At 42.4% G+C, this 122,500-nt stretch overlaps 5 protein-coding genes across 5 annotated transcripts in view; 4 read left to right on the top strand and 1 right to left on the bottom strand.

Moving 5' to 3' along the window:
• The window catches only part of sh2d3ca (SH2 domain containing 3Ca), a 39,764-nt gene extending 12,513 nt beyond the window's left edge, over positions 1-27,251 (top strand). The window contains exons 2-12 of the mRNA XM_061075572.1: positions 17,999-18,127; positions 20,259-20,408; positions 21,166-21,443; positions 22,610-22,737; positions 23,337-23,706; positions 24,741-24,870; positions 24,982-25,097; positions 25,395-25,566; positions 25,664-25,775; positions 25,859-26,065; positions 26,713-27,251. Of these exons, the coding sequence (XP_060931555.1) occupies positions 17,999-18,127; positions 20,259-20,408; positions 21,166-21,443; positions 22,610-22,737; positions 23,337-23,706; positions 24,741-24,870; positions 24,982-25,097; positions 25,395-25,566; positions 25,664-25,775; positions 25,859-26,065; positions 26,713-26,888 (1,968 nt within the window). The 3' untranslated portion in view covers positions 26,889-27,251. The remainder of the gene's footprint in view (positions 1-17,998; positions 18,128-20,258; positions 20,409-21,165; positions 21,444-22,609; positions 22,738-23,336; positions 23,707-24,740; positions 24,871-24,981; positions 25,098-25,394; positions 25,567-25,663; positions 25,776-25,858; positions 26,066-26,712) is intronic.
• Positions 27,252-34,055: 6,804 nt separating this feature from the next.
• On the top strand, positions 34,056-43,820 carry urm1 (ubiquitin related modifier 1). Its single transcript, XM_061076926.1, has 5 exons — positions 34,056-34,105; positions 35,969-36,039; positions 40,450-40,531; positions 42,391-42,439; positions 43,033-43,820. Exons 1-5 carry the CDS (start codon positions 34,071-34,073, stop codon positions 43,099-43,101), a joined length of 306 nt encoding a protein of 101 aa, XP_060932909.1. The 5' UTR covers positions 34,056-34,070; the 3' UTR covers positions 43,102-43,820.
• A 15,145-nt stretch (positions 43,821-58,965) lies between these two features.
• On the top strand, positions 58,966-67,023 carry cercam (cerebral endothelial cell adhesion molecule). Its single transcript, XM_061075692.1, has 12 exons — positions 58,966-59,177; positions 60,362-60,472; positions 61,459-61,576; positions 61,714-61,848; positions 61,944-62,148; positions 62,241-62,360; positions 62,554-62,630; positions 62,804-62,910; positions 63,108-63,240; positions 63,576-63,703; positions 64,481-64,684; positions 66,483-67,023. The coding sequence occupies exons 1-12, from the start codon at positions 58,975-58,977 to the stop codon at positions 66,715-66,717; spliced, it is 1,776 nt and encodes a 591-aa protein (XP_060931675.1). The 5' UTR covers positions 58,966-58,974; the 3' UTR covers positions 66,718-67,023.
• A 2,440-nt stretch (positions 67,024-69,463) lies between these two features.
• Positions 69,464-104,081, top strand: sardh (sarcosine dehydrogenase). The gene is made up of 22 exons (XM_061075275.1): positions 69,464-69,673; positions 71,099-71,289; positions 71,719-71,855; positions 72,216-72,394; positions 73,231-73,410; positions 74,353-74,476; positions 74,701-74,801; positions 76,508-76,612; positions 79,314-79,443; positions 80,692-80,778; positions 84,161-84,251; positions 84,420-84,561; positions 88,158-88,241; positions 88,524-88,637; positions 89,124-89,262; positions 90,975-91,088; positions 91,776-91,923; positions 96,488-96,581; positions 98,709-98,871; positions 98,990-99,158; positions 99,506-99,641; positions 100,831-104,081. The coding sequence occupies exons 2-22, from the start codon at positions 71,105-71,107 to the stop codon at positions 100,957-100,959; spliced, it is 2,751 nt and encodes a 916-aa protein (XP_060931258.1). The 5' UTR covers positions 69,464-69,673; positions 71,099-71,104; the 3' UTR covers positions 100,960-104,081.
• Positions 104,082-104,275: 194 nt separating this feature from the next.
• dbh (dopamine beta-hydroxylase (dopamine beta-monooxygenase)) lies at positions 104,276-119,495 on the bottom strand. The gene is made up of 12 exons (XM_061075288.1): positions 119,127-119,495; positions 116,854-117,000; positions 115,172-115,429; positions 114,598-114,774; positions 111,514-111,616; positions 110,370-110,536; positions 110,066-110,209; positions 107,999-108,037; positions 107,435-107,494; positions 107,132-107,259; positions 106,617-106,776; positions 104,276-104,767 (listed from the first exon to the last, which is right to left on the bottom strand). The coding sequence occupies exons 1-12, from the start codon at positions 119,493-119,495 to the stop codon at positions 104,654-104,656; spliced, it is 1,866 nt and encodes a 621-aa protein (XP_060931271.1). The 3' UTR covers positions 104,276-104,653.
• Positions 119,496-122,500: the final 3,005 nt, after the last annotated feature.

The raw sequence follows: 122,500 nt of genomic DNA on the forward strand, positions 1-122,500 counted from the left end.
AAATGTTTTTGGCTGCTCTTTGATTCGTAATATATTCAGTTCTAAACCGATTTTGTGTGTGTATAGTAATGACAAGCTATGGATTTAGATATATTGACGGTAGGGTCAACATTGACATTAGTTAAAGTTGGTGTAATCAATCAACAATCATTGAGAACAATTTCATTTCATTGATGTTTGTTTGACAGTTCTTTCCTTCTACTGTTTGTGTTGTTCAATCCAAACAGATCACGATTATTCATGAATAAAACTTTAATGCATCAGATTTTCATCAATTACAAGTCCCATGATCCCACGCTGCTTCTCAATGTCATCAATAGGTCCTTTTTATTACTTTGATTGAAAGACCCCTAGTGGCCAAAGTCTCATAACGAATCTTTAAAGCCTGAAGTACCTAGCACCTAGTGATTACACTCAAAACAACACCGGCCAATCAGAAGGCTCCATAGAAGTTTCTTCACAAACTTTTACTGAGATGCAGCCACAGGAAGTATTTAGTTTGCGTCAGTAGCATATTTAAGAGTTCTCTACTGTCTCATTGTTCAGCCGTGCTTTGTCCCAGTGATACATTGTGCTCCGTCTCTTCTTTAATCTTCATCTTGGCTTAAGAGCTCAGAGAAATCACTGGGAGTTAAGTGGTCCTCCAGCTGCAGGTCACTATTTGGCAGCTTCCTCTGAAAGGTGGAAGTGGGGCTCTGACTCCTGACGAGACGGAACGTGCAATAACCGAGGTGTGAACATCCGCTCCATTGAGCCTCTTGTCAAACAATGTAAACTTGCTCGCGAGGTTAATCGTACACGTGAAGAAAGCTCAGCTCCAAATGGTCTTCGCTCTTTAGTTACAAGCACTGTCATGTGAATGGATGGAGCCGGTTGCATGTGTGAGCGTAGCGGAGTAGAAACGTGTCTTCAGGCGCTCGTCGCTTCAGCAAACTCGAGTGGGCCGACGTGCTTGCCGTGAAAATGCAAAACAAAAAAAACGGAATTGGTCTCTTCATATCATGACGCCATAGCCGCGGGCCAGGATCACAGAGCTTTCCAGCTCAGTGGTTCATGCAATCATCTGCTTTCTCCCCCCCCCCCCCCCCCCCGCCGCGATAGAGGGAAGCTTTAAAACAGAAGAACATGAGAACGTGAACCTATGGAGAACACAGCTGTGCATTTAATAATCACAGTGGCAGTGTTTAAACAACGGCTGCTGGAGGAGAGAGATTCATCTGTAGGAGTATATCTGCCTGCAGGTGAGAGAGGAAGTTACCCTTCGACCTCGCGTTGTAATTAGCGTCTTCTCTCTCAGAGTCTTCTCTCTCTGTGTTCAGGCAATTACTGCTGTGAATATTTATATTTTGCCCTTTTAGCTTTACCGGTATAGACTCTACAGTGTGTATACAGCAGGGGTATTCAATTAAAACTCAAGAGAGGCACAGAGAGAAGATTTTCCTGAAGCTAAAGTCTGGAACGTGATAATGCATAACTAGCTTTATGATACAGTGCAATATATATTGAAATATTAGACGTCAACGGCTCACTGAACGTATAATGCAATAAATATAACAATAATCAGCATTCTAATAAGAGTAAATGCTCTTTTCTCATGTCAGGGATTAATACAAAAATCAGTTTTCGTAATCTACTTTCTGTTTCTTGGATGGTGTCCGGGTCCTGTTGACCATGGTCCACCTATCGGAGACCTTTGTTCGACAGTGTTAAACTTAATTGCACTTTGTTGTCTTTACTGGATCTAAATTGTCAATAGTTGATTGGTCTTTTCTGTGGATCGAGAGGTGGGAGGTTAAACATTTCAAATAATAACCGACATCGCCTCTCAGGGACGTTACTGCTGACAGTTAATCGGTCCTCGACATGAATGGATGCTGCAAAGCACAAATGATTTCGGATAATGAACGAGGTCTTGATTACACAACGGTGTAATTTCACAGAGAACCTAGTGGCCGTCTGTGTATCACCTCCCATGTGTTCACCATTGATCCATCGCAGGAATATGAGTCTCGTCTCCCTCGTTTTCCACGCTCTGAATCTTCTTTTATTGCGAGAACAGTCATTCACACAAATTCTAATGGGAAGTGTGTTAAGATGAATGAAGTCGAGTGTCTGTGCCTCTACGCTCCGACACAGTGTGTTTGTGTAAATCAGTCTGAAGTCTCTCCACCGGGCTCTCGCTGCGGAAGTCGCACATGCCTGTGGATCGGCACGCACACACACGCCATGCACACATATGCTGGGAACGACACAGCTGAGAGGGAGCGTGTGGCGGCGAAGGGATGCGGAGCGAGAGGTCGGGAATTGTTTTCTCTCTTCATCTTTGACCTCTTCCGACCTCGGTAGAAGGCGGAGGGCTGTTTGATGGCCGGCGGCTGCAGCTTTAAAGGTTCACTTCTCCCAAATGGAACAAATGGCGTCTCCGGCACCGGGAGCTCTGCATTGTGAAGCCCATTGTGCAAAAACTTCAGGCCTTCTGGTGTGAAATATGAGAGGCACAATGAGTGAGGCACTTGAGATGCCACGGATTCTTTTGAGACGGTTAAGTTTAGTTAGCAGTAAAGGATTGATCATTATTAGTGGTCTACTTTAAGCTGAATGTATTTTATGTGTGATTATGTGATCGTATAGCTTTTCCCCCTATCCTTCTCTTGAGTCTTATTTGCTAATAACTCGTTTATTTGAATATAGATCCAAACCTTGTTGTGGAGAATGTACGGGACCACTTTCCCTATGGTTTCCCATCTCTCCATGGCTGTGTTGCGTTTAATCTAATTTCTAATAAACCACACTGGGTAAAGTGTGTTTGAGTTACAGAAGGCCGTGGACCTCTGTGGAGTTTTTAATGCATCATTTTCTTTTATGAAAAGACCCAGGGCTGTTAAAGCGTCTCTGGGTGATTTGCAGAGAGCAGCTGAGAATGGCAATGAACACAAACGCACACACTCTCTCTCACATACACATGCATACACACTCACAAACATTCACGTGTCCATGCCTATACATGTGGCTCTAGAGATTAGGCCGCCACAAACACTTCTTTCCGCAGTCGATTAATCTGATGGTCTCTGAGGTGTCTGACAATTTGCATCTCATTTGCGTTTGTCCTTTTTAACACCTTGAATTATTAATCTCTGATCAGAGATGCCCATTTTCTTTATAATCTATAACCGACTCATTGTTTCAGAGCAACTGTACACGCACAGGTTAAGCAACGGGATGGAGAGGACTCGGCAGCCATTTTCCTAAAGGTTGTGATAACCTTTTTATCATGAAGCAGTTTGTGGCGTTAATGTGAATCAGATACCGATGCTGATTAAACATTAAACACATTTAATTGCCTGATGTTTGATAGCTTTGTTGGGTGTAATTCAATCCTAATTAGATTAATATTGCTGCTAATGGATGCACAGAACTTGTGTCTGCAACATAATCACTGCAGGTTTTAATAACACGTGATTATTTTAAGCAGAGGCAACGACTCTGTGTTGATAGAACAGTAGATAGCAGCTATCATTGTTTCTATGCACCAATGGAAGTTTCCATATAGAAACGAGTGGTGGACAAGGAGCAGGCAATGAACGTCCTCCAGCGAGGCAATTTCTTTCTGTATCAGGACATCTTAAATTACATTATTATGGTTCCCCACAGTGTGAGGTATCTGGATTTCTATCTATCTATTCTATGTGTGCTCCATTCTTCGTATAAGCCCGTAACTACTGTTCATGCTCGAGTACAATCAAGATTCGGGGATCGCTTTTGCATCTTGTGTTCACACGTATAGAAGTCTTGGAAGAAATCCCTACAGCTCTACTGGCAATTACAGGCCTGCGAGTGACATCATACACTAAAAAAGTGATGAGTGGGAGGTGTGGGAAGTGAGGAGGGGGAGGGGAGTGCAAAACACGTAAGAAGGAAAGAGAGAAAGAGGAGGAGGAGAGTGAATGCGCAGCGCTTTGTAACAGGCTATCACGGGCTAATTTCCCATGAGCATCTCTTAGAGGAACGTGTCTAGTGTCTCTCATGGGGGTGTTTACTCACACACACACACGCACACACGCACACGCACACACACACACACACACACACACACACACACACACACACACACACACACACACACACACACACAAACACACTTACTTTCGAGCTCTTGCAAGGGCAAACCTGTTCTCAAGAGGTGTATATGTGCAGATAGCAGTGAAAGAAGGTGAGAGGATGTGTGTGTGTTTGTGTTGCTGCATGTGTCTATCACTAAGTGAGAGTCCCAGCAAGCAGTAAAAGCTCCATCTGCATCGCCATGACAACAGCCCGGTAACAACAGGGAGACAACACCCATCCTAACCCTCCTAAGTGCCACCAAATGGGTGTGTGCAACTGTGTGTGTGTACACGCTTGATTACTCGCATATTTGATGGTGTGCATTTGGGCAAATATCTAATGTGTGTGGGTGTGTGTGTGTGTTTGAGAGAGAGAGACAGATAGCGTCCAACAGGGAGCAGGTACTGTCTGTGTCTCTGACTGATGGACACGGCCCTAATAGCACTTGCTGTATGCCCCTGTGGAGAGTGGTCGCACACAAACACACACACACAAACACACACACACATACAAACACACACACACAACATCGCTGCCCCTGTATGAATGGAATTGATACCTCAGCGCCGCTCTCCCGCTGTCTGCCTCAGCCAGCCAATCGTACAGCTCGCTGCTCATCCTCCAGGAAGAGATGACATCATCTCTGGCCAATGGCATCATAGCTGTAGGGCGTGCTCCACTCTGCCAGTCTGCATGAGCAGGGGCGCCGGAGAAGGGGGTGTGTGTGTGTGTGTGTGTGTGTGTGTGTGTGTGTGTGTGTGTGTGTGTGTGTGTGTGTGTGTGTGTGTGTGTGTGTGTGTGTGTGTGTGTGTGTGTGTGTGTGTGTGTGTGTGTGTGTGTGTGTGTGTGTGTGTGTGTGTGTGTGTGTGTGTGTGTGTGTGTGCGCTTTGTAATGGCGAGATAAAACTCATTGAAATGCATCTGTGCTCTACCTATGGGATCAAACCGCTCCTCATTTCCATCTCATCATGCATGTTCTCCACTTTCTTTTGTTGCGTGCCCTCCTCACTCCTCCCTCTTCGCTCTCATCTTCCTCGCTCGTAACTTTCTGCTTCTTTTTCTCTTCTCTTTCTCTTTCTTACATCTTCTACTGTATCATCGTCGCCATCATCTCATCCCTCTGCATGCGGTGTGTCGCTGTGTCAAGGCCCGTCGGAGAGGTCACTGCTTGCACTGTGACAAGGCAAAATGTGCGTTTGTGTACTGACACAGCAGAGAGTAGGATATCACTGTGACCGAGCTAGAGACAAATGTGTTGACAATACATTGTCCTTCTGTGACCTTCCATCCAAAGTGATTATTGGCATCGTAGATTCCCGACATTGTCATGCTAAGTTAAGATAAAGCAAACTCTTAGCTTCAGATTCATGTTTAATGAACAGACCAGAGCCTGGTATGAATCCTTTCATGTCTTGTTTAATAAATCAGAGAAAACACGATTCAGGACGATCCAGGGACTTTAGCTTTCCAAAAAAACAATCTTGGGAACTATAACACAATAAAGAGCGGCCTGCTCTTTATTTTATCAGCAGTCTGATAAAATAAATGTGGTCACGATGTGTTTCTGTCTCAGGACTTGAAGCAGAATTTAGACACGCGGCCGCCTCCTCTGGCTCAGAGGAAGTGAGCAGCTCTGTCAGAGTTCTGCATCCTGATCTGATCCCATTGCACTTTTGTGTAAAGCTTAAATTTCAACCTAATCCTTTAAACACCAGGTGTAAGCAAGGCTGTGTTTTCAAACAGCCAACAAACACACACATGCCTACAATTTAATTAACTTTGTGCGGCATGGGGGAAAAAACTGAAAAACATCAAAAGCTGTGGTTGTGTTTGTGTTTGTTTGCCAGTGTCCATGTTTTTGTTTGCTTCCAATTTTCTTGGCTGCGTTTCAGCCGATTAATCCGCTGCTGTCACTCATTGATTAATTCATACGATGCTGTGTCACCATATGTGTTGTATCCATGGTTACGAGGCTGCGACTTGGGCCTCATCCTGTGTTGAAGCAGTAGTAAAGTAGTATTATTGGTAGAATACGAACCATTTAGGTTAAGAATCAATGGGAGACACAGATTCTGTTTTCATTTTAACCAACCAGAGCTCTTGTCTCCCTCTTCACCAACCCCCACCTCTCACTTCACCACTTCCCCCTCTCTCTGTCCCTTTCCTGTTTAACTGCATTGGAGAATTGCATTGTGGGTTTGTGGTTTTCCCCTCACACCTGTCACTGTCAAGATAAATGGGGCTGGTATGGATGGTAATGGTTCTGTCTCCTGGTTGAATCGGCAAGGAAGGAAGAGTTGTAGATGTAGATGTATGTGTGGGTGTTTGTGCATCAGCATATACATCTGATTGTTGCGATATAGGTTAAAGAATATATATTGTTTGTCGGTTTAGACAAATATAAGTCTGTATTGATGAGCCCTTAGACCTTCCATCCATCAGGGGGATGACCTTTTAGCCCCAAACGCCTTCAAATTAGCCATTAATGGTTCAGCCGGGAGAGAAGAGGATGACAGTGAGTGGCACAGGCCTCGGGGGGAATTGTGTGTGTGTCTGTGTGTAAGTGATTGTGTTCTGTCTTTCTGCAGAAATATTGACCGAGCTGGAAAAATGGGTTTTGTTATTTGCGAGCGGACGCAGCGTCGATTCAACAATCCCCATTAAGATATTTGTCACGATGAGGCCGCGTTTAGAAACATTTACTTTTCCAGTTCGCTGACATTCATGATATTTCAACCCTCTGCCCCACCGATGACAAGCCCCTCTCTGAGCAGCCAGAATGAAAGGTTAGATACGCGTTTTCCAGCCGAGTGAAGAAACTGCCCAAAGCGTCTTTCAGCTGTCCCAGCTGGTCCCGGTCGACATGGACACCGACTGCTCCTGTTTCAATTGAAAACAAAAGACAATACATTTTACCATTAGAGAAAGTTGAGGCTTTTCATTTTCATTGGGGTTTCATATCTGGACCTAATTTCAAAATAAGAGCAACAGATAATTTTGAAATGAAAGATCTTGCATAAAGCAGATAATTGGCATTGCTTTCATTTAAGGTAAAAAGCTCAAATTGTGTAGAGCTTCTGAAGTGAAAAAGTATCCAGATCCATGTAAATACACTTTTAGGAATGATTCATTCAACGTTTACTTTTATATACGGTGTTTTTATATCCTTCCTCCTCCTCCACCTCCTGACATATTGTTCCTCTGCTTCTCTGTCTCTGTTTCTCTCTCTCTGTTCTGCTGATAGAACAAGGTGATGCCTCTGCTGTTGTGCGGCACCAACACACACCCCGCACGCGCACACAAACAACCACACACTGACAGAGCGGCTGAGTGGGTCGGTGAGGGAAAGTGCACGAAGGGGGTGGAATGATATGATGTGCGGCTGAGAAATGGCAGGTTAGAGCACAGGGATGGGAGGGAGGGAGGGAGGGATGTGCTGGCAGGGAAGACAGACTGAGATGATTCGGGGTAAAGGAATGGAAGAGGAGAAATGTGATGGAGTGAGTTGGCATATGATGTCATCGCGTCGGATTTGCATTCCGTCTGGTGTCAGCTGTTTTTCGGCTCTTTATCTATTGGATGCAGCTGTAGGAAGTTACACACACAGATGTTAAAGTAGCAGGGGAGCTGACGGGGTTGTGCGGCTCGTTCACACTTACAGATCCTCCGGGGTGGAAGTCTGTAAAGGTGCAGGTCTGCAGTGGAGGACTGGAAGCAGCTTTTATCTGACACATAATGACCAGCCATGCCCTGGGTAACAAACTGCTGCTCCGCCTCTGTGACACTCAGAGCAGACGCAGAGAGAGATGTGGATCTGCCAGGCAGGGAGGCACTGCAGAATCTCTTCTCTGGGATGGAGCTATACGGTTTGTCCAAAAGTGCAACTTGATTACCAACTCAATCCAATCATTGACTCATGGACATTCAGGGATGGAGCACTGGACTGTGGCCTGTCCAACCAAACAGGAAATGAGTCAACCCACCTCCCTGCACTTAACTGTTTTAGCTCCGAGGGGCGCCTCCTTAGAAGGACGCTGTCTATGCATAAGACCATGATGGCCGTACTGTAGTATTCTCTCAGGACGTTTCCCAAGGAATCCTGACCTGGGAAGAATCCCCCATTGGATCCTCCGTTCCTCGGGGAAGGACGCATTTCTCGGTCGCCTTCAAATTCCGCCTCCTATGAATTGGAACACAGCTATTGTCTTATCTCCAGAGATCCCAGCTCTATGGGAGACAGGTAGATGTGTCACAGGATGAGGAGGAAAACACAATGAACAAGACGAGTTCAGAGGAAGATAAACATTCAAATAAAGAGTCTCAATGTGTCAAGATAAAAGATGGGAAGCGTGGAGAGCGGCTTCGGTGTTTGACTAACACAAGGGTGGGAGGGTGGGGGGGGGGTGGGAGTGGAAAATAAAGCAGTGAAGTATAGGAAAGCCTTATGAGGAGTCAGGTGAGTGTTTCTCCACATCTGAGTGGTCTATAAATTGCACCGCAGCGAGGGAGAGGTGAAGTGTGTGATGCACAGGAAATCAAGCAAAGCAAAGCCTTCACTCCGCTGTGATCACTCAGGCAAAGAAGCCAGTTTCTACAGGATCAAAGAGTTATGTGATAGAGCCAAGGATTTATACTATATCGTTACTACGTGTGCACTGGTAATGAATGATTGACCTGTGTGGAAAACTGAGCAGCTGAAACAGAACACGACCACAAGTAAATGTTGTACTCGTCCCAAATCCTCTCAACACCCGGATAACCACACACTGTACTGGGAGTCAATTAAAAGCACGAGTCATGGTAAGAAGAATATAAAAGATGAGGGTGATGAAGTGGGACGCACTTGTTTACGCCGGTTTGGCTCCATGAACTTTTGTTGTGGTTTTTTAGATTGGATTTTAATTAAGTTGGATTGAGGTCAGATTTTGGCAGTTAAGTGGATCTAAAGGGTTTTATGGTGTTTGGTTTTAACTCGCTGCTGCTTCACTTTACTGCCTTTGAATCAAACTTCTGCTGTCTTCATTTAGAGTGAAACAATCAATTATTCCCGTAGAGAAAACTGATGTCTCCAATATAGTGACTACTGCACACAGACACGCACACACACACACACACACACACACACACGCACAAACCCACACATAATCATACACACAATGGAAAAGCATGATAACTGCTCCCAACCTGCCATTTTTTCCTCTTCATTACACCCGACTGCACATGATGGAGCAAAGCACACATGGGGCACATTAACCTCTCTCTGGCACCCACTCACACACACCCATACATTCTTCTTCCTCGGGGGAAACACCAGCTGGGGCACGCAAACTATGGAGTTACCATGGCAACAGCATCTTAGGTGTGGCGGTGCTGAGTCGACAGTACGGGAGTCTGTGTATGTGTGTGTGTGTGTGTTATTTTATGTCTGGCAATGATTTTGTTTTTCGGACATCTGTCTTTTTACTGCCTCGACAGTCTTTCCACATTAAAAACACACAGATAACAGATATCGGCAGTCAAGCAACATATCACCGTACCATAATATGTTGCTAAGGTGAGCTCATTGGAAACATAAGTCAATAAAGAACATGTGAATCTAGTTGGTACTTGTATGTGAATATACTTTCCTTTGAGGGATTGTATGTGGTTATTTTGTAGTGACGTCTACAAACCAGAGCCTGTAACATGTTCTGTAAATTCAGTCTTGTGGTATTTCATTGCTGCTTTTTCTCTGATATGAATGAACAGTGAAATTCATGGTATGTCCAGATTTGGTGAATTTCTAATTCGAAGATAAACCGAACTGAACAAGCTGAAAAAAGAGTCGCCCTCTGCTGATCATTCGAGAGAATACATGTTTCAGACCCTTCCGCATTGGCTTCACTTTTCTGGACCTGGAGTCTACGTCCAGTTTTATAAACAGTCTTTGGACATAAAACCCGAACTTAACCAGTAACTTTACCAGAAAATTGTGTTTATGTACGATCCCATCGATAAAAGGATAAAACCCAACCACTTAGTCGTCAGCACTCTACGCTTCACTCACTGGGCGAGCCCCTGCTGTAAAACCGTGGATGTGTTTGTGTTCAATTTGTGTGTATGTATCCATTTACAGCAATGCAGGGAGTGTGTGTCTGCATTGCTGTGTCATTAGCGGAGGTATTACAGTCATTTGAATTGAATTAGGTTCAAGTGGGCTCATCTCATTTCATCCGGAGAAATGTCTAATTGAATCTGTGTAACCTCTAATCAGTGTCTGGGCGGCACCAACACTCCAGTCGGTTTCTGCAATAACTAAACAGGTCATCACATCGGTTCATTCGGCACGGGACAATCTCACCTCTATTTTTTACCTGTGTGTATCAGTGTGTGTTTGTGTATGTGTGTGCAATCCTGAGTCTTTGTGTATATGAACATATTTTTCTGATTCTGTCGGTTGTGGAGTTTGTGTTTGTGTGGATACTTTGGGGGACTGAGTGTTTACTCCTCTCACACTCTTCTCTCTGTGTGTGTGTGTTTGTGTGTGTTTGTGTGTGTTTGTGTGTGTGTGTGTGTGTGTGTGTGTGTGTGTGTGTAAGACAGAATATAGCCTATAGGCCTGTTTAGCAGGGAAACAGGGGCTAGGAGACAAGGTAGAGCCGTGCAGTCAGGAGTCGTACTTATCAGTCAGACATCATTAAAATCTTCTCTGCTCTTTTGTGTGTGTATGTGGCGGATTGTGTGTTTGTGCGTAGCTGCATGCCATGTGCATTTAGCTCTGCGCACAAGTCGTATTGGTGTTCCTCCGTTTGTTCATGTTTGTGAGGATGAAAACATTTTTATGTTCTTTTTTTTTCTGCCGTCTGTGCTGTCTCGGTTACTCTGTTTTTGTGTGTGTGTGTGTTTGTGTTTCCCTTCTACTCATCGCCGACAGCTCTGTCATGTGCAAACACTCGACAGATTTTAAAATAACAAGATAAATGAACCAAGAAAGACACAATTAAATTCACAGGAGTGTAGGTGTTGTGTAGACGCACATTAGAATAATTTTATACACAACCACAGTCACACACACAGAGGACATTCAGCCCTTTAGGCAGCTGATTGTCAGCACACATCTTTTTGCAAGATGACACACACACACACTGATACACACACACACACAGACACACTCATGCTTCACTCTCAGTAATGGCCTCCTCATCAAAGTGCTGATAGATGTTGCTCACCAGGTTGATTAGAGAGAGGAAACGCTTTAATAGGCTTTTTCAGCCAGAAACCAAAAGCAGGAGATGAGGTGACTCACAGAGGAGGAGACATTAGAGTAAGAACACCAGAGGCTCAGGTCCAAGGAGATAGATCATTGCATTAAGGTATTACATTAAATCTTTTGGCACGATAAGAATCAACCCCATCACTTTTCTGTTTATATAGATGGACGACGGACACTTGAATAAACATCGGCGTGATTTAATAACCACCTAAATTAACCCCAACCATCTTTGAGAAAAAATTTGGCATGTTTTTACTTTTTATTATGGTCCATGTCCCATCTGCTTATATGGAGGAGACTGGATTAATGACCTGTACACTGCAGCCGGCCACCGGGGGGGGGGGGGGGGGGTGGTGGTGATTAAGATGATAACGATTTTGGCAGCTGTCACGTCATCCATCTTTTTATCCATCCTATGCCTGATTCAGTCACTGTAATCTCTGTGAACAGACTGTTCTCACTGTCCAGACGCCATCATTCACACAAGAGCAGAGAGGAGTTCATAAAAAAAAAAGTTGATACACTGATGAAGGTCACTTTCAGTTGTCACGGCAATTAAGTTTTATGAGCAGAAGACAAGTAACTGCAGACTTTTCTGTTCCCCGGGGGTTCGGCCTCTCAGACACGACGGCCATCGTCCCGTCCTCTGATTGGTTGTGCCTGCAGCCTCAGAGGTTGAAATCTGAATTTGTTTAAACTCTGTCTGTCACACGGCCAATTTTAAAGAGTGCTCAGAGGTGTTCAAATCTCACTAAATAAAGTTTCTAAATTGCCATCGCTGTCGGGAATCACATTAAAAAACTACAGAATGAGACGTGACGGAGCTGCTGGAGAAGTCCCAAACATATCGGAGAGAAAGAGAGAGAAAAAGAGAGAGGGGAATAGAGAGAGAAGGAGGGTAAGAGAGAGTGGATCAATGCAGTGCAGAGTGGCACTGTGCTTCCTGCAGTCGCTGTGGGAGTGTAGGTGTGTGTCATATCCTGTTCACCAGCTGTCACTCAATCCAGGGGGTCTCATCTCCGATACCACTCCGACTGACAGCTCTCACCAGTGTGTGTGTGTGACTGTATATGTGTGTCTGTTACTACTGTACACACACCAGCATCAGCTGCCTTGAGGGCCGATTGTCCTTAGTGTGTGTGTGTGTGTGTGTGTGTGTGTGTGTGTGTGTGTGTGTGTGTGTGTGTGTGTGTGTGTGTGTGTGTGTGTGTGTGTGTGTGTGTGTGTGTGTGTGTGTGTGTGTGTGTGTGTGTGTGTGTGTGTGTGTTGGAGGGAGATGCTGATTCCCAACGACAGTAGAAGGTCACTGTTATCAGTCTCATATTCTCTGTGTCTCTGTACCAGTCGTGTGGGAGTAGCTGGTTGTCAGATCACATGAGACGTCAACACAGTCATTTTCATGTATGTTTCCCTCCTATTTATTTATTTGAGTGCTTGTGCATACTACCAGTATGAGCAGTACTTTAGAAATATACCCATCATTTTGTGTCTCAGGGTTTCAGCTGTCAGTTCCATACTAAAGGTGAAGTGATGGTAGTTTGTGAATTGGTTATTTGAATTGGACACATTTCATTGAGAATGAATTATTGAACAGGATGTGAGTCAACTCTGATCTGTGTCCTCTTCACTATCTAATATATATATATATATATATATATATAGTCGACCTTTTGCATAATTAACTCATGGTGTGGTTGTCAAAATCTGATTTAATTTGAATTTGGTTTGTAAGAATATTCATAAAGGTACTAAAAGTCACATTATAGTGGTTGGCTTTTAATTTTTAAGACTTTAATTAGTCTGTTATTAGTTTCTCATAATATTATATTCAAATCACATTTTCTCAACTCTAATACAGGTGAATGAACATCACCAGTAAACACATGCCCACGAACCACTCCCCAGTATGTAGTCAAAGAATATCGTCTGACATGTATTAAAAAATCCAAGGTGTCAAATAAACTTTTCAGCGTCCTTGCAAAAGCAATTTCCTTCTCTTGGATCCAATGTCATCTTCACCTTGCTAAGTAAAAATGAAGGGTAAATATATAAAGCCCAATGTTACCGGCACTCCCTCTGCCGCTCATATCATTTTACATGCAAGTTAAAGATCATTATACCCGTGTGAACCAGTGTGAATACAACACTGGAAATCAGGCTGGAGGGCAAAGAGGGATTACACCAGTCTGGAGAGGGGTGATACCGGCAACGAACATATGTATAAACCCCAGTAAAGTGTACATACCTGTGTGTGTGTGTCTGTGTGTGTGTGTAAAAGGAGATAGAAGGACTCAAGGGCCTTTCAGCATTAATCCTGGTCTCCATCACCCCAAAAGAGAGGAGACATGGAGTTTGAGGGGGCAGGAGGAGAAAGACAGGGCTGATGAAAGGAAGGCAAGGTTCCTCAGAATTAGGACCCCTCACGTCATTGTGTGTGTGTGTGCCTTTTTCCTCCCCCCACTGCCGGCATCACCACCACACAGTGCGTTACCATGACAACGGGGTTAGAGGCTAGCCCATGAGCAGCAAAAGAAAGAAGGTGCATTCTGACATGAGTGAGTGCTGCGGTCTGTTCAGAAAAGCTTCATCTCTGCCTGTTTCATTAATTCCACTGTTTTTGTTTACATGCTGACAAATACCAGAGACTTTACTTTTTCTTTTTTTTTGTCCCCCTGTGGGTTTTTATCCAGCTGTCATCTTCCTGTTCATTTCTCACCCATGCTTTGGCAAACTAGATCAGAGACAAACTACAACATGCTGATTTCTGCCACATTTAAAGGAGACTTTTTTTTTAAAAACCTGGTGATTGGACAGTTTTCTGAACATAAACCACATAAACCTTTTCAACTGATAACACAAATTCACAGTATGAATCGGAACATGATCAGAATCCTTCTCCTTTAAAAACTCTACTCATCCGTGCTCTACTCATTGCACCTCTGCTTGTATATTTCTTGACTTTGGTGAAAACTTGTCTCATCAACTAATGTTAATTAACTTTATTTTGTAGCTGTAAACATAGATAGATAATCAATTCAGCACAAAAACACACACGCAAGTCAACAACATGCTGAAATAAACCACTGTTGTGTGTGTGTCTACATTATATATGTATAAATATGTGCATATATTTGGATTTTCTCCCCATTATCATCCCTTTCATTTATTTTCCTTTTAGGTGGTCCATTTTTTTCTCTTACTGATGTTGAGTGATAACAGAGCCGATTTTAGCCGCGGCGGGTGCGTCGACGAAACCCTCTAATTGGCCCGCGGCGAGGAGAAAAGGGGGCTCAAGCGCGTGTGGGTGTAACTTAGGTGATGGATCACACTGGGATGTTATCTATAACTCATATTCACACGTTTGCACACTCCTCCATGGCCCCTATAGCCTGGTTCCTGACTCCCCCTCCATCCATTTAAAGTATATGTTATACCAACTGTTATAATGAATACATCCGAGCCAAAAGAGAGCCCCCAATCCATTAATAGTGCCACCCATGTAGAACTCACACATATGCAGTCTATGGATGAACACACACACACACACACGCACACACACACACACACACACACACACACACCAATCTCTTTCCCTCTTTTCACCCCCCTGGGAAAGCAAAGTCCTGCATCAGCTGCTAAATTGCCTAAACTCTCTCATCTGCTAATGGGCTACCTGTCTTCCAGCGTGTGTCTGCCTCTCTGTCTACATTAATGAGTTTCTGTTCCTTGTGTGTGTGTGTCTGTGTGTGTCTGTGTGTGTGTCTGCCTCCGTGCCTTCCTGAATGTCTGATGTCCTGTCTTTATTTATGCTGATTGTTTTGTCGTCTGTCTCAGGACGTCTCTGCTGCGTGTCTGCTTCTCTTCCTCTTCCGTCCGTCCATCCGTCTGTTTTTCTGAAAACTGTCTCTATCGGTTTTTTGCCTGTTGAGTTATTGAATAAATGCTTTCAGTCAGTGAGATGTAATATGATCATGTGCTTTTTGTTGCATTTCCATTTATCCATTTATAGTTACAAGAGTTAGTTGTACAAGGAGTTTAAATAAAAGTATGAATAGCAACTATAGCACAAGCAGAAGAACCATAGGGGCCGGGAAATGTTATCAACCTAAGCAGTACTATATAATACAAATTGTATTAGTATTTATTTCATGATAAGAATAAAATATTTATGTAACATATTTATATTGCAGAACCATAAAGAAGTGGTTATAAAAATGAAAGAGAAGAAAAGAAAGAGTCATATAAATATTAGTAGTATTGCATCAAAAGTCAAATGCTTTTAAGAATAAATTTGGTGACTAGCTCTATTATGAGTATTGTAGTAGAGGAAAAGCCATTGATATTAGTCACAGTAATAGTTTCTGCTTGTGTAGTTGAAAGAAAATGCAAACCAGCAGTGCTACAAACACAGAGACATGTTACCATGGTGACCAAGGATTCAGCATGGTGGGGGTATAAGTGTGGTGCACACCCAGTCATTGGAATAATACTAGTAACATCACATTTGTCAATGTCTCCCATTGTATCGTCCTTATTTCCTGTGTGCCTTTTGTCATCTGTATTTTTCTGAACAGTTTTTTATTCTCATCTTTTCTGAGGTCCACCGCCTCCATTCTTAAAAAAGCTGGTAGAAGAAAAAGCCCACTATCATACTACCATATATATGTTGAAATATAATAATGTCAATCTTTTCCGTGTCCTTGTCAAATTATTTTTGATGGTCTGTCCATTTTCCAGTCTCTCTCTCAACGGGTCCCCCTGATGTCAGTCCATTCCTTGAACCATATCATAAATAGAGCCCCGCTGACATTTCAATTTGCCCCATAAGCCTTCACACACACAGACACACACACACACCCTCACACACACACACACACAAATATATATATACACAAGCTCATTGTTGAGCATCAGTTCACTGGCACAGCCTCCTCTGGGTTTCCACAGAGAAAAGGAAAAGCAATAACTGCACACTTGACCTCTCTGCTCTTTTATTGGCCTCTTCTCTCCTTCACACACACACTCTCACACACACACTCACACCTCAAATCTAATCTGGGAGAGTGAGCCTCCAAAGCGATATTCCTCCCATCTTCCCCCCCGAGGACTCGAGGAGAGAGGCGGAGGAGAGAAGGGCAGAGGAGCAGCGAGAGGAGGAAGTTAATAATTTCATTTCGCAGTGACCCGGAGACGATAAGATCGATTGTTTGGCCCTTGTTGTCTCGCAGCGCGTGCACATGCTCAGTCTGTCGGGCGGAAACACTGAACACACAATCAAATCCTCTCATTTTCCCTTCTCATTCACACACTCTCTTTACACATCTCTCCCTTTCTTTGACAATATGCTTAAAGTTTGTGGCCGTGGAGGAGGATGAAGAGGAGGATGAGCTGTGTGAAACGGGGAAAAGAGTGTGACTGAGAGAAAGTGAGGGAAAAACACTGAGACAGAAATAGAGAGAGAGAGAGAGATGAAGGACAATATTAGGAGGAATGACAGGCTGGCCTTAGCGACGAGGCTGTTTACTGTTTATTTTGGTCTCCAGTCTCGTTTCTCCTCATATTGGAGGAGTGGAGATGATTTCCTTCCTCTGTTTATTCCTGTGTGGATTCTCCGTGTTTTGCAATGTTTGTGTTTGTGTACTTGTGTGTGTGTGTGTCCTCTGCCTCTCATCTAACATCATCCATCTGAACTCAGTCTTTCCAAAATCAACCGTTGTTATGGCGTCGTCACGCAACATGGAGGTCCCACCGAGGGATTTCCCTAAGAATATAATACTCGAGTAGATCCGATCTGAGAACACACAGTATCTTCAGGACTAAAGTGTGTAGAGCACTTAATGATAAGACAAATACAACGCTTTTGTTTATCTTTCTACCCCTCCATTGTGTTGACTCAACCAAACTCTGTGTCAATATTTGCTGATGCACCAGACTCGTGTTGTTATCATCCTCTCGCACACACACACACAGACACACACACATACAACACTGTGGAGTATTTGTTTGTAAATAACTATGAAAATGCTCAGTGGAATTCATGTTTTACAAGCCAGATTTCCCCAGAGTGCCGTTTGAAATGGGAATCTTTGAAATCAGAAATCGGATCCATTTGTTTGTGTGTTTGTTTCGTGTGTGTGTGTGTGTGTGTGTGTGTGTGTGTGTGTGTGTGTGTGTGTGTGTGTGTGTGTGTGTGTGTGTGTGTGTGTGTGTGTGTGTGTGTGTGTGTGTGTGTGTGTGTGTGTGTGTGTGTGTGTGTGTGTGTGTGTTTGGGTGGAAGGCAGCACAGTGTTGCTTCCCTGCAGAGTTGCCGTCTGTAACACAGGTGTACGTTTCTGTCCGTGTCTGTGTGTATTTGTACAAATGATGCCAACCACACACCCATATTATACATAGATAATGATTCTGCTACTGTACTTCTTTTTGTACAGATAATATGTATTTGTTTATTCAGTTTAAGTTGTTGGGTCCCACTTGGAATTGAGCTCCTAAAGTCTGCAGGGTTTATCTGAATAAATCAAAGTTAAATATAAACTCTGCATCTAAACCTTTGGTCCATTTTGCTGTGAACACACTGTGCCTGTGTGTCCTCTCGTGGAAACTCTCCCACTGATGTTGTGTTTCCTTCTGCTTGTTTGCCTCATGCAGTTCTCCAAGGAGAAGTACCTGCTGGAGTCACCTCCGGAGAAACTTCGCAAGGAGCTGGAGGATGAGCTGAAACTGAGCCCTGCTGACATCAGGAGCCATGGCTGGTACCATGGGCACATACCCAGAGAGGTACACACACACACACACACACACACACACTGTAAAGACCACTGTAAAATCAATATAGAGTACATGCACAGTAGAGTACATTATGTTAGTCTGGGAGTTTCTTAAAGGATGTTTGGAAACAGATGGAAACACAAACACTTCCCGAGGCAACAATACACCCTAAAGGTAACACACTGCTTGTGTACATTGCTTCACAGCCAACACACACACACACACACATCCAGGCAAGTTTGTAAAAAGCATACAGAGACAAACTTTTCATAGTCACATTCACTCCTATAGTCAAGTGAACATGCAAACTTCACACAAATATGCCCCTTCCGATCCACAATTAGAACCAACAACCTTCTTGCTCTAAGGTGACACGCTGCCTGCAACACCGTGACACCTTAAGTCTCAGACAAATGTTGGAATTGTTATTTGATCCACATACGAGATCAATAATTTCTGATTTATAGTTTAGTCATAGTTTTTAAATACTTCATATCTTATGGTCTCTGCTTCACAAAGGGGAAACAAAGACTTCACCTTAGAAACAAGGAAGCCATGATTGGGTAGACAATCAATAGATTCATTGAAAATGTGATCAACAGCTACGTTTAAAGATTCAAAATAACTATTAGCCTCATTGGTAAAGCTCTGCACTGTGTTTTGATCAAATACAAGTAACAATAATGTGTCAAAACCCGTAGTCAAAAGAGACAAAACACTGAACTTTCCATGTCTCAGGCGCTGTCACAGTGAAATAAAAATGTAAAAAGTCTGAATCAATTGAGATAAAAGTATAATAAATGTCTCTGTGTGGGTGGATGTGCTTGTCAACCAACAGTATTAGCTCAGCGCTTACTCGGCCAAACTCTCTGGCTTTCCGAAGCGCCGTTTAAATGCTTTACACACAGAATGACACTGATTAATGAATCCCATCATCTGTCACAGCTCAGTAGAAATTGCTTTAGCGTTCAGAAGGAGGGGAACCGCTGCCAAACAGACAGCTGCACGTGTTGCTGATGTGCGCAATCCAGTTTCACAGCTGGTGACTAAGACGCAGATACACAGGGACACACAACAACAGACCCCCCCCCCGCCCACACACACGCTGCATGCACATGTGGAGGGTGCTCGGAAATAGACGCAGCTTCTGTCTCTCCCTCACACACACAGACACACACACACGGATTCAAATCAGCCATCTGTGAGTCTTCCCTCGTTTAATTTACATAAAATATTCATGGCTTCGTGGATTTGCCCCGGTGTAAAGTTGGGGAGACCCTGAATAAGCAATGCTCAGTGACTAGATCTCCTGTACGGGTGTATGTTGTCGTCCCTAAGTCTCATCCTTCCTTCCTTCTTGTTTTTCCTAATCCTGTTTTGTTGCTCTTCCCTTTAAATGTCACGACGTCCTCCCGCATGTATATAAGTCACCAGCATTTAAACCAGTGTGTCTTTCCTTTTACTCATTTTATTTAATGCAATTTCTTCCAAACTGTCATGAAGGTAAATTATATCTCAAATTCAGCTGCAAAAAACTCTTAGAATATTAAAGAGCATCCTGTGCTTGGGTTGAGTTTTAACTGTGTATATACTGCCTCCTGCTGGTCAATGGTGCTCTTGTATGTTTAATATCTCATGTTTGTGTTGAGTGACTCTCGCCTTCATCACAATCGATATGTGTGATCTGTTCTCACACACGCCAGCAGAGACGCATCTGCACTGTATCAGAATCATATTCAGCCTGACGCTGCTCCACTCACCATGAATCAATGGGAGATTGCATTCAGTTTGTCTTGACGTTAAAATCGTAATAATAATTATTGTTACAGTAAGTGCTGAACTCAGAGTAATGCCGGCCGTCGTCCCCGGTGTTTTTATCCATCAATCCCAATTCAGACTGTTGTGTGTGTGTGTGAGAGATAGTTGTGTTTGTTCAACAACACAAAGGCCTTGTCATAAATAATCATCATTCTCTAAATTCAATTATTCAACAGTCAGTGTGTCGGTAACAAAATGTTCCCACACACACATACACACTCCGGCTCATTGAGCCATGTTTGCTTCCAGCTCTTTGGGATTGCAGCGTTGTTGTTTTGTCTCGTTTCACTAATTTAAAAACACTTCTCTTGTCTCCGTGCAGGTGTCAGAGACTCTGGTTGTGCGTAACGGAGATTTCCTGGTGCGGGACTCTCTGACCAGTGTGGGCGACTATGTTCTGACCTGTCGATGGAGCAATGAGGTGATGCACTTCAAGATCAGCAAAGTCCTGGTCAAATCCAATGAGACCAAGGTATGTGCAGTATGTTAACTTTTACTGTTTGCTTGTTTCTACTCTTATCTCTGCTTCACAATCTTCTGATACACTCATTTGTTATCTCGTGTTCTCATTCAGTAATACTAACTTCATGTAGTTCTTTGCATTTACTTTATATTATTCAGGCACAAAGGAAATCAGAGAATAAATTCATGGTTCTGTCTGTTCTGTTGAGTTTGTTTTATGCAAATCATCATTGTAGATTTTTATCGGCAATGGTGGTGAAGACAAAAACTCCCATGATCCAACACTGCTTCACCATACTGGGTCTTTTGTTATTGTTTTGATTGAGAGACCCCTAGTGGTACATATTGTATGTTTAGAATTTTGAATGGCTCTGTTCTATTTAGATACATTTATACTATAAATAAACATGCACATATATGATTGACCGGCCTCCTCTTCAGATCAGCACTGAACTTGATTCAAATGCAGATTTAGAATTATATTCAACACGATTCAGGATGACAAAAGCCTCTTTTCTCTTGTTGCCCAGTGTCCTTCTTGTCTTTTTGCCTCCAAATCTTTATTCCCACCAGCTTGTTTATTTCTGTTTCACTTCATTCATTATTCATCAACTCCCAGGCTGCTCCTCTGGAGTGATATTGCAGTCGCTGTGGTTCAAACTAAATCCGGCACCTCCACTATCGTTCATGTGTTCACCGTGCTGGCTAATCGCAGTAGTTATATGAACTATCCAAAGATGCTATATTAACTGTCTCCTCCTCCTCAGGTGCAGTACATGTTGGAGACGGACAGCTTCGACTCGGTCCAGGAGCTTGTGCGTTTCTACATCGGCCAGCGCAAACCGGTCTCCCAGTCCAGCGGCGTCCACATCTACTGCCCGGTGAGCAGGACCCTCCCCCTGCGCTACCTGGAGGCCACCTTCTCACTGGCCCACAGCAAGCAGGGCTCCGCCTACTCGCCGTCCAGTCAGAGGGGAGCGTACATCAAGAGGCGCAGCGTCACCATGAACGACGGGCTGACCACGGAGAAGATGATGCCTCACAGGTGAGACCGGAAGGAGGAGGAGTGGAGTGTCAGGGTTTTCTGAGAGGTGGAGAAAAAACAGCTGAGAGGACAAATAATCAAACTTTTCTCGCAGTTTTCATATTTGCCCTTGTTTCATCTTTTACTTTATGTTACACACATGATCAGTGATGACTCAGACACCCCCAGCCCGGTTGAGACACCGGTGGCTCCACCGGAACCAGAGCCGGAGCCTGTGCCCATCTGCAGGTGGTGTGTTTGTGTGACACCAGTGTTGTGTTTGAGCACAGAAGCAGTGCACTCACCTCCCACTTTCCTGTGGTCCCCCCCCCCTCACCTCCCACACACTGTCAGCACCTCCCTGTAGTAACGAGCGTCGAGTAGTGACGCCGTAAAAATGACCACTTCTGCACTTAAGTTTCCAATAGATCGAGAGTGTTTGGAACTTGAATTTGCAAAGAAGGAGCAGAAAAACATGTCGTGCAATGTGGAAAGAAATTTTTGCCTCATCAGGAAAATGAAATGGAGTTTGCCAGCTTTTAAAGTACGACACAAAAACATGATACTTGTGTCTTTAGGAAGAAAAATGTGTGGGAAATTGTTGCTAACATTTCCCACTGATAATGTGATAACGGTGATGATTATACATCTGTTTTTTGTTTTTTTTAGAACTTTATTGAAGAGAAACACAAACATTCCTTGACAACATCACAAATTATATATGACAGACTGATTAGTGAAAATAATAAAGAAATAAGTGGACAGTTAAGACATTCCATCGTACCACAGGATTCCCCTCAGTAAGAGAGGTATCCTGCAATAGGTATGATTATACATCTTAAACATGAGTTAAGCATTTTTTATCTTTTCCCAAGAATCCACACTGCTCCATGTTTTTCTGCTCCTGTTTGTAAGACTGGAACATGTTTTTTTAAATTCATAAATAAAATATGTTTGTATAATGAAGTAGAACAACAAGGTTGCCCCAACTAAAACGTCTCCCTCTTCTCTCACCCTCAAATATTTAGTATTAACATTCTCAACCTCACCACCCCCACTCCCCCCCTGTCCTCTGAAGCTGAGGAATGTGACGCCCTGAGTTGCGCTGCGTCTTCACGTTCCCTTCGGCACCTTGACAGCTTGTAAACCCAAAGATTTTGAACATCCCTGAAATGTTTTGTTTGCAGCCCGTCGACGATCCACCACCACAAAGACGCAATGCGGAACTGTGCGATGAGCATGGACCAGATTCAGGAGTACCGCTGCCCCCTGTCACCCGTCGGGGAGACCCCACTCTCTCCTGCGTACAGTGCTAGTAAGTGCCTGCAAACTCTTTTTTTTTTTTTTAACAATCTGTTTATTGAAGTTTTTACATAATTAACAAACAAAACATTCTGTTCCATCAATAACAATTACAGATGTAATTTCAAAATACCACAGAACAGACACCAACCCCCCACCCCCCTCCCTCTGGCACCTAGCCCCAACAGATGAGCACATATAGTTGAAAAATAAAGAATTGAAAAGAATAGATGACATAAATCATAATAATAATAATAATAATGACAACATAATAGTAATACTAAAAATAAATGAATGAATAAGTAAATAGATACATATGATCAATACCAAAAAAAATAAAAAAAAAGAAAAGAAAGAAAAGAAAAGAAACACAAGTTCAGCAAGGCAGTACATAGCTTACAGCGATCAGACAGCTTGTGCTATTGACATAGGACAAAAAGGGATTCCAGGACTTCTCAAAAGAAACAGCTTTACCAATCAGAGTCAGTCTAATTTTTTCTAATTTAAGAAAATAAAGCACCTCCTTGTGCCTGCAAACTCTGATGTGTTTATATGGAATAAATAGACCCCCCCAGCCCCCACCTCAGCCTTCATACTTCTGCTTTCCTTCAGTCAACAGGCAGAGAGCCCTCTCAGGCGGGCGCGTCCTGGCCGTCATCCCCCCCTCCCCAGTGATGCGTCACTGCAGCGACCCTCAGCTCAGCCCCATGGTCGGCGCCAACCCTCCGGAGCATCCCGCTCACACCTCGCACTCGGCGCACTCCTCACCCGCCCACCGCTCCGGCTACCAATCCCATTCCTCGGAGACGGCGGGGAGCTACTGTGACCTCAGACCTTGCCCGGGACCCCCCAAGCCCCCGGCCAAGGGCTACGTGGAGCGGTTGCGGGTCGAGGAAGGGAGGGAGGCGGCAGCGAAGGAGGAAGGAGATGGGATGCTCTGCACTCCACAGGTGGAGAGGACGTCCTCGTTCAGGCCGTCCAGGTACGAGAAGAATTCAAGTGTGTCGCAGACCCAATGACACTTTAGAATTCTGTCAGAATTCCTTAAGAAAAGGTCTTAAAGAGAAAGGAAATCACAAAACAAACTTCTGACTAAATGCATGAGGTAGATGAAGGTACGTTATGTCATTAATTAATTTATGAGCGATGCAACAAAACATCTTTCTAATGAAGGTTTCTTTGTATCCTGACTGTTGCTCAGCTTTCTCCACACTGAACCACATTTCATCAGGATGTTAAGTTGCCTGGCTCAAAGGTCAAAACATCTGCTGACATTTTGTCATGAAGGGTAATTTTGAACAGGCACTGCGGCACAGCTCAGTGACTGAGCAGAGACTTGAGTAAACGGCTGATAGTCCTTTGGGAAATAGCTTGTGAGCTCACTTTGCTCTGCGGTCATAGACACGGGAGGTACTGGAGTTTATTTGGCTCAAGGTGCCATTGGAGGACACAGCGTGTGAGGATAGTGAAAGGAAGAATGGTTTGTGCTGGAAGGAGAGATGGGGCAGGAAGCAGCTGAGAGTCTCCTGTGAAATCTCAGTGCAGAGGGATTAATGCTGGATATGTGTTCACAGGACAACTGGCTGTTAAAGCAGTGAAGGCCGAGTCTGGGATCAGGTGAAGAAAAGCACCATAATTAGAATTGTGTCACTAATATTAGAACTAGTGTGGATATTCAGTTTTCAGTCGCATCCGACCTTGTTTCACTTGCTCCGTTTTCATCTATTATTTCTTATATTATATATTTTTGTTGGCTGGGCGGGACTGTGAGTAATGTGAGTGGGCCTCTGTTGCCCTGACCCATTTCTGGCTACAAGTCTGCTTCACATTATTTCGGATATAATTCAGGATTAGAAAAGTCAAAGATTTATCTAAAAAGTTGTTACTACATGTTTGTTTTTTTAAACTGCAAGGTTGATAGAATTTCTGCTGTGGCAAATATATCTTGGCCGTGCCCTTGTGGTCCTTTCTGTCCTTCCCTTGGTTTTTTAATGCCGTGTCATTGCTCCGGTGCAGGTACGAGTCGTGCCTCATGCCCGCGGAGAACAAGCCTCTGGAGATGTCGGTGCTGAAGAGAGTCAAAGAGCTGCTGGCGGAGGTCGACGCCAGGACGGCGGCCAAACACATCACCATGGTGGACTGCACGGTACATACACACACACACGCTCACACCATGCAAGCACACATGTTTACACGTACACATGCATACAAAAGGCAAACAAATATAAATTCATATGACTTTTTAACCCTCGGGCAGGTGGCCAGAATATTGGGCGTAACCTCAGAGACGCAAAGGATGATGGGAGTGTCGTCAGGCCTGGAGTTACTGACGCTGCCACACGGACACCAGCTGAGACTTGACCTACTGGAGAGGTACAAACACCAGTTTCCCGCTGTCTTCCTCTCTGCATCAAACAGTGACGTCTTCATTAATTCGGATATTGATTATCTCTGCTCTTCACTTCCTCTGCTGTCCTCTTATCTCTTGTCTTCATTCCTCTGTTCTTATCTTCGCTCTCCAAATAGCTTGTCTCCTCTCATCTTCTGTTCTACCTCTTTTTTCCCCACTGCTTTTATGCATTGTAACAATCATTCTTAAGCTAAAACAGGCAACTTGATCAAATCTAATTGCAAACTAAGTTGTATTTCCATGTGTCCGTCTTTCTCCAGGTTCTACACCATGTCCATCATGATGGCGGTGGACCTGCTCGGCTGTACTGGAAGCACGGAGGAGAGAGCGGCCCTGCTTCATAAAACCATCCAATTAGCAGCCGAGCTTAAAAGCAACATGGGGAACATGTTTGGCTTCGCTGCTGTGATGAGAGCCCTGGAGCTGCCACAGGTAATTGACCTGCAGATGAAAATAAATCCCAGAGGTTTCCATCACTTCTTTCTCAAGATAGATTCTTACGTTTGCTGCTGTGTTGTTCATTATTTAGATTTCCCGCCTGGAGCAGACGTGGGTGACGTTACGGCAGAGACACACAGAGGGCGCTATTCTATATGAGAAGAAACTCAAACCTTTCATGAAGAATATGAACGACGGCAAAGGTGAGACTCTCATTTACATGAAGTAATAATAAGTGTGTAAATGGACATGTGTTTTACACCTCCCCCCTCTCTGTTGCTCACAGAGTCCGGTGCTCTGTCCAACACGTCCTTCCCACACATCATCCCCGTCCTGTCCCTGCTGGAGCGCGGCCTGGCTCTCGGGGAGGCGCTGGAGCCGTGGGAGAGTGCCGAGGTCGGAGTGGACGTGGTCATGTACCACCTGGAGGCAGCTCGCACCATCGCACATCACGGGGGAATCTACAGAAACAACACTGAGGGCAAACTGCAGGGTAAGAGTGCAGGGAAGTCACCTCCACATCCTCTTTGATTTCCTTTTATTAGGTCAGATTGTAAATTAATTCAAAGTAAAACTTACATAGTGTTGCTTTAATGGTTTAAAGCAGCTCAGCGTGAGCGGGCCCGGATCCAGGCCTCCTATTGGTTTAGGTGTGGCCTAAGTCCCGCCCTCCTGGACTGGACAGGAAGTAAAATCTTCAACAATCACTGTGTTATATCTTATGCTGTTAATGTGTTAATAATAATTGCATTTATGGCTTCCCCAATTTGGATTTGTGTTTGTGTGTGTCTGTGTGTCACTGTGTGTGTGTGTGTGTGTGTGTGGTTGGGATGTTGACTGTATTGATCCCTATTGGTTCTCAGTTTAAGGTCATTACTGCTTTATTGAACAGTCCTTCAGAAACTATCAATTCACATCTGTGTTTTCTGTTATGTGTCGATATCGATCAGCCTGACCTCCGTCTGCACCTTCGGAAACTTCCTTAATGCAGATGTTTTTTCCACGGTTATCCAGTTTTGTAACTTTTATGGTAGCCTCTATTTCACCATGATTTTTTATGATCATGATATCAACAATATAAAGTAACCACCTTCTCTTCTCCTTCTCCACTCTTCTCCTCCTCCTCCTCCTCCTCTCAAGGCCTCCAGGAGCAATCAGAAATACACGAGATCTTCCAGACGGAGTTCCAGATGCGCCTCCTGTGGGGCAGCCGCGGCTCCGAGGGCAGCCAATCAGAGCGCTACGAGAAGTTCGACAAGGTTCTCACTGCCCTGTCCCACAAGCTGGAGCCTGCCGTGCGCCACAGCGAGCTATAACACTCACCTCAGTGCCCGTCATCAGAAAAAAAAATGAACCCCCCCATCTGCACTCCCTACTCATAGTCGTACGGCCTTGTTTTGCATTGCAGAGGATGATGTGGAAGAGTCCAGTATGAACGCTGGGAGGGGTCAGTGAACGAAGAGGCAGCTACGTGTGCGTTGAGCACTGGGAACACAGGAAAGAGGGTTATGCACTTGTAATGTGTTGCACTGACTGTGGACTCCAAACACTCCCTGTGGATTTTCCTCACTTCAAAAAATGTAAAGGGCAACAAAGAGGATACAAGAGGAGAAGAATACAGGGGGAGACGGGTGACTCACTCCTGTGCTTGGTACAAATGGTCACATGTACGGTGTCCCCCGAGGGCCAAACAGGATTCCAATAAAACACAGACACTCTCTTGTTTCAAACTGCTGCTGTCGCACACTGTAGCCGAAAAGACAGCAGTAACTTAACATGGCTCATACATCAGATGGATGCTTTGTCTGTGTGAATGTGTGTGTGTGTCAGTCTGTGCACATGTATGTTTACATTGTGTTTCTGTGCGTCATTAATCTTCAATTTTGTTTTTTTGTCTTATTTATTTGATATGATCAAACCATATCTGTATATTTTAGACTTTGCTTCACCAAACTCACGAGAATCTATCGATGCTCGTTCTGAGGGAATCGTGTTCATGAAATCCCATTAACTATGTATCAACCATTCCCATTAAACCCCATTAAAAATGTATCAAGCCTGCATTAATAAATGCATCGGAGATGAAACATTTGCAATAGTAACGCTGCAAACTTAGCGGGTTTTAGCGAGTCTTTAAAAAACATTAAGGACAAAGCAAACCTCATGTTGTAGCATTTTGACAAATCCATTTGATCGTCTTGAGCACAAAGTGAAGCTTAACACAAGCATTTTAAAGAGTTAAAGGAAGGTTTCACTTAGAATAGAAACATTCATGAACATGTGTGACACTAGCGTCTTTAATGTGGAGCTCCAATTTGTTGAAATCATAAAAATGGTTAAATGTTGCATCAAATAAAATGTTGCTTTAAACCACAGCCTGTAACTACAGATGAACAACGCAGCTCCACTTCCTCCCACCATGCAGAAATTAAGCCAACATTTACCTGATGTGAACGCTGCCATCTTGTGCAACTAATCAAAACCAAACTTACTGAAAAATTATATAAAATCAAAACATCGGTTTGATAAGAACTACCTAAAAGGAGGAGATGGGGTATATGACTTATACCCCATCTCCTCCATTTTGGTGGATGGGACATTTTGGCTTCACTTTTGGGAAGCAGCCATGTCGTCCATCTTTATATTAAGTCTATGCTTTAAACTGTTCATTAAATATAAAGATGTGTTGAAATTGAGAATTATACAGATGATCGGTGAAGATATTTCCCGTCTCTGGATAATCTTTTATGATCTGACATCTTTAGTCTTATTTCTGTTTGGAAATACTCCAAACTAAGGAAATTTGTTCCACATAACTGCTACAGAGAGCCAGTGTCTGTTTTAAATTTGTTTTTCTGCAATAGAGCTTAAAAGATCTGAATTGTGTCGTCACATTTGGTTTGAATTTCGTTGACTATTTGCTGTTAAATCATCGCTGTCCTTACAGCACGTGGCCCTGAGGTGGCTGGAGCCCACTGTCAGGCCTATGCAATCATTTATCTTCATCATGCATTCAACTTTTATTATCCAAACTGATAATCTATATATGAATGAAGCTCACATCAGGTATCAATAACTAATTCCCAAAAAATATACATATATACAACTCTACCCTAGAGTTCATGGATATGTGAATGTGCCACTCTCTGGTCTGAACCATATTTGAAGGGAGCTCACGTGTCAGTTCCCACTGTTGTCCAGCAGGGGGTAATGTTTATTCAGCATAAAACACTGAATCACTATAACACAATTTAACAGGAACACACACACACACACACAACTGAAAGCATTAATTGTGTGTGTTTTGAGACCAAGGTGATGCCTGCTGGTTTAGGTTTGATATGTCCAAACTGGTGATGAAGATGATGATGATGTGATGTGTTTAATTGTCGTCGTGCTGAATGCTGTACAGGAACGCTCGGTACTTGGATCCTCCTGTTGTGTCTGACGGGGCCTTGAAAAGCAAAAAAGACAAGAAACGATTTAGGACTGATCTCATGTTTTTTTTACGTACTGTACATAATGACTCGTTTTTTTTCAAATAAAATAATTGCTTGTCTCCATGGGTTTGAGTCTTTGTTTAAGGTCGGCCTGTGTGAAATACTGTTTTTACAGGAAACTTCTGATTACTTTATAGCAGCTGCATCTCTCCATTGAATTCATGTTTATGGATTAATTGTTTATGGAATTGTCTATGGATATTTAAGATATTAGCAAAAAAATCCCCTGTTACAATTACACAAAGTATCCAGCTTTATTTTTGATAAATTCAACAGTGGCCACTAGAAAATCTGCAGAAGATCTCCAGAAGGTACAAACAGCTTTAGGGCTGAGGAGGAAGTTATGCATTGTCAGTTTTTCTGGTGTTTTCGTGGGATTTGTTGATAAGTAAGATTAAAAATGTAAACTGCCAGACTTCTTCAATCATTTAACCACACAAGGGGTTTCTGTCGTTAGTTTGAAGGTGATTGTTCCTGTGGGTTTGAAACTGTGAATGGTTGTTTGTTTTTGTAAGTCGTTCTGTGATACGTTGGCGACCTGTCCAGGGTGTTCGGCCCTGTGACCCTCCAAGGATAAGCAGTATAGATAATGGACAGATGCACATGTAGACTCATATACCACCACTACCACTATAGTCCAGGCAAAGTAGCGTTTTACGACCGACTAATTGTAAAATAATTTTTTTCAGCATAGATCATTTGTATGAGGTGTCCAGAACAACATACTAAAAGTCCTAAGAAATCCTAGTTGAGGAAATATGTTTAATTCTCATCAATGTGTGCCAATACGGCCCGGCAACAATACACCCCAAAAAGCCTATTTTTTTCCTTTACTCCAATCAAAATAAAACTTTACACAATGAAAGTAACCATGAAAGGTAAAATTTTTTGTATTACAAGTTTCTTTTGAAATGAATTTGACAAGCACATGAGCTCCACACTTATTGAATATGTCCTAATTTGCATAGGCAAACACCATTCATATGTATTATAAATACATACATAAATTCATTTTCAAAGAAACTTGTAATACAAAAAATGTTACGTTTCATGGCTACTTTCATTGTGTAAAGTTTCATTTTGATTGGAGTAAATGAAAAAAATAGTCTTTTTGGGGTGTATTGTTGCCGGGCCTTATTGGCACACATTGATGAGAATTAAACATATTTCCTCAACTAGGATTTATTAGGACTGTTAGTATGTTGTTCTGGACACCTCATAGAAATAATCTATGCTGAAAAAAATTATTTTACAATACTTCTATTTTTGGCTCCAAAATGGGCTACTTTGCCTGGACTACTAGGTCCACTGAAGATGGTGTCCAGCAGCTGCTTCAGATCTGACCCCTGTGTGTGGAGGGAGCCACTGTCTTGTGATTCCCACTGGCTGCCACTAGGAGACAGCATTTCCTTGTCAAACCAAAGCTGACCCTGAGTTTCCAGTCCTTTTATCAAACCATCTGCAGTTATTAGCAGTTTGGTTCCTGGCCTAGTTCATGTGCCTGCAGAGCAGCACTTCCTCTCTTCCTTCAGATTTCTTCCACCTATGACAACATCCTTACATATCCTGGATCGTGCAGCTTCCTCGTCCTATTTTGTTTTCAACATTTGTTATGCATAAAAATGTGCAATTGTGTCGTGGTTCACAGAAAATGATAATGTCATTGAGCATGCGTGTTCGAATCACACATGGTGGACGGACCCACTTTTATTCTGGGCCAGTGGGAGGGCGAAAAAGACAGATGGACAGTGTGTGTGTGTATGTGTGTGTGTGTTTATGTATCAATCGGTATCAATGTGTTGTTCTGTCGACGTGTGTGTGCATGTATATGTGTAACGATACAGATGTAGCCGGATGCATCTTGCTGTTCATCTGTTTATAGAGGGAGGCAGCAGTGCGGCCTGGCAGCTGTATTTATGGGGCAGAGGGGATGTATTACAATGGGTGAAATGAAAGTGGAAGAATTATTGCATTTACAATATTAAGAAAAATATTTTGTACAACAGAAAAAAGGTGAAAACAGAGATTCAAGAGAATAGAATAGGATCCCCCGTCATCTACAATGGAAAATGATCACTCGCTCTGCTCTTTGTCTCCCTCTCCCATACAGTTCCATAGGCGTAACATGTTATGGATGTAATCTCTAAGGGGATTCTCTCTGCTTGGTATCATGGTACATGTTAATTTCAGCTCTTTATGTTCCTTATTGAAACGGACCCAAGATCTCCCAGGAACTGCCTGCCTGTCTGCCAGCCAACCGTCATCAATTCACCCCTAATCTCTCCCCCCAGCCCTTTTATAGCTAATCCATTGTGTTGGTCATTGTCATCTGATCATGTGTGACCCGGGCTGCTCTATAGCTGGTGCCTGGCAGCGTAGCGTTGACTTTTGACATCCATCTACAGGCACAATATCGGCGGTGGCGTGAAAACTTGATTCGTGGAAGTTCGGGGCTGTGCTTGTGCGTGATTGTGGGATTTCCTTAAGTCAAACTCATCAAACTTTGAGTGAGAGAGGCTGAGGTGAACATGTCTGGATTTTGGGGTCGGATGTATGTTAGCTCCAGCCGTGTAGTGTCTCTGAGCACAAAGCCAACAAACTAATTGGAAAGAGCAGTGTTTGTCACATTAGGGGTAGCTAAATGTGCCATAGAATAAAATAATATTCTACTAACTTAATTTAGAAATGTTTTACCTTATGTATTTGGATGAGAATCGTGATTTGACTGAGTCCAAACCTGAGTAATTGTTAACGAATTGGTAATAGGCCTTGTGCATAATAATTTCAAATATACAACATTTCAGTTATTACTTAGCAATCTTGAGCATAAGATTGTAAAATTCCACCATGATTTAGATTAACAACTGTTTTAAATAACCTTCAACGGAATATTTATTCTCAAAATACTAAAATATCCAAAATGCATCTTTGTTTACCTGTAAAATAAATGTAAATCACATTAAATAAATAACTCGCAGCTATTTGTGTTCGAGTATTAAATGCAGGTTAAAGATATTTGGGGTTTATTTCATATGGAGATGCAGAAAGCTCAGGAAATCCATCAGTTCCCAACAGAAGCATGGTGCACCATCCACAACAGCAGTATGTGAGGCTCAAGGCAGCTTAGCAAATGTGATGTGACACCCGGTGACTGTGTGATCAGTCCTGGATAACTCGCTACACAACCATGAAACTTACAGGCATTAAAAAAAATCCCTGCTACACCTCATCTTGCTCCTCTTTACCTCCCTCTGAGCTCACCCCATGACTGTTTTCACTTGTGAGGACACACCTCACTCCAGCTATGTTGAGAGACAACAACTGGCAGCCGTGTATCATCATCACGTCTTCATCATCTTTCAGAACTTTCTCTATTGCTGAACTCCGCCATCACCCTGGTTTTCCCGCCTGCTTCCTCACCCCTACAAGGCCCCTGGTCGATCTGTCTATCTGCCCCTGCACTGACTCCTCATTAACACATGAATGAAGACAGGGAAGGGCCTGTAAGGCTTGGACGCCAACAGAAGGCGACAGATTTGCAATTCAAACCTCTGACTGACCTCCTCCCACCCCCACCTCGTCCTCCCAGCCATGTATACTGGGACTGGAACTGTCACCAGTATGATTGAGGACGCATGCGAGGAGGCTGAGAGGGATGGAGAGGGACAGATGTGCATTCACACACTCATGTCATGCCTCTGCACGTGTTCATATCGACAGCATCGATGCAAATACATGCATATGCACATTCAGAGAAAGTGTGTAAGAGAGAGTGCAGTACCTGTGTGTGCTAATGATTCTCCAATATAATGATTTCTTCAAAAAAAGTCAAGTTCAAGTGGATATCAGTCCATAAATGAAGGCGTGACCATATGGCAGAGTTAATGCAGGGACTCTGGGGGAGAAATAAATGCATCAGTTTATTCTATCCTGGCTAACAAAGGTCTCAAATACATTTCCAGAGTATAGTACTGAACGAAAACATGAAAAAGAAACATCCATATTAATTTCAAGAAAACAATATGACATTTTAAAGACTTTTGACATTCTCTAAATGCCCGTTGCTTTTAGTAATTCCGCCTCCTGGACTGACATGTGCAGAATGGAGCTCAGTCTGAACATGTTCAAGTTCAAAATGAATGTATTGAAAACATAAACACACCAAACAGTTTATTCAATATATTAAATAGAAATGTATGAAGAAAGACAAAATATATAGGTGGATTTGTTCAAAAGCTCTTTAGCTCAATTTCCAGTAATACATAAAACAAATGAAATCAGATCAAAGCGACTGACCAGTGTTTATGTTTAGTTTTTTTATACATTCACATTTATCTAGCGGTTTGTTTATGTACACAAATGATGTAAAAAAAAAAATTGTAAAGCTTTTGGCAACATTTCACATGATGAAGGTTCTATGTAAAATTATGTGTTTGTTTCTATAATATATAATAACGATAAAATATTTTGTATACTATGTAGTGAACGTTTGTTTTCTTTTCTTTTGTTCCTCTTTTTATTAATAACATAATGAATTACGATGCACAAATTGTAAACCCAATGCAACCTGCTTGTGATCATGATCTTAATAAAGTAAATTTACATTTGAATATGAAGAGGAAAATTTAATTTAATGGAAAATTATCTAATAAATAGTGTTATATTTATCTTATTGTATTTATTTTTTAAACTTACAACAATTGAGGTAAAATCAAGTCTCTTTTTAATTTATTTTAAACATAAATACAAAGAATAACGTTAACAGCATGTGTAGAGCATATCAGGTAAAATATATAACTCTATATATTAATATACATGGTGAGAAACGAGAAATAACCAAATAAATGTAAATGAAAGTATAAATAAAAGGATATAGAAGCAGGTGCAGGGCACAAATGTATAGAAAAGACCTTTCGAGGAAGTAAGTCTCCTTTAAAACGCGTCTGATTGCGTCACTTCCGGCTTGCCGTGCCAGTACTTCCTGGTTGTGCCGACAACATGGCGGCGCCCGTAGCGATTCACCTGGAGTTTGGGTAAGTGGATTTAAAACGCGTTGTTAAAGGTTGTTGTGACAGAAGAAGCGTCTCTTCAGCGGCTGAGATGAAGTTAAACATCACACGAAACTTACAGGAATCAAGTTTGAGAGGTTTTTATAAGAAAAGACGTGAAATCTGTGGAGAAAACAGCGTGTGACGAGTTTGTTTATGAAGTAACCGCCTGGGGGAGGGTGAGGAGAAGGAGAGAGTCTGTCTGTCTGTCTGTCTGTCTGCCTGCCTGCCTGCCTGTCTGTCTGGGAAATAGTGTGTGTGTGTGTCTGTCTCTGAGAGAGAGAGAGTGAGAAAGAAATAAAAGAAAGAGAAAGAGTCAGTTTGTGTGTGTTTGTGAGAGTGTGTGTGTGTGTTTGTGAGAGTGTGTGTGTGTCTGTCTGCCTCTGAGAGAGAGAGAGTCTGTCTGTCTGTCTGCCTGTCTGTCTGTGAAAGAGTGTGTGTGTGTGTCTGTCTCTGAAAGAGAGAGAGAGAGAGAGAGTCAGTTTGTGTGTGTGTGTGTGTCTGTCTGCCTCTGAGAGAGAGAGAGTCTGTCTGTCTGCCTGTCTGTCTGTCTGTCTGTGAAAGAGTGTGTGTGTGTCTGTCTCTGAAAGAGAGAGAGAGAGAGTCAGTTTGTGTGTGTGTGTCTGTCTGCCTCTGAGAGAGAGAGAGTCTGTCTGCCTGTCTGTCTGTCTGTCTGCCTGCCTGCCTGTCTGTCTGTCTGTCTGTCTGTCTGTCTGTCTGTCTGTCTGTGAAAGAGTGTGTGTGTGTGTCTGTCTCTAAAAGAGAGAGAGAAAGAGTCAGTTGGTGTGTGTGTGAGAGTGTGTGTGTCTGTCTGCCTCTGAGAGAGAGAGTCTGTCTGTCTGTCTGTGAGAGAGAGAGAGAGTTTGTGTGTGTGTGAGAGTGTGTGTGTCTGTCTGCCTCTGAGAGAGAGAGAGAGAGAGAGTCTGTCTGTCTGTGAAAGAGAGAGAGAGAGTTTGTGTGTGTGAGAGTATTTCACGAGAATTTAGACTTGAACTCTAGTTTTAATCTGGAGAATCCTACAAACACAACATAGATCCTCACGTTTTAGTGACCAAATAAAGAAGAAGTACTTGTTGTATTATAATATATGTTTGTAGGAGTAATAGTTAATCTGCTGGATTTCACGGTCTGTGATTTTGAAAGAGTACTATGGAAAATAGAGTCTGTTATAACCGAGAGTCTTTAATCCAGAAAAACATACAAATCAATGAAAAGAGAAAACAGCTCGCCATCACATTTTAGTATGAAATGGATCAGGTCATGTTTTCCAGGCTTTTACATTTGAAACTGTTCTTCCGAGATAAAACAATATTAACAAAAGTAAAAACTGTGAATGAAAGAAAAGAGAGAAAACTGTGCTCTCTGTCGGTCATTCCTCACTTTATTGATATTTCTGTACACTGATCTACATCTGATCAAATCCACATGAGTAAACATCACAGGTATGAGCTTGTATAATGATAACAACAATATCTGTCATTTTTTCCTGGATACTTGCCAGAAAAAGAGATTTAGGAAATTATTGGCTTGTTGAATAAATCATTATCTAATCATGAGAACCAGGGATAAATAATTTTTTTTACCACATACAATCCGGCAACATCTTTATATTGTTTATCTTGGTTAAGAGGATTTAGGTTTATCTCAGTAGTGAAGGTGTAAAATATTCACGTTGTGTCTTTTTATTTACTCTCAACTCAACAAGTTTGTTGTTTGGTCACGTGTGTTCTTCTTTTGAAGATATTCTACAACATCAAGCAGTGATAGATGCCTTATTGTAAACCTTCATGTGCCTCTAAAGGCCACTGAAACACACGTATTCACCTGTTTGACTCTTTCTTATTCCAGAGGAGGAGCAGAGCTGCTGTTTAATGGCGTGAAGGAACATCATGTGACTCTCCCAAGCCAATCAGAGCCTTGTGAGTATCACCTGCCACCCACATGTCAACCTTATCACTATAATATCAAACACACATAATATTTAACCAATATTTTGAATATTTTATGTAGCTGCATCAGTTCAGAAAACTCAATGATGGTTTGAAGGAATGTATTTAGAAATGTCTCTTTTCTGCAAATAAAATGTCTTATTACTGCAAATCACAGACCGATTTTATACTAAGGTCATTATTTAAAAAAATAATCAGAACAATCATCTGTCCATGAATACAAAAGTACAGATATGTTTGTAAAATAAGACTGTATTTCCGTTCCACGGCCACATGCTGATGAACAAAATTAGAAGTACATATGTGTATGAGATGGACTCCATATCTTTTCGGCAGCCTTTACAAGTTGACTAGTAGAATGTATTTAATTGACCCTATTTTGCCTCATATTTTACTTAGGCCAGTGAATTATAAAAATCTAGTGTTTCTCCATAAAGAAATGATGACCATATCTACATATTAATCTCATGGCCATTACCCTCCCATCACCTTTACCTTTTCCTCTCTTACTCCTTCAATCGCTCTCTTCTCTACATCTGTGCAGTTGTGTGTTTTCCCTCTTAACTCATCCATTCTTCCTCTTTCACTGGTAAATATCACCTACCAGTTACTCCTATGTATGTGAGTACATGTGAAGGAAAGGGGATTAAAGGGACGTGCATTTAGCCTCTCTGAGTATTGGGGCGACAGAGCTCAAGTCATTTTTTATTTGTCTCTGAGATCCTTTTGGCTGACTCGGCTGGCGTGTACCCATTTCTCAATTCATAAAAAAGGATCCACTTCACGATCCAAAATGATTAGATTTTATTTTGTCGAGGGGATTCGGGTTCCCTCCAACACGGGTCACTAACTCGACATGAAGGAGAGGAAACCTGTCTACTCTTTTATTCCCCCAAACCGAGCACAGGACCCGGGTCATTAAGAAAATGAGGAGAGGAAAAGTGTGTGTGTGTGTGTGTGTGTGTGTGTGTGTGTGTGTGTGTGTGTGTGTGTGTGTGTGTGTGTGTGTGTGTGTGTGTGTGTGTGTGTGTGTGTGTGTGTGTGTGTGTGTGTGTGTGTGTGTGTGTGTGTGTGTGTGTGTGTGTGTGTGTGTGTGTGTTACAATGAGAGAGAGAGAGAACAAATGAGAAATATGTGTCTTTGGTATTTGACGAAACAAAGGGTGTTCATCCACGGCGCTGATGTTACCACGACAACCAAAAGACAAAAGTTGACCAGAACAGGGAATGTCAGCCTTGTGACCTTGCTGCACAACCCGACCTCTGTGTGCGTGTGTGTAGAAAACCTGTGATTTTTCCACTAAGTGCGCAAATATCATAATGTTATTTTCAGAGGAGCACGGACATTCAGACCTAACGAATCATGAGGCGTCTGGACTGGTTGCATGATCCTCCAAATGCCCCTCTGAACTAATTTGGGTGTGTGTCTGTCTATGTGTGTGTGAGTCTGTGTGTGTGTGTGTGAGTCTGTCTGTGTGTGTGTGTGAGTCTGTCTGTGTCTGTGTGTGTGTGTGTGAGTGCAGAGGGGGTGCAGCGAAGGCAGATATAATTGCTTCTGAATCCTTCGTATTTCTCTTTGACCCCAGCCAGTGATTGATGACCCTCGACTGAGAGACACCACCCCCACTCTTTCTCTTTCTCTCTTCCCTTCTTTATGTAACTCTCTCGTCGCCCATACATTGAACGAAACCCCCGTGGTTTAAGGATCACACAGTTTTTACCTCTTGTATCAGCAGAAAGATGGATAGCTCACCCCCCCACACTCAACGTCACCCCCTCAAATGATTGTCATAATTGCACGAAGGCAGAAAAGCAAAAAGGAGAAGAAAGAGAGAGGGGAAAACTGCATGGACAATAGAAAAGTGGGCCTGGTTTTGAATCGGCGGCAAAATGGCGCCTTTTCTCCCCCCTCCCTTCCTCCGTGTGTCCTTTTCCACCCACGCAACGCCGCTATCCCAAGATGCATTAGGAGCCTGTGACGCACTTTCCCTCTCTCATGTCCGTTTGTTCCCTCGTTTTCTTTCACCCTTCTACCTGCACCGCGAAGCGTGATCAAAAAACCCTTCAACTCTCCTCCTGTCTATACTCTCACCTTCAAACATTTAATTTACAACATTAAACACAGATACCTGTTTTAATAATAATCCATGTATAAGCCTGCGGGCGACTTAAATCCGTAGACGTGTCACCTTTTACAAGGCGGCCAATGAGAAACCGGCACCTGATGACTGTGTCTGTTATACAAAGATTAAATAATGAAAGTTTGAATTAATACCAACCTGTGTGCTGAGCTAAGGCAACATGTTAAGTTGCTTTTAATGTAAGTGTGTGTGTGTAGGGGGGGGGGGGGGGGGGGGGGGGGTCATAAATGGCAGAAGATGGAGACAGTTGGAGGAGAGGAAAGAGGGTAGGAGGAGTGCAGGTTTTTATGAGAGAGAGAGAGTGTGTGTGTTAGTGTGTGTGAGACAGAGAGAGAGCCTATTTTAAAAGGAAATGGACGAGAGGATGAAAGAGGGAATAAGGGGTAATGGTGGAGAAAAATACCAACAGTCCAAGGCAGAGGGAGAGAAAAGAAAGGAGTCACCACAAAGAAGGAGTTATGACTGCTGGAGTGATTAGTTCTGTTTTTAGCCCTGCAGAGGTGCAGGTCAATATTCAGTGCCCAGTAGTGTGTGAGTGTGTGAGTGTGTGAGTGTGTGAGTGTGTGAGTGTGTGAGTGTGTGAGTGTGTGTGTGTGTGTGTGTGTGTGTGTGTGTGTGAGTGAGTGTTTTGCGAGGGGAGGTATTTGTCTTTTTTTTATGTGGAGGCCTGGAACCGTAGAAAACCAGCACTATCATTATACTACACTGAGCTGGCCGACACTGCAATTAACCTGAACACCATGCACACAGGCTTGGAGGCACACACACACACACACACACACACACCTTCTACATCGAATATCACTCACGCAGTCGGTTGCCCTCATAACCAAAGTGACCAGTCAGGTGCATCTCAAAGTCTTTTTCTTTTCTTTTTCTCTTTGTTAACTGTTTTAAGTATGCCTTTTAACTGGAATCCATTTTTTTGTTTTTCTGAGTCGTGTCTTAGTATAAATTGCGTTATAGTGGGCGTAAGATGGTCATTTTAGATTTAGACTAAATGTAAACCTGCATTCTTTATCCAATAGAGTGATAAATCACAATCAAGCAAAATCTACATTTAATACATTGAAAGAATAAATGTTTCACAGGTCAGAACTGACTCTGTGTTATTAACTCGTCCCTTTGGTCGAGCTGAAGTCGTTGGTTCGAGTCCCACCTGCTACAGCTTCTCCGCTCTCCTTCTTATACCTGGTTCGCGATGACTCACCGTCGTCCCATCACGCTCACATCTGCTGCCGCTCTCTCTCTCTCTGTCTTTCCTCTTGCTCTTTCTCTCTTCTATTTAGTTACTCTCCCCTTGTACATTTCTGTCTCCTCTGTTCTTTCAGTCTCGTGTGCGCTCTGCGCCCAGTTATTACGCGTCATCATGCTTAACACCAGGAAACCCTTACAAGAAAACAGTTTGTTGTCCTTTTAATACATTTACCTGATTTGTGTGTCCACATCATAACACACCATGCACACACACACACACACACACACACACAAACTCTCACAGGCTTTTAAAACTGCTCGAATCTTAACGTTAAAGATGGGATAACTATAATATATTCATGGCCAGTTGTTTAGTGGGGATTTATCCTACAACCTTGTCGCTTTTGTGGCCGTGAGTCGGTCTGAGTGAGGCTCAACCTATTGTTGAGACGAGGTCAATCTGATTGTTCACGAGGTCACACTCAGAAAATTCAAGCATCCCGGATATTCAGGTTCGGGCAAAAAAATTGAGCATTTAGCGTTTGAATTTATTAAGGAAAATGTATCATTTGTTTGTTTATTCCATTGGTGCTGCACTGAAAATCACTGCAAGTATGAGCCTATATAGATGTATATATAATAGCATTTATATGTATATAGTGTCTGTCTACAATAATATTTTTCTTCATTATAACATTTAAAAAAGGTCTCGCTGTAGATATCAGCTGTTTCTCAATGTATAGACGCCACTCTTGGTCATTGACATCAGTCCACCCTCCCCCCATTTCCAGTGTCCTCCCCCCCAAACATACACATACACTCATAAATATACATGCACACAGACACACACACACACACACGTATATGCAGCCTCGTCCCGCCTGGTGCCTCTGTCGCGTCACATCGACCAGGAGGCTGGAACCGTGCACCTTGACCCTTAACCCCTAACCTGTGACCTCTGTTGTCTGTCTGTGTATGGGCTTTGTTTGTCTGTGTGTGTGTGTGTGTGTGTGTGTGTCTGTGTGTGTGTGTGTGTTTTCCAGGGGACGTGAAGCAGCTGCTGGTCTGGATCCAACGGAACCTGCTGAAGGAGCGGCCTGAACTCTTTGTCCAAGGAGAATCAGTGTGAGTGTGTGTGTCGTCGGTGTTTGCACTTGACACACACTTGATCTGTGTGCAACAATACAGCCTTACGGAACATGTCATACATCACACTGATGCCGGAGCATAATCCGAACTGTCAAATAATAAAATTGCTCTCTAAGCAGAGATTTAAGCGGCTCAGAAATTTGAAAAATGACACTGAACCCGATGGTGAGTCTTTCCGAAGCATTTCTGTTTCTGTGCTGTTTGAAACTGCTGAAATGCTGAGGAGCAAAAAAAAAAGCAGTGTAGCCTTCAAGTTATAGGTTTCAGTAAGATGATTACCTGTGTGTGTTCATGTGAGCTTGTGTGTTTGTGTGCACGTGTGTGTGTGTGTGTGTGTGTGTGTGTTGGGGTCCAGGGCTCGCAGCAGTCTTATAGGACTGGCTGACTTTTACAGCTGCCTTTTGTGCAGGACTATTTATAGCACCACCTAACCAATGAATGGAGAAAAAGCTGGGCTACCTATAAAGCTTATAGATTAGATGTGTGTTTGTGTGTGTTTTTTGTCGGCAGCACACTCTTGTTTTAAAGCAAACCATCATAATGTTTCTTCATTATCTTTTAAAAAGATCTATGGCTGCTGTGTACGATGAGTTTACAATCTTCACCTTTTATCCCCGCTGTTCTTTTGTTCTCTCTCAACACACTCCTGTTTGTGTTATTGTGTTTGTGTGAGTGCCCATGCGGAGCGTTTGTTCTTGCAGGTTCCTCTCACGTTGCCCTTGCTCCTTGACGTCACAGAGCATGTTGGAGGTGCAGAGGAGCCTGTTTGAACGATACGCGAGGCGACAGTGTCTGTTTTAGGCGTAATCTCGCCCTCCACACAAACTCAGCTCTATTTCATTGGGGGGGGGGGGGGGGGAGGCACACACTCGCAAACGCTAAGAAGACTGCACCCAGAGGTGCCTGTTGTTACCCTCCCCCATTATCCCCATTATCCTCTTTGGAAGGGTGGTGATTTTTTTTTAAGCTACATGTGTGTTATTTTTGGGCCCCCATCTATTTTCAGTGACAGTTTGTTTCCCCCATTTTTTTTCTCTTCTCTTTTACCTGAGCCACTTTTTATATGAAACAAAATATAATCATAATGTTCAGTTTTTATTTGCCAGAATACAATGTTGGAAATAAACACTGGTTATTCACGTGTTTAATGTATATTTAAATAACATAAAACATGTGCAGTCGGATTAATATACTAGGATTAATCTGTAAAACTTGTGAACTATTTTTACACTGAAGTTACAGGATTAACGCTGGATATGATTTTATATTTTTTCGGGGCTACATTTTGCTACATATGGTCAACACAAATATGTTTGGGTGTATTTTTTGCATATATTTTTCTAGTCTTCAGGTATATTTATCAATTTGATATTTTTGTTTTGATTGGAAATGTTAGACATGTGGTGTCTGCAAACAAACCGTCCCTGTGCATCACCCGTAGATTTAATTTAATTTTTTGTAAGAATGAGAGGGAATTTGATGATTAATGTAAATTTTTCTCCAAAATATAATAAATTATGAAGAGGCAGACACAAATTGAAACTCCCACATTTGAGATTAAAGCCATTTTCTTAATAATTTAAATTTGTTTTGAATTTGGTTGTAGCAACAATTTTTTCCAAATAATGTGAATGTTTCTCTCAATTGTATTTATTATTATTATATTTAAGGATTGTTTTTCATTTTAGTTGTTTCTTTTTAACGTATAAAAAGTAAGTGTATGTGCTAGTGTAAGCTGCTTATATCTGTTTGTATCTTTTACGTGTGTGTATGTGTGTGTGTGTGTGTTACCTTTGGGAAATGCGTCTGACTCAAAATGGTGTGTTTTCCCACAGGAGACCTGGGATTCTGGTGCTTATCAATGATGCAGACTGGGAACTAATGGTGAGAGCTGGGAGCCATGTTCAATGTCAGATGCTGTGTGTGTGGGTGTGTGACAAATAATATTTCGCATTTTGGGTTTTCCTGCAGCTCGCTGTGTGTTAGCAGGATGCACTATTCCACTATTAAAGTGTTAATTCTTTAGAGATCATTCACTGCAGTGTTTAGATTCTCACCCTCCGTGCACAGCTCCCGTAACTATATCAAATTCTTGTGTGAACGTTTAAATCAGGAAGAGGAAGCGTGTGTGTGTGAAGGTTAGCCTATGTGAGCACTGATGCTGCGATGGTTCACTCTGACTCACTTAATGTTTCATATAATGCAGAAGCAGCTGCAAGACAAGTTTGTCCTTGGGGTCTCATATCTGAACACATATTTACACTTAGACGGTCTGAATGCTTCCATTTGAATCCATTGATTCAATTACAGGACTCCACACAGGATGTAAATGAAATGAAAAAGTTTGTTATTGATTGGACCCCAAAGGGAGCACAGGAGTAATGCACATATTTGTATTGGTTAACACACTTATTTCTGCGTGGACTCGTGCAGATGTGTGACTATTGAGCATTTTGTGTGCGTTTTCTGATCCTCAGGGGGAGCTGGATTACCAACTGCAAGACCAAGACAACGTCGTGTTTATTTCTACTCTTCATGGCGGATAGAAAATGAGCGAGGAATGCAAACACATCCCTGACTTCTCTGTAACACCCTTTTCCCCCCCACATCCCCCATGCTCCTCAGTTCCCCCCACATCCCAACAACACGTAAAACCCACTGGGACGCTGTGAATGTGTCAACCTGCACCGTGACGATGGAGGTGATTGATGTTCCTCTGCAGGAATGAGTGGAAACTCAGAGATGGCTGCTGAGGAAAATGAGGAAGGTGTGAGATGGGAAATCTGCAGACTTTCTCATAAACACTGACGATTTTTCCTTTTTTGATCAAATTGGTCAGGCTCGTGGGGCAGTCGTGTAAACCTCGGGTCGTCCTGGTCAGCTCACAGATTCAAGTATAAACACCAACAGTTTGTGTGTGTGTGTTCACGTCCCTTTAATTTCTCGTCTAGCTTGATATAAGAAGACAAAAGGACCCCAGCTTGAGATTTAAAATGGTTCTCAGCTCGTGAGAATTAAAAATGAAGGGTAACACTTAGACATCCATGAATTAGCACTTATACGATACATTTAAAATAGAAATATATACATTATAATGTAGCTGTATACAGATATAGGCATTCTAAGTGTATTTGTAACATCTTATACATATTTTAATATTATAACAGGGTTTATCGATGTCATTCACCTGTGTATACACTGATGATTGATAATTTAAAGGTGAAGTTATAGTGATATATGACTACTATTAATAAATACCCTAAAATATCTGCATATAAATGTACTTACATCTAAATTATTGTGTCTTAAAAACTTAAAAATTTGTTTCTAATATTAAATGTTGATACAGTGTGAAAGTCTAATGTTTTAAGTTTTCCCCAAAACGTTTTTTAATGTTTTTTTTTTTTTTTGGTCATGTTATTTTGAATAAATGTATTATTTTTCTACCTTTTGTTTCAATTTGTTATCAAGATTTTCTTTTCTGATATAGAAAAAACATTAAAACAAGATTTTTCTGTGTTCTGGGATTTAATCTAGACAAATCTTTTCTTTTCTTTTCAAAAAAAATCAAACATGAATCTTTGCTTTATCTTCCATTTTAATTTTCTTATTTTTTCCTAAACATCCACATCTGGTGGGAATATTTTCAATCATGGCCTCAATGTTTAAATGTGGAATTAAGTATATAATAAATTAGAAGTGATTAGAAGTGTTTTAGGCTGCTCATGTATTTGTCTGTTTAATTTGTTTATTTTGTAGATTATTTCTACAGTTTTATTTTAAATAACATCACTGAATTTTGAATCTATTGAAAATGTTATTTTGTTATAAATTCTTTAACATTTTTCTACATTTTACTCTGAACACAAACCCCAGTGTCAGCTGGAAGCAGCAGACTGTGACACACACACACACACTGAGGCCTGCAACCAATCTCTCCATCAGGATTTTACATGCAGCTTCGATAATTCCTGGTGATATCTAATACCTGATCGATTAAAACCCCGCTCTGTGATCACACTGCACTTTTAGGCTGATTAGACGAGACTTTGGGGAGATGGCACCGTCCTGCAGCCTCAGACGGAATATTCATAAGGAAGAGAGGGAGAGAGGGGGGGGGGGGCTGAGGAGCACAGGACCACTGCGGGAGGTCGAGCTCTAGCCTCCGGGCTGTCCTCCCCTGAACGCCCGGGGCGACCTAAAACCTTTTCTCGGTTGTGGAGTCCGATTTGCAACGGGAAACCGAGCGATAATGGCCGGTAGAAAGGAAATGCTAATGAGGCTACATGTGAGGGGGTTAGAGAGGAGGTGGAACTGTGTGTGTGTGTGAGAGAGAGGGAGGGAGAGAGAGAGAGGGGGGGGGGGGGGGATTTACAGAAGAAGGAGAAGATCAAGAACATGTATTTGCATGTGTGTGTGAGAGAAAGAGAGAGACTTGAGATGTAGACGATCAAGAACATAACTGTGTGTGTGCGTATATAATGCCTCTTACAGGCCACTTTTAAAATCTCACTATTCTAATTACTTGCTGTTTGTATGTGTGAGTGGGTGAGTGAGTGAGATACTTGAGTTGGAGAAGATGATCACGAACCTGAGTGTGTGTGTTTGCTTGCATAATGCCTCTTACAGGCCCCCTTTTAAAATCTCACTTTAGTCTCATTATTTGGGGAAAATATGCAGAATATCAAATATTGGAAATGTTCCCTGATATTTAAAGTGTATAACCTTCCGTGTCACAATCTTATGTAATACGAGTCTCCAGGTTTGTGTCAGAATCCGCTTTGCACCCACATCTCGTTCTATGATTTCTCTCTTTTCTGTGCAGGGTCCCGTCTATTACCTGGGGCCTGCACACTCTGACACTGGCTGCAGGTGCATGGTGCTGGTGGTGCTGGTGCATGCTGGTGGTGCTGGTGGTGCTGGTGCATGCTGGTGGTGCGGGTGGTGCTGGTGATGGAGAGAGACTCGACACCACAGCATCCAAGTGTCATCAAAACGACTGTGAAGAGCTCAGGCTGCAACAGTGGGAATAAAACGTGCCTGTGTATCCGGTAAACAGCCATAAAGTCAACACCAGCCAATAAAAGTAAAGCACTAGACTATGATTATACATAACAGCATTGATTTAGTGTTTTCTTTATTACTATCAGGCTGACAGCACGCTCCTCTCTTTAGATTATAATGTATGGGAGGGAGGGGAGGGGGGGACTCCAATCATAAAGTATTTGTCACTGATATATCCATTACACTGACATAATTTCAACCATTAGTGATTGGAATTATTTTTAATTTTAATGCTTAAAAGCAAATGTTACTGTCCATCGTGTGGCTGCTGTTGCTCCCATTGGGATCCCACTCTCTCTCCTGCAGTGAAACCAGGGTAAAACACTAAACACATGTTATCTGGATGTGAATGGAAAATAAACCCTGTAGCTGGGAACGTGCATTTAAAAAAAAGCTACCCAAAGAAAACCCAGTTAATTGCATTGTTCCAAAGGCTTCGAGGTATTTCTTGCATCTGTCACCACGATCAAAACTATTACAAGAGATAACTATTATTTACGAAACAACACTACAGCCTGCTGATTAATCTTATTTAATTAGAGATTTTTGATCGTTTTTTTCGGCTATAATACGTGTAGAAACCTTAGATTTGCGGATGAATCTGTCTCACCGTGGTTGTTAAATTAATGCGTGTGTAATTTAGAGGCTGCTAATGTTCTTTAAAATAAAAAACCTAAACGATTAAAAACGAACCTTCTTTAGGAAATAAAAACAGGATAAAAGACGAGTGCTTTCCTCAATGGACACAGAAGAATTTCTCCACAAGAGCAAACACTTCGCACTAATCCCCAGGATTTAAGAAAGGTTAGCCTTTAATGTTCAACAACACACACACACACACGTTGGCTCTGCGTGTGTGTGTGTGTGTGTGTGTGTGTGTGTGTGTGTGTGTAGTGTTTGCGTGGTGTTGTTTAGAATTAATTACAGTCTATACAGAAATAAATACGATATTTTAAAACAAATTTAAGGTAACAAATATATGTAAGAGTTGAAATATTTTATATATTTTTCACTACATTTCTAGCCCTGTTTTTATTATTTACTATAGTAACATTAGTGCACATTATTTATTATCACATTTAATTTGTCTAAAAATTCGAATTAGGCAATTTAAGAGCTGTACAATGGATTTAATAAAAATAATAAAGTAATAACCAAGAAAATTAAACATCAAACACATTATGAATTGGTGTTAGTGTTGAGCTAACAGAGGCCTGTGTGTTAACGTGTCCTGCTGCAGGATGCTCAGCCTTTAAAGCCTCTAAATTTATAGTTTAATTATTAGAAACGATTTCCAGAGAAATTGAGCTTTTTAACCGAATCCAAATCAGAAATCTTGCAGCTGAATGGAACCTGCTTCGTGCGTGTTTACTCCTCTTCCTCACTGAGTCTGTGACATGCTCCAGTTTTCTTCTTCCTGTAGCTTCGCTCGTCACTGAGCGTCTCCTGCTGCATGTGTGAACCTGCAGCTTCGAGCCTTCTACTGTTTGTCGAACACAGTCGATACATCGACGCCTCCGGTCGATATTTGCCATTTAAAACAAACAGTCTTCATTAGATCTTCGACAAAGTGTAAATACCAATCGGGCCAAAGCGCAACGCACACGACGCCACGCACGAAAAACACATTACAGGAGGCAGAGTGAGGTTTCCTCCACTTTATTGGCCCATGCAACCTTCTTCTCTTCTCTTCTTTCCTTCCTTTCTCCACAACATGCAAACTGTGATTGTGCATCTTACCTGCAAACGACACAGTTACACAAACACACAACGAGAGGAGGCCTCAGCATGCTTTGTGGTGCGGAGGCCCCACACGTCCCTTTATGTGGCGCTCGGCCAGCGACCAGCAGTGATGAATGTGAGTCTGCAGCAACAGATGTCCATACACAATTCTTGGGGTTAAATTGGGGTTTACTCAAGAATTGCGTTTGGACAATCAGACGCGAGAGACTCTGGGAAAAACCCGCTGCCAGGAGAGAAAGATACAGAACAGGAAGAAGAGATGAGACATTGGAGTGTGTGAATGAGAAGTGACTGAGGGCAGTTCATGGAGAGGCCCATGGGTGCACCTGCTCCTGCTGCCTCAATGCTCTTTGACAGTATTGGCTGCAGAGTCTGACACTGAAAACTGTTTCCTTTCCTCCTATGGAGAGTTGCAGCCCTGTGCATTATTTTTGACATTCTCTCTGCTCAGCATTGCCTCCTTTCCCCCCTTTTCTTTTTTCCTATTTTTTTTGAAAAATCAGCTTTTCCAACACTGAGCTGTTGCACCAAATCCTCTACACATCCTCGTTTCTCCCTCTGATGTGGTGCAACACTCCTGCAAACACACTTGGAGAGAAACTTGTCCCTGGTGATGCTAAATGTGCATCTTTGCAATCTCAATCACTTTCTGACTTGTCCCATTGCTGTTTGAAAATCCACACATCCTTTATATCCCTCCCTAGCTCTCTCTCACTCTCTCCTCTATCTATTATCTCTCCATGTCTGTACACTGGTTGCTATAGTTGTAAACTTAACCCCCCCAAGTCTGCCCACGTCTCTGGGGGCCTTAAGATGGCTGCACGGCCGCTGCATCCTCCAAGTAAAATGTCATCTCCTTTGCCTCACCAGGGTTATTTTTACTTTTCAGGTGTCTGGAGGGGGCGCAGTGAAAACACAAGACACGAATCAAACAGCTGCAGCTTTACACTTTCTCTCATTTTAAAGTCCGGTGCATGTGCAGGAGAAGAAGAAGAAAAGAAAAAACGCCATTTCTGCACCTGTGCTCTGTCATCGATCTAAAAGGGGAAAGACTGTTCAGTTGTGAGGATGCACGATGCCTTCCCATGGATGTGAGGAGGAGAAACCCCCTCTTCCTATATCTGGGAGGAAAGATACTTGGAGCATTTGGGTTCTTCTCCTCTGGGTGAAGATGAAGGAAAATGCCACACAAAAAAAAAAAGAAAGAGAAGAAGAAGAAGGAGGAGGAAACCCCTTAGTTCCCGTTGGTGCGTCCTTGGTTCCCAGACGAGGGCTCCGTCCAGATGCACCCCAAAGCGAGCAGCGTCGGATGGTGACAATAAAATTAAAAAAAAAAGAATGAAAGAAGAAGAAGAAGGAGGCTGAGGTGCAGGAGAAGCGTCGGGGGGCTTGGTGCGTTCACTCCGGCCACACGCTCCTGCATGCCCCCCCCCACAGTGCATCCTTCCTCCACGACTCCCTGCCTCGGACTGACTGACTGACTGACTGACTGACCGACTGGGATGCATGGCTCTCTCTCTCTCTCTCTGCCCTCCTGCCTTTTTCTTTGCGACGCTCCAACAATGAATAAAAAAAAAAAAAAAAAAAAAAAAAAAGCGCAGCGCGGCCACGACGCGAGGCGGAGTGAGGAGTGGAGAGGCTCCTCCGCTTGGTACTGGATTTGAATAACACCACGGGGTGATAAATGTCCATTGTACTGCTTAAGTAATGAATCTCCGCTGTCCTCTGTGCTGCACACACACACACACACACACATGCACACGCACGCACACACACGCCAGCAGCTGCGATGAGGGACCAGCAGCCCCTCTTAAAGACACAACAGCCCTATTTTCTACCCAAAAAGAGATTACAATCCCGACACTGTTTACTCTCTGACCGCACTGCATGACGTTTAGTGTTTCTCTGGTGCCCCCCCCCCTCTCTCTCCTCTCTCTCCGGTGTGAGCAAACTAGTGCAACGCTGTGACCAGGCACTTGGACATAAAGCGGTGCCTTCAGCGCCATGTGCAGCCATTCTGCAGCGGAGAGGCCAGGCGACACTGTGAGGCCTCTGTGGAGCTGTGTGTCGTCCCGAAGTGACAGAAAATGAGAGGATTATATGACGTGTATGTGACAGGGGACAGACACCGGGTTGTCTTTTGAATGTCCTGATTCAAACTGCACATTTCGTGCAAAAAAAAGACGCAATGAAAAGGAAAAGGTGCAAAAGCTGCAGCAATCCAATGTGGTGCACATGTCCTATATTGGGATTTAAATACCCTTTATGTTGCACTTGTGCCGCTGTTCTTTTATTCATCTTTCAAATGTCAAGGTTAAGTCTTTTAGCCCCCGGGCGCACCTGCATGGTTAAATCACAGACACAGTGATTGGTGAGTTAAGAATTCAGTATTTTTACAAGAATTAAAACAGAAGTTAAAACATAGAAGCAAATTAACGAGATTATATGAGCGTTTTCCCTCTGAATGGCCTTCAAACCTGTATTTTACGCACAGTGGAAAAACCCCTGTCCATGTTGGCACACGTTGGTGTTCATGCGTAAAAGGGGTTCCGTATAAATGCACCAACATATAACATATGATTTAACAAAATGAGATTAAAAGAAGAAGAAGCTTTAAGCCTGTGCCTCTCTCTCTCTCTCTCTCTCTCTCTCTCTCTCTCTCTCTCTCTCTCTCTCTCTCTCTCTCTCTCTCTCTCTCTCTCAAACAGGATCAACCCCATCCTCATGTCGTGCACATCAGCACTTGTGAATGCTGCGTTTGCGCTGCAGCTTTTTGATGCTTACAAACGCCACCCTCTCTCCCTCTCTCCTCCTCCTCCTCCTCCTCTCCCCCTCTCCTCCTCTCACTCTCTTCCTCTCTCCCTCACTAATAAATCATCCTGACTGATCCCGCCCCGGGCGCAGGGGGTCCTCCTCTTTAAAGCTCAATCCGTTTTTCCCTTTTCATCCCTCTGAAGAAGCCGAGTTAACCTCTGCTGATCCACGGGGCCGGAGCCTCTCTCAGCCTCAGCCCGCCTCTCATTCAAACAGCCAGTCACTCATTCATTGCTCTTTTTTTTTTAAGGGGTGAAAAACAAACCCCTCCATCTCCACTTCTCTCTCTCTCTCTCTGCCTTTTCATGCCCTGACTCTCTTAAAGGCGGGAAACCAGCTGGGGAGAAGTCAAGAGGGTCCTCTCTCACTCTCACCTTGACACCACTCATATGGTCTTATAAGGACGCATTGATACTCCCAGTTAAGTGGACAAGAGCACACCTCATAAAAGCCTCTTTATTGTCCAGTCACAGAAAAATGTACTAAATAATTGTTTATTTTATTTAAAACCTCTGCCATGTGTTACAAAAAGTGACTGACGGCTCAACAAGTGATGTTGGATCCTTGTAAACTTTTAAAGTTGTGAATGAGAAACTTTTTAAAATCTGCAAATTCTGAATTTTAAAGACTGCATTTAAGGTCAAGCACAAACAAGTACTTTGTTTCCTACTTATTGTGCCTATTTGGTTTCCATTAATTGACCCAGTGTGATATTTGTGTGATTTGCAATTAAAAAAAGCTCCTGATAATGGATCAAGAAAGAGTAAAGAGCAACAGAAAAGAAACCTAAAATACTGTTGCCTGTCCTCAGCTGTGGAATTTAAGGCCTTTTAGCTCAGTGGCTTTCATGCTGGCTGTTAGTCTTGGTGGTGTATAGCAGGGGTATGTTTTGTGTACACACAGAAACAGTAGGGAACCGCTGCACTCGACGTGGGGGCCACTGTGCCTCTCTCCATTCACAAATCAATGTTTAACCCGGTGGCTAAAAGGCCTGGCAGGGGAGAGGGAGGCCCAGTCGGCGGGGTGGGCCATGAAACCATGCCGCCGAGAGATGGAGAGGCCAGGGAGGACAAAGGGAACAGGGGAATCCTTAAAACAAACCTCCTCTGGTGAAGGCATCTCCTCCCTGCAGCTAGGGCACAGCTACAGAGGATGGAGAGCAAGAGTAGAGAGGTTAGAGAGAGAGGCGACGCTGTGGCAGGGAATGTCACCGGAATTTATAGTGGCAAGGATGTTCAGGCAAGAAGGGGCACGTAGAGTCAAACGGACAAAGAGGTGAATGGGGAGGAGAGTTCCTGAAAAGGCTGTAACAGTTCCTCCGTCCGTGCATCCACCTGCTGGTGCACTGTTCTTTTCTTTACACTCATTTCATCCAGCCAGCATTGAAACAGTGGGACCTGTACCGGCTGCTTGCGATATTTAGTGGAGCAAATGTTGGAGATAGGGAGGAAATAATGATGCACAACCAGGGGCGTTAAAAAGCAGACAGGCAGCGACTGCAGGAAACCAATTACAGAGAGGCATACCCGTCTGAAGGCCGTGACACAAGAGAGACACTTTTTAGTTTTCATTATAAATTCATTCTGTTGCACACGGTCTGCATTTTTCTTTTTTTTTAAAGCTTTTTGCATATTTTGCACCATAATGTCTCCTTTGATGAGTTTGATGAGGTTTTGAAGAAAACAAATCTCACTATTTCACGTTGCTTTGAAATCCACCACGCTTTGCATGTTTTAGGTGCTGAGGGAATTGATCTATTGACCTCCACCGACACTGCAAACATACATTTGTGTGAGCGTGAGGTTTTTCCTCGATGTGAGAAGAGTTGACTCATCAGAGATTACAGGTTCACTCCCGGTAAAATGCCGGGCTGGAAAATATATCTTGAAGGAACCACCGACCGGTATAATGGCCGAGATTAAAAGATTAAAAAGGAAAAGTTCTCCTTTAAAAGAGGAGTGAGTGTGTCCTGCTTCTCTCTTCTCACACCAATACACACTCCTCCTCACCCTCTGGCTCCCCCTCTACCACCATCACAACCACACACACACACACACACACACACACACACACACACACACACTCCTTCCCCCCAAGCATGCCGCTGCCTAAACATCCCCCAGAATTCTTTGACAGTAGCTGCGCTGTTGCTTGGCAACGGGGCGACGGACAGCGTCATCCAGGGAGTAACAGAGAAGATGAGAAGCAGAGAAGTCTGCACTAATCTCGCCATTACTTTGGATAGAGATCATGGGCAATGAGTATAATATATGCAGTATGAGTTTTTAATACTGCACATGCATCTCTAAACCGACTCAGGACCATAAAAATATAAAGTGAAATTAACTGCACCAAGAAAATTATGTTTAATTATGTTGAGATTTCAAACCCTCTGCTTCACTCTACACCAGATTCACTGGCATCATAAAAAAAACAAATCTATTGTAAAAATAATTCACTGAGTGAGACCTTTATCTGGAAAAATATATTTAAAGAAACATTTAAATGGAAATAAGAAATCTTAAATCTTAAATATGATTTCTTTCATAATGATGAGATCAGATAATGCAATCATACCTGTATCACTGACCTCATGATCTAATTCTAATCCAGAGCCTTTAGTGTGAGCACCAGTTTCTCTTTGTCTTGACTGACTGGTGTCATGTAAAGACTGGAATCAATGTGCACTGGTTATTCTCTTTTACTGAAGCAATTCTGTTTGAGTGCTTGAGCCTTCTGCTCGGCCTGGAAGTCACTTTATCCAGATCCTGCTGTCGGCTCCACAACATCCCATCATCACACTCTTCATTAAACACAGGACATCAGACACTGACTGGACTCGTGTTTGATTTGTAAGAAAACTGTGTGAGTGAACATCACGTATTTATAATCACATACCTGTGAGTGAAAGTCATCTGCAACAAAATGTACACGTCTTATATCCCATCAAATTATTGGAAATATATTGTACATATGCAATAGCTGAGATGATCTCACCGTTTTTCAAATTATCTCAATGATAACAGCTTTAATCACATCTGAAGTATTTGTAAGGTTACATCCTCTTAGTAACCTCTTAATCGCAGTGTACAGATTGTCAGCATCAGATAAAAGTAAGAGTTTCCCAAATATCAGCTGCAAAATACTGCTTCTTCAAATAATGTTTTCACATTTTAAGTTTTTACAATGAGATTTAAAAGAGTTTCATGAGCTCAGGTGGTTTTTATAGTTTTCTGAAACAGAAAATGATAACAGAATAATTCAGCTTCCAATCAAACGAATAACCTCAAGTGTTCAGAGCTAAAAAATAACCAGTTAGTTAAAAATGAATGAAAGATAAAAAGGCCCAACATTTTCTGGCTTTTGAGAGAAATTCCATCACTATACAAGGCATCTGAATTGCCTTGCTAACAGATGGAAATACAAACTGTAAACACTGTCAGTGATGAAGACTGTTTGATCAGGTGCTTTGAGAAGAAAAAATCCTGGCATCACACACAGAAGTGAGGAATAAACAATTTCTGCAGCCCCAAAACTCTCCCATTGCAGGAGATGTTACTTATTATGTGTAGCTGAATTATAAACAGACTTTGGGTTGTTTCAGCCTTTCAAGTAAAAGCTCAAATTCCTTGATTTTGTCTTGATAAATAAATCAAATTCTTTCTGTCGGCTCAGTTAGTCGTAATCTAACAGTGGCCACTTCTTCTTTCTTCCACAATGAAACAAATGAGCTTCTTAGCACCGCCCTCGATGACTTCAATAAAAATCTAAATATCTCCATCCAAGTTGTGCACAATCAAACTGGTTCAAGCTTCTCAAACACGACCTGTAGCTTTTATCTGTTTTAGATCATTGCCTATTGAATATCATTGTGTTTTGGGTAAATCGATCAATAAAAAAAAGGTGAATAGGTGAAGAAAATCACTTCTATTTGGAGTCGTTCGATTTTCCTCACAAGCTCAGTGACACACATGTGCAAAGAGTCACAGATACAGTCACTCAGTGTTCAACTAAAACATACGAGTCCTCACACGGTGAAAACGTTCCTGTTCTGAAAACACCCATATGTTGACATGGGAGGAGCAGAGCTGCTGCTGTAGCTGCTGAGTAAGAGGGTACGAGCCACGGCTCAGACCCTGAGTGACAGGTATTGACCCGCCCAGCCAAAAGACGTCTCTGTGGGAATGCTATTGATTATTGCCACAGCAATAAAGGTCCCGGTAGCTTGTGAGAATGTCACGACTCTCTGCTGCCTCCAGGCCCCGGGTCCCAACACACACACACACACACACACACACACACACACACACACACACACACACACACACACACACACACACACACACACACACACACACACCCACACACACACACTTCCACACTTCCACACACACAAAGACAGAAACACTTTCACTCTGACACATCCCAACCTGCAGTTCTCTCACACTAACTCCAGCTTTCTGACCGGACAAAGGAGAGATGAAGGTGAGAACGGCAGCATGGTGACTGCCTGGCTGGGCGAGGATGTGTGTGTGTGAACATGGGTGTGTGAACATGGGTGTGTGGTGGGCCCTTAATAGACCCCCCACCCATCCCACCATGCTTTAAAGGGTCAGCTCACCCACATTCCAGGAAACATATTTTTCTGCTGTTTTCCAGCCACGATGAAAGGTTTTGGTTTTATTTGCGAGAATATTTGGGTAAATGTCTTTTAAATTTCTGCTGCACCGACAATACAATGGAGGTGAATTAGGCTTCACTTGTTTTGTGTCCAGCAAGAAAAAAATCATAAGCAACTTGTCTTCCGGAATCAGTCAGTGTTATGCAGGACGATCCACAAACTAAAGGCTGATCGGCCACTTTATCCCCATATTGCATTTACACTTATTGCATCAGATACAAAAAAACGTGCACAGATACTTTCTAAAAACTCTTAACACTAAACACTGGCAAAACATCCCTTTTCTGATATAGCTGAAAATAATATTTGTTACCGTACAGTAACTGAATAAAGATCACAAAACTTGGATCGTTGTTTTTTTTACCAGTTTATAGATATTACCACTCCACATATGTCGTTCAGATTGTAATTTAAAGAGCTCCCTGTTCCCTGATCTGGATCCGCACCAAAATATGACAGGTTCTTTCCTGACTCCTCCCACATCTTTTCACCAAGTTTCATAATAATCCGTCCAGTAGTTTTTGCGTAATTCTGCTGACAAACAAACAAGCACATACAGTTCCATTGAAAACTAACCACACTGAGATCTGTGGATTATCCAAAGTTATATGTACAATTCTTCAGGTGAGACACATTGATTTTGATTTTCTACTTCACTTTTTAACGATTTCACCACTTCAAAAATGTCCTTCATCGTATTTGGATGGAGGCAGAAAAAGAGTTTAGATCTCAAAACATGCACAAATAAAACCATCTGCATGGATCAATATAATTAGTGGTAAACGAGATAATGTGTTTTATTTAACAAGTCAAATGAAGCCACACTACACATCCAAGATGGTCAAGTACGCCTCTCTTTCACTCGGACCTGTGCAATCTGCTCAAGACAAAGCAGCTTTTTCCTTTTGTCTCACTCTCTCTCCCGTTCTCCTTTCTCTCTCCCTTTCCTCCGATCTCCCTCTGTCCCTCGTTCACACACCCCCGCACACAAACGCCATCTCCACCCTTGACCTCGCTGTGAAAAGTTAGTGCACCCGGGGTTGAACTCTCCCAGATCGGCCTCCACCACAAACGCATGGGAAAGTGCCCCTTGTCATACATACACGTATGTGTGTGTCCGAGTGTGTGTGTGCGACTGTGGAAACACTCGGGGTGTCATGAATAGGAGAGATTTGACCCTCAACCGCCTGACCTGTCCACACAAACAAGCCTTTTAACCCAGGGCCACTATTGTGAGTGGTCAGTGCCTCAGTTTATTCACAGCGGCCGGCCAGAAGAGGCCAAATTCATTATATATCACTTTGTTTATTATTTTCAAGTCTCTGCTTCTCCTCTTTTCTTAATTCTCCACCGTTCTCTTCCTCCTGTTCCCATCACTCCTTGTTTCCCTCTCTTCACAGTTTCTGTCACGTCAACATCAACGTCCGATCTTGAATCTTCACTTGACTTCTGAGCAGATTGCTCATTAGAACTACGAATCCATCTATTTTTTCCACTTTATGTTTATTTATTTTATTTGCATTCAACGTAATATTTCCTCAGAGATTTAACAATCTGCATATATGTGCACAGAGTGAGGGGGAACTGCTGGAAGTGACTGATGATGATAGATCTGATTTTGTTTCTGTAATATAGATCGTTAGTTGAATGATTTTGTGGCTAATTAGCCTAATTTAGATGATTGCTTGCAATTATGTTAACACATGTTTCATTTGAAGGATCATACAGAGGTATGATGCATGTTATGTAACATTATTTACATCTAAAAATTGGTCAATGATGACTTAAACTGGGTATGAACAGTGATAGTTTTTTTCTTTTAATTTTATTTCTTCAGAAAACAAATCAGACAACAACTGTGTTTCTCGTTCTCTGAGGATCAGAAAGGAGGTTCAAAGTGGTCCCCAGCAGTAAGAATCTGAAGTGCACATTGCAGGAAATATAAATAAATGATGAAGAAATAACAGAAATGTGTTGACTGACAAACTTGTGTTTATTCATGGGGGTAAACAGGAGTTATCTCTACTTTTAGCATTGCTCCATCAGTAAAGTGACCCAACACTTAAAGGACAGTATCTGTTTAAACCCTCTGGCCTGATCACAACTTTGAACCTCATCCTTCTGGATTTACCCACAATGCACCTGTCTGTCTCCTCCTGCATCCTGTACTCAGCAGTGAACTGTGCGTTGTCCACCGAGCGAAGCCCAACACACTCAGGAAGCAACTTTGACCCTTCTATAGGCGGAGCTAATCTTTAATCTTAACTCCTATTTAGTGGTGCTCCTTGCATAAACCTCCACCAAGGCCCAACAGTCTGCACCATACACACTCATCAGTCCTCTTAAATATGACTTATTCTTTTCATCAAGATCCAATAATTATTTCCTGGGGAAATTAGGGATAATGGTCTAAAATTCCTAATCTCACAATTCTAAACACATAGACCCAGATACTTCACTTAAGCAAGAGTGATAATAAAACCGTATTAGAAACTTAATTGCAACTAAAAGTCTTGTTTTTAAATTAAATCAAGTAAATATATATAAATATTTGAATAGAAATTAACTTTTGTTAATGGCCCCTGATTAATATATAACGTCTTAATCAGCAGATTGATAAAACCATCAGTTATGAATTGTAATTGTAAACAATTAATAAGAATATTTATATGTATAGGTAAGAAAATAGTAGCCAGCATTTTAGTCTTTTTATTAACAAATGTTAACTACTTCATATACTGCCTGGTAGCTCATGCTATAGCAAAGCCTTATATATATTAAAATGCAATATAACTAGTGTAAATTTCACTCTGAGTTACCTACAAAGGTGTGTGTGTGTGTGTGTGTGTGTGTGTGTGTGTGTGTGTGTGTGTGTGTGTGTGTGTGTGTGTGTGTGTGTGTGTGTGTGTGTGTGTGTGTGTGTGTGTGTTTGTGTATAAATGTGTGTGTGTGTCCTCTCCATATGATTATGATAAACCATCATGGTCCAGGGCCTCAGCCATATGCTCTTATGGGCCTTCTCTTGGATCAAACCCTCCCTCTGCTGGTCAACCTCCGTAATGCAGACACCAACCAAATGATGTAGTTCCACTCAACACTTCAACATCTCACTCTTCATATCAATCAAACATACTCCTTATGAATTATATGTCTTAGCATTAAATACAGTGCACTCAGTGTGTATTACACTGTAATCACGTGCACTGCAGGCTAAATGTTTATGATTTATCTGTGCACTAAAAATAGAATATTGACTTTATACTATATGCATGTATATTTCTACACGTATATAATACAATAATATAATAATAATAATAACAATAATAATAATCATACTACCATTACCAATATTGCTACAACTATTACTATTACAGCGAATACTACCAGAACTACTACTACAAATAATATAAAGATATTTGAATCTTGAATCTTACACGAGGAGAAAAGATCTTCAGTACTTTTTCAGACTAAAACATATGTGCATTTTTTTTTCAGTAAAAAGCTAAATAGAAATAATAAAACTACTTTTTTTATTATAATAATACAATTATCATCACTATCTTCACGATACTACCATTACTACTATGACTATTAATACTACTACTACCAATAATAATATTATTAATAATAATATAAAGATTGTTTAGTCTAGAATCGATCTAAAGATCATCAGTACTTTTTATTTTTAGCTTAAAAATGTGCCATTACTGCATTTTTTAAGTTACATTTTTTTCAGGAAGAAAAGAAGGCCGATGGAAGCATAATCATAATCATAATAATAATAATAATAGTCTTTATGTGGTTTTCTGAGTGTATACACGTGTCTTTCCTCTGCAGGACGTGTCTCCAGTGTCTCAGAGGTTTTATGAACAGTCTCACACACTTTTATCTTCGGATGAAAACTTTTCTCTGGGGCCTCGGGGGCGTGAAGCGGAAGTTGTGAGCGAACCTCTGCCGGGTGACTTCGTGTAACTTCGGGAGAACCCGAGCGGCTTCGCACAGTAAGAAGGTGGAGTTGAGACTTTTCTCTTTTTTTTGGGTGAAGCCCAGATTCCTATCCCTCTTCTTCCTGGGACCTCCGCTGCTGACGCGTCCAGTCCTGAGCTCCTCCGCCACTATGCGCCTGCTCCTGCTGCCCTTAGCGGCCCTGCTCCTCCAGGCGGACTCCTACTTCTCCGAGGAGAAGTACCCGGAGGAGTCGAAGGTGCAGCCTCCCACCGTGGTGATCGCGATCCTCGCCCGCAACGCCGCTCACTCGCTGCCCTTCTACCTCGGAGCCCTGGACAGACTCAACTACCCCAAGGAGCGGATCTCCGTGTGGTGGGTTGGTCTCCATGTCTCCATGTCCCCATGTCCCCCTGTCCTTTTCTAATCCCTCTGCAGCAGCCGTTCAAAAGGTCACCGGCATTTAAATTAGTCTGTGAAAGCAGCAGCAGCAGCAGCCTTCCTTCTTCTCCTTCTTCTCCCCCTCCTCCTCCTTTCTTCTACCCCTCTGTGCCTCTCTCTCTCCCTCTCTCTCTCTCTCTCTCTCTCTTTGCCACATTCATTTCCTTCTGTGGGTTACATGGGTTTGTTTTCTGCAAAAGTTGCTCCAGCTCAAAATCCAGATCAGAACCCTCAAACTGAACTCTCCTCCTGTTGTTTACATCCCTGGAGACAACGTGTCATGGAGTGTCCATCATTTAAAAGCAGCTCTGCTTGTGAATCCCCCCAAAAAACAAAGACCCCAAAACTATGGAACTGACCCTGAAACTCTGAAACACTCCTGTTACTTTTGTTTCCCCTCAGATCCAGATTGTTTCACTAAGTTTCTTCATGCTCATGCTGATTTGATTCTGTTAAATGTGTTATCTCCTTTTTTTACTGTTTGTGGATTTGCTTTTCTGGTCTTTCAATTACTTTGTGTTGATTCTTACAACAACTTTGCACGTCTTATTGTTTTGTCTATATCGTTTACTTTATTTTATTTATTCATCTGATCCTATTTTAAAAGATTTTTCAAAAGCACTTTGAGCTGCATTATATGTATGAGAAGTGCTCTATAAAACAGTTATTAAACAGTTATAAACATGAACTGTATCATTTGAAATTAACTATGATGTGGTAATGGGATTACTCTTAAATGTGATAATGCTTCTTTAGGTGATATGTTCATAGCAGTGGGTGCATATAGGATTTACGCTATATATAGGTTATATATGCTTTCGCGATAAAATATTTTCAAAACATGGAGACGTTCCACTAAATGATGTAAATTGACATTCTAGGCTTAGAATACCACACAACAAACATTATAAAAAATCCCAGAATTGTTCCATGTCTCTGTATCATCTACTGGTTTATTTCTCTTAATATTTCTCTTTCTTGTTGTCATATGAGGTGAAAATACTCCATACATGTTAAAGCCCTGTACGTCCTGCCCCCATCCCCTCCGTCCCATCGGCAGTTAAAGCATCTCACACCCGTGTTTGTTTATTTTAACCATCTGCTCTCCGGCTCCTCAGGGCGGCCACGGATCACAACACCGACAACACCACAGCCATGTTGAAAGAGTGGCTCACGTACACACAGAAGTTTTACCATTACGTCGAGTGGAGACCCATGGATCAGCCCAGGTGAGTGTTTTATCTATTGAACTTTACTTACAATACCGATGTGCTTTAATAGTGATCATGTGCAGAACAAGCAAAATACACAGATGCATATGCAAATAGGAAAGAAGAGAGAGTAATACGCCTGGTGCATCTTTTTTTATTTTACCGGGACTGTAATGAAAGATTCCCTCAAGTGTCATACAGATAGCAATTAAATAAATTAAGCCCCTTGCTAATGGTGCAGCTCAGAGCTGTACTTGAAGCTTCCTTCTCGCTCATTCAGGCTTTTTATCCTACATGCACAGCGGGAATTTACTAGCTGACACTTTGATAGCCTGGCACTCTGTAGTTCAGCTATCTGCCCCGGTGGAGTCGCTCGGTTTTGTCTTTGCATAATGAGGAATGATGCGAAGCGCTGCTGCTTGTCCGGACCCGTCTGTCTGTGTGGACACCTGCCTGAGCCCAGGAGGACGCTAGTGGGAATAGTTTGTGTTTGCATACGAATGATAAAGTCTGGACTCCACTAATCTGCTCAGTTGCAGAACTTTAGTTGTACAGGTCGTGTTTATCATGAAGTATGATCCACCAAATCGGCTTTATTCCCATATTGATATTTACTGGATGTGTTTTTGGTATTCATGTCTCCTTTTTTAAAGACTGCGTTGAAAAGTGGAGATTCCTTTTTGTTTTTTTGAGTTGAATAAACATTTTCCCCATAACGTTTGTTCAGTAAAGGTTCAGAAAACCTCTAGGCTAAGTTAAAAATTATAAAAGAAAAGGACAAATCTAAAGGTTGGTTCGTGGTTTGATCCCTGAAATTTATCTGGGAAAGAAATTGCCCTTGAGGGGATGTGCCGACAGAGAATGAATGTTGTGTGATAGAAAAAAGTGCTGGAAATTGGGTGAATACAATTTGTGCTGTAAAGCCCTTTGAGTGGTGGATAAGACTCTATTTCGTATGTGTGTGTATACATACAAGTATATTGTGTTGTTTCTGTGCGTCTCAGGTCCTATGCAGGAGAAATGGGTCCTAAGCACTGGCCCAACAGCAGATACGAGTACGTGATGAAGCTGAAGCAGGCGGCACTGAACTTTGCCCGGAAGCGCTGGGCCGACTACATCCTGGTACATTATGGAATAATTCATAATTCATATCGTACAGTATCTTCCTTCATTGGATTTGTTTCCTCCTTCGCTGCTGTTATACACAATCTCTCTCCTGTTTCTTCTGTCTCTTCCGTCTCCTTGCTTCTCTGTGTCAGTATGCTGACACTGACAACATCCTCACCAACCCAGAAACACTCAACCTGATGATCGCAGAGAACAAGTCGGTCATCGCTCCCATGTTGGACTCGCAGGGAGCCTACTCCAACTACTGGTGCGGCATCACTCCACAGGTCGGTGTCAACCCGTCGGAAAGTTAAAATCTAAGAAAAACTTTGACACAAGGACCCACGTGTATATTTAAAGTTATCACTCTGCACCTATTCAGGGATACTATCGCCGAACAGCTGAGTACTTCCCCACCCGTCAGCGTCACAGACTGGGCTGCTTCCCGGTGCCCATGGTCCACTCCACCACGCTGCTGGATCTGAGGAAGGAGGGCATGAAGAACCTGGCTTTCTTCCCTCCTCACCAGGACTACTCGTGGCCCTACGACGACATCATCGTGTTCGCCTTCTCCTGTCGAGCTGAAGGTTCGCTTCTGCTACTTTCATATTGTTAAATGTGTCCTAAGGGGAAAACAAGGATTTTAGACAGTTAATGTCTCGTCTGTGTTGCTCCTCAGAGATACAGATGTACCTGTGCAACAAGGAGCGCTACGGCTATCTGAACATCCCGGCCAAACCTCACCACACCCTGGAGGATGATCGCCTCAACTTTGTTCACGTGCACCTGGAGTCCATGAGTAAGAACAGACTGAATTCACTTCTCTTTCATATTCCTAAACAGACAGAGGGTTGAAAATAAACCATGACACAGACTGAATTCATATATAAAAGCAACTAATCCTTGTTTTGTTTCCACATGTTTATCTTGTGTCGCTTTAGCTTTATTTTATGTTCTTGTCTTCTAACTCATGCCCCCTCTTTGTCAAATAGTTGATGGTCCTCCCATGAAACCGTCTCGCTTTGTCCATGTGTTCCCCAAACAGAGAGACCTCATGGGCTTTGATGAGGTAAAAGATATTTTGACTCACGACTGAGTAATGATGTTAAGATGTGAGGAGTTTTAGCTCCATCAAGTGTGAGGATGCTGAGAGAAGGGGAAGTGAAAAGTTGTCCCTGGATGAGTGGAGTTTGTAAAAGAATAGCATGAACAGTGGACTAACACTTGTCCTCCTCGTCTCAGATATATCTGATAAATCTGCGGCGCCGTAAGGACCGCAGGGACCGGATGCTGTTCTCGCTGAACGAGCTGGAGATCGACGTCAAGGTGGTGGATGCTGTGGATGGAAAGTAAGTGAAGCACTAAATACAGTGACGCCGCCGAATTGGCTTCGGTGGAAAGTGTGTTTCCATGAAGGAAAAAGAGATACTGAGAGAAAATGGCGGAAAAAAGGAAATTCACCAGAGGAATATTGTTCTTCCTTTCATGGATCATTTATCCTTCAACCATGATTGACATAACATATTGTGTATGTGTGTGTGTGCAGTGCACTGAACAGCAGTGACATTAAGATCCTGGGTGTTGACCTGCTACCGGGCTACTACGACCCGTTCTCCGGACGCACCCTGACCAAGGGAGAGGTGGGCTGCTTCCTCAGCCACTACTTCATCTGGAAGGAGGTGAGCGGACACACACCGTTCACACTGGGTCTTTATGGACATAACTGACAGATGTGTGTAGGGAATAATAAAATGAATGGGACAAATAATTGGATTCTGCTGTCGGGATAGGGTGTAGTAAGATTATATGGGCAGATCGATTTTTTTATGTCATTCATTGCGATCCATGACATTTTTAGGTTTAAATAAGTTTAATTTAAGGAACCAATACTAAGATTTTGCCAAATAGATGATATACGATTTAATTTGAGTATATTTGCTAATTGCTGAATAAGTTTGGATCCTAAAATCAAACCTTACAGGACGTGATGTGTTTCTGTCTCCTCCCATCTCAGATGGTGGACGAGCAGATGGACAAGGCGCTCGTCCTCGAAGACGATGTCCGTTTCCAGGCCAACTTCAAGCGACGGGTCCTCAAACTGTTGGAGGAGGTGAAGCAGGTGGAACTGGACTGGGACATCATGTAAGACCTCCTTTATTCCCCTGTTCAAGGATGTATAATATAAGGTTATGTGAATACAGGATCCTCAGAAGTCAGAAGAAAAGTCCAAGTTCAGAGATGCAAAACAAATCAGTCATAGCTTATTTAAAGGTGTAAATATTTAGCTGAGTTGTGTACTTATATTTATACTCTGTCTGGATGAGGGTTTTCAGTCATTTAACATCCTGATCTTTAGTTATCAGAGAAACAACCAGCTTTCCCAGGACGTCACGTGTCGGCCAAACAGCGTCCGAGGAACAGCGAGTTTTAAAGTGGAACCGTTTTATTCAGTGTTTTAACTGGTTTAAGTCACATGGTCCTTTTGTTATGTAGAGTAGGAGACTTCAGTGGATAATTCGACCGTAATTAAAAAGCTCAGACGCTGAGGGGATCCAAATCGGGAGAAGCAGAGTGATGAAGACATTAAACTCCATCTCCTGTTTTTCTTAGTTGCAGAAAAATACACACTGTGCGTTAAAATAAACTTAAACAGTCTCAGGGGCTAAACAAGTTCAGGCACGTATTTGTTTCTGAGTTTCTCTGATTTAGACTTTAAAGAGCATGGAAATAAACCTCAGACATGAAGAAAGTGTTTTGAAAGTATCAGCAAGAAGCAGGAAGTGCACCAGCTTGTTGTTTGTGTGTATTTTTGTTTCCATAACTTTCTGGAAATAGTCACGACACATGTGCACAACAAATGCTGCAACAAAAAAAAAGACCTTCATTCCTTCTCCTTCACCCTTTGTCTTTCTGCTGCAGATACTTCGGCAGAAAGCAGGTGAATCCTGGGAGCGAGAAGGAGGTGGAGAACGTCCAGAACCTGGTGTACGCCGACTACTCCTACTGGACTCTGTCTTATGCCATCTCCCTGCAAGGAGCCCAGAAACTGGTCAACGCCGAACCGCTTTCCAAGATGCTGCCTGTGGATGAGTTCCTCCCCATCATGTATGACAAGCATCCCAAGTACGTGTGAAAACTGCTCTGAGGCCACTGGCAGAAACCGGCTCATTTCTTGTACTGGTGCATGAACACATCTTACCTTTTCTTATCTTGTTGTAGTTACTCTTGTTCTTCAGTGGTAAACCTTGACTCTCTCAGCCGCCCTGGGACCCCAGACACATAAAGTTAAAAACAGACCTCCTGCATACTTTCCCTATAGCTGCCTAAACTTATATACATGCTGTATATTTAACCTTTTATTGAGGAATAGATTAAAGAGCTATAGTGAAGTCTGTGGTTTCTCTGAGAGGACGGTCGTAATCTCTATTCCTGTCAGTTTATTATGCTGCACTTTTCAAGATAGAAAACCACAAAGAAACCACATTTCTAAATACATCTCTATTCTTTCAGAACATTTTTTATTTTATGATATGCAGGTTTCTTGGCTGCATCTCTCTCTCTGTGATTGAGTGATCGTCTGGACTTGGCCGTGTGGAAGTTCACTTTTGTTAACCACAGTGTGGCTGCCAGACAGACGGGATTCAGATGTGTTTGTGGCAGACTTGTGCTGAAAGTCAAAAATGTGTGGGGTATTTTTAGCCATGCTTGTTACTTGTCTATTGGATGGATTCTGAAATGAATTTGGTCCATACACTCATGTCCCCATCTTTGTGAATTTTAATTACTTAAACACTAATATCAGGTCAAATTTGTATTTGTCTCAAACTTTGATGGATGACATGACAGCTCCTCAAAAGTGAAGCCTTTATCACTGCTGCCTTATCACCGCCTGGTATCTGGCTGCAGAAGAGGTCATAAACCCCGCCTCCTCCATGAAACTGATTCGACAGTGGTTGAGCGTGTGTATTGGCAGGACCATGCTACTGTGGCCCCTCCCCCTGATCACTACTGCAGAGACAAATGCTGTGTTCCAAATCACCCACTCATCCACTATTCCCTACTTCTCTATATAGTGATAACTACATAGAGCACTACATAGTGAGCTCATCTGGAAAAGATGAAAATGCTTTCCAACACTACTCTGCACATTTTCTCTGCGTGGAATCAATCCTCCAGCTGGTTTTCATTTATTTTCTGCACATTTTGTGAACAACAATACAATATTGTTAGCAACAGCGTTTAGCTCCTTCCAACAGTCCCACTTTCTTTCTTCATAGTTTTTGCCCCTTGTCTCATGAATCCTAACCCAGATGGTTGCACATGTAATCTGTGTTTCTCTTTTGTTCCTAGTTCATCATAAAGGCATAGTGCCAAATAGTTTTTTAATCTAACAGCTGCATGTTAAAGCAAGTCTGAGAGTCTCAGTCTTTCCCATCATGCCACAGTGATGATGGAGCAGAGTTAGTCAGACACATATGAGGTGCTGCAGACTGTAAGAGATGAAATGGAGCCCCTGCAGACCGGAGTGTTTGGCAGTGACGGCATTCTTCAACCTGTGTGGAAAACTGGCCTGAAGCCAAGCCACTCTCTCTATTCTCTGTCTCTTTCCCCCTCTCTCACCTCTGTGATTTTAATTCAATATGCTTGACTGGTCCTCTAAGAATGCACGACGGCGACTGCACACCACACATCAGTCCTGCTGTCGTCCTTCACACTTAAAGTGACCGAAAAACAGCCAAACGCATGTATTGGAAATTAGGTTCAAAATAACGGAAATATTAAGGATTAACAGTGAATTGTGGAAAAAATTGCAAGAGGTGCACTAATAGTAAATCTTTGACGCAATTTTTCAAACTGTTATTATGATTTATATTCTCAAATGAAATCCATGTGATCTCTAACCACTGTTTTCTCTCCACAGTAAGGTCTACAAGTCCAATTTCCCCAACAGGAACCTACAAGCCTTCAGTACACGCCCCCTGGTGGTCCAGCCGTGCCACTACGCCGGGGATCCCGACTGGGTGAGCGACACCGAGACGTCCACGCTGTGGGACGATGACTCCGTACGCACAGATTGGAGGGGCTCCCACAAGACCCTGAAGGGGGCGGCGGCGGCCCCCGGGATGCTGTCAGCTGCCTACAAGGATGAACTCTAGTGCGGAGCTGACATAGCTGAGCAGAAAGTCGAGGTCAAGAGGTCAGAGGGACAGATGCCTGGAGGAAGGAACTACACCCAGACTTTATTTGGAGTTCTCCTGGACTTTGACTTTTTCAAAGCGCGTAAGCAAGTGTACGGGAGGATTATTTTTATATAACGATGGGTGTTTGCATCTCAGCAAATCAGATGCTTGAACTTGCACAACAGATTTTTCTCGAACAATCCGCCCTTTAGATATTTTTTACTTTACTCAGAAGATACTTTTTTTTAATATTCTGAGCGTTTAAACAGTTGTATGGTTAAGAATAGCATTTTTTTTTACTTGAATGTGTGCCTGTGTGTTTGTGATGATGCATGTTCATAATTCTAATTACAGAGCTTTTAAAACAGCAGAAGCGGTTTTACAAGACTGAGGCTCCAGTAGCTGCACTGTTCACAACCTCTGGCAAGTCTGGACCAAAGTCTGATACTGTCATCGCTATGATTTCTTCTCTGTCTGTTTATTCATTTCTCCATATTTTCTTATTTGGGACTGTCGAATGCAAACGTAGACTGATTGATCCCATTGAATTGATCCCATTGGCTTCATGTGACTGTGTCATTGGTACAGACTATATGCAGGAAGTATTTAGTTTGTGAAGCCAACACATTGAATGTTTGCATTTGTACAATCTAAGCTTTTAAATAATGTGTATTTTTGATATCAAGTCATTGCTGCATCTTCTTTTTAAAAAGTATGAACCCTCCACACGTATCTTTGCAGCTGTCTCATGATGTCATCTTGAAACGCAGCCTATAATAACCTTGTCGTAGCTTCACTTGGATCCTCTTCAGTCCAGGAATTTGTTGACACTCTGTGGCGTGTAATGCTGATGTCCCTCATGGATTTAAATTACAGAGTACATTCATGTTTTTGCATTCACGATGATCTAATTTCACGTATTCATTAGTCTGTCGGTGTGCGTATGGTACTCCTCCTGCATTTGTCTTAATTTATTTATTGAGCTTTTCTGACGTGGTCGACAGACGAGTCGCTTCACTTTATGAACAACATGTCACCAGAGTGGAATGTCGTTTCTACCAAAGGCCCCTTCTCTTTTTTTGAGCGATACAATTGTATATTCAGACTTTATAAAGATAGGATGTGATGATAAGTGTAAAGCTACTTTTTTAAATGTTAATAAAAGTGAGATTTTGCACATTCTTTCATCCGAATACAGCATGTACTTACCAAAGTCTGCCACAAGAGGGTGGAATATCGTATTTCATGCAAGAACCAGGAGGATGTGCTGAGCTCATGTTTCCTGGACACATGTACATTTCCATATTCTTTAAAGAAAACCTTTATTTTTATTCATTTATTTGAATGACTATCTGTGTGATCCATATTTCAAATTAAACTAATGGCAAACATTGGCTTAAACTTCCTCGCTGCAAAATTAAGTCAACTTAAAACCTTAGTGCAATTCAAGTATATACTGTATGTAAGTCTGTGCTGGGGCTTATTTGTAATTATATAATTAAATCTAGGTTGATCAGTCCGTTTGTTTCACATTATTTAAACTGACCAAATCAAACCAGGACATCTGTATTTAGCCCTTTAGTGTGACATTATTTTTTTTGTGATGTAATATCTCCTTTAATTCTTAGTTGCAACATGGAGAGTGGGCTGTGTATTTAAGACTTAAACTCCCAGATTTAACCTGTCTTTTAACGTCAAAACATTATTAGCATATGCAGTTGGTGCATGGTGACTCACTTTGGTCTAATCCTTATTTCCCTTTATAAGACATTTGATATGTGCACGAGGCAGAGACACACATTCACCCCTGAGCAAAGCACAGCTGTATGCACATGCATCGAACCAAGTTATGTGACCTAATTTCTCTCTGGAAAACTTTCTCTGGGATCAGAGTGAGTGAAACACACACAGAAAGATCTACACGCCTGTTTATGTGCACACGCTTCACCAGAGAGACTGTTTCTTAACCACATGTATTCCAGGCCACACAGTTCAAAGGTTGATAGAATTAGATTCAGCTCCTGTCCAGTTTGAGGCTGTTAGAAGTGACTGGACAGAACCTGTCAGGGGGGGGGGACACAGGCTCAGCTGCTCATTGGCTGCTGGTTTGGAGGTGGAGTTAAATGGGGTCAGCTTTGCAAGTTGAGAAACTGCATATGGCTCAGAGCAGTAGGTTTCATAATGTTGAGGGTCTTCTTTTTGCACCATTGATCCCCCCTCTGCAAGATCACCACAGTATCTCTCTCTCTCTCTCTCTCACACACACACACACACACACACACACACACACACACACACACACACACACACACACACACACACACACACACACACACACTACAACCATGATCGCTCTGTGGACCTTGAGGACTTCAGTGGTTGTAACAGCTGCTGTCTCATATCCCCCAACACACACACACACACACGCACACACACACAGGCACAAACACACACACACACACACACACACACACACACACACACACACACACACACACACACACACACACACACACACACACACACCTCCACTTTCCCTTTTTCACTCCAAATACAGTTTAGCAAAAACAATAAATGCACTTCAAAATCTGAATTATGCATGTCATGATATCAACATGACTGATACATATTAATAACCAGGGATCCCTGTGTGCCCTGGTATCAGCTGCAGTGCGTGTGCGTGTGCGTGGGGAGGAAGAGGAGGAGGAGGAGGAGGAGGAGTAAAAACAGGAACTACCACCGCAGATCTCTGAGCTTCTTCATCTCCCACGCTGCACTTTTTAAAAAAAGGTTCGAGCTCTCGGCCATTCCCCCCCCCTGCAACTCCTTCTCTGCAAACTGTTCTTCTCCTCTTCCTCTTCCTCTTCCTCCTCCTCTTCCTCCTCCTTGGATCGGGTGCGACCGGGTCGGTGTGTGTCAGCAGGAACCGAAGGTAAAGTGTGCAGATCGAACCCGAGTTGTGTTGGGTTGTTGTGTCGTGTTGTGTCACATGCTGCGTTTAATGCCACGTTGCTTCGTGCAGCTGCTCACACATGTTCTGTGTGTTATTCTGCCGTGTTGCGTTCAAGTGCATGTGGTGGAACGTGTCACTTTGTTGCATTGTGTTTTTTTTGTTTATTTCAGGTGTTGCGAACTTGTTGTGCAAACTTTGCAGTGCAGGGGGGGAGTGCGGGTGACGTCACTGCAGCTGATCTGTCAGTTTGTACTATTCATGTGACTCATTATTTACTCAAACTAAATGTTGGTACATTTTCAAAGTTGTGGCTGCAACAGCTAATCGATTTAGTCGACTATAATCGATTTTAAAAATAGCTGGCATGATCATGATATCTACAACACCGTTCTGAATCGGTATCTGAATCAAAGATATGTTGAACCTGAATCATGACTAGTCAGAATTAAATAGTAGGTATCTGAAACTGGAATTATGGTAATAACTAAGTTGCACATGTCTGTAATACACATAGAAAGAGACTAATGTCAAAAACACGAATGAACTGCTGGTAAGGATAAAACAGCCTTAGACTTTTTATCGGATTAATAATTGATGAATTAAAAAAATAATTGACAGATTAATCAATTTTCAGAACAGTTGTTAGTTGCAGTCCTAGACGTAATATTCTTTACACTCTGTGGATGACAGACTTGTGTAAGTGGCAGCGCTTCACTGCATGTGAAAGGACACGATAAGATAACCTGAACTTTAAGCCACCACCAAAATATAGTTTTCGTGCTCAGTGTTGACCAGGCGTCACATTGTGTTAGATAATGTGGGAGCAAACTAACAGGCGTCTCATGTACAATGTGACATGTTGTGGGTCCATGTGCGTAAAGAAACTCCAGCATTGACATTGCTACCATACTTTGTTTTCCCTCCATATCCTCCTCATCACTGTCAAAAGCACAAGTTTGATCCACAAATCCAAATGAATCTCGACATGTGCAGACATTACCTCACAGACCAACTCGTAGTTATCAGAAATAACTACTCGTTTTATCTTTTTTAGTGATAATGTGACTTACTGAACCTTGCTCTCTGTTGTCTTTTGGGTCGCCGGGCAGGGGTTTTCCTACTGGAACTGGAGATTAATCACATTATCTGACATTTCTTGAACCTTATATTGTACCTCAATTAATGCGTAACTCCATTAGCGATAAAAGTGACCTGAACTTTGGATTTATGAAGGAAGTATGACATTGATTCTTCATCACTTAACAAATGTGTCATGTATCAGAGGAAAAAATGGGTTTATAAATAATTTGAAGACTAGCCCTTCTTCTGTGACAATGCATATTTTGTGAAACGTCTCTCAGCTGTGTCTCACTTTGTCCCCTTGTAACATCTGACTGTCCACAGGTGACCATGGCCTTCCTCGGGAGCGCAGCTCGGCGCTTGGTGTTGGCAGCGCGCCCCCCTCTCTCTCCTCTGTGCCGGGCGAGTACTCGGGCCTACAGCTCAACGCCCACCCAGGAAAAAAGTGTCCCCTACGAGAAGACGCTCCAACAGAAGGAGGGAGCGTCCTCTGGTCCCACTAAACCTCTGCCCAGGTCAGCTCAGCAGATGGACGGAAGGAGAGAGAGCTTTTATATTACCATAGGATGATTTATGAGGAGGATTGTGTTCATAGAGATGCAAAGTGATGGATCAATATGTGGTTATGATTATGGACTGGTTGATGGAGGACTAATGGTCACGATGACTGAAAGATCGTAGAAGCTCTGACAACAGACATCTCATTTTCAGTTTAACAAAATAAAATATAATTTTGAAATAATGCACCTATGGTCGCAAGTAGTGATATTATTAATTCAAAGAAATTCAAGCCCAATCATTATTCTTTTTTTAAATGTCAGGTGAAATACTTAGGTATATCAACCTATTCCCCTTGAATAACAGAAAGTAGCTTTAAGTGGCGTCGTCCTTGTCTCACTTTGAAAGTCTCAGCTCACCTGTAGCTTCTCTGTCACCCGCCTCAGATCAGCGGACGCCGTGGTGATCGGCGGCGGAAGCCTGGGCTGTCAGACCATCTACCACCTGGCTAAAATGGGAATGACCAACGTGGTCCTGCTGGAGAGAGACAGACTGACCGCGGGCACCACCTGGCACACTGCAGGTAACCAACTGCAGGGATAAGGTGTGAGGAGCGTGTGTGTGTACCTGAAATAATGCAAACTGAAATGCATCCAAAGATTCTCTATTATTGTCAAATTAAATGGTGGCCAAACTTCACCTGAACCCATACACCAATTTTTTTTTTTAAACATATATTTATTGGTTTTATACAGTTTCATACATTTACATACATACATGAATCTTCCCCAACCTGAACATATGGCGCCCATACGCCAATTTAAAATTTTTCTCTGAATCCGTTCCGCACCGGTCTGTCAGGCTCTGGTTGTGTATCCACATACTTCACATTCATTGTGGTTTATGTATTTCTGTACACCGGCTCATGTGTCTTTTACCCCAGGCCTGCTGTGGCAGCTCCGGCCCAGTGACGTTGAGGTTGAGCTTCTGGCCCACACCAGGAACGTGATCAGCAAAGACCTGGAAGAGGAGACGGGCCTCCACACAGGATGGATCCAGAATGGAGGACTCTTCATCGCCTCCAACAAGCAGAGACTGGACGAGTACAAGCGCCTCATGTCGGTAAGAATGGAGATGGGCTTGTTTTGGCTACAGGGAGGAAAGGTGAACTGTATGGTGGGGTAAAGAGATCAGGTTCATCATGGGACACACGTTTTTTGTTTGGTGCAAGGGTCGATTTGATAGATTAGGGGTTTAAAATGTAAAGTTTTAAAAACTGCTCAACATGGCACATGAGGAGAAAAGTCTTTGTTTACCTTGATTCACATGTTGCATGTTCAAAGTTCAGCCAGAAAAAAAAAAGGTAAAATGTCAACACCAACGACTACCAGTGTAGTTTTCCTCAAATGTTTCAATTTGAAACACAGAAAAGTAAAACTCTAGACAAATATGTGTGAAGTCTGTTATTAGAGTCAATTCTCAACCATATACTACTTGTTCCTGTATAAAGAAACATGTTTAATGTACCAGGCCTAAGAAAAGTTAAATAAAAACTTAAGACTCTGACTCAGGGTTTTGTTACAGTAATGTATGTGATTCCAACTTGAAACGAGCACACTGCTGAATCTTTGTTCTGCTTCAGATTAGACTTATTTAAAGAAAATGGTTGAAATCTTTACTTAAGAAAAGATAAATCCGCATATGTTTATGTTGTTGAAGATCCCCGCTGGTATCTCCAGGGCAGCAGCTGCAGTGAAGTTGTGATGTTCAGAGTCAAAGTGCGTTTCTGGCTGCGATGAATCATACAAAGACTTCAGTGGAAAATGATTTTGCAAATTGAAATCTGTTAAATTCATCAACTAATAATTATCAGTGTCAGACGAGGTTACTTGAGATGAATCCATCGTTCTCCGTTAGGACCTGAAACCCTGAAACGTGTCATATCCTCTTATTTCTAGCTGGGTAAAGTTTACGGTATTGAGTCCTACGTGCTGTCGCCTGCTGAGACCAAGGACCTGTATCCTCTGATGAACGTGGACGATCTGTACGGAACCCTGTATGTTCCAAAGGACGGCACCATGGACCCGGCTGGCACCTGCACCACGCTGAGCAGAGCTGCCACAGCCAGGGGAGCCAAGGTAAACTGCAGTGATACACTAACCATCTCTTTTCTGGTTGGACCATGAATATGTTGTTCTATCCAACACACAATCTGGTTAGTGAGTCAGGTGAGCTGCTGCTGTGTGTGTGTGTGTGTGTGTGTGTGATAGACAAAACCCAGTACAGTGTAAAAAAAGCATCCTTATCGAAACAAGAGAATCTATTAAAGATGGTCATGTCATTACCTTCATTAATTGCTGTTTCAAAGAGACGATATTTCCTCTTGAATCTGCATGTTTATGATGGTCCCAGTCTACTGTAATTATCTTGAATAATAAATAAACCCAATATGAACAGTAACTCAAACGAACTGTATTCCAAAGTGCTTTACATAAAAATAATATATATAAGAGAAAATGTCTGTTTTGCATAATTTTTTTTGGTGGTTATACTCGTAAAATGCAGCCTGAAGGATCACGTCTTTTACTATTTGGCTTTTAGTCATCATGGAGGCAGCAGCTGTTTGCAGGTTGATCAGTATTCAGGCCATGAATTTAAAAAAAAGCTGTCGTAAAAATAACAAAGTTGACCACAGGTTTTCAGTGAAGTCACAATTCGTAAATCACCATAATTAGCCTCCCGAAGCTAAAGCTACTTGAAGCCAGTGAGGCCATGTGATCATTGTGTGTATTGTTATGTTGAAATGTTGAAGAGCTCAGCCAACCTGCACTTTACTATTGAGCTCTTTGCTCTCAGAGAATGATTATGAAAGTATCAATAGGAATATTAACTACGGCAAAATTGTGTCATACCACTATCACAGTATCACAATATAGACTATAAATCTTTTCACATGCTCCCATCTTTTCAGTGGACAGATTTTAAAATGGCTTCACAACTTCTCTGCCAGGGTGGAAAGGCCCAAATACTGTTTCTCCATGTTGCATGAGAATAACTCCACCTTTCTGTCTTAAAACTAGGTAATTGAGAACTGCCCTGTGACCGGCATCACCACGCACACAGATGACCTCGGGGTGAAGAGGGTGAAGGCGGTGGAGACCCCCCACGGGACAATTGAAACATCTTGTGTGGTGAACTGTGCAGGTGAGACTAACTAACTAATCCTCCAAAGACACAAAAACATTACAGTTGACGAGGATTTTGGTTTAGTTAGAGATGGAAAAGAAACATTTAGTGGAAGTTTGTGGAAGGTGATGTCAAAGCAGCTTTTCATACCTCTGAGCTCTTGCTGGTGCACGTAGTCTTTTTCTTGAAATTCCCTCTCTCCTGGATGCAATATGATTTTTGTCTCTGTTTGTTTCTTGCAGGTGTGTGGGCCACCAAGCTCGGGGAAATGGCCGGAGTCAGGGTGCCTCTCGTGGCGATGCATCATGCCTATGTGGTGACAGAGAGAATTGAAGGCATACAGGTAGGACCAGCCGCCACCCGTCATATCTAAAATCTGCTTTATTTGAAACACGCCCAGACAAATGTCGACTGTAAGATTTAATTGCCCTTTAATTCCCCTTGGAGACAGAAATTCTGTCCTTTTATATGTATTACTTTCATGTGAACAATAGGGGGCACTATGGCCACAGAGATTTCAGACTGTGTGTGTTTGTCTGTGCGTGGTATGTGTGTGTAGTGATGAAGTGTGTTTGCTTGTTTGTGTAAGAGATAGAGGCAGATTGATTTGTTTGAACACATAAATGTCAGTCATGTGTTCGTATTCAGGAGCATCAGTGAGGCCTGTGTGTGCAGCTACACCGCTCGTGCACATGATCCACTGTAATTGTGACTGTGTGTGTGTGTGTGTGTTGGATTTATTGAGTGTACACATGCATGACTGTGCTCATCCTCTAGAGGCTGGTGGTTTTAGACGGGCTGTCAGAGCTTCCCCCTGTTATGTAGTTTAAGAGCAGCTTAACCAGCATTACTGCTACATTATGCACAGTGACATGAGCCCACACACACACTGAATGACACACTCACACACTGGGATGCCAGGAGGAAATGTGTTCCCATCATGCCGTGCAACTTCAGATCAAACCTGCCTCGCTGACTGCAGATCTGTGGGTGAATCCTTTTAAGTTGAAGAAGGTAGCCGGGCCAGCGGACGGTAGCCGGTGTTTGTTTTCATCTGTGTGAGCACATGAAGGACAGAATGTACTGCAGTGCTCAGTATCGATCACATGGAGGAAGCTGCCTGGCTGAGCCACGCTGAGCCTGGCAGAGAGAAAGGATCAGCTTGGCTTTCATTAAATGTGTTTGGTTTTTCCAAATGTCAGCTCGCTCACTGGTATTTTGGCTCCTGTACCCAGAGCCAGTTGACTTTGGCATGAACGGCTCACAGGACAGGATGAGTACAAATGGCACAACATCCTCCAGGTGTCACTATTCATCGGACACTTGTATCCACAGGAGGGTGAATGTTTCCCTCTGTTGTGCTGTTGAAAGAAGATTTCATGGTTTGTCAGCTGCAGTGACACATGCATAAAGAAACGCAGAGGCTCGTTACGTTATGTCATGGTCTGTGCTGCTGGGGCTGAAGATTTGAATGGTTGTTATGTCTCGTGTTGTTTACAAAGTGTGTAAAGCACCAAGCAGCACGGAATACCAAATCAGAGTCTGAGTCACAGCTGCACATTGTCTGCACAGGAGCCATAAAGTGCTCAATCTGCATTTTGCACTGCATACTTGTGTACTTATGTGTTTAAACCGGGATCAGAATGAAATAGCATTTCACATTTCACATATGGCGGAAGTGAAATGAAGTTGACTCTGACTTTAAATTATGTAATGGGAACACAGGCTTTTTTAAGGTCATGGCATGAGTTTTTTTTTTACCAGCAGCTTAATTTCCTGACAATTTAACTTCAAGTATCTGGTTCAAAAAGCCGACAAACATTTGATGGTATGGTTTCATATGTGTTAAAGTCTGTCTGTGTGTCTCATCATCATGAAGTGTTCAGTAATTTTATGGTATGAAGTTATCATAATATTAAATATAAAGTTTATTCTCTAGTAACTGAGCTCTTGTCATTAAAACTGACAAAAAACAAGGGAAAACTCTTTTATCCTTATCTCTACTTGACAAATTTCATGTTTTGATGCTTAACCCTTTCACCTTTGCAGAACATGCCAAATGTCAGGGACCATGATGCTTCAGTGTACCTGCGGCTCCAAGGTGACGCCCTGTCTGTGGGCGGCTACGAACAAAACCCCATCTTCTGGGACGAGGTAAGCTTGAGGGTTAACTAATGATTGACCAGCTCGTTCTCGGTCAATAGGGACTCTGAAACCTCACCTATTGTCTGAGGGAGACGTAATGTCTGCCTCGATCGACATAAAATCAAATACCTCAATTAGGTACCTGAATCAACTTTAATCCTGTTTATATAGTTCTCATTCTCTCTGTCAGTTTGACCTCGTCCTGTTTTTGACCCTGTCTATCTTTCCCTCATCTTCATTACTTACTGCTGTATTAACTTGGAGGTCAAACCGTATTCTTTACAGGACTCATAAAACTCTGTGAGTGTGGAAGGAAGTTCTTAATGCTAGTGTAATAATTTTGAATTACTCCCATTATAAGTAAAAGTCCTGCACTCTAAATTTAGTAGAAGTAAAAGTGTGAAAGTACCATAAAGCACCAGAGAGAAAAAGTTAGGGAAATATCCTTTATATCCAATAGTTGGATGAGAAGAATGATACCACTGTAACCAGTATAGACCGTGTGGTAGCGTTCTCCAAACAATGAGTCAACAATCGCCCCAATCGTGACAGTTGCCCTGTTTTTATAAACAGGGGAAATATGTTTTTTTAAACACTCGCACATTAGAAAAGTTAGAAGAAAACATACTTGGAAATTATCTCAAAACGAGTTTTGTGTTGATATTTGGGTGACTATCAAGTGTCTTATTACCTTCACACCAGATATTGAATTTCTAATGGGCGGACTGATGAGCATAATCCATGCTCCAAAGGAAAATGTGTGAACACCCACAAACCTTGTATTTTTAGATTCACTCGCGGGTAAATAGCTTTTATTGGAACGTTAAAACCGAAGCGTCTCTGTGAAAGACGGAAATAACAAGTGCCTGTGAAAAAACAAATCATTAAAACTGTCCTTTGGCAGCTATAGTGCTTTTACGTACTTACTGACTCTTTTAAAGAGGGAGGTTTATTTTTTATTTTGCAGATCGATCTTTATAAAAGCCTGAGAATCAACAGGTGGTCTTCGTGCTAATGGAAGTGTACTTTCTATCAAGGACAGCTTTTCAGTTTGTCTCTGATCCGGTCCTGGTGCTCCCTGGGGATCAGTTCTTCACACCTCAGTCGCTCCCGTTTGATTTTATTCCTTCAAATCTGTCGAAAGCAATGTAACCCTTCAACCTGTGCCATTCACAAGTAACGATTTCTAGCTGCATCCACCACATGCATGTGTGAGAAAGAGCTATTGAAATGCAAAGGAATTCAAATAGTATATCAATATCAGAAATCCTTTTAATTCTATTAAGATAATGTTGCCTCTTCAACCGATTTTCTTTTGTTGAGATAATGTAAACAATTATAATAAATGTTCAATTATTGTCAAAAGTGGACACAGATTAAAATCCTCTCGCCGCTCGGTGACTTGACGACTTGCTGCCTTCATATCTGCACTTTAGAGGATTTCTTTGTGCACGAAGCGTCGTCTTTTGTTCTCGCTCTGCAGCCGAGCGTTTGCTTTGATGTTTCGAGGCGGATGGAGGAAGAAAGCGCAGATACAGAAAGGAGAATTAGCGGGGAGACGGGAGAGAATGGAGGAGGCCTACTGAGTGAAGATGAGCGAGATCGATGGCTCGGGAGGGATTGAGAGGAGAAGTGTCGGCGTCCAGGACAAAGAGCGGCGCTCCTCAGACACTCCAGTGGCGGTGCTCAGCAATAACGCACAACTCTTTGTTCACATGAAAGCGGCTGCAGTCAGCTTATACCTTCCATGTGCCATTCAGGTCTTAATCAAAAGTGAAAGTGTCACCCTTGACGTTCATTGTACAGCAACAGGGAAGTGCTTTCAGTTTGCCTACAGCTCCTTTGTGCAACTGCTGACTGCTTCAACTTGAATAAATGCTTTTATTCAACACTTTAGGCATTTAAGGGGATAAGTTGATGCTGTTTTCCAGAGCGATATTTGTATAATGTGTAAGAGGGAATTAAATTTCACAATCCAGAGCATCCAGGATGGAAAAGATCTCCTGTGACTCCAAGATGGAGAAGGACTGAGAGGAGAGGATGAGCAGATCAGTGCGGGGATACAGGGAGATATACACCAGGCTGATAAACTCGCAGCACAGAGCACAAGGTGGTGAGCTGGACTTACAGATTTTGAGCTCAGCCACATTTGTGGAGGAGGGGGGGAAGTTGGAGGGCGAGTCGGTCTGTGCTGCTCTGGGTGAGTCGCTGGAGCTTACATCTGAGGTCTGGCCCGGATGAAAAGGAGGGAGTTGCAGAGGGCCCCGGAGCTGGGAGCAAATTAAAGCTTGGACCAAATACTGGGAGAGGAAGGGTTTGATTTGACAGATTCACGTTCCCTGGTGAGAGAGACTAGATTCAGGAGACAGGACGTGTAGCAGCTCCATCGGGCACCGCACTCACACAGGATCATGTTTTTTACTTGATCTTGATCATGTTTTTACTGAAGTCAGTCAACATTGATGAGGAAGAGAGAGAAAAAGGATCTTATCAGTCTGTGATGTGAGGCACCTGCATTGGACATCACTGTAGACACGTGGATTCGTTTTCTCAGGAGGAGAATTCTTCTGGGATTTGTGTTGAATAAAAATTCTAGCATGTAGCATTATCTATGTAAACAGGTACTATTTCACATTTCCGTACAATTTTTACCTTTCAATTTTCTCAATAAGTAAGATGTTCTTCTTCATCTGTGTTTTCCCTCTCCCAGGTGTCTGATAAGTTTGCCTTCAGTTTGTTCGACCTGGACTGGGATGTGTTCACGCAACATATTGAGGGTGCGATTAACAGAGTCCCCAGTTTGGAGCAGACTGGCATCAAGTCCACTGTCTGTGGTCCAGGTATGTACACACACACACACACACACACACACATTTCCACACAAAATCCTGTCGAGCCTTCTTGTAAATTTCTGTAACATTCTGCACGACAGCAGGTGAACAAGCAGCTGTAATGGCACTTTTTAAATTGGACACATTCTAATTTAAAAGTGGAACGCATCCATCTGTAAAATATTGTGTTCACCGCTGCCGCACTGCTCCTGAATACCTAAACCATGTGTCTATGTGTCATGTTTGTGGAGGAGATGGTTTGATTAGTTCAAGCCCGACTCCTTGTCCAGGAAATATCACGTCGCCAAGTTGCCCGGGCCAATCTGTCGCTGTGCAGCCTGGAGAGTTTCACCCTCATGATGCAGCTGTTTGGGTTGTGAGAGAGAGAGTGAAGGATTCTGTGAGGGAGAAAGACAGAAAGAAAACAGAGGGTGGAAGGAAAAGTTGAGATTTATGAAGAAGGGGAGGAAAACTTCTATTTATTTAAATGTGTTTAAGTTACATTAGAACACAACCCTGTAAACCTTACTTACATCAGAACACAACTCTAAGTGATCATCTAGATATTCACGATGAGCATACTGAGTCCTTGACTTATTTACTTAGGAAGAGAACACCCTGAATAGAGAGGAACTCTTCACCATGATCCAGGTATTACGAGTACGATGAGTAACATGTATGCACTCTCTCTTATGTCCTGAGTGCACGTGTGTTTGTTTTATGGAACAGAGTAAGGGGTTCATCAGCCATATTCAATTACCTGCCAAAGGAAAACATTTTAAAGTAGGTAACAGCATCAAAACTATCCCCCCAAGTGGTATTTTAATCATTTTTCTATCATAGCACTCAGGACATAAGAGAGAGTGCATCTGTGTATTTTTAGCCTCAGTGAGTGAAGTACTTGACCTTAGATCTTCTGCTCTTTAAGTTCCATTCAATAGCACAACTGAAGTACTTCTATATGCTCCCTGAACATAAACACTCTCTCATTTTACCCAAGTAATTTATAACTGAAGCTGCAAACGTAAACCTTTTATTAGAGTTGGTGTACATTTTATTTATTTGAATACTCGTTAAGTGTCGACATTACACAAAATAAAGATTTAAAAATGTCACTGGAGTCTAATAAAAGTATTAATAAGCTGTTTCAGACCCTCACTGCACTGAGAACAGTTCTCCTCTGTGTTTTACCTGGTGTGATCTGCTTCTGTTTCCCCTGACGCCAACAGAGTCTCTCCCCTTTGTGTTTGTTTTCAGAATCGTTCACGGCCGACCATAAGCCTCTGATGGGAGAAGCACCAGAGGTCAGAGGTTTCTTCCTGGGATGCGGCTTCAACAGCGCGGGTACGTGCCGCCGGGACAGAGAGATGGAAAGAGGCGTAGGTGGAGGGGGATTTAAAAGAAACAAAAGAACAGAAAGAGAAATGAAGGGTGCACGATGATACCAGAGGGTAAAGACATCTCCGGTCCAATTGTTTGCCTCTTAATCTTTACCTAAAACAAATTCTACGTATCAGTCCCTGCGATGTTCTTTAAAGTGCTTGGTTATGAGCTGTCCCTTGAGGAAACGCCGAAGTGATAGAGCTAGAAAGGTCAGAGGAATCTTCGGTGGCAGAATAAACAGGGACAAAACAAGCACGGAGAAGTGGTCCAAGAGTGTTTGGACCCAGCAGCCGCCAATCTCCGTGGACACTCAACGTACAGATGAATAATGGAGTGCTTTCGGAGTCCAAGGAGGACACGCACACACACACACACACACACACACACATACCAACATCATCCCAAGTCACTTTATTACTTCACTCACAGATGAGCTTACCTCTGACATTACAGGGGGAGGAAAGCGAGCGTCTCGGCAATCTGCAGAACGCAGATAGAGGGGGAGTAAAGGGTAAAGTCATCGCCATTAGTGTTGGGAGAAAGCTTTCTTCTGCGAACGACTCCAGGGGTCGAGATAGGTTTTATGACAATCGCTTGGGAGGTTCCGAGAGGTGGAGCCGTAACGAGTCAGCATAAAGTGGTTCCAACGTTCACACAAACAGCGTGACCTTGGGTCTGACTTTTGACGGATTCTTGCAGTTCTTGAGAAACTCCTCCCTCTCTTTTTTATTTCCCAAGCATTTTATATCCCGTACATTTATGTGTTAGACATTAAACAGAACACAAAACAGATCATTTCGATGATTGATTCATTTTGGCAAAAACAAATGAACAAAGCCATAAATTCACCAGTTCATCATTGTAAATTTAATTTTTTTTTTGCTGGGGTTAGTTTCGGTTTCCAAACAATCACTAAAACTTTGTACATGACGAGTTATATTCGTTGCCTGGCAACCTTCAGGCGCTGACTCTTGGCGTCAAAAACACATTTAACTTGGGAGTGCATTCATTTATTGTGATTATGGTTCCTTAATTGCTTTTAACTGCTGCACCTCCGACCCAGCAGCATCACCATCATGCTCATAATCACAATAATGAGCACCTTCCCCGGTATAATGGCGAGCCGAGTCCTTTCATCTCATTAGAAGGCTCAGGAAATTGCCCGTTTCTAAGGCAGTGCTCCACAGAGGCTGAAAAAACCCATTGGGTTTTTGTGTCAATGCTTCTTGTTGCTTTCTGCAATGAGACCAGATTCTCTCATCTAGTCACAGTTGTGCTGGGGTGGAGGACACAGAGAAACGTGGAAGACATGATGGCACTGAGGTGGTTAGAAGTTTTGTAGAAACAGCATAAATTTAAATGTGCTGTTGCCTCAGATTTGAATACAGTCCAAGAACAATGACAGTTGATTTGATACCAACAAACAATCAATGCAAATATGAAGCAGTGTCGCTGAGCTTAGCTTAAAGACTGAAAACAAAGGGAAATGGTTTGTTTTGGTTAGGGCTGAAAATAATACCTTTTCAATAATATAATTATTATGAGTTTTTTGATTAATTGATTTTTCTGTAAGATACGTATTAAATTATAAATATGTTCAAGTGAGTTTTGAGTTATATTCTAGACTATTAATATGTTACAAAATAATGAATTCCTTCATATATGAATGGATAGTAAAAAAAGGAATAATTTACAATTTAATTATTAAATTAAGTAATAATTGTAGAAATTAAATTAGAAATAAAAAATGTTGTCAGGCATTTAAAAGGGCAATTTCAGTTCCCATTTGCTTTTCCTTTTTAATTTACCCACTGTCTTTTCTTTTCCCATTAGCTGTTCAATTTGCTCAGTCTCTTTTAAGCCTCTCTGTCAACACTGTTTAGGTGTCTACATATCTTATCACGCAATGATACACAGTATATATGATTACAGGTTTGCTGATGACAGAGACGAATAAACACAGCAATCTGCCTTGCTCCCTCTTTAAAAGCGTCTTGTTTGTTGGCAACATTGCTGTCAATTTCAGAAAAGAGGCAGAGAGCAAATATCAAACGACAATCTGAGAGCGACGCAGATGTGCGAAGAGGGAATGAAGGATAATGACATAGAAAGGAACAAATGTTTCCACCGCATCAACAAGCAATGATGGAGTGAGACACCAGCAGCAAGGGAGGAGGAGAAGGGGAAGTTCGGAGGCAGTGAAGGAGGGATGACAAGATGGGTGGAAGGAAGCGTGAGGGGTTCACACGCAGATAAACGCTCGCACATGAGCGTGGTTATCTCTGGGGACACTCATCAGTGCCACCTCTCTCTGCTGGTTGTCTCCACGGCCTCTTTGGACAATTCCATCATCTCCGTCTTTCACTGTCCTCCCTCTGTCTCTCCACCATCCATCCATCCATCCATCCATCCATCCTGCCCGCCACTCAAACGTCCACCCGGGCTTTACTAGGAGTGACAGTGCCCAGGATTTAGTGGAGTGATAAGAGATGGAGGGAGATGGATGAAGGAGGGATGCAAGAACACACTGGTCATGATGCTGTATTTGAATTCGATACACGCGCATACACACATGATATATACGCAGCAACACAAAACTAAAAGGGAGCAGCTATATAACGCAGCTGTTTGGGTTCTGGATGGATTGAATTCCCCGTGTTGCTGTGTGAGTTGAGATGAAGCGACTGCTGCAGCCGCTCTGTGCAGCTGATGAGGTCAGTTGGCCCAGGGGCAGCTGTGAGTGGGGGTCAAATGATGGTGCAAAGGTCAAAGCAATCCCCTTTAGGTCATGTGACATACAGAGGCTGTGGCAGAGGGAAAAAAATCGCCTGCGATTTTTGTTCAGGTTGTTCATCTCATTTCCAGAGTGGTGTTTGTGCACATACCAATTATTTTTATTATCATTTAATCAATTTCTTTCTCTGGACTGATCTCTTCAATCATTTAATTTTTAAAATATCAGAAAATAGTGAAATGTGACCATCACAGCTTTTTAGTCCAAGGGGACATCTTTTGTTTTGTTTGACGTCTTATCTGTAATTTTCTTAAAAAGACAGCATTACAATGATAATAAAGATTATTCAATCATAATTAGAATAGTATTTAGAAAAAGAGTAATATTTTGTTGCAATTCTAATAATAAGTCATTAAATTCAATATTGGATATACAGAGAGATAACAAAGATAATCCTCATGTTCAATAAACTCAAACCGATTACAGAGAATACAAAAAAAGAGATTAAAGTCACAATTTTGGGGGAATATTATACCTGAGTTTATATTAAACAAATATAAAACAATGCGACCGGCAGTTTGTGTGACGTTCCTGCTCTGTGTGTGTCAGGCATGATGCTGGGAGGAGGCTGTGGTCGAGAGCTGGCTCACTGGATCATACACGGCCGCCCTGAGAAGGACATGTATGGATACGACATCAGGTACATCAGTGCACTCAAATATCTTATAAAAACACAAATGGAATGAGCAGTGGCAGCTATATATCGGTTTGGTATCAAAGAGCAGCAGGAAAACCTGAATAATAGCAAAGCTTCAATGTGACTTTTAATGAGCGCTGTACTTTTGAATTCCCCTCCCTCCTATCTCAGGCGTTTCCACAACTCGCTTACGGACAACGCGCGCTGGATCAGAGAGAGGAGCCACGAGTCGTATGCTAAAAACTACTCGGTGGTGTTCCCCTTCGACGAGCCGCTGGCCAGTCGAAACATGAGGAAAGACCCGTTCCATCAGGTACCATGAGCGCTTTGATCTCCGCACTTAAACACAATGTGTCTCGAGGAGTTCGAGGAAACAACCCGAACCTACGGCTCTCGGGCTGTGAGCCACTCAGACTCTTCAGTGGCTTGATGAGTCATTTGGTTCAGGGCAGCACAGGCTTCAATTGCAAAGAAATCTCTTGAAAAGAAGTGAAAAGAACCATGAAGGAACCACTCATGTTATATCATTAGACACAACAACATTTGTGTATTACTTTAGGTTGAATGGTGTTCTTGGTTAATTATATCCTGAATATACACATTATGTTATTGAACTAATAATGTCAAGCAAGTCCTGTATGTGTCCTAATTACTCCTGATTAGTGTTGGTGTTATTGAGAGTGACGGGGGGGCACACGACACAATACGGCACAAAAGGAACGTAGCGGAAACCCGATAGTTGTGAATGCGAATGGAACTAACCCACATGAGCAATAATAAGCCATTATAAATGTTGTGTGTTTTAGTTAACTGTCCTGCCCTACTTAAAATATAAAGCAGACAATTAAAAATATACATGTCTTGAGATTCAGCATAAAAAGCATTTTGTAATCCTGATGAGTTAAAGTGAAATTAAGTTACGGATGAGCTGTTAAACAATCACATCCTTTGAATTTCTCTAACAGTATAATGAAACAACCAAAAGCAGACATCTTAGATAATAGATAATATTCTTGTGCTTCTCTGTGAAATGTTATAAAACCGTATAAATGCATATTTTTCCAAGATCTGATGTGCATTAGATTTAACCTTGGTTTTATCCAAGCACTTTCAGTTAAGTAAGAAGGTGATTTTACTTTATGAGATAACATGTTGTGAGAGTGCTCCGTGGATTCAGACAGACACCTGTTGGAAAGGTCAGTTTGTCACAGGACCAGTCATCTTTCAGCATTTCCTGTATTTGTCGAGGTTGCATGACTCACTTCTTTTCTCTCTTTTATGTGTTCGATTTCTGCTCTGCTCTGCTTGAACCTTTCCACTCGCTCTCGCTCTCTGTCCTGTGTTTTTTCCTTCTGGCCTTTACTCATGTTTCCTCTGATATTCTCTCATTATCACACCTTCGCCCCAACACGATCCTCTCTTCCTCCCTTCACCCTGTGCGTTTCTCCCTCTTCCTGTGCTCTCTGTCCTTGTTACACTCTGTTTTTCCGTGAGAGAGGGAGGTGTGCCGCTGTTTCCATCGCTCTATTAGCCTCTTTAACCTCACTGTCTGGTTGACTAATTGAGGCAGTGATGTGGTGACGGAGCAAATCAACAGATTAAACGATGCAGAAACCCGGGCTCGAACATCTGTATTCACATCTGTACAGAGAAGACGATAAATAGAGGCGATGAGGGAGTGTGGCTCTCCGTCACCTTGTCCTGCCTCCCCCCTTCCTCGCTCTCTCCCCCTCTCTCTCCCTCTCTCCTCTGGTCGGAATTCCAGGCAAATATATTCATGCACGAGGCAGTAACCAGTGTAACACACCCCCAGCAGCTACATGTATTAATGGGATCGCTGCCAACACGACTACAAATTATAGACTTAGCTTCCGTAGCCCGGACCACGATGTCTCTCAGCTTCCTTTTTCTCTTTATCGCGAAACAATGTCTTAATGGGACCTGCCACCATATTTGATGCATTAATTAGCCATGCTTTCCTGTTGCAGACCTCTGTTTGATATGGTGGGTGGATGTATTTACTTTTATTCTCCTTTATTGGTGTAAAACCATCTCCTCATAGACGTTTTAAAACCAGTTGTCGTTTGGAACTTAGCTCTCAGTGACCCTCCTCGCATGGGGCATTAACATGCATCGGGGGCCACAAGTGGAAAGCACAAGTACGTCAGAACACACCTGACGTGCGTCTCCATGTGCTCGAGCGACACTTAAGATCTAACTTCCCCGCTCGATATGCAAATGTTGTAAACACATACATCATTTCTGTTTCCAACGCATTTCCACTTCCAGCCATGAATGAAAAGAAACAAACAGAGGAAGAAATGATGCATTTTCCAGGCAAACCAAGTCATCCAAGATGTTTGGCTCTGCTGTTTTCTGTCTTGTATGAAGCCAGTTTAAACAATTTAAGAAGAATGAGTCTGAAGGAGTACATACTTGCATCTGCCAGTAAAGCCCAGGACATAGTGTGCACACTGTTAAAAGAACGTGGCAGCATGTGAAGTGGATTGCCTCCGACTCTAGTCTGAGCGATCACATCTCAATGGCTCCTCAATGCATCTTCAATGCTTTCAGACCTGTACTTAGTGCTGTTCATTTACGATCGGATCACAAAGGTGCATGTCAAGGCCGGATTTGAACACGGCCAATAAATCATTCCAATGATCCGCAGAATGCAGCATTATTCCGATCCATTGTCCTGCTCTGCATTAACACCACATCTAAAGAAGAAAACTCCCACTTTTATCACAGCTTTCTCCAATCGATTAAGTGCAGGGTCAGCCATTATCATGTTACGGTTAATGTAATTACGGCGTCAGATTTAATGCGAGCTGCCTACAGAGCGGAGCACTCAGGTAGCCAGACTGCATCTCCAAGGAGAGCAGAGTCCCTGAGAGACTGGCTTTGTCCAACCCTCAGCTGCGAGCCCATTAGCCCCTACTAATCACTCATCGAGGGCCATCACCTAGCAACTAGCCTTCCTGCTGCTGCACAGCCTCAGATAAAGGCAGGGGGTGGCACAGCGAGAACAGAAAAACCAGAAAAGTCTGATTATTATTATTTTTTGTAGAGAGCCCTTTGTTCGTGATTCCTTGCTTGCCTGTAATTATGATGGCATATGTTATGGCTAATAAGTATTCAAGAGGGTTGATGATGTAATGAGATGGTCTACTTTTATAAGCTTATATTCACAGCTCAGGCTCTGACACTCACACGTTTCCACCACCTCGGTAGCAGGCGCAGTAAATATAGCTCACTGTGGGTAGGTTTGGCAAGAGACAGCTAGCTGCCTGCTAGGAGGAAAGCATAGCAGCACACATACCTACCAACTGTGGGCGACTGTCAGTTTTAACAAGGAGGACGAGCGCTGATATATCTAATATTAAATACTTCAGCACGCTTCAAGCAACCAAGTATTAACAAATGTCCTATATTTACGAGACTTTGAGCTAAAACAGGGTTTTTATCATCACTTCTCATCAGTTCCTCCCTTGTTAGAGTTTTAATAGTGGGGAAAGTTAATTTGCATGTAGTGACAAAACTGCAGAGAATGACTTTTTATTATCACCCGACTGCAGTTCCTCTCTGACTGCTCAGTGTGGTAATTATAGTTAGTTCTATCAACTGTAAGTAGCCACAATTATTGTTTAGTGCTTGTTTAGAAAACAATAGTCAAAATACCCTCATACTTAATATCTGTGGTTGCTCTGTCAGTTAATTGTTCCTCGTTTACAGATGTGAGTGACAATACCAATGTGTGGACTTTTGTGAACATGTGCTTTTAAATACAAAAAGAAAGCATTTGTATTTGTTCGGTTTGTTCCAACACAAACACTGAAAATCAAAGCTTCTCATCCTTGTGTATTTTACCTCTTTGTGTGTGTGTGTGTGTGTGATTGTTTGTTTTAGGTGCTGATGGAGCAGGGCTGTGTGTTCCAGGAGAGACACGGCTGGGAGAGACCTGGCTGGTTCAACAAAGACGGGCCTGCGCCTGTGAGACACACACATAGACACACAGACACGGACACACAGACACGGACACACACACACAGACACACACACATCCCCATGCACGCCATTGATTTATTTACTTCCATATATTGACAAAAGGCACTTGGAACGACATGCTAGTCTTTTCTGAATAGGACCTGTTTGAACAAGCTGACTGCCAGTAATGGACCACACTGACTTCTCTACACTTAATGATTAACGATAGATAATTCATAATGATTAATCGACTACTCTCTATTATCTCTTGTCTTTGTTATTGCACAGGTTGAAGACTATGATTACTATGGAGCTTATGACATTCAGAAGAATGTGAACGACAAGTACAGCGATCTGTTGGGGAAGGAGTACACCTTCGACTTCCCCCCCCATCACAACGTGGTGAGCATAAAAGTGTGTGTGGGACAATGTGTGTGCTGCCCAGTAGACCAACGTTCATTAACTGGATAAAAAAAATCCTGGCGGTCAGATGAGTGTGAACATTCTCCGAAGGTTCCCCAGAGACGAGCGAGCGCGTGTCCTCATGGGAGATAACGGCCCTGGACGGCAGACAGGCTGGAGGAGAGTAGCCTGTGAGTTTTATGGTGCATGAAGGATTTTGAGGGGGAGAGCCAAACTCCCTCAGCAGCTCGGAGGACAAATCACAAAGAGACGATGACAATCTTGGTGTTTAAAAAAAAACCTCGCTATAAGTTTCCCCTTTGATATAAAAGTGTCGTGATGAATGCCGCCTCCAAGGATCGAGCTCCAAAGATGCATCGTCATCGTAGAAAAGTCCCGATTGTCAAACAACGGGAAACAATTTTTTCAATGTCATAATCTGGGCACGTGTCGTGATTTTTAAATTTTTTTTGTCTCTAAATGCAGATTAAGAGCGAGTGCCTCTCATGTAGACACGGTGTGGCTGTGTTTGACATGTCCTACTTTGGAAAGTTTTATCTCACCGGACCAGATGCCAAGAAGGCGGCTGATTGGCTGTTCACTGCTGATGTCAACAAGAAACCAGGTCAGTCTGGCTGCTACCGATACACACACACACACACACACACACACACACACACACACACACACACCGCATGCACAGGCACAGACAGATGGAGGAGGAGATTGACTGACAGAATGAAGAGGTCCAATACACGGATAGAGAATCTCAACAAGGTGAGAGCACAGTAGGAAAACACTCCATGCTTCCACAAACTCTCAAGAAAAACCCCTTCTGCATGTTTAATATAATATAATCTCTCAGTGGCGCTGGAGAAAGTGGTGGCAGGGGAGACTTCATCGACTGATCTATTTGTAACTTACCTGCCCGCTCCCTGCAGTCACAGATGGTCGGGGGTGTACAGGATATAGATATCTGTCAGTTGTTCTAAAAGAACTGCCACAGAGCAAATTACTGCTCTGCACAGGAGATCTGGGGGACGCTGGTCTCAAGCAGGGACGCGTAGTGTTCACGCCCAACAGAGGCTGACTCAAGTGACTTCCCTTCTGGAGCCACAGAAGTTCCTCTTCAAGCCTTAAGATCGAGTGTTCAACAAACTCCAGGAAAGAAATCCTGCCTCCTCCATGTTAGTGGATGGGACAGAGACCAAACAAAGTACACGACAAATTTTCACAGAGATGGTTTCTGTCATTCTAGGTTGTTCTTATCACATTGAGGAATTTGAATCAGTCTCTTGATTCTAGAATGCAATGATTGACAGCGGAGACTGACTCCCGATTGGTTGGGTGCATGTATCGATGGGACCTCCGACCTCCCAACAGCTACTGCTCATAATCTGGCTCCAAATACACGAGTGGAAGTGGAGATGCGTCTTCCATTTTTCATATCCTGTGCATATGTGATGCTTTCTGTGAGGGACTGAGCAGGAGGAGTCGGAAAAATAAGAAAAATATATATATAATTTGTTTTGAGCCCATAAAAGAGTTCAAAAGAACAGAAACATCCAATAACTTGTGGCTTCTTGAAACAGCCTTTATTTGTCTGTCACTCCCTCTTTCTGTTTTCCAGTTCTTTATATTTTACACTTATATGGTTGATTCTTGCTCAAAGAATATTTCAAATTAAACTTCACCAACACAATAAGCCCCTATTTTCTTTGATTCCCCCGACAGAATGAAATGTTATCAATCATTCAGTCAAGTGAGAGATGACAGTCACATATTAACATGTCACTTCATCCATCAGCTCCTTCGGCCGATGGGAAAACGTACATGTTACGCTCTCGTAATTAGACACAGACTTTATTCATTAGTCAATTATTTTGAGGATGTCTTCTTTATGAATATCTGTGTTAATTGATGCTCTCGGCCCTCATTGGGTTTTAATGTATTCCATATTTCAGTAATTTCCTCTGTAACCATTGTTCAAAAGAGATGTGGTTCCCGTGTCGTCAGGGCGACTGTCTGTGTTCCCTGGAGGCAGAGGGTGATAATGATTGCTGCATAAAACAAAATTAAAATAATAACGAAGCAGCGAAAGAAGTTTAAACAAAACACACAAAAAATATTATTATTCACACATGCAGTGCAGGAAAGCACAGAAACTAAAATACTCTCAAAGAATCAGTTATTAACAGAAAATTACCCCAGATTCAGGTTCATTTTTTTTATTTATTTCAAGATTGCTGTCGACTTGGTTCCAAGAGAGCGCACACTTGAAATTGGCCGACAAATTACGCCTCTAGAATTAAGTGTGTGTGTGTGTGTGTGTTTCAGGCTCCACTGTGTATACCTGCATGCTGAACAAAAGAGGAGGGGCGGAGGCTGACCTGACGGTGAGCAGACTGGAGCCCGGCGCCGCCATGCTGCCCCTGGCACCAGAATCCAACGGTGAGAAACTCTGTGTGTGTCTGCGTGTGTGTCTATGTGTGAATCCATTGTTATATCCTTTCCTTCTTATTTCAATCTACCCAGCACCTTGAATCTACCACTGTAAGTGAAACGGGCTTTATAAATACAATAGCCTTGCCTTGCTTTGTCATCCCGTCACTGTTGTCTTTTGTCAGCTGTCGTATTTTATTCCTTGTGGGATTCATCATTCTATTGCGTCGCATTTGAGATGCATTGTAGTTTTATTCTGTTCCCTTTGTTGTTCTGTCTCCCGGCTCATCTCATCAGTTCTGCTGGATTCATCAGCACTAAAGTTAGATGCAGATCCATTTGTTTTACTTTCATTGTGGGCATTTTTGACACTTTTACTTTTCTCAGTGAATAATTCATTGATTTAAATGGGAGTTGTGCACTCTGTGTGTGATTTTATGTCTTCTTAAATATATTGAGGCGACACAGCTTGTTTAGACAAATATATTGTTTTATATATAAGTGCATTTTAATGTTACTTGTTTAAACCTCCCTGTCTCTATTTCTTTTGTTGTATTTTCACGTCGTTATACATTTACATACTGTGTTTTTTAGTTTGTTGTTCTGCTGAAAGGTTTTTCTGTCAGTTGCTCCATCTTTCTTTGTCTCTGTCCCACCCCAGTTAATCATTTCCTTCCTCTCTGCCCCCCGCTCCAGGTGATGCATACTACCTGGCCATCGGAGGAGGCGTCGCAGAGCACAACTGGAACCACATCAGAACCGTTCTTCAGGACCAAGGTTTCCGCTGCCAGCTGACAGACCACTCTGAGGAGATGGGCATGCTCAGCATCCAGGGACCGAAGAGGTGGGATAGTAATGGAGGAGTGGGAGGGGGAGATGACCGCGAATGAATGGGAACGATGACGTGATTTATGTCTCCAGCTTTATGGTCTTAAGACGGGTTGGGATTCACATCCTGGGCACAAGAGGGAAACTGAAAATACCAACTACTGGATCCATAAAAGCAGGTTAAGTGTCTATTCTCCAGATCTGGAAATAGACTTAAGAGGAAAGTAGAAGGCCGGGTTGACTGTGAACAGAACATAGAAGGACCAGGTTCAAGGTTTATTCTGCACTTCGATGTCGGCATCTGCTGTTAAATGAGATTAAAAGTGAGTGATGCTGATGTTAAAGGTTTCATAGAGCAGTTTATATTGGACGTCTAAAACAAGAGACATTCAGACTTTAAAATAAAAAGTGTTGTAGTAATGATGCAAGTATTTTTAACCAGCTCTCAACATGGTTTCAATTTACTTCTTGTATAATAACCTATATCTGCATCATTTAACTGTTGCATCATATAACCCCACATTGGAAACTGGTCACCCTATTAACTACAACTAAACCTAATGCAACCTGAAGCTGTTCTCTGTCTCAGAGCATGAGCTTCAGCGTGTTATTAGTGTGGAAACTGATGCATCACATTTCCATAATTAAAATGAATCCTACAGAATCACGTCTCATCGCCTGCGCTGTCGGCGATGCTTATCCCCATGTGTAAACACTGAGCTAATTGTCAAATACCGTTAATCAAATATTTTTAAATTAGGTGTAATTATGCGGCTTAGCAGTGATTCAAAGTAGCAGATTTTATGATCCTTTAATGTGGACAACCAGGGATTACATTTGAATGCCATCAAACACTGAGCTTATCGGTGACTGTGGTGTGTACATAGATGTAGCTGCTTGTTTCCATTGGATGAGCCTCTGGATCTGTGGTATAGTCTGGACGAGGACTAACTCTCATGGCTTTGTGAATTTATTGATCTGTGTCTCTAGATCTCTAGTCTGGACCTGGTTTTGGTCAAACAGGAGATGGAGAGGGTTAGATGCTGAGCTAGATGTAGTGTTGTTTAATTAGAAGGCTTTAATAAATCGCTCAGGAAAGAGAGAGGGTCGTCTACTATCCAGAAGTGTGTTGGTACGATCCCCGGCTCCTCCTGTTTGCATTCCGTGTGTGTACTTAGGAATAATATTGGACCCAAAATTGCCCCTGAAGCCTTTGCTGACATTGTGTGAATGGTGTGAAGTCTTGTGTGTGAATGGTTGAATGCATTTTGAACTTTGAAGGGGTCAATAAGACGGAAGAAACGCTATATATATATACAGTTCATATACATTTAAGAACTTCAGATATTTGTAAAGAATGCCTGGAGAAAACACATCACAGTATCATAGTATTACCTCGGTTTGCTCGGTGTATATATTAATATAGTATGAATATGAATACTAAATATTAAATATTAAAAGCTGTAATTTTTTGAAAAACATAATGATATTTAAAACTGAATCAGTTAAACTTGTAATTGTTCCTTATTAACTGATGTATGGCATATTCTTAACTTCTCTTCTTTCAATTCTTTCGTCCTGCTTTTAGCTCCAGGTTTGTTGTTTTCTTATTCTTGGAGTTTTTCTCAGTAAATGTCTTTAACTCACTAATCAAATAACCTGATCTTTGTTTATCATCAGCACCATCATGCATTGGTTTCCTCATCTGAAGATGCTCTTTCACGTTCGGACCGAGGCGGCACTCCGAGCCTGTCACTTTCTTCTTTCTTCCTACAGTTTTCCTTTGTTCTTCACTCAAAGTGCAAGCCGGCCACTTTTACCTCTTCCCGAGCTCATTCTCCTCATCTGCTATCTTTTTCTTCCCCTCTCACCTCCTTCCTCCTCGTCTTTGTGCCTCCTTCTCACCAGCAGCAGGGTTCAGGCCACTCTGTTCTCTGTGTGGGCTGCGTCTTCTGTTCTCCTTAGTTTTCTTGTCTCTTAGTCCTTGTGTCTCTAGATTTTTATCCAGCTCTTTTTCAGCCTCCTCTCCCCGCTTCTCCTTTATGGCTCTGCCGCCTGTTCTCTGTGCCCTCATCCCCTTCTTTTCAAAATATATCTCTCCCTCTTGCTTTTGTTGCTCGCATCAAACCAAAAATCAATAGATCACGAGGTCGCGGATTCTAAAATTGAGACCAAAACGTCCACAATCAGATATCGTGATACAGGATTTAGAAACTGCGATACTACAAAACCCAACCCTCATACATGGACTACCTTGAAACTTGAAGAAAACCAGTTTGGGTCAGGAATATTGTTGCAGATCCCAATAAATTTCACAGAATTGATTTAATCTATGAACGTCGCTCTCATGCACAACAGATTCCAAGCGACAAGTTCACGGACTAAAGACTGTATGGACAGTGAAAACTTTACGGATGATTCCGCTTCACACAGCTATATAATGCTACTACTGTTATTATGATTAAACATTTGCTTTATTATGAAACTGTGGCAGGACCAATTAGAGGATGACCCGTCGCCTCAGTCTAGATTATTAATGGGAAACCTTGTTTTGTGGGGAGACATATGCATTAGCCTCGGCACAATAATCCATTCTAGTTCCTAATGTAACACATCAAAATGTTGTTTCTCAATGAAGGGCGAGCCATACTTTTTGTAAATATTACATTTGTTGACTTTAATCGCAGACCTCACGGTAAATTCAATTCAGCTGTGTCGGTGCATTATGGATCGCCCCTAACCCAGAAAACACAAACAAAAAAATCCAGGTTTTGGGTGAACTATGGATTTGTAGAATTGTTGCACCCCTATTCATAATAGATACACGCACACACACACAGAGACACACACACACATTACGATACTGATTATGGAGCTCATTGAGTTCTCTAGAGCATCCAAAGCATACTCCACTTCTGAGTGTCTGTGTTTGCGTGCATGTTTGCGTGTGTGTGTGTGTGTGTGTGTGTGTGTGTGTGTGTAAAGTCTTAACAAGATTGGCGTCTCTCTGCACGGAGCTGTAATGATTCTCAGCTCCTCCGTATTGTCTCCACCAAGTACCAATGTTTGGGTCTCATGAAGCAAATTGATCTCTTTAAAGCTCGAGAGGAGAGAGGAAATTAGAGCGTTTATGGATGTTTGTCAGTGTTTTCCTTCCCAGAAATGTCTGATTCAAAGTCTCTGGAGAGGGGGATGTCACTAAGCCCAGCAGACTCCCTCTCACACAGCTTGGCAGGGCGGTCCAAAGGGCGAAACTGGTGCCTGCTCGGTTTGACGTTTCAAAAACCTAATTTCTAACATGTGAAATTATGTGATATCCTTAAAATCGAGCCGCTTGTGTTCGTATCAGTCCTCGGATCCAGAGCTGAGACACATTCAATTTGCACGTCAGTGAAACAAATTGGTGGTTGCAGAACCCTTGTACCACACACGCACACACACACACACACACAAACACACACACACAAACAGAGAGAGCCATTCACTGATTATATATAGCTAATTGGCCTTGCTCTTGGGTTCTTGAGTTCAGTGAACAAAGCCTTGCATGAGGGAGAACAGAAACCGAAGGACAGCCTGAAGAAAACATCAGACTGTGAATCATCCCCACATGGATGCCTGCACACATCCATATATGCAAGAAATGTTTTATTCACATATAAGAGACTGTAGCGGCATACGCACATTTCTTCATCCACATCAGTTGCTCTTTAGAAAAGAGGACACCCACACAGACACACACACACACACACACACACATGTGCACACAAACGTAACCTGTACCCTTCCCCAAATATCTTCAACCCTGGCTCTCCGCCACGCTGCTGCAAAAATATCTTCTAGAAAAGGCCCCACGCACTGTTTTCTCCAGCAGCCCACTCACAAACATGCCAGTGTGCAAGGAGCAAAGTCATCTAAACTTAGTCCTTTTTACTGCTGACTCATCTTTATATAATATTGCTTTTTGTGTGTTTGTGTGTGTGTGTGTGTGTAGGAGAACTGAACTTTTTACAAGAGGTTTTGTAGTAATTTTTTCGTGAAATATTCAAGGTTTTTATTTAAAAAACAGATGATTACTTTTATTAAAGTTGAAGTATTGATGATGCACTGTCTGATAAACCACAAGTACAGACTGAAGCCCTCTGTTGTGCATTAGTCAATTGTTAAATAAATGATGCAACTTAATACCAGATCAAAGTACGTTAAAGGTCGTTAACTGTAGTTTGTGGATGTAAAGTGATGTTACATGAAAGAATGCGTGTGTGCCTTTGTGTCTGCATTTTTTTTTTCGGGTTTTCTGTCCACTCCATTCTTGTGAACATGATATATTTAGATGAATCTGCAAAAGATAATGTACGTTGACTGAAACTGCACTTGTTGACGGAGGTGTCCAACTGCATTGCAGTATGTCTATTTTTTCTTTTCTTAATTGTTGTAATTCATGTTCCAAATGGAGCTGCTGATGTGATGCAAGACATCAGCAGCTTTTGTTTTATCGATCGATCATTATTAGTTGTATTGATCTACTTTAAATAAACTGATGCAGTTTATGATTTGCTCTGTTTTCTGTTTCTGTGCAGTCGAGAGGTTCTTCAGGAGGTGCTGGACGCAGACCTGAGCAATGAAAGTTTCCCCTTCTCTACCCACAAGGTTGTTAACGCAGTAGGACATCAGGTGAGACACACACACACACACACACACACACACACACACACACACACACACACACACACACACACACATCCACACACACACACACTTGAAGCCTCAACTCATTTCTACATTAATTGGATGTGGTGCATTTGTCAGCTTTATAATAACCCTGTCACTGCTTGTTAAATAAAAAAAGCTTAGTTAATTAAAAAATACTTTTATGCAAATCACACACTGTTGAGTGGAAGTGTTTTATTATTTCAAAGGTTCAGTCGACAGGGACTGATGAAATGTCTGTAGTCTCACTCTATCCACGTTTTTTGTTTCTCCACCTCTTTCCAATTTCAGTTTCTTGAAATGTTTACGCCTCAGGTCGATCAACTCGAAAACAAAGTTGGTCTTGCTGTTGTTTATCAGCAGCGTGGAAATCACATATTCATTAATAATACTTCGCAATAACGGGAACAAAAATGCTGAGAGGTACCGAGGCTCAGCTTCTCGAGTTGACCTCCATAGTGTCTCATGCCTCGAATCAAAGAGCATGTTGTTCTGGCACGTGCATCAACACATACTTTGCGTACACACACACACACACACACACACACACACACACACACACACACACACACACACACACACACACACACACACACACAGTAGCTCTGTCTTAGTTGCTTTTGCATGAATTATGCAGCACTCCATTGATGGCAGTCAGTATCTCCTCACAGCTCTACAGGAGTGTGTGTATGTGCGTGTGCAAACTGTTTGTGTTGTGTTCCATCCCAGCTGGTTGCTGGCCTTGTCCGGGTGACATTTTAATGGCTGCACTGCTGCGAGAACAGTGCTCACTCTGCCCTTTGCTCCACTCATAGCTCGTTAGACTCTCTCTCTCGTGCGGGTATGAATGTTAGATAATATGATTTCACGTTTGTCTGAAATGTTTCGTGCTTGTGTCCGTGCTGTGTTTGTCTTTTTATTCGTCCATCTGCAAAATCCACAAATGACAGTGGAGGGAGAGGCGTCCGTGTGTTTTTAAGTCTGTGGTTGGCGTATGTGTGTTGAGTGTGTAGTGTGAACATGCGCAGGCTTACATGTACTGTCCTCTCCAGAGTTGCATGGTGTCCATATGGGGCCCAGGGTGATCCTTGGCTGGCCAGATGGCCTGGCTGTCACAGCACCCACTGGGGAAACTGTTGGAGAGTTTTTTTTTCACTCACTTCCACATTTACTTCCCTTTTCCTCCTCTTCTTTGCTTTCCCTTGTCTTTCACAAACATATATATTTTTGGGCATACTATTCTGGTATTTGTCAACATATCATATGTTTCTATTGGGGCCATAATGGTCTGACAAATAGAGAAAATACTCACAAATCAATAGAACAAAAAATTCAAACCCTAACCATTATATTTGAAATTAAAAACATAAAGCTCTCCTATAGAAATCCGGGTGGATCCTGCTTTGCTGTCTGAAAATAATATTTGTTTGTGTCTTCAACTTTCCAATTTGAAAAAATAGGTTTTCATTGATTCCTTCTTGACTCTCGGGAGAAGCTCGAGCTATAGGTAAAGCTCTACAGCTGCTCGTCAGTTCATTACAGCAGCTACAGGGATTTCCAGGGGACGACTTTCTGTGTCTACCTGCTGGGTGAAAGATTTGAGATGATTTCCATTAAAGTGAGGTATTAAACAAAAAAAAGCTGTGGGAGACTCGTGCTCCCAGATCTTTACAACAGAGATGTTGAGTCATCACGGCCAGTATTCATGAAGGATAAAAGCTCAAATACTCAATCTTTTCCTTTCGGTTTTTATTTTAGCATCTTTTTCATACCTTCAATGTATCTCAATCTTTCTGTGTTATCTTTTCTTGTGTATTTTCCGTCCCTTCCGTCTTCGTCACCTCTCAACCCAGGAAGCAGTGATCTCTTTGATGACTGAAAGAATTTTGGACACATTCATTTCTAAACATTTATGTTATCCCTGCATCAATTTTAATCTTGTCCTTGAGGATGAAGACTGTCTGTGTGTATGTGTCTATAAATGTGTGTGAGCTAGAGAGAGTGAGCACAAGCAGAGTGGTGGCAGCTTGGTCCTCTGCATGCTTTCCCCTCCGACTCTCTGAGCCTCCTCTCTCCTCCTCCCTCGCGCAGGTGCGAGCCATGCGTCTGTCGTTTGTCGGGGAGCTCGGCTGGGAGCTGCACATTCCCAAGGACGCTTGCCTTCCGGTCTACCATGCTGTCATGGCTGCTGGTGCGAAGCACGGCATCATCAACTCGGGCTACAGGGCCATCGACTCGCTCAGCATAGAGAAAGGTACTGAGGTCATGATGAGTAACCCTAATAAACAGATCAGGCTGAGCTCTGGTCTGAGCTGACGACTCAATCTCCTGTTATTTTTTGTGTGCTTATTATGTCGTCCTCTCGTAACCAGGCTACAGACATTGGCACGCTGACCTCCGCCCGGACGACACCCCTTTGGAGGCGGGGCTAGGCTTCACCTGCAAGCTGAAGAGTTCGATCCCGTTCCTGGGTCGCGATAGGCTGGAGGAACAGAAGAAGGAGGGGCTTAGGAGGCGCATCGTCTGCTTCACCATTGACGAGTCAGTAAAGTCTGATTAAAAAACACTGGATATAGAGAAGGGAATGGAGTGAAGGCTTCTACAAGTGAAATAACTATACCAGAAAAATCAATTTGAGAACAGTCTCAGAGTTCAGAAGCTTTAATATTAATGCATTTACTAAGCTTAATGCATTTATAGTCTGTATATGAGTGTGCACAGGAGAAAGGCTGCGGCGATGGAACGCTAAATTAAACTTTGAATGAGTTGATTTTGTGAGAGTGTGAAAGAAACAGGGCATGTGTGGTGTGTGTTTTAATGTAATTACATTTCCCCTTCTCTCTCGCTCGCTCTCTCGCTCTCTCTCTCTCTCTCTCTCTCTCTCATAGGAAAATACCGATGTTTGGTCTGGAGGCCGTTTTCCGTAATGGAGTTCCTGTCGGTCACCTACGGCGTTCTGATTATGGCTTCTTCATTGACAAAACTATCGGTTATGGATATATCCGCAACCCTGATGGAGGAGTGGTAATGTTCACATTTGTTATTTCTCATTTAGTTTCTTATTCAGCCTAATTTTTCTTCTGTTTTCTTTGTGTCGCTCTGCTGATATTAACACAACACAACAAGCACAACATAACAGATGGAACAACAGACAAGAGGGCAGGAGGGATTATAAGTTATTTGCTGAAGTTGCGTGTTTAAAGACATTTTTTGAAAATGTGCAAACCCCAAAAACAATACGTCTGTATTTGTCGAGTTTTTAGATCCGTTGCTCTGAGAAGGAGCTGAGTAGGTGTTTGTGCAATATTTGTTGTGACCAGCAAAACAAACTCTCGGCTTTGTCGAGCTATTTAATTTGGAAATGCACAAACACAACACATGCACAAAGACACACTCACACACACTAAAGTCAAGGGGAAATGATTTATCGGATCCCAGTCGATTTTGAGCATCCAAACACTTCATGCTGCTCTTCTTCAATCACAACCCAGTGACGATGAAGTTCTGGGTTTATAAGATGGACTGCTTTGAAACACATGAAGACTAAAAACCAGGATATAGAATGAACTCAATTTCATTATAGAAATCTGGTATCGGTTTGCATGCAGCCGGGTTGCCTTTAACAATCAGGGCTTGGGAGGATTGTGAATGTAACAATGAACAAATCCATGTAACTCCTGGATCCTACCTGGACTTTGATCTCAGGTTATCGACGTGTTACCAGTGTGTGTCTGTTTGTACTGAGACAAAAACATCGCTGTCCATCCTGGCGTTCCCCTGCAGGAAGGTCATGCAGACTGTAGATGTTTTATTTTGTCCCTGAAGGAGATTGTCATCTGGACAGAATCTGTGAGCACTGTGCCGTTCTCTCCACAGGCTTCACAAGTGGTGGCAGGGGAGAGATGTTCTCTCTGTGTGTGTGTATGTGTGTGTGTGTCAATGACAGTTGAGTTGCAGAGCTGCATGGCGGGGGAACAGGGAGTCAGTCAGTGTAAATTGCCTCTCTGTGTTACGAGGGACCTGACATTGACTCATGAGAGAACGAATTGCTCACAGTTCTTTTAGAACTCCCGTGTCATCGTCTGGCGTCCAATACGAACACAGTGAATTTGTCACTTCTTGATTGCTGCCGTCCCTGTTGTAATTGCCACCGTCTCCTCATTCCACCTCCTCTCTCTCCTTTTTTCATTCTCTCTCTTCCTGTCTCTCTCAGGTGAGTGCTGATTTCATAAAGAGCGGCGACTTCACCCTGGAGAGGATGGGAGTGACGTACAAGGCCAAGGCCCACCTCAAAACTCCGTTCGACCCTGAGAACAAACGGATCAAGGGCATCTACGCTTGAGGACCACGGACGAAAAAAACAAACAAACTGAAAACAAACACATTCTGGTTGGAGGACGAGGCGGAGGGAGGAGCAGCTGATTCTTCTCTTCTCTTTCCTGGATGGTCTGAAATCTGTATGGAGGTGTTGAAGAGGTTCTGAATTGAGTCTGTTGTGTCTGAGTGTTTTGTCGTCTTAAAGGTGATTTAAGGTCTCGGCTCCAGGTTGTTGATGCCCACTCTGGATTTGTGAGGTTGGTAAATATGTCTTGTTATCTCCTGTAATCAGGCAGCAAACACAGCGGGTAATTCTGTTTCCCTCCCATGATTATACTGTAGGTGCAATAGTGGCAAGTTTTACATTAACGATAGCATCTGCTCACTTTGTGACTCTATCACAGCTAATAGGGCTGAAAGTGACAGATGTATATGCGGGTATGGAAGCTCATTACTGCCAACATGAGAGAAAAAAGGATCCTGTTAGCAAATATAATGAGAAACCTTCACCAAATAATGGTTTAGTATCTTCAAATAAAGAGAAACTTTCTCAAAATCTAATCATAGGGTACGATCATTCGTACATGAATGCAGGGGAATATCACGGGTTCACCAAAGTTCAACTCCAAGCGAAGCTACGCTGCTGATTTGCCTCGCCACAGGAAGCAAATGTCCTATCCCCCCCAACTCACACAGATTGGATATGAAGGTTTGCCACTGTTATATTTGTGCATGTGTCCACGGTCTTGCTTACCTTGGACGAAAGCTGACTTTTTTATCTTAAATAATGACAAGGTTACGTGAAATATTGACTGAGCATCTTAATTTGTCCAGATTAATTGTGTGTAACAGCACATTTAACATTGTTTTACCCATATTTTCATTTAAACAAGTAGATATATAACACTTCCCCTTGCTGTAGATCAAGACTCCAGGCGACTAGTCAAGTACATTTGTAGCTCCATCTGTAGAGACTATAGATACTCAATTAGGTTTAGCTTGGGGTGAAGAGCACAACAGTATCAAAAAAATTTCTGTTCTGTACATTAAAGTTCCAGAACCACCATTGTTAGCTAAGTCCCATGACTTTGAGTCCAAATTCTGAGAAAGTTTGTCTTTATTTTGAGGATGGTTCTAATTTATCGACACAATATATGTTTGTCAGGCCGTTAATTCAAATTTCTTCCTTTTTTGTCCACAATATATTTGATCCTACTATTGTGCTGTAACCTCTCGTGCATTTTTCCTGTGAGACCATAGAAAACTATATTAGGGAATACATCAAGTTTTCCCAAACTACTACACAGTTGCCCTGCAGGTGTCTGGAGTGAATTACAAGGACTGATGTTTGTGCGGATTGAAATGAAAGTTACTTGCTCGTGTGGTGTCTAGATGTTCTCATCAGAAGTGGAGGAGCAGGTAGAAGAGAAAGAGCCCGAGGCGCAGAGAGGAACAACCTGGGACTAAACACAGCTGAGGAAGAATGATGACAGGGAAAGACTTCAGTTAATAAGAAGCAGCTGTTGATGTTAGCGTGCTGGTACATTGTACCAAGTTAAAGAACTTCTCTTTGTCTTATTTTCCTGTTGAAGTCAAACCTAATACTTTGTGTATCTGCTTCACAGTAATCTCTGTAAACAGATTCTATACAGGCTGTGGGTAAGAGATGAGATTCTTCTGGTTTCCGTTTCTAGTTTGACCTATCCGGTTTGAGCAGGCTTTGATCACCCGCAAGTAAAAGGTCGGCATGGAGAGAAAAAGAGGCGGGACCGCATATACCAACATGAATCAGCTTTTTAAGTTACCTGCCTTCATATGCAGGTATTGAGCCAAAATGCCGTCAACTTCAAACACCTACAAAAAGTATCTCTGTATGTGTTTTGTGCGGAGAACCGTTCCACCCGTGTTTAACTGTAAACAATGTTTTGGCAAATGGAAGATTAAAAGTCTTGCCCCTGGATTTCTGCTGTTTAAACAAGAAGCCTTGAAATCTTGCATCTTGCCCCCAGAGGCGGATTCATCGCCAGACGAGAGCCGATGGACTCGACCTTATTTCCAACAGTATCTTTAAACTGTGAAGCATCTACATGGTGTGGTCATTAAAAACCACATGAGCCTGATTAGCCAACACTCATCATTTGAAACTATGAGCTTATTAAAGTGGAGTGGTGATGGGTTCAGTGGGACTGAACTGTAGGACCGGGGAAAATCACTTCTATTATCATTGTGCTGAATCAACAGCCTGAGTCGGTGCAGAAACAACTGTTGGTGCCTTTCCATGTGAGCTGTTTGTGGTAATAAGTGATAACAAGGTTTATTAACACAAGCTTGCTCCTTTTTGCTCCTGTTTCAGGAGAGAGTGTGAAAAGAAGAAAACACTAGTTTATCGCCTCGTTAACTGATTCATGTCTTAAATCCTGGTGCTGGTACATGTACAGTAATTAAAGCTATTTTGGTAATTCTCTGTGTTTACATGATTGTCTTACGAGTCAACTACAAAATGTGCTTCTGTAGTTTTTGTTTTGACACTTGGTATGTAATTTAGTTCTTGATTTCATTTTCCATCTGTGTTTACGTCAACGCTCTTCAGGCCAAAGAAGAGCGAACAGCTAAAAACAGTGGTAGAAACTAGTCGAAGGTGTCCGTGTGTTTAACTTGCCTCTCAGATCGTGTGTGTTTGTGTGTTGCGCTCAAAATGTTTACTAATATGGAATGATTCATGGATTCTGCCTGACGACCATTAATCACTGGAATGGTTGTTCTCATGAGTAGCTCAGGTTAATAACAAGATTTATATGGGAAATGTGAAACCTACTGATAAACACTATCACCGCTGGTTCTCTGCACCACAGGTTTCTCCTCCCGCAATTTACTTTCTCCTCTTCCCTCAGTGTGACGGTGATGAAAAAAACGAGGCGAAGTGCAAACAAAATTATTAATTTCTCTTCCCTGAGCTTTTTAAATAGGGTTTTTCGAAAATGTTGCATCCTTGTTATTTCTGCCGTGGAACAGTTTGACCAATTTAAAAGACGTCAAAACTGATCAGTGGCTCGTTGACCAGCTCAACATTATGAACTTAATGTTAATTTAGGGATTGATTCTGTCCGAAGCCATTCATGTGTTAATAAATGCCTTTTTAACTGCCAACATTTTTGTGACATTATTGAACACATATAAAAAATATACAAGGACACACAACAGCATGTAGAAAACAACATTATATATAAAGTTATCTCATGAACAGTATGTATTTGCCATATTATGTGAATTTATTATGCATTTATTACAGTTATTGACATGTAACAATCTTTCATGTTGTAATAATGTTTGTCGTCATCCTCAACAGAATCATGGGGAAGGAAAAATAACACAATGAATGTTAAAGAGACACAAGCTAATTAATTTACTTTTACATAATGTTAAATAAGCCAATAGGAATACTTTACAACACTTCTGTCCATAGCACCAATTTGCTAGTCACACATATATGTCCGTGCCACTTCGATCCTGAATAATGTCCAGCTCCATTGCTTTAAAACATGACACACGTAAATGCACTTTTTTCATTAACTCATAATTTATAATAAGCATATGAATACAGTATATGTCAGAAAACCCCAATAGTATCCTGCAGCTATTCCCTCAAACACAGAAATAAAACCAGGACACGTTTATCTTGCAACAGGTTTGGGTCCCAGCCCCCCCGCCCCAGACTGGGCTCACACTGGGGGTGTCAGGGGTCGGCTGGTGGGCAGGGCACCTCCTTCACAGGGGTACCGAGGTTTTTCCAGGACCTCCGTCACCACGGGAACGGGCTGCTTGTCCCACTCTCCCTGGAGAGACACACAAATTTACGATGGCTGTGACGTGTGATGTGTTGCTTGGTCCTAAATATTTCAAATAATGACAAAAATAAGCACCGTCCTTGATATTTGTCGACGGCTGATTTTATTGAGGCAATTGCGCAGCTGTCGGCGGGCAGTATATCCATCATTGTGCAGCTTGAAAAAACACACTCAAGGACACACTTGTGTGGTGTTGAGTGTGTTTTTTGATGGGACAACGAAAGGCAGCTTCCTTCCCTCTTTTCACCAGCACCGCTTCCTACATCCCTTATTATGTCCAAGGTGATTAATTCCGGTCCAGTGGTTCTCCAGTCAGTCACTAAATTTATGAGTCACTTACACAGATGATAGAATACAACCTTGTTTACGTTGTGCGGCGTTATTTATGGTAATGACTCACTGTGTGTGTTTTTCTGATCATATGATTTTATGCTCATGCAGCGACAGTGACAACAGCCGTGCATCATTAGCTCCCGCTGCTGCATCAGATACCTGTTGTACGTGTGTGTGCCTCTGCGTGTTCGAAGCTACATTTAAAAATACCTCAATATACCTTGAATGAAAAAATTAAAAAAATTACTCACAATTTTTGAAACTAACAATTTAATAGCACTTAAATGGCACTTACTTATAGCATTTTGTAGTTTTGCTTTATTTTTGAAGAACGTGTACTTTCTTGATTCTTGTTGTTCTTGGTTTGTACCCTCGGGGTTGAATGCAGTTATTGTAAGTTGCTTTGGATAAAAGCGTCAGCTAAATTAAATGGAATGTAATGTAAAAATCGACATTAGCTGAGAAATCTCATATCGTTGTCTTGTTGTTTGCTCCTCTCCAGCTCAGCCTCTCTTTATATGAGTAGGTAACTGCCTGCTGTTGTTGATTTCCCTGTTGACCCTCACAAGTTTTTGCATCGTCCCTTTCTCGTTGTCCTTTCCACCTTTTTATGTATTATACGTTTCTCTGTATCCCACCACAAAAAGTGCCAAACTGTGACTGCTGCATTTTTAGCGAGAAAACAAAGACTAGAAGCTGGACGGCTGCATCACTTTAAATTTATTTCAAGCATGATTGATCCCCCCACCCCCCAAATATCTTGAAAATGGTTGTGTATATAAAATGCCTTTCAGCGGCGACCCCCTCGCTGTCAGTTTATTTAAAGGCCGCCGCCCACATGGTTGAGCTTAAAGGCCCTGGAAACATTTTCTCTCCAAACTGACTCGGCTCCCACATTAATGCAAAGTTTCTCTTCCAAAACTAGACGGGTGTTGGATTCTTCACATGACGGATCTCTTGTCCTGTTTCCCTTGTCTGTGCCTGGTCATTTGGAAAAAGTCTCATCGTTCTGTGCAGTGTTCCGGATTCGGCAATATCTTATCAAAATGTGTGGATGGTTACCACAAACACATTACACATTTAGTAAGTTCCAGAGAAATTCGTATCTGTTCACTTCATCTTTTCAGCGGCTGAGATAAAAACAATAAGTGAAAATGAGTCCTCACAACACACTCATCAGTGTATATAATGATGATATGATATTTATGTATATGAGCAGCTGTGTTTTGCCGGATCTTTTACATACTAATTTCCAAACCTTAATCATGCAACATTATGTTTTTTCCAGTTCCGTCTCGATGGATCAATTCAAACACTTCCTTGTCTAAGATAGGAAGTACACAAACCTGTGTGTGTAAGTGAGAGTGTTATGTCTGCTCGGCCTTGTCTGACACTCCTGTCCAACAGATGTCCACTCTTGAACTGGTTTAATTGGGGGCTTGACAGTCCATTGAAGTGTGTGTGAGTGTGTGTATGTGTGGAAGGGGGGGGGGGGACGACTTACAGGAAAGAGACGTGCAGTCGACTGGTTGCAGTGCATGGACATGGGGGCCGTGCTGTAGAGCGAGTCGAGCACTTCTCCAGTGAAGGCGTCCCACTGTAGCTGAGAATATTGCTCCGTCACACTAACCTCGCCGCACACACACCCATCATTCCCCTGGAACCTGCAGGGAGGATGGGATGGCGTGAGTCGAGGGAGGTTGAAGGAAAGTCGATAGAAGAGGGAGGCAGAAGGGAGATTGAGAAAAAAAGGAGAGATTGAAAAGAAAGCAGTAAGAACGGTCTCACTTTAAATAAAGCATCTGGCTCTCGAGATTAAAAGAAATAATCACCACTCGGGTTCCCTGGGAGTGAAGGATGAAGAGGGGGAGGGACGGATGCTGGAAACAAAAATTGCTTAGTCACAGGGGAGATGGAGAGGAAGCAGGGGGAGGAACCGGAGGGAAGGATGGAGGAGGTGGCTAAGCAAAGGCTGTCAGGGAGAGAGGGAGATAAGGTTTTTGGATGCTTGTGCTATACCTGTTAATGAAATTAAAGTATTTCTGCAGGTATCCTGGGTCGACGTGGGTTTTGCAGAGCTCCAGCTGAGTCCGAGGGTAGTAGTGAATGTAGTTGACGCACATTTCATCCGTAATGCTGAAACCGCCCTGAGGAGACGTGGGAAGGGAACGTGAAGATGAGGAGGGAAGGAAATATGGTGAAGGTGAAGACGGAGGGAGGAGGATGAAGGAGACGGTTCAGGGTTATTCTGTTGTGCTCAGCGCTCAAGGTGAACTTAAGCATTGTGAAAATAGTGCTGAGTAATGATGGTGTGTCGCTCACCACTGTGGGCCCGCTCCTGTCTTCTGTGTTGAAAGTGCACTTTGTTATGAGCACATCGCCCTGCAGGACCGAGCACAAACACAAACACACACACACATACACAGTCATCAGCAGTTCACCATATTGTGAGATTCGACAAAGAAGGCTGCAGATAAATGGAGGTTACTGACAGAGGATTCATTATTCTCAGAGAGCCAGTGGCCAGTTCACTGCTGTTCCGCAGAACGTTGCTCTGTGAAGCTCAGCTACTGCCGGGTTTTTTTTTTTTTTTTATCTGGTCCGTCCGTGGGGAGTTTTTTTATATCGCAGCACTGATTTTACAGTCTGTCCCTATTTCAACTCAATTTAAGCACCTCGCACAGCAGCAAGGTGTTCTAATGCAATACTTTAAATGCAAAGGGAAAAATACATCGGCACCATTCAGGGGAGCTCGGCGGAGGTTATTGCAGAAAAGTTAAATTTCTTTTATTATTGTCTGAAAGTAAAATCTGCACAGAAGAAAAGTAGAGCAGCTGCTACCTCTGTTAATTTCAATGCAGGCGAAGTCGTGAGCTTTATACTCACGGGTAAAACCTTTGTCATCTTTCTTAGAACTCGGATTGTCTGTAGGAAAGAACACAGATGTAACACAGTCATTTTATTTTATATAAATACTTCAAACCTTGATACATCATCTCCATTTTCTCATTAATGTTGTAAATATTGTGGTTTTGTTCATGTGCTCTGTTCCACATCTGATCCCTCACAACTTAACCTGAGTTGTTAAAGTTTTTCAATGATCCAAATGGACTTCCTTGTTAGCGCTAGATATATTTATACGATGCATTTCCCCTCTGTGGCATTTTAACTGTGTTTATTTGGACATTTTGCTTTTAACACATTTATTTCACACACAGTGAGATGAAACACCAGTTGCTTTAGAGGCTTACTTGGATGCAGCTTTCATTAGCTGTGTTTGTGTGTGTGTCTGTGTGTGTATATATGTGTGTGTATGTGTGTGTGGAAAGGCCTATTAGCTTTGCTGAAAATGGTTTATGCTCCAATGATACCACACAGGTTCACTCACATTAGTCCAACATCAACGGCAGCTGGAGATTTTATCAGGCGGTTGAGCAGATGTCCTTCTCCTCTTTCACTCTATCTCACCCTCTCTCTCTGTAAGTGTGTGTGTCTGTGTGTGTGTGTGTGTGTCTGTGTGTGTGTGTGTGTGTGTGTGTGTGTGTGTGTGTGTGTGTGTGTGTGTGTGTGTGTGTGTGTGTGTGTGTGTGTGTGTGTGTGTGTACCTGCCTTAGGATGTTGTATAAACAAAACACAACAGATGTCAACTGCTGTCTCTTAACCATGTTAATAGTTGTTTGGATGTTGTGTAGATGGACAGGTTCACGCTTTGTGGATGAACCTGTGTTATAATTCTGTGCTGAAGCATAAACTCATGACTCTATGTTTGTATCCGCTTCACTATAGAAGACCTCAAACTTTCTTTCAAGGTCAGCAAATTGAGATCAGCTGAAAACCAGCCAGGAGGCCTTTGTTTAATTTTGTGTTTTCTTATCGTCTACACTTGTATAAAGGTCATATGCAAGAGTTTGTTTATTATCTCACGTGTTTTCTGACCACAGAGAACAAATGGAGTAATTTAGCCAAAAGGAGAAAGAATGATGCAAATGTGAATGTTGGCAAAGGTGAAATATTCTTCCAAGACCGCTCTATTGATTTTCTTATACATATTGCATTTTTTCTTAAGGTCAGCTAACGCAAAATTATAAAACCTTTTATGAACTGATCTTACGAACAAGTCCCCTTTTTGTCTGTGTGGCAAATTCTTTCTGTGGCTCATCCTTATGCTTTATCTAAACTATTAAATACTTCCCCTGCCGAGGAGGTTGTGTTTTCACTCCTGTCCTATTGTTGGTGGGTTTGTTTGTAAGCAGGATTAGACACAAACTTGGTGGACGGATGATTTCCTATCAGCAGTAATTCATGGATCTTGTGGGAAAACAAATCTGGCATATTTCGGGGACTGGTATCTATGAGTGTGTGTAATTTGGTGCGGCTTGAATTTTCAATTTGTACCACTCTAGTTTATTCTGAGTCAATATCGTGCACCGTCCAAGCTGCCAGAAATACTCACCACAGCACCATGCATGTGTATCACTGCACCGCTGAGAGGACACTTTTTAAACACATCCGTTCATTAGAACCCACAGTGCCCTGCTGTTTGAGGCATTAATTAATTCTATTTATAGACTGATATTATACGTTTTTTTATTGGCCATTTTGAATTATCACATTCACAGGAACCAATGGGCAGACATTGCTGGTTTAGATGTTTTGAGGGTGTTCCTTGATGTGTAGCTCCACTTCTAAACTGCTAAAACCTACAATAACAGTCCCTTTGCTCAAGTCATGAATAATATAAAAACATCTTGTCTATAACACAAAACACCACCGACCTTCAAGAATTTGCTCGTAATATTCAGCGTGTTCTACTTATAGAAGCCACAGGAAGGAAATCGATGCAGCAGTTCCTTTCAGGCGCTGCTCATCTCCTCTCAAACATAAGAGACCTTACACCAAAGTAGATCTGTGCACCGAGCTCCTCTGGGTGAACTGATCTGTGCTACTGCTCACCTGGTAGTGTGTACTGAAGTGCTGGTCTTCCTGCACCACCTCCAGCTCTTTGCCCCCCCTCACCAAGACCGTCCGCACCCCACGCCCCGCCAGGTGGGTGTGCAGCTGGGACGCAAATATATAGATTCCTCCTGAAGGCAAAGCCTGAATAGACAACAGAGAAAACTGTCTTTTTTCCTCTGCCAAGCTCCAACCAAGACGTTTGTACTCCAGAGACACCAAACTTCAAATACAAGGCACCGCAGCTGAAATGTTTATGTGACATTTGAACCATAAATGATGCGATGAGATTATGTATACGTACTGCCTGGGTACATTTGGAGGTGCAGTACCCGCTGAGGTAGAAGGAGTGCTGTTTGGGTGGGATGGCCATGATGGGAGTATAAACCAGACCAAGCTCCATGATCCCTGCGTCAAACCGCCTCAGGCTGGGGGTGTAATGCAGCCGTATCCCGGATGAGTCACGACGGCCTACGTGCACATTATCATGGAATATTAAAATACAGTCTGTTTCTTAGTAGATCGTGAAACCAGGCGATGAAGTGTCTGAATAAACGAAAATAGACATGCAAACTGGGGTGAATCGGTTTATCTCGGAGGCAGGTTTAGATTTTTTTAAAGATAGGATAAACATTTCATAAAACTGTCATGGGTGTGAAAGTATGTAATATGTCTTCTCCATCTGCTGCTGGTCAGCCCACATGCATCTGGTATTTAATTTATGCAGAGAAATACAGGGAATGCAGAATTGAGGTGTTGTGTCTACACAGGCCAAAATATCACTGGAGTCTGTCTTTATTCCTAGAGCATTAAGGGGTGTCATCATATTTTTTAAAACGTTATTGAGGTTGACATTTTAAAATTGAGGAGGAGCCCTGGTGGCCTAGAGGTTAAATAAGCACCGTCCCAGTTGGACTCAAGCTGGAGAACTTAGTTGAATGTCTTCTGTCATTTTCCTCATTTCATCTCTTGAAGACATTAAATGTCTCTGAAAACAAATCTACATCAATCACAGAGCGATTTTCTGTGGCTATTCTTGGGGCTTGTGCTTCAGCATCAAAGATCTTTGAAGATAAGCAGATACACAGAATCTTACCGGAAAACCACCAAACTCTGAAACAAGAGAGATGTGCAGAGGATTGGAAGATGGTATGGAGGAGATGTGCATACAGTGAGGGTCAGATCAGGACGAGACAAGTCTGGAGTGGGGTTTTTTTCAGCTGACATCAAAAGGTATATCTGTACAATTTTTAAATGAATCGCTCTGTTGAAGAGAAGCCCGGGGCTCCTGGAGTGAGATGCAGAGACTCCTGCTGCTTCTGTGTGTGTTAGTAAGAAAGACTTAGCTGAAGACGGAGCGTGTGTGTGTGTGTGTGTGTGTGTGTGTGTGTGTGTGTGTGTGTGTGTGTGTGTCTGTCTGTGTGTGTTTACAAGTGTACTGTATATACCAGATATAAGCAGAGGGTTGTGATAATGAACCTCCAGACGAAGGAACCTTGAGGATCCTGGTCCACCCATAGGCAGCCCTGCATCAGGAGGGTAGTAAAAAGCCTGAAAGCACACAGACACACACACATATAAATTCAGGACACACACAATTCATTAATCCTTCATTTATGCGGAGCTGCTTTGAAGTTGTAGCAAAGACTGTTCAAATATCTTACAGATGATTCAGGGCCGTGGAGTAAAAAACCTTTTTAGATTTCATATCCTCCTTCTGATTACATGTGGCTTGTTGTTAGGAGACATGTTACATTTAAGAGAGGGGAAGCCAATTGTGAGGTTTGACCGAGGTTCGGATGTTCAGAAAATCTGCAAAAGAAAATGTGGATTTCTAACAGTTTTTGTCCACTTTTCTGTTGTGCGAATATTACAAGCTGATTCAAGGAGATAAGCAGCAAGTGATGTTAAGTCTTGTGTTAACTCAAACAACATTGTGGCCTCAGGATTCAACATAGGCCCAATGTTGGCATCCGTTGCCTGAACAGTAAGTTTGACTGATATGTCATAGATTAAAAGACTGAAAATGAGATTTCAAACTGATTAGGATTCAGCGAACTAACGTTTCAAATCACTTTATTCTCTACATCAACTATTTATATCAATTAGTTTGAGACAATTTGGGAATCAATGTTTATCAAAGATTTATATGTGGTGAAAACTTTGTATTCTAGTATCTGCACCCACCCGGTGGGACATTGATTGAAAATGTGATGTATGTTTTCTTGTCCCTCGTCTTTCAGTCCTTGGATTCAGATTTTTTTTCTGCTTATCAAAGCAACAAAAATCATTTTTGTGTCACTGCCGTCCCCCTGGGTGTCAAACCTCCCGCGCTGTTTATCGAGGAATCTAGATTTGATCCTGGTTCACCGCCTGTTTCTGAGAGAGGCCAATCTTAAGTCTCTACCCATGATACCGTATGTGATGGAAGAAAGAATTGATTTATTTAATCTCGCTTTAATATGAAATAGTGAAATCCTCAGAGACTCGCGTTCTCCCTGCTCACACACACACACACACACACACACTTACACTTCTTTTCCTCTGGTGCCGGCCTCTGTCTTTGCAATCTGTCAGCGTCCTTTATTATTGTTTCTCTCCTCCTTCAAACATCCTCAACTCTGCTCTCCTCTTCCTCCCTTGTTTCCACGGGGGCAGCGCTTCCCCTCTGAGGTGGTGCCGCGGAGAATAAAACAACACTATTAAGAGGTGATGAAAGAGGCCTGAATATTTCCCACCTAATCCTGTCTTCGCAGCCCACAGCTCACAGAAGGCATCTTTACTCATTTGTGTTTGGCCGGAAGATAATCCAATCGGAGTGGGGGCCCGGTCGGCTGGGATAGAAGCGCCGTGCCGAGCAGAGAAATATATAGTGACAGGCTCGCCGTTCCCTGTCCTCTTTGCTTTATGCGCCTAGCGGGCGGCCTGCTGCTCGCCCGGTCAGCCGGCTGGTCGGTGGCCCGGTGACTGGATGTGATTTAAAGCCTGATGTGTGACTGACTGAATGGATGAACAGGTGCTTGTCTTCAGTCGGGAGCTCGTAACTGTCCGCCCCTAAAAGACGACCTTGTACAATGTCTATCCAAGCACTTGGTTACAACCCATAGTTAGTGTGGCGGCTGAGGGAATTATGACAAGAGGAGAGGAGGAAGTCAGAGGACATTTTTATACAGCTGCATGTGATCTGAAAATGACAGTAGCCTAACCATAACTCTGACCTTTCTCTAATCCACACCAAACCGGGAGCTTTCCACAACGTAACCGTGTTTATTATGGTAACCAACAATGACACAGGTCTGGTTCGCCTGTTGAGGCCTTAATTCTTAATTCCTGAAGCTATATACTTCAATATTCCCTGTATAAAGTTAAATGTTTAATTATAATAAAATACATGCTACTAATCTGGTCGATTATATATCTTTTTACGTCCACCAATGTTTTCTCCCCTGTTCGTTTGTTTGTTTGTTTGATTGTTGGTTGGTTGGTTTGTTTGTTTTCGATTTACTCAAAGACATCGGATGTGTTCTGGGTCACGGAAGAACCAAGTACAAGATGATTTTCAATATTTTCCCTGTTTGCAGCTTGATTTCATTTAAGGGGACTGTTGGGCCTTGGCAGAGATAAGCTAGAGTGTCATTCTAGTTTGTTTGTTTGTTTGTTTGTTTTTCAGCAGGATTAAGCAAAAACTGCTCAATGGATTTCCATGACACTTGATGGAAGAATGGGACGTGAGCCAACAAAGAATCCATCAAGTTTAGCGTTTTTTCTTTTTCTTTAACATTCTTGATATTAAGGGAACCGAATCAAATCCAAATAGAAATCGGGATCTGGCGAATTGAAAAGGGCTTGATTTTGGTGTTTCAGCAGCTGTACAGTGACAAATGTAACAAGCACTATGTATAGCTGAGATAATGTGGATTAACACGGAATTAACAGTTTATATGTATATTTAACAGTTTTAGAAATAGGTCCAAATGAACTTGGTAGATTTGGTGCCTTGGCAGAGGTTTGCGATCTACTGAGAGACACTCTGGGGATAAATTAGATTTAGTCTCTGTGGACCTGGTGTTTGGTTGATCAAATATCTGGCTGTTGAAAGAATGCAGCCATGATGAAGCCGTGTGCATTGCAACCTCTGGAGTGTGCGTGCGTTTCTGGATTCATTCATGTGTATGTGAGTGTCCATGCGAGCAAGTATTTGAGAATCTGCATGTGATTGTGCTTCCCACACGCAGACGGCCTCCAGGCTCTTAATAAACTTGTGCCACGTGTGGGATCAATGTTTCCTGCTCACACATCGTCGAGCAGATATTACTCTCGTAGGAGTTTTTGTTTATCTCTTATAATAGATTCGAGGACTGGACCGGAATCAAGCTTCATCCCGAGCCCCTCTCTTTCAATTAGACTCTCTGGTCTGCACACAGTAAACCTGCGTAGCATTTGTGTGTGTTTGTCTGCGTGGTAGTCTGAGTCCTCGTGGAGACAGTAGTGTGAGAGGACGTGTGTGGGTGTGTGTCTGTTTCCTATCATACCTCAGCACCCATGGCCCAGGCAGCCAGCACGTGGCGGCAGGAGTTGAGCTTGCCCGGCTTCATCTTGTCATCGCAGGAGCCGCTGTACTCGGGAACATCGGGGACTTCCGGGGAACATTCAAACACCTCCATGTGATGCACAATGGCCTCGTTACCTGGTGTTACCATTGACTCATACTGACAGAAACACACACAGACACACACACACAGGAAGAGAAAGAGAGAGATGTGAATAAGAGAAGGTCGTGTTGTTTTATGTGTTTTTACCACCACTCCTAAAAGCTAAGGCAGTTACAGACTTGCAAATAGAAATTAACAATCACTAATTGGTTATATAATTTACAACATGCTGATGTTTCATGCTGGATCTGTTCAGTAAATATACCACACTAGCTCCTTGGTGAAAAACTACAGATGTGAGTTAAGGTGTTAGAATTTGATTCATGTTCCCTCTGTGTAACCGTGACACTGCAGCTCATGTTTTTCTCTCCACCCGGCTGGGAAACACGAAGCAGTGAGAGCTGCTTCCACTCCACCTCCACCTAAAACACCGGCTCTAAATACACGTTCGCACCATAATAATGTGGTTCTTGGGCATGTTCTCCGGCAGCTTCTGGATGAAGCACCAGTAGGTGGTCTCTTGGTTTGGTATGAAGATATTTGGGGACAGAACATCCAGCGTCTGCAGGCCCGGGGGCAGGGTGGGGTCGGGGGTGTCGGGGCGCAGCATCAGAATCCTCTGGATCCCCGTGTGGATGCGGGACAGGTTCAGCTGCTCCAGGGAGGCCAGCGGTTTGTCCAGGAAGCCGTAGATGATGTGCACGGTTCCCTCCTGTCCAGAAACAAGAAGGAGAGAGAGGATGTTTGACGGATACAAAGCAAGGACGTGCATTTCAAACTAATAGATTTTTTATTAACAGAGAGAAATTATTGTGTTGTCATAGCAATGTGCAACGGTTTTGTGTCAGCAACTTGGCGGCTTGACGTGGTGCCATGGAAACCATAATTATAATAACGAATGCTCCAGTGGAAATTGTGCTGATCATTCGGACTCTGTGAGTATGTCGTGTCCGCACCTGAAGCCTCATCGCTTGTTTACACGCACCAGATACAGCAAACACACAACAGACACGCACCTTCTCACTCACACATGGGAACCCGTAGAGGTTACACACCCTGTGTTGATCTCCAGGCTGCACACAAACACCAACACCCTCTTTTCCTCCTTCTTTATCTGACTGTCAAGGTCAGTCGGTTCAGTGCTGACAGACCTGATTTCTCAACTTGAGGCCGTAGGTGTAATTTCCCAGACTGCATCCTGGGTCGTGTCATTGGGTTTCGAAGCAGTTTCCTGCTTTGTTTTGTGTCACGCAACCTTTTTCCCTTTTCGGATTCAGATCCACACTTCCTCGCCTCATGTTCGTCTGATGTGTTGCACCTGTGTCCCCTGCCTCTGTATTTACTCTTTGTGCCATCTCCCCTCGGTGCCGGTTCATCTCTGTTCCCTGCCACTGACATTGTATTTTTGTTCTTTTGTCTTTAACGTTTTCTAGTTTTTTGACCCTAGCCTCTGCCTATAGCTTTTTATGGATTTGTCTGAATGCTCTCTTGTGTGCTGAAGCTGTTCACTGTTCACTGTCTGCAGCTTGAGCCATGCGTTTGAATTCCAGGCATTTGTGTCCAGTCATCTTAGTGTGCTTTGCTTTTACATGAGCCTTGGTAGAATGGACGAGTAACCAAACAAAGCATGCATAGGACTTTTAAGGTGGTTTACAAGTCAAATTAATCAAACAAATAAAGCAGAACATTAAGCAGAAAGATAAGCAACACAACTACAGGAGTCTTATTGCAGTAAAGTGTCTGCTGTCTGATGTTTAATGAAAGGAAAGAGCTAAATCCTTCTGTTAGGATGTCCTGCACATCATCAATATTTTATAGGATTCTTCAGTCATCAAGTCTAGTGCCCTGTTTGCTCTACAGCAGTTTATACAGCTCAAACCAGAGGAGCAAACTTAGAGAATAGAGGAGCAAAGTCACAGCTAAATCAAATATAGGTCTTTTAGTTGTCAGACTTAAGACCTAACTTAGAGCCATTATTTGTTCACTTTTTGCTAATTTAATAAGTGGATTTTGTTGAATGGAGAGAAACAGAGGCCAACCCAAGTATTCCTGAGCAATGCACACTGCAGAACTTGACAAGTCCAAGAAATCATTTAGTCATAGTCACAACATGTGTACACACACACACACACACACCTCAATGAGGTAGTCTCTGGGATCACAGGTGCTGAACGGTCGTTTGAAGAGCAGGTAGAATCCGTCGGGTTTCTGTTTGGCTTCGATCAGCTCGTAGTCCTGCTGGCTGTCCAAGGAAACTCGACCCTCGCTGTCGCTCCACGCATCCTACGGGAAAACACACACACATGCTGTGAAGAAATCAAACATACACACAGGTCACAAGGTTGATATTAGACGGTGGTAAGTCCTCTCTCGAACAGCTAGGTTACACAGGTCAAATAAATTCGACCTGTCCAAAGATATTGTTTGTTCATTTTAAAACAAGCAGATATTGATCCTGTTTAATTTGACTGTTTGTCAGTGGTTGGTGATAGGGAGAGTGTGAAACCTTCCCAACCTGGTGCAGAAGATTCTTCTTCTCTGCCAGGAGGCTTTGCCACAGCTCAGCCCTTCAGCTTCTGCTCTGTTTTATCACATTCATATCTGTCCAGAATAGCACCTGAGATCTGTATTTCTGTCTCCCTCTCTTTCCCTCTTATGTAACTGTTCTGCACAAACTGCAAAGATTTTGAAGCTAACAATTTTGAAAATACATACAGACTGTATATATATATATAAAAAAAGATGTGGGCAGTATGTGTTAGGTGTGTTACATGGCCATGTGGAGAACACATAAATTACAACATCAGTAGATAGAACTGAGAGACAGTGAGCATATTAATAAGAAAATGACACATTGTACAAGCCCTCCTTTTTGTAGGAGTGAAATTTCATAACAAAAGATTCTTGGTTTGTCTTATTTAAATTGCTGAGGGCCCATTAACTTCAAATATACTACAGAAAGCGTTTTCACTCACAACCTGCACCGTGGACTCTCCCTGTCTCTTGATTTCAGTTGGATTTTCACGATTAATATTTTGAGATACAGGTTAAAACATGTGGAGTCAATCTCTCCAACCTGCACCAGCTTGTTATTTTTTTGTCCAGGTTCTGAGCTGGATTTTTGTTTCAGCTTCAAATCCTGCAGGGCGTCGCCTCCTGAGAAATGACCAGCATGTCTCGTGTTTAACTGTGGAATCTATTGGTTCTCTCTTTAAATACTGGATATTGATGTAAATGTGTCACTCTAATATGAGAAAGGAAGAGAACAACTACTATATTTATATTTATGGTTAATCCCATGACACAAAATTGTCGGAGAATTCAGTTGGGGTTCCACAGAGCATATATAAAATATTCCTGGCTTTGTGTGTGTGTGTGTGTGTGTGTGTGTGTGTGTGTGTGTGTGTGTGTGTGTGTGTGTGTGTGTGTGTGTGTGTGTGTGTGTGTGTGTATGTGTGTGTGTGTGTGTGTGTGTGTTCATCTAATCTAATTTTACCCTTGAGTGTTTGACTTTTAAAATGGTAATCGTTAAAAATATGCTGAAAAGGTACAAAATATATAATTTATTGGAGTAATTACTGTACTTGAAGAGAGATTTAAATATAGATGCCTTGTTAACATGTAGTCTCTATGGACAGTGTTTCATTCACAATGTTATACTTTATTGGGTATTTAGCTGCATGTATTAAAATACTGTAAAGACCTATATGTGCACCAAGAGCAGGAGCAGTGACGGCACACATTCTATATACATATTATACAAGGTCTCTTTACCTGCATTGAATTTGTAATCTCTGAGCTTTCTGCTTCATTTCCACATTTATCCTATCACAACACTAAAACAATGGGTAGAAATGCAAATGAAAAACAAGGTAAATTGGATTTTTGTTTTAAGGTTAAGGTTAAGGTTTTTCCCGTAAAAAATTATCAGCAATTTACAGGAAAATGTATTTGGATTTATTCAAAAGTCCCCAGCCTGTATCTGGCATTTTACTCATCTTAATCAGCACAGGACAACATTTTGACATGCTAATGTGTGCTAATGATTCCCAGATGAACTTCAGCTATTTGTGCAGTCTGACTGATTTTCAATTAGCAGGGCCCGATAACATCCTTTAACGACTACGTATGTGATCACGAAGCGAGCCGCTCGCCGGCTCCTCGGGCAAAGACACCAATCTCACGCCTCGGGGACCTCAGACAGACGAGGAACGCCGAGAAAAGAGAATCCTCCGCTTCTTAAAGACTCTCATGTAATCCCTGCTCATTTGTGAATTTGACAAATGAACAAAGAGAGAAGTTTAGAGATTGTAAGAAGTCTTTTTTACACTGTCGGTTTAGTAACTTGACATTGAGGTGAATCTTGCGTCAGTAAGACTTACAGACCTACAGACAAAAGGCTTGCTCACCCCAAAGAAGCTCTTGGTCCCAGAGTCCCACAGCACCACCAGGTCGGCGTTGGTCAGCTCCCCGCGGTCGGACATCCCAAGCACCACGCCATACCGGAGCTCTGCAACCTTCAGCGCCATGTACACCTCCTGTGTGGCGTAGCTGATGTTCCAGGACAGCTGGAGCTCCCCACGCGGGTCAAGGGGCATGCGGAAGGGCATGGGCAGCGGTGGCAGAGGGCTAGAGGAGCTCGGCTTGAGGTCGGACACGTTAACAGCGTTGGTGGGGGCCTGGTAAGAAGCCACCAAGATGACCATGAGGGCAGCCAGGGCGGTGAAGTACATGACGGTGATGTCCTGAAGGCGAAAGTTCCTGCTGAGGATCCTCATTCCCCCAATGACGGAGCTCAATCTGCTTCAATGAGCACGTGGTGAACAAAACGACTTTCCAGAATGTATTTGGGGTTCAATCCAAAGTTGTGAGGAAAAGAACAACGCTGTAGTTCTGTATCTGCTCTGTGAACCCACTGGTTCTTATCTTGTCAGCTCCGTTCTTCTTTTTCAGCCTCAGCAGACTCAGTATCTTCCCCCTTGGTGCTCAGGTGAGGTTTACTCTTTTCTTCTCATGTTTTCCTTCCTCTCAGGCCGTCATTTTCTGAAGTTTCTTCAACTTTCCAGTCTTTGTCTGTGTCCGAGCCGCTCCTTGCAGTTTCTCTTTCTTCGGACCAACTGCTTTGTCTCTCGTCCTGTCTCATCCCTTCAACTGTTTTTTTAAGAGACCCCTCCCTTCTGACTTGTCTGTTTTTACCCTGCCTAAATGCATTACATTTGTTGAGGGAAATTAGATTGTATTCTTTAAGCCCTGGGGTCAACCATGATTCTGCACGTCTGCCAGCCCATAATTGATCCAAACTCAAACATGGACATTATCACGAACAGTTTCAACTAACGTTATCGCTCGCTCCGTCTTTGTCTTTTTGTGCTTTGGCAAACATGTATCACTCATTTCCATTTTTCCCCAAAAATATATATTCCAAGCACCATCCTTCCTCTTTTGTCTTTTTGATTCAAAGTGGATTTAGGGGGCAGCGAGCACTTGCAGGGCTGTAAACAAGGCATTAATGTATTAGGCCGTTTCCTTAAGCCAGCGCCTCAGGCTGCGAAGGACCTAATCAAACTGTCAATTATTGCTTTCAAAAGCAAGAAGGACACATTCAGGTTGGTTTCAAAGGTTAGAACAGCCCCTGTGGAGAGAAACAACCTGTGTGCTTAAGTCTGTGTGTTTGTTTTTGGTGAAAAATAGGTTTGTTACATCGGACAAATGGATTAGGAAGAGATTATTAAAGAGAAATCAAATATTGTTCTTTAGAATTTCCCCCACAGATGAGACTTAATCATAGTCGGGTGAGAATGCGGAGGGAATGACAAGAGGACATGGTTTTGTTCCAGGTCAGATCAATAGTCATAGTTTGTTTTTGATTTGCTCTGAAAGTATCAAAGGAACAGGTCAAGTGGGAAACATTGGGAAATGTGTTCAAGTTTTGGAAAATTCACTTGGTGGACACAGAGCAGAACGTCTAAAAAAATTGTAAAATTTTGCTTAACTTACTTCACTAAGTCTTAATGCTGTTCGAGTTAGAAGATCCCCTGCGCCCTCAAACTATGTTATTTTAAAATGATGAAGACGTTCTGATAGGTGAACCCTCTGTTTCCACTTATTATGCTAAGCTAAGTGAACTTTCTCTGAAACAACCTTATTTTTACAGGACAGAAAAAAGAGTCTTAAGGAGACGCCCAAAACAGGTCGACTATTAAAGATACCTTGAAACTCCAATCAGACAACCTTTTAAAAAACACCTCTTGAACCTTCCTTCCACCTGTTGGGATTGTTTACCTTACATTAATTTACTGGTTTATGAATATTTGCTCCATTAACAGCTGTTAGACATATTTAAGCATGTTCCTCCTGTTTCTGCTGCTTGTGTCACTGGTGTCCTCACAGGTCAGAGTCGCCCCTTTTTGACCGAGTGAATGTGCTTAGAAACACACAAACAGACAGGTTATTAATCACGTCAGTTTATTCAGCGTTTTCAGGACAATGTCACACAACCAGAGAACAACATCATCTTGCCTTGACAGCAATTTCCAAACCGACACAACATGTTGTTGAGCTTGGTTCACATTTTCCACTTATATAAACAAATGTGTCCCTATACAGTCGATCTGATCATAGCGAGGTACATTCATATTCCTCTGAAAACTACTGTAACAGGGTGCTTAACATAAAACAGGAAAACAAATTATACAGGGATAAAAAACTAAACAAGTAAAGCCATCATGACATCAAAATTGAAGATCAGAATCGCCCAAGTAAGTTAACAACATAAAGGAAATAAGCTCTGGTGTTTTGGTGCAAGAATAGTAAAAAGAGATTGCAAAGAGAGACACATAAGAAAGATAAGGCAAGTTCTGCCACCGTGTAGGTTTAATTTCAGGAGGTGATCATATCTGCAAGGGATTTCCGCGATTCTTCTTCTTCTTCTTCAAATCCCCCCAGTGAATTAAGTCAGAAGAACATCAAGTATAAACACGTACAGAAACCATTCCTGGATCAGCCGGTGCACATGGGATTTGAGAAGATAATGAAAGAGAGGTAGTCATGGGAACATTAGAATAAAAACAAAAAAATCAACTTCACACCGAGCTGCAGGTGTAGTCCACAAACCTGTGAGAGGGGTACTACACACATCTCTGTCTGATCACGTCCATCATCCCGTTTACAGGAAATTCAACCTCATTTTGTACGTCGCTTCTGCACATTCACATCCGATTCTATGGGGACGATTCAATAAATGTCCACTTTCTGTGAATTCATCTTGAAATGAGCCGTATGGTGAGTTCAAACTCTGTGTTCTGCACATGACGTCAAACCACTGAATCCTTTATTTCCGGTAGAAGCTCAGAGAGAAATGTTTGTATTGGAGCAGAAAACAGAAAGAGAGCAGAGCAGAAGGACATAGACTGGTATCATGTTGGTTAATGTAATAAAGGCTGTTTGTCCCTGAGGCAAACAGAGATCTATGTGTCCTTCTAATGTCTCTGGCATTCATGTCTTCTGTCTGTCTCTCTCTCTCCCTCTCTCTCTCTCTCTCTCTCTGTGAGTCTCTGTATCTGTGCAATAGTTGTTTGTTTTTATCATTTGCACCATCACTTCACTACCTCTTCACCACGTCTGTCTCCCCTCCCTCTCTCGCTCTGTTACTGCTGATCAGCCGCTCTCTCTCTCGCTGTCGTCCTGCATTCTCGTTTCTCTTACATACACACTTATCTTTCTGCTGCTGCCGCCGCTGCTGATGTGTCAGCAAACACAAATGAGACGAAACACCATAAAGTAA

Source organism: Limanda limanda, chromosome 1, assembly GCF_963576545.1.
Source record: "Limanda limanda chromosome 1, fLimLim1.1, whole genome shotgun sequence".
In the NCBI taxonomy this organism is placed as follows: Eukaryota; Metazoa; Chordata; class Actinopteri; order Pleuronectiformes; family Pleuronectidae; genus Limanda; species Limanda limanda.

Excerpts from the sequence above, each read along its gene's own strand:
- cercam (XM_061075692.1), top strand. The coding sequence starts at position 58,975 with ATGCGCCTGCTCCTGCTGCCCTTAGCGGCCCTGCTCCTCCAGGCGGAC. Across the intron at positions 61,577-61,713 it reads GCTGGGCCGACTACATCCTG|TATGCTGACACTGACAACAT; the intron begins GTACATTATGGA and ends TCTCTGTGTCAG. Across the intron at positions 62,911-63,107 it reads GTGGATGCTGTGGATGGAAA|TGCACTGAACAGCAGTGACA; the intron begins GTAAGTGAAGCA and ends GTGTGTGTGCAG.
- dbh (XM_061075288.1), bottom strand. The coding sequence starts at position 119,495 with ATGAGGATCCTCAGCAGGAACTTTCGCCTTCAGGACATCACCGTCATG. Across the intron at positions 107,495-107,998 it reads AGATGACAAAGGTTTTACCC|GGCGATGTGCTCATAACAAA; the intron begins GTGAGTATAAAG and ends TCGGTCCTGCAG. Across the intron at positions 104,768-106,616 it reads CGACTGCACGTCTCTTTCCT|GGAGAGTGGGACAAGCAGCC; the intron begins GTAAGTCGTCCC and ends GTGTCTCTCCAG.
- urm1 (XM_061076926.1), top strand. The coding sequence starts at position 34,071 with ATGGCGGCGCCCGTAGCGATTCACCTGGAGTTTGG. Across the intron at positions 34,106-35,968 it reads GCGATTCACCTGGAGTTTGG|AGGAGGAGCAGAGCTGCTGT; the intron begins GTAAGTGGATTT and ends TTCTTATTCCAG. Across the intron at positions 40,532-42,390 it reads TTTGTCCAAGGAGAATCAGT|GAGACCTGGGATTCTGGTGC; the intron begins GTGAGTGTGTGT and ends GTTTTCCCACAG.
- sardh (XM_061075275.1), top strand. The coding sequence starts at position 71,105 with ATGGCCTTCCTCGGGAGCGCAGCTCGGCGCTTGGTGTTGGCAGCGCGC. Across the intron at positions 79,444-80,691 it reads GTCCACTGTCTGTGGTCCAG|AATCGTTCACGGCCGACCAT; the intron begins GTATGTACACAC and ends GTTTGTTTTCAG. Across the intron at positions 99,159-99,505 it reads GTCTGCTTCACCATTGACGA|GAAAATACCGATGTTTGGTC; the intron begins GTCAGTAAAGTC and ends TCTCTCTCATAG.